Here is a 140880-nt window from a genome sequence, read left to right on the forward strand (position 1 = left end):
ACAGCATGATAACAATTTACTCACTGCACATGTCGCCTTGTCACATGTAGGCTACATGTAAGCTACTATAAAAAGACACTTTGATTATTCATTTCCAGATTCTTTACTTTTAGTACTATATTTATCATAGCAATTGGCCAGTTTTCTTATGAAGTGATAGGTATTTGTCTATCTGTTCTAATGAGTAAGAAGTAAGATGAATGGTTGTGACAGTACATACAGTAGGGCGATTTATCTACTAAATTTGACCAATGGAATATTTATTCTTGAGTGCATTACCTTTAAGGCTTCTGTACACAGTCTTGTTTATTAATGGTGTTGAATGAGAGAAAAAACACATTAGGCACATTTTTTGAATGTGTCACCTGAATGTGTTGACATTCTAACAATGCAAGAGTACTGCAATAGATACAAATGTTCCTCTAACAAAACCAATCAATGAACCAATAGTGTGAGACATTGCGCTTATTGGCGTCATTAAGTATACGTGCTCACTCACAAATCTATACAGAATCTATATAAATGATACGGTTGTTCATCATGTAGAAATATGCCTACAAATGAGTACAAGTATGGTTTTACAAACACCAGGTCGTTATTGTAGAAAATAATGTGCTTTCAATGACTTACCTGCTTAAATAAAGGCAGTAAACACCATGTAGTATACGTAGAATAGCCATATACACTGAGTATAGAAAACATTTCCATGACATAGACTGACCAGATAAATTCAGGTGAAAGCTATGATCCCTTATTGATGTCACTTGTTAAATCCACTTCAATCAGTGTAGATGAAGGGGAGAAGACAGGTTAAAGAAGGATTTTTAAGCCTTGAGACAATTGAGACATGGATTGTGTATGTGTGACATTCAGAGGGTGAATGGGCAAGACAAAAGATTGAAGTGCCTTTGAACGGGGCATGGTAGTAGGTGCCAGGCGCACCGGTTTGTGTCAAGAACTGCAATGCTGCTGGGTTTTTCACACTCAACAGTTTCCTGTGTGTATCAAGAATGGTCCACCACCCAAAGGACATCCAGCCAACTTGACACAACTGTGGGAAGCATTGGAGTCAATTTTATTTATTTTACCAGGTAAGTTGACTGAGAACCCATTCTCATTTACAGCAACAACCTGGGGAATACTTACAAGAGAGAGGAAGGAGGACTAATGAGCCAATTGGAAGCTGGGGATGATCAGGTGGCCATGATGGTATGAGGGCTAGATTGGTAATTTAGCCAGGACACAGGGGTTAACACCCCTACTCTTACAATAAGTGCCATGGGATATTTAGTGACCACAGAGAGTCAGGTCAACCATTTAACATCCCATCCTAAAGACAGCACTCTACACAGGGCAATGTCCCCAATCACTGCCCTGGGGAATTTGAAAATTTTTTTAGACCAAAGGAAGGAGTGCCTTCTACTGGCCCTCCAACAACACTTCCAGTAGCATCTGGTCTCCCATCCAGGGACCGACCAGGACAAACCCTATTTAGCTTCAGAGGCAAGCCAGCAGTGGGATGCAGGGTGGTATGCTGCTGGCTGAACATGGGTCAACATGGTCCAGCATCCATGTGGAATGCTTTTGACACCTTGTAGAGTCCATGCCCCGACGAATTGAGGGTCAATATTAGGAAGGTGTTCTAATGTTTGGTATACTCAGTGTAGAATACCTAGAATATCCATATCTGTTCTTGCAATTTGTAGTCTATGAAATTTCAGATTTAGATGTGATAATTTTTCACAAAGTAGTTTGGATGTAGTGAACTACTGTTTCAAAGTAACCTTATTTAAGTAAACTATATTTTTCTTAAAGGGTAGGACGCATGAGTTTTTACTCACCAATGTAACAACACAGTGTGGTCAAAGACTTAGTAACTTAGTTGTAGTCACTATCTGGTTACCAAATGTACAAACATAGTTATGTTTTTGGGTTATTACATATTTACTAACTTATTTCCGGATATCTTCTAAGCTACCCACAATACACTATTTCTCAACATCATATGGAGGATTTACTCTGTGCTACCGAGTTCGTATGCTAGCTCGGTAGCTAGCTCAAGCTGGCTAACATTAGCCACTAGCCATGCTAGCATGTAATTACATTCCAGACCAAGTGTTGACGGTGGTGAGCTACAATCCACCAATCACAGGAAGTGTGATGTAAACAAGAAGCAGATCGGGCACGAGCGGCCATGCAGAATGCTCTTCACAGACTTTGTAGCTGTGTAATCTATTGGTAATCCATTAGCACAGCAGGCTCTGGTGCCTTCTTGCCGTGGACTCAAAACGAAAGAGAAAATCATACCTGCTTGCTTTAATTTTGTAGTACCCCTTCTGTTCTCCTTTTTGTTTTGTCAACTTTTCGACATGTTGTCTGTGAAGTAGGCTACAGGAGTTTTGTAACTTTTTCCACCTTGGCTTAGTGCTAGTGCACTAGCTGACGGACATCTGGAATCTATCTATTTGGGATTTCCCTGACTCTCCAACGGCCGATGAAGCTCCCGCCTCCCCATGGCTTTGGTAGCTAACTCAGCCTGCACGCTTTTAAAAGTTTTACCATTGGATGGACCCAGCCATCAAGTCTCTGCTCTCTCTTTGCTTATGTTTTAATTGTGTTGTGTTAGTTGTGTTCTAGCTGGTCTCCAGTAGTTGGGCTTTAGGTTGCCGACCATAACCGTGGTGGTTGGCTAGGCTAGTTAGGCTAATAGCTAGTTGGCTAAATAGCTAATGTTAGCTGGCTGGCTAGCTTGCTGGCTAAGATAACTGCATATAGCTAACATGCTTTGATAAAAAATATAATAAAATAAAAACATTCTTTGATAACTGGTTAGATGGCATTATGCATTTCCAAAACGTTGGTTTACTTTAATGTAGCTGTAAGCTAGGTGTTGATAGCAACTGGCTGACTCATGTAGTGCTAACATAACTTTAGCAGGCTGGTAGGGCTAATGGTAGAAGGCCAATTGGCTTGCAAGTTGATTTATAACAATACATTTAGAAAGTATTTGCTTGTAAATTGGCTGAAAATGTAATTGAAACCAGTAGTCATGAGCGCAAACAATTTGGTTTAATTTGAAGTTATACATTGGAAGTTATTTCTGTTGGAGTTTACATTATAGGGAAAAGGCTGGCTTGCCAGGTCCTCCATATTACATCACCCCCCGGAAAAACATTTCACAACATGACTTCGGCAATCTTCAGAATTCTGATCGGTTTTATGTAATAACTCGAAAAATAGAAAAGTGAGGTGTAACTTTACATTGGGACTTTTGATGTGTATACTAATGCAAATCCATATGTTACATGTGGTTACATTTATGCTACCTACCCTTTAAGGGTAGCTTTAGTGTAGCTTATGAAGTAATTGGTAGCTTGGTAAACTAGCTTCCTCAACACTGCTGAAGATACAGTAGTTGGCCATTTGAAAGATTGTAAATTGTATATTCATAAAGGGTCACTTTGAATTGGAAATGTATGTAATAATACAGTAACAATAACAATATGTATGTCTTGTTTTTTTGTTGTTGTTTTTTTATCATTCAGTCACAAAATGGGTTCACATGCCTGGAGATAACTATTTTATTATGGCATAGTGGACATATCATGTTAGAGGATATGCACACTATGGCTAGGCTACTAGTGGAAAAATAACAAAGTGTAGGCTAAATGTGCCTGGAACATTCTACTTATCCTCCCATGCAGTATGTGTTGATAGCATATTCAATAAAATATGCAAAATGTTAGCGTAGTTTGCTGAAATAAACTGGCAACACTCAGAAATCTGTTGAATGTGGAGATTGTGTGGAAAGGGCAGAGAAAATACTGTATGTCATTTTAGAGACGTGGTTTAATCTAACGCAAGAGAGCACGGACCAATGAGAACCTTTCACCCGCTTCTCTAATACCTGCCTCTTTCATCCCCCTTCATACTCTCACAACTGATCTCGAGCAACTGCCGTCCACATCTGGAGCCGCGTTGAATATTAGGGATAACTCTTTAACTTTCTGATTTACTTTGGAAGGAGGCTGCCTTTTTAGATTTAGGTGGTTCTGAAAAAGCTGAAATACATCAGAGTTTGGTTTGTCACAAATAGCGTAAGTGTGATCTTTATAGCTTGGTTTGCGATTTCCTTGGACTGTCTACACCATCATGCGTAAACAGAGTAGGGTGACGTTTGTAGTTGTGATATATCCACATAGAATGATTATAAGTATGAAGTTAAACTTTTTATAGTTCGATACAATGGTCATTAGTGTGCATGGACCATCATCTATTCAGTATCGAAATTAATGTCTCGTGGGACAGCCTACACGATAAAATGTTTCGTCATAGCAATAATCTTATTAGAAGAAATTCCTAATTCAATGGCTAACACGTCTTCCAATAAAATAATATGGAATTGAATTGTCTATAGTTCTTCACTATGACAGATGACATGATGAATCATGCGTTTGTGCACTATATGTAAATGAACGTAGGTCACATAATAAGTGACATATGATTTTGTCCACTTAACAATTAACATTTGGACTGGGTTCTTGGGAAGGAACGTTTGGGATATGGCATAAAGGCGCACAGCTCCATACTGAAGTGTTTAAATTAGTCTGAAGGGAAATTTAAAAGACCTAAAAATACAGCGCTGGTTTCTTCTCCACAAAGAATCATTTGAACTTCCCACCGCAGAACGAGAGCGACATAAATAGTTCTGACATGTGGATGTAATTTCAGAAGAAGTAAAAAAACAACAACAAAAAACAGACATGCAGATAAATAAAGTGAGTGGGCTCAGTTTGAACGTATTACAGATTTAAAAAGAGGGAGGGAAAGCAAAGAGATTATAGTTATGATTTTACAAGCCACTGTCAAGACCATAATGAGAGGACAGATAGAGTGAAAAATGACTTGCTCTTTTGAAGACAGTTTAAAGTACATTAAGTCATTTTAACTGAAGCATCAACTCAACCTTGCTTTCTGAAACGACTATTGGAGGTTCAGCATGGTTGTCTCAGGGATGGGAGCCACTCTAGTGTTCCACAGTGTGGGCTTTCTTTTCTTCAGCTTGGTCCTCAGTCACGTCTGTCTGGTAAGTTATTAATTTCATTATAGAACATGTTCAGCATGTCATTCTTGTATTGTTCCACATGTGTAGGCTGCTAACCTAATTTTGCTCATGCGTTTTGTCTATTCAGTTGTGATAGATTGAAGCTAGGCTACTTTACTAAGTAGGCTATATCTTTTGAAATATTTGTGACCTTCATTGAACATCCCAGCCTATTAAAGCTGGAATTATGTTGACAGATGATCCACCATCTGAAAAAACTGTCTAGAAAAATGTTTCTTCATAATGGAACAAATTAAACAGACACATTCCTGAACATCTCTTCCCATAGCACTGGTAGAGCAAGGATGATTTTTTAGACATTGTACCTACAAAACTATATTCTGACCTATTTCACTGCCCCGCTCAGAGGATACTGTGGATAGATACACTCTTAGAAAAAAGGCTTCCAAAAGGGTTCTTCGGCTGTCCCCATAGAAGAACCCTTTTTGGTTCCAGGTAGAACCATTTTTCGTTCCAAGTAGAACTATTTTGGGTTTCATGTAGAACCCTCTTGGGAAAGCGTTCTACCTGGAACCCAATAGGGTTCTACCTGGAACCAAAAGGGTTCTCCTATGGGGACAGCCGAAGAACCCTTTTAGGTTCTAGATACCACCTTTTTTTCTAAGAGTTTACCCACCCACTCAGTGCATTGCATTCACTCAGGTACTTAGTGCTATGCAGTGCAATTTTCTTGAATTAATGCTATTAAGCACCTCTTAAAATGTACAAAATTATATGGATAATTGTTTTACTACAGTAGACTATAATGTGTGTCATTTCAATTACGCACAAATCATACTGAAGCCCCATCACACTGAGAGATAGAGTGCATGTGTTAAATAACATCTCTGTTCAAATATGTTTGATACAGTAACTGCATGTACTTCATCAGGGGAGAGAGAGTCTAAGTACAAATGTAGGTTTTTACCATTCTTTGTATCCGACATGGGCATTATATTAATTAAAACATGTGTTCACATGTAATTTCAGTGTGGTGTTTCCAAATGAGAACGTTGGTGTACATGCACCGCATGGGGGCAAATACTCATTAACATTTTATGTCTGTGTAATGTCATGCTCATGTAGGTATTCTTATGTGGATAGGTGATGCTAACTTAAAAAGCCACAAGGTTGATTATGGTATTTTCAAAAGTCAGTATAACAGTAGCTCTACTCTGTAGCCTACACAGTGGCTTTGCCGACAGCAGTAAAGGCAACTGCAAGTAGCACTGCTGGACCTGGTTGTTCTGTGTTTTTTGGCTGAGTGTGTTGAGCATTCAACAGGCAGTTGGCTGGGGCTGTGAGGTACAGTGCCTTTCCCTGGTGATGTGGTACATCACTGTGCCGCAGCACTGCTGGCATCATTGGTTTAGATGGCAGGGGGAAACAATTCTGACATAGCTAACTGTGCATTTATAGCTGATTCAGCATTCAGTCGTTAAAGGCTGTGTCTGTACATTTTGTTTACCCTTTCAGTTTTTATGTTTTGTTTGTGTTCTTTCTCTCTAAAAAGTTATATTTAAGAGTTGTGTTTTTGATAGTGTATGACCAAAGATGATATACAGGTAACTGCCAAAATAATGGAAAGACTTGAGTAAGTGAGGGATACAAAGTATATTGAAAGCAGGTGCTTCTACACAGGTGTCGTCCTCAGTTAATTAAGCAATTAACATCCCATCATTTTATTTTATTTTATTAATTTTTATTTAACCTTTATTTAACCAGGTAAGCCAGTTGAGAACAAGTTCTCATTTACAACTGCGACCTGGCCACGATAAAGCAAAGCAGTGCAATAAAAAACAACAACACAGAGTTACATATGGGAACACAAAAATAACACATCCTAGATCTGAATGAATGAAATAATCTTATTAAATACTTTTTTCTTTACATAGTTGAATGTGCTGACAACAAAATCACACAAAAATTATCAATGGAAATCAAATGTATCAACCCATGGAGGTCTGGATTTGGAGTCACCCTCAAAATTAAAGTGGAAAACCACACTACAGGCTGATCCAACTTTGATGTAATGTCCTTAAAACAAGTCAAAATGAGGCTCAGTAGTGTATGTGGCCTCCACGTGCCTGTATGACCTCCCTACAACGCCTGGGCATGCTCCTGATGAGGTGGCGGATGGTCTCCTGAGGGATCTCCTCCCAGACCTGGACTAAAGCATCTGCCAACTCCTGGACAGTCTGTGGTGCAACGTGGCGTTGGTGGATGGAGCGAGACATGATGTCCCAGATGTGCTCAATTGGATTCAGGTCTGGGGAACGGGCGGGCCAGTCCATAGCATCAATGCCTTCCTCTTGCAGGAACTGCTGACACACTCCAGCCACATGAGGTCTAGCATTGTCTTGCATTAGGAGGAACCCAGGGCCAACTGCACCAGCATATGGTCTCACAAGGGGTCTGAGGATCTCATCTCGGTACCTAATGGCAGTTAGGCTACCTCTGGCGAGCACATGGAGGGCTGTGCGGCCCCCCAAAGAAATGCCACACCACACCATGACTGACCCACCGCCAAACCGGTCATGCTGGAGGATGTTGCAGGCAGCAGAACGTTCTCCATGGCGTCTCCAGACTCTGTCACGTCTGTCACGTGCTCAGTGTGAACCTGCTTTCATCTGTGAAGAGCACAGGGCGCCAGTGGCGAATTTGCCAATCTTGGTGTTCTCTGGCAAATGCCAAACGTCCTGCACGGTGTTGGGCTGTAAGCACAACCCCCACCTGTGGACGTCGGGCCCTCATACCACCTTCATGGAGTCTGTTTCTGACCGTTTGAACAGACACATGCACATTTGTGGCCTGCTGGAGGTCATTTTGCAGGGCTCTGGCAGTGCTCCTCCTGCTCCTCCTTGCACAAAGGCGGAGGTAGCAGTCCTGCTGCTGGGTTGTTGCCCTCCTACGGCCTCCTCCACGTCTCCTGATGTACTGGCCTGTCTCCTGGTAGCGCCTCCATGCTCTGGACACTACGCTGACAGACACAGCAAACCTTCTTGCCACAGCTCGCATTGATGTGCCATCCTGGATGAGCTGCACTACCTGAGCCACTTGTGTGGGTTGTAGACTCCGTCTCATGCTACCACTAGAGTGAAAGCACCGCCAGCATTCAAAAGTGACCAAAACATCAGCCAGGAAGCATAGGAACTTAGAAGTGGTCTGTGGTCACCACCTGCAAAACCAGTCCTTTATTGGGGGTGTCTTGCTAATTGCCTATAATTTCATAAGTATTCAGACCCTTTGCTATGAGACTCGAAATTGAGCTCAAGTTTATCATTTAAAAAGGCTAATTGATCATTAGAAACCCCTTTTGCAATTATGTTAGCACAGCTGAAAACTGTTGTGCTGATTAAAGAAGCAATAAAACTGGCCTTCTTGAGATTAGTTGAGTATCTGGAGCATCAAAATCAAATCAAATCAAATCAAATTGTATTGGTCACATGCGCCGAATACAACAGGTGCAGACATTACAGTGAAATGCTTACTTACAGCCCTTAACCAACAGTGCATTTATTTTTAAAATAAAACAACAACAAAAAAAGTGTTGAGAAAAAAAGAGCAGAAGTAAAATAAAATAACAGTAGGGAGGCTATATATACAGGGGGGTACCGGTGCAGAGTCAATGTGCGGGGGCACCGGCTAGTTGAGATAGTTGAGGTAATATGTACATGTGGGTAGAGTTAAAGTGACTATGCATAAATAATTAACAGAGTAGCAGCAGCGTAAAAAGGATGGGGTGGGGGGGGCAGTGCAAATAGTCCGGGTAGCCATGATTAGCTGTTCAGGAGTCTTATGGCTTGGGGGTAGAAGCTGTTGAGAAGTCCAGAGCGACTTACATAGATACATACATACATACATGAGTGCATACATTTTTCATACTGGCCCCCCGTGGGAATGGAACCCACAACCCTGGCGTTGCAAGCGCCATGCTCTACCAACTGAGCTACAGGAGGCCAGGCTCAAAATGGCCAGAAACAAATAACTTTCTTCTGAAACTCGTCAGTCTTTTCTTGTTCTGAGAAATGAAGGCTATTCCATGCGAGAAATTGCCAAGAAACTGAAGATCACGTACAACGCTGTGTACTACTCCCTTCACAGAACAGCGCAAACTGGCTCTAACCAGAATAGAAAGAGGAGTGGGAGGCCCCGGTGCACAACTGAGCAAGAGGACAAATACACAAATACACAGTGTCTCGTTTGAGAAACAGGCGCCTCACAGGTCCTCAACTGGCAGCTTCATTAAATAGTACCCGCGAAACACCAGTCTCAACGTCAACAGTGAAGAGGCGACTCCGGGATGCTGACCTTCTAGGCAGAGTTGCAAAGAAAAAGCCATATCTCAGACTGGCCAATAAAAAAATAAGATTAAGATGGGCAGTCTGAGATATGGCTTTTTCTTTGCAACTTTGTTTCTGGCCATTTTTAGCCTGTAATCGAACCCACAATTGCTGATGATACTCAACTAGTCTCAAGAAGGCCAGTTTTATTGCTTCTTTAATCAGCACAACAGTTTTCAGCTGCGCTAACATAATTGCAAGGGTTTTCTAATGATCAATTAGCCTTTTTAAATGATCAACTTGGATTAGCAAACACAACATGCCATTGGAACACAGGACTGATGGTTGCTGATAATGGGCCTCTGTACGCCTATGTAGATATTCCATTAAAAATCAGCCATTTCCAGCTACAATAGCCATTTACAACATTAACAATGTCTACACTGTATTTCTGATCAATTTGATGTTATTTTAATGGACAAAAAAATTGCTTTTCTTTTGAAAACAAGGACATTTCTAAGTGACCCCAAACTTTTGAACGGTAGTGTATGTAAACGTGATATTTCAGTTTTTTATTTTTAATAAATTAGCAAAAAAATCTAAAAACCTGTTTTTGCTTTGTCATTATGGGGTACTGTGTGTAGATTGATGAGGGAAAAAAATGTTATATATTTTTTAATAAGGCTGTAACCTAAGAAAATGTGGAAAAAGTCAAGGGGTCTGAATACTTTCCGAAGTTACTGTATACGGGTAAGAGTCTAGCTACATTTTCAGATTTTCTAAGTTTCAAATTTAGTCAGAAAGTCATTTTCATTGCAAGTTAAAATGTACTGTCAGCTAGCTCGCTATATTATTCTATTTAGAACTCAATTTGCATTGCTAGTTATAGCCTAATGTAAGCTAGCTAACATTGAACTTAGTTGGTTAACTTTAGCTACCTGCAGATTCATACTACAGCTATGACAATGTTTGTATTTGTAGTAGTATGAGTTGGGATTATGCCGGTTCATTGTTTAGCTAGCTAGCTTGCTAGTTACATGTCTAAACAAAGACTCCACTTCGCCAGATGATTACATGACCCATCAAGTTAGCCAGGTGTGTCTTGGGGTGATTACGGCTATCTGTTGTATTTCATGATCATGTGTACGTCTAGACAATAGTGACCCATCCACTTAGCTAGATGTGGCTGGGAGGGTGGTTAAAGCATTTCTTTCACATGACCCATCAATTTAGACAAATGTGTCTGGTAAGCGTCATCTAATAATTATAAAATATTTATAAAATATTTGTATCTGGACACTTTCTGTTTTTGAAATTGCTACTATGCAAATAACCATTTCACTGTACTGTTTACACCTTCTGTATCCTGGGTGTGTGACAAATACATTTAGATTTGATTTGATATAGTGTGTGTTTACCAGAGACGGTAATGTGAAGAACAACATGACCTGCACCAAAGTCAGATTAGGATATAGGCCAAGGACAAGATAAAGTGTATTTTTACCTGGAATCTTTCCTTACTGTAGGCTACTACTTTTACAACTTTTAGTCTTGAAATCTTTGATTGTTTACTACACTACTCACTCTGTTTAGCACATGGCCTCACATGTGGATCCTTAAAGAGCTGGGTGGGGTTTAGGCTTAAGAGGGTGTGAACGATGCTGAATGGGGGTAGACAGAGAAGAGCTCTCCAGTAGGTGTACCAAAACATTCAAGGGCCATTTTCTCAAAAGGGTTACAAGTTTATCAACTTTCAAAGCAGAATTACTTTCCCATTGTTCCTCAACTGCAGTGTATAATATAGTTCATTTTCTAGCTCTGAATCTCTTCTTTTATCCAATGTTAAAAACACAATTTCCTTTTGATACATATGACCGAATCCAGGTGGTGGGTCACATTTGGCTAGTATTGTCGTAGCAAAATAATCCTGCAGCAACAGGATTTTAACGTTTAGTCCATAATATTGCTTGATCGGTGGTTAGGCTATTGGCTGGACAAAAGAATGCTACAAGAAAAGTGCAATACTGTTAATATAACCTTGTGTTAGTGCAGGTTTTCAGTCGCAGGAAAATTCTCAGCAACAAAAAAGTGATCAAATTAAGATCCTGCATTGTCATTCTCTGCTCTGCTCTGTTTTAACCCTAACACTCACAGTTTAGTGGCAACTCACAGACATGGCCAACACACTGCTGCCTGCAGAGTAGGATTGTCTGTACTCAGACTGAGTGACTCAGACTCACTGGGTTATTGAATTTATTAAGAGGAAATGCTTCTTTCAGTAACCACGGTCGGTGTGCATCGCAATCTAATTCCTACCTCATGACTGTGTTTTGGCTGTCTGATGACTTGCACGTGTCATGTCTTCCTCCCAGAGTGAGTGAGAGTTAAACACAAGTATCTGTGAAACACAAGGTAGCCATGTCGGATATGTGATTCAGTCAAGATGTTTATCCAAAAAGCGAATTCATTGTAAGCACTAGTGACGGGGAAAAAATGGATACCGTTACATATCGGGATATTGTCTTTTAAGATATATCGTATCGTATCGTTTTGACAATATCGCAGTTGGCTGTACCTCTTTTTAAATAGGGAGCCAATTTGTTTTCAGCACTTTTATTTCCATGACTAATCAAAACTTGTTTTCTCATGGCTCTCTCTTGTCGCTCTGCAGCAGACATATGGTGAGCAATATGTTTGGAACATTGAATCGCAATAAAATCACAGTATCGAATCGTAATACATATAGAATCGTGAGAATCGCAATACAGATCGTATCGGCACCTAAGTATTTGTGATAATATCGCATCGTGATGGCAATTCCCAGCCCTAGTAAGCACGTTTATATAGACTTGTACATAGACATTTGAACTGGTCAATGCTCATCCTATCACACTACCAGTTGCAATGGAGGAGACATCTATTAGTGTTGGTTGAAGAACACTTTGAATGTGTCTCAAGTGAACCCTTTTTGCCATTTCAATATAGATATCTAATTATTTTTTACAACACAGAGTATATACTGTATATATTTCACAAAATAGCACTTGTGAATTGGTCCACATAAGGCACTCAATTCTTTCCCATTAAGGAAAAAGAACAGTTGTGAGTTAACAATAGGGGTTTGTTCCCCCTGGCAAAGTGTACCACAGGAGGTTGGTGGAACCTTAATTGGGGAGGACGGGCTCGTGGTAATGGTTGGAGTGGAATTAGTGGAATGGTATTAAATACATCAAACAAATGGTTTCCATGGGTTTGATGCCATTCCATTTGCTCTGTTCCAGCCATTATTATGAGCCGTCCTCCCCTCACCAGCCTCCACTGAAGTGTACAGTAATTGAATGGCGATAACACTGATAGGATACGAAAGCATGTTGTCACGATCGTCGGTAAGAGATGAGGACCAAGGCGCAGCGTTGCAGACGAACATACTCTTTATTTATGATACACGATCAAAAACAACAAAACGATAACGTGACAGTCACTGGTCAAACACAAACCAACACGAACAAGATCCCACACACACGAAAGAAAACAGACTGTTTAAATATGGCTCCCAATCAGAGACAACCAGCAACAACTGACACTCGTTGCCTCTGATTAGGAGCCACTCTGGCCAACATAGAAATAGCACCCATAGAATTTACACCATAGAAACAAAACACATAGATCTACACACCCTGGCTCAACATAACAGTGTCCCCAGAGCCAGGGCATGACAGTACCCCCCCCTAAAGGCGCGGACTCCGACCGCGTCAACCAAATACCACAGGGGAGGGACCGGGTGGGCACTCCGCCTAGGCGGCGGATCCGGCTCCGGGCCTGAACCCCGCTCCCTCTCCAACCCCCCAAAGTACCCCTGGTCCGGTCTGGCCCCGCTGGCCGGAGCTGGACTGCACACTGATGGAGCGGATTGCTCTAGCTCCGGCGTAAGGCATCTGACCGAGCCAGAGCCAGGGCGTGACACATGTAGTCAAAACTATTAGCACCTGGCTTGTACCTGCTAACACATTGTCAGTTTAGTCAAAACAATGAACACCTGGCTTGTACCAGCTAACACACTGACCGTTTAGTCAAAACAATTAGCAACTGTCTTGTACATGCTAATACGCTGTCCGGACCACATTACTGTAAGTATTATTAAGCCCCTAAGCTCTTAAGTAAAGACCCATTTTCTCTGCTTGGAATATTGTTCCAATATGTTAGCTTGTGTGTCTTTCGATTCTACACTGAACAAAAATATAAACGCAACATGTAAAGTGTTGGTCCCATGTTTCATGAGCTGAAATAAAAGATCCCAGAAATGTTCCATACGCACAAAAAGCGTATTTCTTTCAAATGTTGTGCACAAATTTGTTTAAATCCCTGTTAGTGAGCATTTCTCCTTTGCCAAAATAATCCATCCACCTGACAGTTGTGGCATATCAATAAGATGATTAAACAGCATGATCATTACACAGGTGCACCTTGTGCTGGGGACAATAAAAGGCCACTTTAAAATGTGCAGTTTTGTCACACAACACAATGCCACACGTCTCAAGTTTTGAGAGAGCAATTGGCATGCTGACTGCAGAAATGTCCACCAGAGCTGTTGCCAGAGAATTTAATGTTCATTTCTCTACCATAAGCTGCCTCCAACGTCGTTTTAGAGAATTTGGCAGTATGTCCAACCGGCCTCACAACCGCAGACCACGTGCAACCATGCCAGCCCAGGACCTCCACATCCGGCTTCTTCACCTGCGGGATCATCTGAGGGGGGGTGGGGGGGTATTGAGGAGTATTTCTGTCTATAATAAAGCTCTTTTGTGGGGAAAAACTAATTCTGATTGAGCCAGGCCCACCCATGGCTGCACCCCTGCCCAGTCGTGAAATCCATAGATTAGGGCCTAATTTATTCATTTCAATTGACTGATTTCCTTAAATGAACTTTAACTCAGTAAAATCTTTGAAATTGTTGCATGATGCGTTTATATTTTTGTTCAGTATAGTCTAATAATCAACAAGGCAATAGTGAACATGTCGTTCCTCACGAATGATGCAGCCCCCCCCCCCCCCCCCCCCCCCCCCCCCGAGATATCGCGTGTGACTAACGGACGGACGGAGACAGATCCACAGTCCCCTCCCCGATTTCATCGTGGGGGACAACAATATCAGAGATCGATAGAGTTGAATGTTGTTGCTAACCATGTTGTTATTACTTTTTTAGAGCCCTAGGCGCAGCGGACGTATGATGGACAAACTTTGTTTCACAGTATTATTTGCTACCTGGATTGGTTGTTGTCCTTTCAACTGACGTAGGAAGGTAAAGCAGTATCATCAGATGTGCACCAGACAGACATCATTGTCTCATAGTTTTTTCACTCTGTATCATTATGTGAATAAGTCAGCTTTTAAAGTGAATGTAAAGTGTAGTTTTGGAAATTATTTTAAATGGGTCAGGAGATTTCTCCCAGACGAAAAAAACAACAAATGGAGATCTCAAGTGCCTTGAAAATAGCTTCCTCAGAGAGGAGAGAGCTTGCATTAATACATGTCATCATCATGCATCACTGCCCATCCTTCGACCAGCACAAGTAGTACAGGTACACAGATTGATTCCTACTGGGATTGCTGTGGTAAGACTTCTTGGTTTCTTTCTCTCTATTCTTCTAGAGGTCACAGAGGATGGTGATGTTAGGACATTACTAGGTAATCATCTATTGTACCATGTTTGTATGGATGCTACTGATAATACCATCACTGGCTGCACATTCACAACAAGAAAAGCTAGGCTTTGCTGTATACATTTGTACATTGTCATTAGACAGTCACCATGGACAGTTTAGAACCTGGGTGAGAATTATTCTTGCTTGATTGGCGGTCCCATTTTGTGTGTCCATTACAAGATAATGATGACGATTGCAATCAGACTTTTAAATTCATAGCTGGTAACCTTGCCGGCACTTGAGCATTTCTAAGGGAGCCTGTTGGATAACCCTGAATTGACAATGGTTGTCATCGGGACAGAGCAGACCATTTTTGGTTCCAGGTAGAACCCTCTGTGGAAAGGATTCTACATGGAACCCAAAAGGGTTCTACCTGGAACCAAAAATGTTTCTTCAAAGGGTTCTCCTATGGGACAGCCGAAGAACCATTTTAGGTTCTAGATAGCAAGTGCTTTGTGCTTTTCTTTAGTTCTCTGGCCTCATACAGGGTAATTATGTTATGAATTATTAAAAAAAACATGTTTCTGAATGTAAGATTATATAATAAGTGTACTAGAGAATGTCCTGGCTGGCACACGAATGTGTGTCACTCTAAGTTAATGGCAGACAAATTGATGTATTACCATTGTTAACAGGGACTGCTTCCTTTCATTCCCTTGAGAAGTCTCCCTTTATCCCTGTCAGTTTGACAGGAGGAGCAATACTTGTGTGTGAGTGTGTGCGTGTGTGTGTGAGTGTGTGCGTGTGTGTGTGTGTGTGTGTGTGTGTGTGTGTGTGTGTGTGTGTGTGTGTGTGTGTGTGTGTGTGTGTGTGTGTGTGTGTGTGTGCTGACAAAGTGAAGAGGACAGGAGGAAACGAAATAGTCTTTAATCTGTATAGCACTTTGTGACAATTTTATTGATGTAAAAATGGCTTTATAAAATACAGTACATTTGATTGATTGATTTAATGGATGTGACACTAAACACTTAATTCACAACCACACAGCCTAACATTTCATGTCTTTAATGGTGACTTTACATTAAGGTACAATTTAAAGCAGCAATCAGCAGTAGAAGCAATAAGCTGAGGGATGCGTTGGAGAAATGTAACTACTCTCAAATTCATAGACAGAGCTGTGGATGCAAGGACTGACCATCCATTATAGGCTTGCCCCTAATTTATGTGTTCTCTGTCACCTGGAGCTGCATTGAAAATGGTCCACAACAAAAGGACAATGCCCAAGGACTAGTCAGCCCTTCCCCCTCTGAGGGGCCAAAATGTATCTCTCTGTTACAGTATCCAGAGGACTGACTATTGTGACAGAATAATGCTATAGTATCCATGTTTGATATCTATCTGAAACTTGTTCACTGAGGATAACTCTGATGCTATCTATATGGATGTATAATCTCTGTGGTTACTTGTATTTGTACAGGGTGAACTCTGAATTACTCTATTATGCAAAAAGGTTGTGTGGTCCTCTTAGGAATTCTGTCTTATTTACACTGGTCTCATCCCAACACAAGCTCTTATATGCTGTAACATCCTGTGGAGATTAGGACTTGGTGGTCAGGTTACTCTGTAAACTTGGAATCGTTAGGTTGGTCAATGGTGGTTGGTTTTGGGTTAAATGGTTACACCTTCAGATGTTATAAATGGAATGAAATGCCTTTGTTCTTTCTCTTCTCCTGTATCTAGTCAATGGAGGAAGGTTGTATGATCAATTCTCATTTCCTAGGCTTCTGGCCTAGTAGGCATGTCCTTGTTCATGCTTTGTCCTGTAAGTTAACCTTATGATCTATATGCTTGGAATAATGCCTTGTAATGCTTGTTAAAGGGGGAATCTACCCCAAACCACTAATTGCTATTATTAACAGTGTTAAACAGTGTATTTTTTGTGAAAAAATGTTACATTTTGTCGTAATAAGATTGGTAGAAACGTGAAAATCGTTTTGCGAAATCTGTTGCAGCTCAAGTCTACTACAAAACCCCCAATGAAATGGTCCCATGTGGCTCAGTTGGTAGAACATGGTGCTTGCAACGGCAGGCTTGTGGGTTCGATTCCCACGGGGGACTTGTATGAAAATGTCCTCCCCTCCTGGAGGACCTGAGCCCTAGGAGCCTCAGGACTACCTGGCCTGATGACTCCTTGCTGTCCCCAGTCCACCTGGTTGTGCTGCTGCTCCAGTTTCAACTCTTCTGCCTGTGGCTATGGAACCCTGACCTGTTCACCGGACATGCTGTTTTCAACTCTCTCTCTACCGCACCTGCTATTTCAACCTCTAAATGCCCAGGCTATGAAAAGCCAAGTGACATTTACTCCTGATGTACTGACCTGTTGCAACCTCTACAACCACTGTGATTATTATTTGACCCTGCTGGTCATCTGTGAACGTTTGAACAAAAATCTGGCCTTAATGGCCATGTACCGTTATAATTTTTATATTTACATTTAAGTCATTTAGCAGACGCTCTTATCCAGAGCGACTTACAGGAGCAATTAGGGTTAAGTGCCTTGCTCAAGGGCACATCGACAGATTTTTCACCTAGTCGGCTCGGGGATTAGAATCAGCGACCTTTCGGTTACTGGCACAACGCTCTTAACCACTAAGCTACCTGCCGCTCTCCAGCCGGCACAGCCAGAAGGTGACTGGCCACCACTCAAAGCCTGGTTCCTCTCTAGGTTTCTTCCTAGGTTTCTGCCTTTCTAGGGAGTTTTTCCTAGCCACCGTGCTTCTACATCTGCATTGCTTGCTGTTTGGGGTTTTAGGCTGGGTTTCTGTATAGCACTTTGTGACATCTGCTGATGTAAAAAGGGCTTTATAAATACATTTGATTGCTTGATTGATTGATTGCTCTCACTACTGTAAATTGCTCTGGATAAGAGCCTCTGTTAAATGACTAAACGTAAATGCAATGTTCTCTATCTCGGCTGGCTAGCTAGAAAACATAGCTACACGCAATAATACCAAAAGTCAATATCAGCATGTGAAGTAACTAGCTAGCTGTAAAATCACCTAAACAAACTGCGCTATCAATTTAGGAGTCTTGCAGTTTGTCTCTGCCACTGGGCTATAAACGGCGTCTCGGCCCAGAGCGAGAGCAGCGTTATGTTGCTTTCCCACAGAGATAGTTTTGAGGACATGGGAACTCCATTAGAATCTGATTGCATGACGATTAGCTTAGCAACCGCTTGATGCAGCATGACAACGTGAATGCGATTGGTCGACAGTCAGTTGGGTGGGGCATTTCTCCATTCATTGCCCAATGGGATTCCTCCTATCTCCTCCTGTAATAGCTCTGTTTCCTACAGACACGGCAAATTGTGACATGATACTTGAAGGAGAAACAGAGGTTAATAATTTGGTACACTGTTTAGATTGAGCACATCTAAGCGAAATCTATACTTTGTCATGATGATATAAGCGGATGGATGTATGGCCATCCATATTGGCTGATTTGGTGACCTGGAGTACAGGTCATTGTTTTTAAAGCGTTATGAAATGTGATAGTGTGTAATCCCCTCTCCAGTGACAATAATTATATAGTTCCTACACGATTTCCTGATTTTCACAGGCAGACCACTTAGAAGTTAAATCATGGGGATTTTTTTTTTACCCACTGATAGAACATAGGCTTTCACCGAATTGACAGGAGTTTCATGATTTTTATTTCTGTGGGTGGATTATCCCTTTAATGCTTGTAATATAAGCTTTATGCCTTGTATGTGAATCCATTCATTTTGCAAAGTAATTAAATACACTTGTATTTAGAATTCCATTCTCAGACATTTCTTGATTGCCTGATTATCTTTATGGAGTCAGATAAACATTTTAATAGGCTAATTGCTTAGTCTTATTACGAGTCGCATGTGAAGTATATATACTGTAAAGTTGAAGTCAGAAGTTTACATACACCTTAGCCAAATACATTTAAACTCAGTTTTTCACAATTCCTGACATTTAATCCTAGTACAAATTCCCAGTCTTAGGACAGTTAGGATCACCACTTTATTTTAAGCATGTAAAATGTCAGAATAATAGTAGAGAGAATGATTTATTTAAGCTTTTATTCCTTTCATCACAGTCCCAGTGGGTCAGAAGTTTACATACACTCAATTAGTATTTGGTAGCATTGCCTGTAAATTGTTTAACTTGGGTCAAATGTTTCGGGTAGCCTTCCACAAGCTTCCCACAATAAGTTGGGTGAATTTTGGCCCATTCCTTCTGACAGAGCTGGTGTAACTGAGTCAGGTTTGTAGGCCTCCTTGCTCGCACACGCTTTTTCAGTTCTGCCCACAAATGTTCTATGTTTGTGATGGCCAATCCAATACCTTGACTTTGTTGTCCTTAAGCCATTAACTTTGGAAGTATGCTTGGGGTCATTGTCCATTTGGAAACCCATTTGCGACCAAGCTTTAACTTCCTGACTGATGTCTTGAGATGTTGCTTCAATATATCCACATCATTTTCCTTCCTCATGATGCCATCTATTTTGTGAAGTGCACCAGTCCCTCCTGCAGCAAGGCACCCCCACAGCATGATGCTGCCACCCCCGTGCTTCACGGTTGTGATGGTGTTCTTCGGCTTGCAAGCAACCCCCTTTTTCCTCCAAACATAACAATGGTAATTATGGCCAAACAGTTATATTTTTGTTTCATCAGACCAGAGGACATTTCTCCAAAAAGTACGATCTTTGTCCCCATGTGCAGTTGCATACCGTAGTCTGGCTTTTTTATGGCGGTTTTGGAGCAGTGGCTTCTTCCTTGCTGAGCGGCCTATCAGGTTATGTCGATATAGGACTTGTTTTACTGTGGATATAGATACTTTTGTACCTGTTTCCTCCAGCATCTTCACAAGGTCCTTTGCTGTTGTTCTGGGATTGATTTGCACTTTTCGCACCAAAGTACGTTCATCTCTAGGAGACAGAACATGTCTCCTTCCTGAGCGGTATGACGGCTGCGTGGTCCTATGGTGGTTATACTTGCATACTATTGTTTGTACAGATGAACGTGGTACCTTCAGGCATTTGGAAATTGCTCCCAAGGATGAACCAGACTTGTGGAGGTCATACATTTTTTGGCTGATTTCTTTTGATTTTCCCATGATGTCAAGCAAAGAGGCACTGAGTTTGAAGGTAGGCCTTGAAATAAATCCACAGGTACACCTCCAATTGACTCAAATGATGTCAATTAGCCTATCAGAAGCTTCTAAAGCCATGACATCGTTTTCTGGAATTTTCCAAGCTGTTTAAAGGCACAGTCAACTTAGTGTATATAAACTTCTAACCCACTGGAATTGTGATAAAGTGAATTATAAGTGAAATAATCTGTCTGTAAACAATTATTGGAAAAATTACTTGTGTCATGCACAAAGTAGATGTCCTAACCGACTTGCCAAAACTATAGTTTGTTAACAAGAAATTTGTGGAGTGCTTGAAAAACGAGTTTTAATGACTCCAACCTAAGTGTATGTAAACTTCCGACTTCAACTGTATGTACACATATCAAATATTATTACTGTACACTACACCATGATATAGAAATTATTGTTTTAACCATGTTTTGAGGCTATATTGTGTTTATTTACATTTTCTTTGTTTACAAACGTTGGAGTAAAACAAGCTTATATTTTGGGTTCTGATGGGGTAAGACTAAGCTCATCAGGCATTTATAAGTTATATTCTTCAAGAATCAATGGGTATATATAATTATTTATTAGTCCAAAAATGGATGTCACAACCGCTGACTGCCCCTTTAAGGGTAAATGTTAATTATTAGTCAACATTAAGTTTAGCAATAATTATTAAACATTATAGCTGAAATTGTGTGATCGTCATTGGGTGCTTGCTTAACAGTTATCGTACAGTGCCTTGCAAAAGTATTCATCCCCCTTGTTGTTTTTCCTATTTTGTTGCATTACAACCTGTAATTTAAATGGATTTTTATTTGGATTTCATGTAATGGACATACACAAAATAGTCCACATTTGTGATGTAAAATTTAAAAAATAACTTGTTAAAAAAAATCTACAATATTAATTACGGAAAAGTGATGTGTGCATATGTATTCACCCCCTTTGCAATGAAGCCCCTAAATAAGATCTGGTTCACCCAATTACCTTCAGAAGTCACATAATTAGTTAAATAAAGTCCACCTGTGTGCAATCTAAGTGTCACATGATCTCAGTATATATACACCTGTTCTGAAAGGCCCCAGAGTCTGCAACACCAATAAGCAAGAGGCACCACCAAGCAAGCGGCACCATGAAGACCAAGGAGCTCTCCAAACAGGTCAGGGACAAAGTTGTGGAGAAGTACAGATCAGGGTTGGGTTATAAAAAAATATGCGACACTTTGAACGGAGCACCATTAAATCCACTATTAAAAAATGGAAAGAATATGGCACCACAACAAACCTGCCAAGAGAGGGCCTCCCACCAAAACTCATGGACCAGGCAAGGAGGGCATTAATCAGAGAGGCAACAAAGAGACCAAAGATAACCCTGAAGGAGCTGCAAAGCTCCACAGTGGAGATTGGAGTATATGTCCATAGGACCACTTTAAGTCGTACACTCCACAGAGCTGGGTTTACGGAAGAGTTGCCATAAAAAAGCCATTGCTTAAAGTAAAACATAAGCAAACACATTTGGTGTTCGCCAAAAGGCATGTGGGAGACTCCCCAAACATATGGAAGAAGGTACTCTGGTCAGATGAGACTGAAATTGAGCGTTTTGGCCATCAAGAAAAACGCTATGTCTGGCGCAAACCCAACACCTCTCATCACCTCGAAAAAACCATCCCCACAGTGAAGCATGGTGGTGGCAGCATCATGCTGTGGGGATGTTTTTCATCGGCAGGGACTGGGAAACTGGTCAGAATTGAAGGAATGATGGATGGCGCTAAATACAGGGAAATCCTTGAGGGAAACCTGTTTCAGTCTTCCAGAGATTTGAGACTGGGACGGAGGTTCACCTTCCAGCAGGACAATGACCCTAAGCATACTGCTAAAGTAACACTCGAGTGGTTTAAGGGGAAACATTTAAATGTCTTGGAATGGCCTAGTCAAAGCCCAGACCTCAATCCAATTGAGAATCTGTGGTATGACTTAAAGATTGCTGTACACCAGCGGAACCCATCCAACTTGAAGGAGCTGGAGCAGTTTAGCCTTGAAGAATGGGCAAAAATCCCAGTGGCTAGATGTGCCAAGCTTATAGAGACATACCCCAAGAGACTTGCAGCTGTAATTGCTGCAAAAGGTGGCTCTACAAAATATTGACTTTGGGAGGGGGGGGGGGGGTGAATAGTTATGCACACTCAAGTTTTCAGTTTTTTTGTCTTATTTCTTGTTTGTTTCACAATAAAAAATATTTTGCATCTTGAAAGTGGTAGGCATGTTGTGTAAATCAAATGATACAAACCCCCCAAAAATCTATTTTAATTCCAGGTTGTAAGGCAACAAAATAGGAAAAATGCCAAGGGGGGTGAATACTTTCGCAAGCCACTGGATGTATTGAGAGTTAGTTGTTGACAGAGTCTAAACATACAGTGTTATTTTTAATTTATTTTTCCTTTTATATTTGTATCATTTTTATTTTAGTTTTTTCTGTTTATTTGTTATTTTTCATTATATGTTATTTTATTTTTTTAGGGGGTAGATCAGCTTTAATACTGCAGATAGATTGTAACTTCCATCAATGTAATTGTCTGCATCACTTCCAATCCCCCATATGTTTTTTTCTTCAAATACACATACATACATATAAATACATAAAAAAATGGATTTTCCTTTAATACTTTCCAACCCTCCTTCCCTCCCCTAATTGAAGTAAACTAGTGAACAACAACGCTTAGGCCTCTACTTCCAGCTTATACATACTATATACATTTTATGGACACAGTCAATTTTACAATAATTATATTTTGTTTGTTTTTACTCCTGAACTTCCTCTACCCTCAACCTCCGATCATTTTCATGATGTCCATCTGGTTTGCCTCTACATGCCATATCACCCAAACTGTGCTCTTTTTCACAAAAGTTCTCAACCTATATACTTATTATGGACACAGTATGTTTTACATTAGTTATTTTGTTGTTATTAGTCCCAACCTTCAGCTCCATTCAACCCCTCCCATCTATCTCTTAACCCCATGCATATTGGATTTCTACTTGCCATATATTTCTCAACTGTACTGTGATGTTTCACAAAAGTTCTGAACCCTTCAATTCTCATTGTTTCTACAGAATTGTAAATTGAAAATAAACATTAAAAAAATTATTATATTATTGATCGATTGACTATGACTTTTCAGATCACCCAGTAGTGCTATCTGCAGGGTTAGCTTCTGGTAAATATTACAATCCTTCAGCCATTCCTGGACCTGTGACCAAAAACAAGCTACAAATGGACAGTACCAAAACAAATGATCTAATGATTCTGTCTCTTCACAGCAAAATCTGCAGAGCTGGGAAGATTGTATCCCACATATATATAACATTCTATTGGTTGCAAGAATTTTGTAAAATAATTTAAATTGAACAATTCTAAGTTTTGAATCCTGCGTCGTTTTGTGTATCAGTTCATAAATCATTTGCCATGGAATCGGTATGTCAAAAATCTCTTCCCAACTATTTTGCAATCTATATGGGACGGCTGTCAATCCTTTGGTCCTTAAATGAAACTGGTATACTTTTTTATTTATCACAATTTTCTTTAACCAATTATGGTCTTTAATGCAGGACCGACAGACAAGTTCCTTACTTTTTCCCCCTTCAACGTTCCTCTTCCATTTTTGCGGTAATGCTGCAATTATTGGTTGTAATTTTGTGTAGAGCAGACATTTCCATATGTTTTTGTTAGCTGCATGTGCGACATAACTCTACCAGTTCTACCTATGATATCATTTACGAAGATTATACCGTTTTTAAACATTTTTTCAAAAAAGTATGTTTTTTTATCAATTACTATATTTGAGTTTAACCACAATATTTGTTGCATTATTTGTTCTGTTGTTTCTGGAGGATTAAATAAAAATTGCAACCAACTTTCTATGGCTTGTTTTAGAAATAGTGATATTTGGGAGATGATTTCCTTTTTCAAATAACTGAAAGTGCGAGGTTTATGAAGATCTTACTGTAAGATTGAGGGCCCATTCGTGGGTTGAAGAGGAGGACATTTCTTACAGGTGTGAGAAAGTCACCCACAGTCATCATTGCCTGGTCTCTTGGAAAAGCATGTTTATGTGATTCCTGGGATTAACTTTAGATTCCTCACACACAAGTACACTTTTAGGGGGTAAAACACTCCTTAGACATCCTTATGCATATCAAAACATCTTAGATAACAAAAATAACAAAACAATTCTACTGTTCGTTCCTTTTCTTAAAGGGAAATTCCGCTCAAAAACTATCTTTTGGTATTTGTTTCATTACTCCACTGTTGATACAGTCCCAAAATGTTTTGCATGTCAGCAATCAAGTTTTCAAGATATATAATTTGCAAAATACAGAAAGTGTCACAGTATGATGCGTTTTGCAAAATAGTTTTCCTTTAATATTTTAAATTCTCTATTAAGAAATGTATCCTCAGTTGTTCTTTTTTATGTTGACTGACACATAGCAGGGCTTTTGAGAAGGCCCGTGACTCCGTCTCATAACGGGCCTGTTAATAGTCAAGTCTTCAGTTCCATTGGCATGGTAAGGTTATACCATGGCTGTGTTTGACTCAGGAAAGAGCTTGTTTTCTTGACTTCCCATGACCTTCACTTTTTTTCTCAACTTTTCCATTTAAAGAATGCAGGAGTGTGAGTAACTCAATGCCATTTTTACACCTCACTGAAAAAGTTACACCACTAACACAGATATTTTTATGATGTCTCTCACTTTGCCGTATAACTTTTGGCGGGTCTCTCTAATGCTCTTTCTAGCAAAGAAAAACCTGTTATTTTTAAAACCGGTTTTGAATGGACCATTTCCATTTTCATAGTATATTTATTGGCATTTCTTGACAGGGTTACTCATGGCACCATGCCATATTTTGGAAATAACTAACTAAATAACTGACTAAAAAGTGTTTATGGGCCAATGCAATTCATATATTTTATTACAGTATACATTTTGGAGAGATGTTGTTGCTGAAACCAGTGCAGCAAGAATAGTGCTGAATAGTACCTACCAGAAAGTAAAGTCACCAAACTACTCACTCAATGTGCTCCCATATTGTCATATGTAATCTCTTGTATATCCACCGCCACTGATTGCACTGCACATAATTATGTCAAATCATCCCTGTTCTAATAGTCAACATTCCCATAATCATAGCACTAAGCGTGGGGGCATTTTAAGAAGTTAATACCCAAATCACAGTTTGAACATCATGAATGTAAAGCCCAGGAAAGGCCACCGTCTTTAATAACGCCTGCATAAAGCCCAGGAGTATGTGAACAGGAAAATATATAGTGAATATGACTGTATTGATCTTTTGTACAGACAACCTATTGGAGGTATAGAAATAAATAGGTAAAGAAATGAAAAGAGTGGTTTTGTCACATGGGCAGTTGCCGCGTTTCAGAGGAATTTCAAGAAACAAAAAGGTATATATGGGGCTGGTTATCTCTGAAGGTGTGTGTCAATGGTTTAACCAACCTGCAGGAATTGTCACTCTTTTAGTGCCAACATTTTAGTCATTTAGCAGACACTCTTATCCAGAGTAACTTACAGGAGCAATTAGGGTTAAGTGCTTTGCTCAAGGGTACATCAACAGATTTTTCACCTAGTCAGCTTGGGTATTCTAACCAGAAACCGTTTGATTACTGGCTCAACGCTCTTAACCGCTAGGCTACCTGCCACCCACCATTTGATAAGATATCCTGTCTCCATGGTCCAGGATTACATTATCTCCGAATTGTTCCCAAGATACCTATGAACAGTGTTATTTGGTGTTACAACATGAAACGTAAGAATATTACATTTCGTATTTGACCATGAAATAAACCATTTTTGATGAGTTGTCATGTGGGGCTCTTCTTCCCTCTACCTAGCTACTGTATGAATATGCTGCTATAGACTTGTAGAATTCCATGTGGTGTGCATTCCATAACTCCCAGGGTACCTCAATTGCGTTGACTTGTGAAAATTCTCAGCAGTGTTGCTGCCTTCTCCATTAACATAAAGACCTGCAACGCCCTCCCCCACTGGCAGTGCAAGGGATAACATTTCAAACACATAGCAGAACCCATGACATATGCTGACATATCCTCCCACCCCTGCCTTCATCACAACATAAAATGGGCTTTCAAATAATCAATTTCTTAGATCAAGGCAGCACCTGAGATTTGTGGTTACTAGGAATGATCCTCAGTTCTGATCCAGTTGTTGTTGATGTGATTTGGATGCAGTTCTAGTTTTGGGCAGGTCCAAACACCGCTCTCCTTGGCTGGCACATGCTTAAATGCAGAGAGGAGGGAGTATTTCTTAAAAGGACCTTTATTAGTTTCGTTGCGAACCTCTGGGGCTTATGGGTTAGTAAGTATGCAGTTCACAGCTCCCAGATTTTCCAGCAAAGAGTAAGAAATTAAGATAACAGTGAGAGGCCTTGCCTGGATGCTGCAATAGCGCCATTGCATTTAGCACATGATCCAATGAGAACAGAAAATCTCCAAGCTGTTGCTAAGCTCACAGTCTGATGATCCATGTTTTTGTCTGGGGAATATATTGTAATTTCTTGGGTAAAATGGTACTTACATAGCATTATGTTCACAATATGAATGATGTGGATGGTGCATTGCATCAGTGTTAATTTTGGCAGCTATTTTAGATTTTGTTTTAGTCTTAGTTTTAGTTTTAAAATACATTTGAGTCTTAGTCACATTTGAGTCATTTCATCCTTTGTTAGTTTTAGTTATTATCAGTCGACTAAAACTCTGGACAATTTTTGTCTAGTTTTAGTCACAGCCTTTTTAGTCACATAATAGTCAGTGCATTTTTTCCTATTAAATAATGAATATTCAGGCTACCTCTAACTTCCATCATGTGCACATTCATATAGCCTTGTCCAACTTGGCCTACTATCCCCTCATATACCTTAACTGGCAACATTGATATTGTGGCAGATTGTAACCAATGACAGCCATAATTAACCATATAGGCTATAAAGCCTTGGCTACAGGTTAAACTATTTACAGCTCAGATTTCCTCCCCATCATAACTGTCAAGGGGGTAAATAACAGGTTTCCTTGAAAAGGGGAGAATTTGAGCTTTACAAAAATGCCAGAAGTATGAAATATTCTGCATGCATGCTTAGGATTGGACAAAACCAATGAAAAGGAGCTTCATGTCTAATTAAATGTGGAATTCTCATCTCGTCACATTTTAGCAGACAAAAATTAAAAGTAATTTGTAACCGTTTTTCCAGGGAATCTCATCTCATTATCATCATAGTCAAGAAAAGTAGGTAGTTGATGAGTAATTTTCGAAATGAATACTGCATTGCATGAAAAATGGTCAAAACACAACTTGAAGTGCTCCTTCTCTGTGTGGAAGACACATTAACCCTGTGACAATGAATTAGTCCTTGAATCGAAAGGAGCAACCACTCGTGATGCAGATAGGTTTTAAAAGAGATGTGGAGATATACAGTGCATTCGGAAAGTATTCAGACCCCTTTACTTTTTCTAAATTTTGTTACGTTACAGTCTTATTCTAAAATTGATTAAATTACTTTTTTTCCTCATCAATCTACACACAACACCACATAATGACAAAGCGAAAACAGGTTCAGACATTTTTGCAAATGTATATAAAAAATAAAATAAATACCTTATTTACATAAGTATTCAGGCCCTTTGCTATGAGACTCAAAATTGAGCTCAGGTGCATCCTGTTTCCATTGATCATCCTTGAGATGTTTCTACAACTTGATTGGAGTCCACCTGTGGTAAATTAAATTGATTGGATGTGATTTGGAAAGGCACACACCTGTCTAAATAAGGTCCCACAGTTGACAGTGCATGTCAGAGCAAAAACCAAGCCATGAGGTTGAAGGAATTATCCGTCGAGCTCCGAGACAGGATTGTATTGAGGCACAGATCTGGGGAAGTGCACCAAAACATTTCTGCAGCATTGAAGGTCCCCAAGAAAACAGTGGCCTCCATCATTCTTAAATGGAGAGAAGAATGTGAGGAACTACCCAAATACAGGAGTGCTAGGCTTGTAGCTTCATACCCAAGAAGACTCGAGGCTGTAATCGCTGCCAAAGGTGCTTCAACAAAGTACTGAGTAAAGGGTCTGAATACTTATGTAAATGTGATATTTCCGTTTTTTATTTTTAATACATTTGCAAAACAAATCTAAAAAACAGTTTTTGCTTTGTCATTATGGGGTATTGTGGGGAGATTGTTGAGGGAAAAAACAAACATTTAATCAATTTTAGAATAAGGCTGTAATGTAACGTAACAAAATGTGGAAAAGTTCAAAGGGTCTGAATTCTTTCCGAATGCACTGTAAATGTAATGGTTGTGAGCGACTCATTGAGAAACATAATTTCAGTGATGTTGTAGGAAAACACTGGGTCTCATTTATCCCGGGCAGTGGGAAGCTTCATATGTTTCAATGACTGGCTGCAGTGCTGTGTGATTGTCACTTTGCAATCAAGCCAAAACATCGAGGATAAATTCTCCCATGAAGATTTATAGAAGTCTTCAAATTGTTTGAGCATTAATGTTTGATTGAAGATGGTGTGTCTGAAATTCTTTTTTTTAGACTTTTCTTTTTCTCTAATGCTTGAAAAGTAAAATCTACATTATCGGGGCAGTGCAGTCAAAACCTTGATGTTTCCACAATATAAGGTCAAAATAACACTCTGAAATTGTGAAAATTATGATGATGCCCTTTTAGTGTAAGAGTTTTTATTATTTATTTTTAACTGTAATTTCAGCCTGTTCAGGTGGGAGGGAGTTTTTGGCCCACAGCATGACATCACAATCTGATCTGATTATTCTGACTATTGACCAATCATCTTTTATTTGCATATGTATTCTCCTACTTTGAAGGGGTAAGTGGGGTAGGCTCTAGAGTTTAGAAAATTCTGTCTGCCAATCAGGGCTGTGTATGTAAATATATTTATATTTGTATCAACACGCCCAGACTGAGAAAATATATTTGGAGGTATTTTCATGAAATAAACACAGTGATTTATTAGGCATACAGTGATGATTTAAAACATTGATTTAAAAAGACTGCATTGAGGCTTTAAAGAGTATAATTTATGAAAAAAACTAAATCAATCGAAAACCAGATATTTTAAGCTTAGTTATAGTGAAACATGTCAATTCTGGTCTTCATTTTTACAGTCCGTTGCAAAAGTGATACATTTTTGTATTTTAGTAGAAATCTAGCTCTTTTGCCCCTAGCGGTTCAACTCTACCATTGAAATTGTGATGTGGCGGTACCTTGAGAATGTGCATCTATGTCATCTCAATGGAGGGGTTCGGTATGAAATACACTACCTTCTAGATGTGCTGGGTGGTACCACCTCAAGGCTTACTATAAAAGCAGGTGACAGCGTGCCTTATTTGGCAATGGTCTTGGTAGGTGGAGTGTGCCAATATATTTAGCGTGATGCTTCCTTTTTCTAAATTTTATATATATTTTTTTTTTTTCATTTTTCAGACACTCTTTTCCAGAGTGACTTACATGAGCAATTAGGGTTAAGTGCCTTGCTCAAGGGCACATCGACAGATTTTTCACCTAGTCGGCTCAGGGATTAGAACCAGCAACCTTTCGGTTACTGGCACAACGCTCTTAACCACTAAGCTACCTGCCGCCCCTTGACTAGACTACTGACATAACACAAAATTAAAATAAATTAAGGCACCGCAAGTGGCAAGAGATGTCAGGAACTCAACGCCTTACCACTGTGGGTTGTGTCCAGAGCTGTATTTGCTTGCGATGCACAACATTTTATTATCAGAGCGTGCCAGTGGACTTCTGGTAAGTAGTGAGAAAGTTTTGGATCAGGTACAACTAATTCCCCCCATCCACAACTTCTCACCTGAATGCATTTTTTTTAATGTTTGAAGGGGTTGGCTGATTGAGGGTTGAGAGTTACCCTTTAAAATGTGTTTGGTATAAACTCTATGCTTTCTCCTTGTGGCCGAGCTGGTCAAGACATGCTATTTTTGCTGGCCCATCTAGTAATGCCATAGGGCCGATGCAACATAAGCAAATTGTAGGGGGTTACTCGTCCCTATCTTAACATTACCACAGTGGTTGCGTTTCTTATTCTTAAGGTAAAATGAAGTCCTCTTCATCTGGTTCAACAAGAGCATAGGAGTAAACAGGTATTTATTTATCTGCAGTTTGCAAAATGTATCGCAAATATGTTGCTGTTTTAACCAGGGATGCATCAATAAGGAAAATCTGGGCAGATAGGATAGGTGCGTTGGTGGCGGATCATTTTGGCCATTTGTAAAATATTGACCTAGAATATTCCCTATAACAAAATCAGCCAATACGGCCAATAATTAACACCTGATGCAATACATCCATAGTTGTAGCATTGATCCCATTGTGTTTTTTCTCTATGGTCAGCATCTATTCCAGGGTCAGAGAGACAACAGACTGAAGTAACAAACATACAGCACGTAAACATAAGTGATGCCTCAAGCGCTCTTTCTTAATTTGAACTTTCACATAAATAAACCCTCTTTGATTTGACTCCTCAGTTTTAGTGGGTAGAGAAGAGCTCCTCTGCAAGCACTCCAGGCTCCATTTGACCTTCCCATCAAGGTTCACTTGCAAAAGACCCTTTAACAAGCTAATCAAAGGGGCGGGATGTTTGGGGAACAAGAGACACCTCGGATAATTAAGCAGACGCTGATTATCCACCAATTTGGGATGCTGTCGCTTATTAGCAAGGCAGGCAGTCACAATTAGGGGCCTTACACAAATGCCTGGCCCTGCTCTGCTCCTCTGCGCTGCAGGAGTTTGTGCCCTTGGATGACAGTGAAAAATGTGCCCTTGTTAAGTAGACTTTTCTCTGCTCAATTCCCAGTTTTTCATCCAACGGTCGGGGCGTTAAACAGTTCCAAGGTATTGTTCCATGCTCTTGGCCCATTCAGAGAACGAAATGGTGATGGTAAAGATGCCTGCAAAACGTCTTGATTGATAACGTGGTGTCATGTGAGGATTGTGGAGGTTTAAAATGGTTCAAATCATTCCAACACAGTCATTTTCTCTATTATGGGCAAGTTGGCATCACACCATAGCGTTTTATGGGTTATCACTTATCAAATAGAACACAGACATTTGCTAATGTGCTTAGCACAAATTACATTATAGGGAGAAAAAGCAGAGATTACCAACAACATTTTGTATGTGCAAAAATCAGACTATTTTATTACAATTTTGGGTGCCATTTTAGTACTAGCTCAGTTATGGTGGCACTGCCAATATATTTACATTTTTCCATTCCTGAATTCTACTCTTGAACATGTGGAATCCCATGTAATTCTGAAAAGCATGAACAAAGATAACATCTCACATGTTCTGAGGAATTTTCTGAGACATATGAACTTAAAAAGCATGCTTGAATTAAATCAACCTTAATGTACTGTAAGGAGTGTGTTCATTCATCTGAAATCTTCTCTGGAGCATGACCTAATGCTCTCTGGGGGAAAATAGCTTAACATTTCATAATGTCCTATAGAGTTCTTCCTCTGGTAAAAACTACCTGACCACACATGGTATCTGAACAATCTATACTGAACAAAAAATATAAACGCAACATGTAAAGTGTTTCCATACACACAAAAAGCTTATTTCTCTCAAATGTTGTGAACAAATTTGTTGTTTAGTGAGCATCTCCTTTGCCAAGATAATCCATCGACCTGACAGGTGTGGCATATCATGAAGCTGATTAAACAGTATGATCATTACACAGGTGCACCTTGGGCTGGGGACAATAAAAGGCCACTATAAAATTATCAGTTTTGTCACACAACACAATGCCACAGATGTCTCAAGTTCACTGCAGGAATGTCCACCAGAGCTTTTGCCAGATCATTTAATGTTAATTTCTCTACTATAAGCCGCCTCCAACGTTGTTTTAGAGAATTTGGCAGTATGTCCAACCGGCCTCACAACTGCAGACCATGTCTAACCACGCCAGCCCACAACCTCCACGTCCGGCTTCTTCACCTGAGAGATCATCTGAGACCAGCCACCCGGATAGCTGATAAAACTGAGGAGTAATAAAGCCCTTTTGTGGGGACAAACTCATTCTTATTGGCTGGGCCTGGCTCCCAAGTTGGTGGGGACTGCCTGGCCCACCCATGGCTGTGCCCCTGCCCAGTCATATGAAATCCATAGATTAGGGCCTAATGAATTTATTTCAATTGATTGATGTCCTTATATGAACTGTAACTCAGTAAAATCGTTGAAATAGTTGCATGTGCGTTTATATTTTTGTTCAGTATATCATGAAGACTGACTGCACTGAGTGCCCCAAAGAACAGACATAGAAAACCTTTTAGTTACACTTTAACAGAGTTGGGGAGTAACTGATTACATTGCGAACTTATTACATTTCATTACAAGCAAAAAATATTGTAAAAAATTACAGATACTTTAGAAAAACTAGATGATGACACCTTTCTGTTTTTTCAATGACATTCAATTCAGAATTGAAAAAAGGCGCAAGTTTAAGTTTGTTCCACCTGAGCGAGTCTGACCTCAAGTCGGAGACCACTATGATGACACACCAAAATGCATTTGATGGATCCTTTTTGTCTTCTAATGCCTTTCTTCTAATGCCTTTTAAGGGTTAAATAATCTGAAAGTAATCAGATTACGTTACTGAGTTTGGGTAATCCAAAAGTTATGTTACTGATTACAATTTTGGACCGGTAACTAGTAACTGTAACGGATTAGATTTAGAAAGTAACATACCCAACCCTGCACTTTAACACTTAACTTTACACTGATAGGTCAGGTATAATGCGTTATTACTAGTTATACACATTTATGACTTGTTATAATGTCTCCTTATGGGACTAATTATAGTCTATGTTATGTCTCTATGTAGCAAATTCATTATAATTGTGGGCTTTTACACTTGAAAGTGTTACTAAGTTTTTCAAAACAGGCATCCTAGAAATGTGTAAAATCCCTATTAAATATGATAAGTGTGAGAAAACAGTATGATACCGCTCAGCTGCAATGGCCGTTGGAGGCTTTTTCATACGGTTAATGGGTCAACACTGGTTGACATACCAGTGTGTCAAATCCATTTAGTCTTGTTAAGGTGTTGCTGTGCTGCCTGAGACACCTCTCTATTGTAGTTTCTGGCACGCCAGACTAGATGGTTACAAGGCCTGTGGAAATGCCTGTTTTTTAACAATACGGACAACCCTTCAGAGTCACATGCAGAGCGGTGGACGCAGGCTATACATCAGATGTGGAAGTGCGTCAAACTACAGTATGTCCTTTTAAACGTGTGAACTGTTGCAATTTCAGTCCAAGCAGCAACCTGTCAATCCATTGGGTTGTAGACAGACCAACTAAGGCTGTGCTTACACAGACAGCCCACTAATTGGTCTTTTGACCAATCACTTCACATCTTTTCACATCAGATCTTTTTCAGAGCGGATCTAATTGGTCAAAACACCAATTAGTGAAAAGAATATCAGAATTGGGTTGCCTGTGTGAATGCTGCCTTAGAGACTAACCTGGAATGCTAATAGAATGGTAATGTGTTTTTGACCCAAGTACACACACAAAATACCACAAGACCTATTGAATTAGACTGAGCTAGCAGCAGAATGTTGATTGGTCATATTGTGGACTTGGATTGCCATTAGTGGAGAAATCTGATTAAATGAAAAAGGAAGTGAAAGACATAGATCTCAAACGATGACAATGCTGTCGATGTGAATGGTGAAAACTAGTCATGATGAAACTTGAACCATTTGGGGATATTTTAAAGTGAATTGTGGTGAACCTTTCAGTTCCCCTGTCCTGGCACTGGACATTCATTCACTATCATCATTCATTTATGGTATTTTTTATAAGGTGAAAAACTACCTGTAGAAAGCTTTCAGATATTTCAGGAGTCTTCTTTTTTCCACTTGATGGGTTCTTTTTTTTTTTTACGTAACTATCTTTTAAAAATTGATGGATCTACTAGAACTCACCTGCAGTTCATCCATGGTAAATATTGTAGCATCTGGCTTTCTGGCTCACCTAGTTCTTTTTCACAATGAGGTCATGGCTATGTGCAAGCGATTCAATGACTTTGGTCCACAATAGTGTCTCTTTCCCCTGTTATCTCTGTTTCAACCAGTCCCGCCTGCATATCGTGTACTGAAACGCACATTTGTACCATGGCAGTATTCATGTTGGGATTAGGGCTCACAGCAGATAAACATGGTAGTTAAAGAAAATATACAACAGATACGTCTGTAACACTTTACACTAAGTAGCACTTATACTTGTGCAGTAATGCTATTATTACTTCAGTATCAACATTGAATTTAACCAATTGTGTAGTAACAGAGTTTTTCGGTCATTACAATTATGTATCTTTCTCAAGGTGTAATGCTATTTGTATTATGATTATTTATATGGAATAGATAACATACTGACTTGTATGAACAATGTAATTTGAAGGTTGTCTTATGAAACTTAATGGGAAACTGTGTCTCATTTCTATCAGAAGTTACACTCAGAGATGTATGGTCTGAAGGTAATGACTGAGAGGCGGTAATGTTTCTTTACAGTGTCACAGTAACAAGAGTAAAACGACCAGGATTTGTTGCAGTATCTTCAAATAGAAAGCTTTTAGGATAAACAAATAGTTATATATTTAATCCATAATCTAGATAATCTGTCATGTGTATGTCAAAAGGATCACTCCCTTTAATGACATGCATATACTGCATTCCCCAGATGGATGTAAATATAACCTATTGTCATGCTGGCCACCCCCACCCTCCGTCCATCATTCCCCATGTGATTAATTGAAACATTTCTGAAACGTCCATTAGGATATTATGTAATGTCTGTTGTCTTTGATCGTTATATAACCATTAGTAGTTTTTAAGCTTTTGATGAAAATTAAAATGCGGTCAGTCTGGCTGGCATTGCTTTAGTGACAGAGAGACAGAGAACTCATGCATGCTCTCTGTATTAAAGGCAAAGCACTTACATAACTTAAAAAATATATATAAGTGCTCAATTTCCAATAAAAGAGAACCACACAGACAGAAAGACCTCTTCTGGCCCCATGGCCCCATGATATGTAGGGCTCTGCTGCTTTCCCAAAAGCACACATAATGTTTCCATCAGGGACACAAGTGCTGTTCTTCAGGCATATCTGGCCAGGCCAGGGTATAATTAGAAGCTGAATGCTGCTTTAAGTCAGAATGTGGTTTGCAGAGCATTTCCAAAGGACAACTAGTCTTGTGGTCTGTGTTTTTTTTAATCATCAAATGCAAATTGCACATTTAAGGAGGAGTGGCACTGACTCATAGTTTATAATACCCAGGAACTCGCGTCCGCTAAAACATTCATGTGGTGCAATATGTAAAAAGTAAAATATTCATGTTTTTTTTCCAGATAGTGGACAGGCCATTAAAAACAAGATTCAGTGGAGCTATAATTTACAAGATCCCCCTATTATTATTATTTTAATTTAAAAAAGGAGTGGAGGCAAAGTTTTAAAAAAGCCCATGGGATCCCATTTAGAAAATAAGACAACAATAAGGAAGGACATGTTATACAATGTAAACAAACCTATAGCCATAATACATGGGCTTTACAGGCGCAACAGGGTAAATATTATCTGTATATTATTTATCTATGTGACGAAGTGTGATCTGAGCCGAGATGCGCGCAATCTCAGATAAAGCATCCGAGTGAGCGAAACAGCGCCCCTCTGCCTCAGTATGTGTAGCCTATGTATCTGATGTTGTCTGATCAAAAAGAGTATGGCATGTCTTACTCTTTTTGTCCAGACAGCATCAGATACATGGGCTATATATAGTAAGACAGAGGGGCGCTGTTTTGCTCGCTCAGATGCTTTCTCTGGTGAGATACAGTAGTTTCAGCCACTTGCAAATTGAACAGGGATGTAGTGCTGCCGTTGCGCGTGGGAGCAGCGCAGAATACTGGTTGAATATTTTTTTTTTTTCAGATAAATTATAAATACATTATTTCATTGCTACCAAAATTCCATGGAAATTATAGAATGACAAACAAAATAAATCTGTAGGCTATAGCAGCCTATAGATAGGTAAATTATGGTTTCTTCCCTGTCTTCTCTTTCTGGCGGTGGCGCGAATGTGTACCAGGGGTTGCTAAAACGGGTTTCCTCAAAACAGTTTGTGATGGACTTGGAGCTCATGTGCGACGCACTTGAACTCGCCCTACTGTCCGAGTGCTTAGCTTACAGAAACGTACCACCTCTATTGCTTATGCAGACAAACTGATCCACCGCATTAACCTTATCATCACGCCAACATGATCTAGGATCCAAATTCACAGCGTGTCTACCTTGATGTTCATAAAACTCCACGGATACCCTCTTACGCAGTGGAACCCAGAACGATATGTGACCACTTGGTTATGATGCTGTCCTTTCAGCACCATGAATAGAAGGGCACTCAAATCGCTTTAAATAACCCTCATCAAGTTCTGTTGTCTACGCCTAATAGTCCTACTCATCACTTATTATTATTATTATTACAAATAGAAAATTCTCACTTCTCACAATGGTGATTGTTTAGTAAAGTTAGATCAAAGCTGAATCAATGTCTCGCAAGATCACATAATGATTCATTAGTATTTTACATAACAACCAAATATAATAGCATACACTGTAGCATAGTAGGCCTATAAAATGTTACACCAAAAACACATCCTCAGTCATTTCTTATCTGAAGCTGAATAGTCACAAAACAATTATAATGCGGCCAAAACTCAACAGCGCGAGCCACTAGGCAGGATGTGCTTTAATTAAAACTAAATATGCATACAAGAAAGACTAATAGTTTGTTAACACCATCTGTTTTAATTCGCTCACGAAACAGAACTTCAAGAAGATCTAAATGCATATTCCCATGAAACTGCTTGACATCAAATTATTGGCATTCAGTTTCAAAATTTCAATGGTAAAACATGAAGAATTATCATTCACAATTGACAGTGATGTTGGCCTATTTTATAGGTATGCCTAACTTGGTGTTTGAGGCTGATATTCTTAGGGCTATTCTACAATGATATTCAATAGGCTATCAGACAGTCTGTCGGTACAAACTGACTGAGAAATGATGATGAAAAAATAAATGTTGCGCTACCTCACCAAAAAAAGATAGCACTACACCACTGGAATTGAAAGAAAGTTGGCAGGTGCACAGTGCAGTGTTCGGATACTGAGATTATTTTGGACGAACATGCGAAGGTAACCTACTTTTGGAAGTGATTTGTTTGACAATCAGATGAAAACATCATGACTGGTTGTGTTCATGCCACATTAAAAGGTAATACATTTGTAAAGTTAAAAATTACATGTCTTTATTATAAAACCCTTTATTTTAATGTCCAACACACCTAGAGGCATATTTGTCTGCAGTAGGCTATTGTATCTCTCACTTCCACCTTTCTTAATCTTAACCATCCCAGGTTAGGTTTAGTTCCTCTTTGTTCTGTATGGTCCCCAATCCCCATTGCAGTATGCATGTATTTCATGCCTGTTCATCCAAATAATTATTCTGAATTTCTTGCTTTTTTATTTGTGCAATAATATGATTTCAGTAACAACTTACTTATCTGCTGTTGCATTTTATATAATATAATGTTCATTTAATCTGCTTGGAACACATACAGACATTGCAGTTCTGTTTTTGGATGGGAGTCAACTTATTCCACTTTCAGCATTTGAGTCACAAATACACAGAGTGGACCATTTCAGGAAATGCTTTGGTTTACCACAAGTTTCTAAAGAAATGTCCTGCCATTGTATAAGGCTGTCTATAATCAAGACTGTGGGTAATGCAGTTGAACCCACTGTCTCCACTCTGAGCTCAACTCATTCTTCTTGTCTTGTCACTCTCGTCTTCACCCACTTCCTATGAAATATATTTCATTTGCAACTAAACCAAAATCTTTACTTTCTGCAGCATTTTTGTAGAAACCAAATCTATTCTCTCCTGTTACTCAAACAGCATTGATTGACAACCTTGAGTGAGCTGTAAATGGGTGCAGTATGGACACAGTTTAAAGCTTTATTAATTCTATAAACTTAATAAAGCAAGAGTGGATCCAACGGTACTGTATATTCATGAACATGAACTAGCCATAATGGTACAACACTGACTGTTTCAATGGTGTTGTCCCTTCAGCCTATATGCAGCAAACTCAATATTGGTCTGCACATTTCCTTGAAAGGAGAGATTTTATTTCATTAATTAACCTAGAGTCTGAAGACAAACAGAAACAAGTGGTTTATTCAAGTAGTGTTTGTATTTAGAGGACTAATGATGAAAACTCATATTTACTGTATATGGTGTGTATTTTTTATATTACAAAAAATGGGCATGCTGTCAAAGGTATTTACAAAAAGAATACTGTATTTTTAAATGAAATGCTGGTAAATAAGAATGTGCAAAGCTTCTCCATGTGAGAGTTATGTTTGCTTTTGTGGTTTGGAGCAGGGCCAGTGGAGAAGTAATATCGTTTTCAAAAATAATCATGAGGCAGAGGCTTATTAACCATGAGCCTCCTCAAGGGGATGGCTCTAATCCAAAATGATACATAATGATATCTCGGCATAAAGAGGGGTTACACTGTATCTTCCTTACCAAGACGTGTGCCAGTGCACACGTCTTGTAACATTTTGAGGGCAATTCCGTTATACCTGGGGGCCTCTTTTTCTCTTTTACCGATTTCTGACTAAACACACTTAAAGGTCCAATGCAGCTGTTTTTATCTCAATAGCAAATAATTTCTGGGTAACAATTCAGTAGCTTACTGTAGCTTTCGATTTAAAAAGCTAATTTTTCTTCCAGGTAGCCCTAAAAACACATTGCAAGAAAACTCAAGCAGAAAATTGTGCTCTCTCTTACCTGCAGAATCAAATTGCATAGTGAAACATGGCCTCTATACTTTGCAGTCTAAGATCTTCTTTCTCCTTCAACATCTTTGTGTATAGTTTGTTTAAACCTCGGATGGTTACTTAATGTCAAACTAAATGATTTGCTGAATTGGAAAGAAGATGAAGACACCTGTCTATTCAAGTATGACATCAGCAAGCCCAGTTGTGTTGTTTTTCTGGCCTGTCACTGGCATTACCCCTGCGTAAAGTAACAGAAGTCAGCAGCGATTTAGATGTGAAAATTATCTTTGCTTCTCTGGAATAGACCTGTGGAATATTCTATATTGGCATAGCCAGTACAGTAAACAGGTTGTATCTATCCTTGTTCGCTGTGTGGTGAAATGTTGTTCCGTCTGTGGTTGTTTACCATCCTAGGCCATAAATGTCTTCTTTCCTCTGTAACCCCATTCAGCTCTCAAAATGGACATCCTTATTTCAACCCTTAAACTAGTGAAAATATTGATGGATCAAGCATTATGGTTTCAAGTGTTGCAGTGCAGCCCTGTGTGTGGCTGGGGGCCTGGTATTTGCCATGTTAATATTATATCCCCTCCCTGAAAGGCCTGGCTATCTTATTTCCCAAATTATTTCTTGAAGTCATGCACAATATGGTGTTTAGCTACAGTGGGGAAAAAAAGTATTTAGTCAGCCACCAATTGTGTAAGTTCTCCCACTTAAAAAGATGAGAGAGGCCTGTAATTTTCATCATAGGTACACGTCAACTATGACAGACAAAATGAGAAAAAGAAAATCCAGAAAATCACATTGTAGGATTTTTAATGAATTTATTTGCAAATTATGGTGGAAAATAAGTATTTGGTCAATAACAAAAGTTTCTCAATACTTTGTTATATACCCTTTGTTGGCAATGACACAGGTCAAACGTTTTCTGTAAGTCTTCACAAGGTTTTCACACACTGTTGCTGGTATTTTGGCCCATTCCTCCATGCAGATCTCCTCTAGAGCAGTGATGTTTTGGGGCTGTCGCTGGGCAACACGGACTTTCAACTCCCTCCAAAGATTTTCTATGGGGTTGAGATCTGGAGACTGGCTAGGCCACTCCAGGACCTTGAAATGCTTCTTACGAAGCCACTCCTTCGTTGCCCGGGCGGTGTGTTTGGGATCATTGTCATGCTGAAAGACCCAGCCACGTTTCATCTTCAATGCCCTTGCTGATGGAAGGAGGTTTTCACTCAAAATCTCACGATACATGGCCCCATTCATTCTTTCCTTTACACGGATCAGTCGTCCTGGTCCCTTTGCAGAAAAACAGCCCAAAAGCATGATGTTTCCACCCCCATGCTTCACAGTAGGTATGGTGTTCTTTGGATGCAACTCAGCATTCTTTGTCCTCCAAACACGACGAGTTGAGTTTTTACCAAAAAGTTCTATTTTGGTTTCATCTGACCATATGACATTCTCCCAATCCTCTTCTGGATCATCCAAATGCACTCTAGCAAACTTCAGACGGGCCTGGACACGTACTGGCTTAAGCAGGGGGACACGTCTTGCACTGCAGGATTTGAGTCCCTGGCGGCGTAGTGTGTTACTGATGGTAGGCTTTGTTACTTTGGTCCCAGCTCTCTGCAGGTCATTCACTAGGTCCCCCTGTGTGGTTCTGGGATTTTTGCTCACCGTTCTTGTGATCATTTTGACCCCACGGGGTGAGATCTTGCGTGGAGCCCCAGATCGAGGGAGATTATCAGTGGTCTTGTATGTCTTCCATTTCCTAATAATTGCTCCCACAGTTGATTTCTTCAAACCAAGCTGCTTACCTATTGCAGATTCAGTCTTCCCAGCCTGGTGCAGGTCTACAATTTTGTTTCTGGTGTCCTTTGACAGCTCTTTGGTCTTGGCCATAGTGGAGTTTGGAGTGTGACTGTTTGAGGTTGTGGACAGGTGTCTTTTATACTGATAACAAGTTCAAACAGGTGCCATTAATACAGGTAACGAGTGGAGGACAGAGGAGCCTCTTAAAGAAGAAGTTACAGGTCTGTGAGAGCCAGAAATCTTGCTTGTTTGTAGGTGACCAAATACTTATTTTCCACCATAATTTGCAAATAAATTCATAAAAAATCCTACAATGTGATTTTCTGGAGAAAAAAATTCTCAATTTGTCTGTCATAGTTGACGTGTACCTATGATGAAAATGACAGGCCTCTCTCATCTTTTTAAGTGGGAGAACTTGCACAATTGGTGGCTGACTAAATACTTTTTTCCCCCACTGTATACAGACAACCAGAGTAGACATAGACTGTCTTAACAAAATAAAAAATAAGAGTCAAGTTGATTTACAAAGGTTCCTCTGAGAGTAGGCCTACATAGAGTATATATTAGTCCATGTAATTTACTGTTAAAACCAAATGTCTCTTTCGGGTCAACGTGGTGGCACATTGGAGCATGCGAGTGTCTCCTTTAATGGTGTTCGAATCCATATCTGTGTAAAACATATGCTGACACCTGCAGTGTGACCTTGTACTGTGCTACATGCTTAGATTCTGACAGTGGCTAAGGGATTAAAGTTGTATCACTTCTTTTGTCACTGTGAGAGGATAGATTGTAAGCAGTGGTCACCAACCTTTTCAGAGTCAAGATCACTTTCGCAGTCAAAAAGCAAGCCAATATTTACTGCTCGGATAGAAAAAAAAACATGACTTAAAAAATGTATGCCTATGCTTACAAATTAGGTTTGTGCAGCAGGCCCAAGACATTTTCACAGCATATTGTCTATATGCCTGGCCTGCCAATATTGTTATTCTCAGCCCATATTATATTTCAAAGCCCAAGCTTTGATAACAAAATAGATCAGTTGGTGTATCACTTGCGAGGCACAGCTGAGCATAAATGTAATTTTAATTTTACTGGACTGATGGTACCTGCATCTGATGGTCAGTCAGCAGAAGGAGGGAGAGAGCAGCCTCTCACTGTTCCCGTTCTCTCCTTTCCTCCGGTGAGACTGACCAGAGAGAGGGGACACTGTCTTCCACCTGATGGTGAAACTCGAGTGGCACCGCATTATTTCTGCCTCATGCACAAATTCATGTTCCTATGACCAGAGAAAGTGAAATATTCCTCGATATTAAACTAGACACGACGAGCTGCTAATAATAATAACGCAGGCCTATCGATACACTTGGCTACTCATTCATTGCAGCTGAAGCGCGAGTGGAAGTAGGGAGAAGTGTGTTTTGTTTTGTAAAAGTGTTAAATAAAAACAGTGTTGACAGTGCTGATTTAAAAACCCCGGCCGGGATGTCCTTGTCCCATCACGCTGTATTGACTCCTTGTGGCGGGCCGGGTGCATGCACGCTGACGCCAGCTGTACGTTGTTTCCTCTGACACATTGGTGCAGCTGGCTTCCGAGTTACGCGAGCAGTGTGTCAAGAAGCAGTGTGGCTTGGCATGGTCGTGTTTCAGAGGACGCATGGCTCTCGACCTTCACCTCTCCCGAGTCCGTACGGGAGTTGCAGCGATGGGACAAGTCTGTAACTACCAATTGGGGAGAAAAAAGAACAAAAAAACAAAAACAAAAATATATATATATATATTTTTATTTTTTATTTTTTTTATGTAGTTTTGTGAGTTAGGTGCCACTCATTTAAGTTTACAAGATTTGCAACTGTGAGTTTGCATGAACAGTTCGAAGCTGGGAAGCAAGCATATAAATGTTTTTGTCACGAATGCCAAAGATGCCACAAAGTCAATAGAACAATATTTGTTGGTGATGCGTACAGATCCCAGCGCGCAGCGTCCAGCCAAAGGTACCTATTAGGAGGGGGAAAGTTTCCTAGAATGGAAAACCCCACCTGGATATTATGGCTCTCTCTCTCCAGCACTGTGTTTGAAAGCTGAGCAAATGTTGTGAGGTGTAAGAGGAAAACGTTTGGTATAAAATGTATTTTCCCCTTTTCTGTGTCAAATCTGATCAGTGCTTAATGGTACACAAACCACAGCGTGGCTAAAACCCCAGGAGTCCCAGCTGGGTCTATAAACAAAGAGCCAAACTGATACTGTTTAGACAAGAAACAGAAACCGCAAGGTCTTTTATAACCCTTTGCTTTCATGGGCAGTTAAGACAGAAATAAAAATATGTAACCGACTTTACGTTCACACAACTCATCGTGACTTACAGTTGGCCAAATGCCTCTAATTTGGTTAATCTCAAATGTACTGTAGAAGAAAACACCTTTTGTTTGAGGAAACTGTTAGACAGACAATGAGAGTGACAAGGTTTTGATGATCGGGTTGCATTGCATCCATGGACATATTACACACACTACAGTCTACCGCCTACTGCTGTTGGCTAGGCTAGTTGTTTATATACAGTGCAACTGTGTTTGTTGAGAAACTCATAAAAGTGAATAATATCATCCATTTGATGTATTCACGATGCTGTGAACCTCACATAAAATGCTTATTGATATGGGAAATGAAATGTGGTTTGACAACAATGCATTGCTGCTCCGCTATCTGATGTTTGTTACAATTCAAGTTTCACGTTGTTACAGATGCTTCACTTTTCCATTGTGTTGATGGAAGAATGATTGCTCCTCAGTCCACTAACTCAGTGTCATTGTCCTTTCTATACAGGTGGAGGCAGATGATGTGCTCACCAAAGAGGAACAGATCGGCCTGCTGTTCAAAGCCAAACGCAAGTGTGAGGTGGCCATCAGTAACAAACACAAGCCTGGTGGTGAGTAAAAAAAAAAAAATCTCAGAGAAAAGTTCTGTAAACCTGACGTGTCAACCTACCTGACAGTGTTGTTTGGTTTTTTTCATTGACATGGAAACAGTCCTGTCACATTGGTAATGGATAAATGACATCTGTTGCTCCCTGCATAGTTAATCTGTTGGTTCACTGCCTGCCCTGTTTACCATGCACACATCTAGTTCTGTCACATTGGCACCTGAGGACACACCAGGAGCATAAGCATTATTTTGTCCACTAGGTTGTCCAAGCAGAAAAATAACTCTGTTTGAACTGACAACATCACTATAACAGTGTTGACACAGAGCAGAGGAAGCAGTGGATTTAGAGGCTGAGATGTACAGATTATTGAGTGGGTTAGAACTAATATGCATCAGACATGGAAACAGGACAGGGTTTCTGTAGGAATAATAACTCGGCACTGACAGAAAACCAGAAAATGTAAATGTATTTTTAGAGCCTGTCACAAGATGAATTCTCATGTGGAGAAAATGGTTTCCTTCCTTTGTCACCATTGAATCAAATTATTCCAATTAGTGTGACTACTGCTGGCATTGATCCAATATCAGATTGTACCTTTAATATGAGGCATTCATACTGGACAATTACAGATACCATGGCAGTACTGTAGTTTGAAATTAAGAGGGGAAAATGTATTATATTTCTTCCTGTATGGTTAGGAGGTTACGATGGTCAGGGGGCTTTCTGAGAGAATCCGGTCCATATTTGTTTACTTGTGGTTGTGTGAAGAGTGTCACGTTCAGCCAGACCCCAGAATCCCCCTGTCTCTGTGGTCACTGTCGTTTTTTCTGTTTGATTACTCTAAAGAGGTTTTGGATTCCATATCCAGCCAGTCATATTATTTTCTCTTTAACCCTGGTTCATTGTGGTCTTCTTGTGTTCTTTCTGTGTTGGGTTCTCAGGCTTTCTAAACAAAACGTATCTGTAAATGAAACACACCATTACACATCTTTATTTTAAAACTAAGAAATATAGAAGGTATTGTTTATAGATTACCAGTAGTTAGATTATCTCTCACAACATTCCCCAAATGTGCACAGATTCTGCAAATGTTCACAGTTTCAGGTTTAACTTGAAATAGAACTTAAAATAACACATTTTATGGTCATCTATCATCAACAGTCATCAAAAGACCTGTTTGAAGGTGATGGTTTCAGTGTTTAAACGGGAAAGGGTAAAGCCTGCATGCGTTTCCTCAAAGTGTATTAATCAGAATGATCCTAGACACTTGACACTAAGCAGGGCACTTAGAGCAACATTCAAGCATTCAAAGATGAGAGTCTCCTTGCCTCCTCTGACCACCATCACCCCTAATGCAGCCTGACATTTGTTGCGTGTCACTGTTGTATGAGGCGTTACTCTTTTTCCAGGTATCTGGGGTACATTTCCAGGGTAAATTTCACCCTTCAACAGTTTCCATAGACTAGAAAGTTATCCTTAATCATTTGAGTATTTTAAATGAAATGTGTCTTGAGTAGGCATAATACTTTATAAACATGGAGAATACACATCTTACCTCCAGTTTCGGTCGGTTTCTTGTTAAATGAGTCAATTTGTGAAATGAACAGTAATGCAAATCACAAATTGAAATAATTATCTTTAAAGTGGTGGTAAGCTTTCAATTATTCCAAAAGACAATTAAACCTTTTTAATGATTCTCTTGATCGGTGGAGGTTGCTGAGGGGAGGATGGCTGATAATAATGGCTGGAACGGAGCAAATGAAATTGCATCAAACCATGTGTTTGATGTATTTGATACCATTCCATTCATTCCGCCATTACCACAAGCCTGTCCTCCCCAATTAATGTGCCACCAACCTCCTGTGCGCTTAATGGTTACTTTTGCTGATATGTTCACATAAGCAGTATTTTACTTTTTATCACCTGAGAGAATACAACTATTACCTTCAGTTTGGGTCCGTGTATATTTAAATTAGTCAATTTGTGTAATGAATAGAAAATGGGGGCCATTTAACAATTTATTCAAAGACCAATTAAAACTCATGTTTCAATGATTTATCTTGATGCTCTACCTTTGTTAATATGTTCTCAGGTACATTTATGTTAATTTTTAAATATACTTCTTTAGAGATCTATTTTGGATATGGTTTCTATACAAAGCTGTTGCTGGAGGCACAGTTTTCGGGCGGACGGTGGGTGCGTCAGAGATGACCACTACTTGACCTGTATACCTGATGACTCTGTCAAAGAGTAGTAGACTCGACATAGCCTTTATCTGGTGGCTGTATCCCGACCCCTTTTGGAAGGTTGCACACGTCTTTCCAATCATAGATCAGCTGAAGCTGAAATTAGGGTAAACATGTAACCTACCTCTCACAGAGAGAGAAAAGGCTCTGGTGTGCTTTCTGCGTGAAAAAGCATTCAAGACCTAATTTTGTGCGCTTGAGTTTTTTTTAAACTTTATTATTTCACTCTTGTGCACATCTGTTTATCATCTGTTTATTGTTATTTATTTTATGTCAATATTCAATCAACATGTTTTATTTAGATGCCTATTACAAAGTCTGATAATTGATTATGGTAGAATGGCAATATATTATATTAGGTGGCAAAGACTTCCACATCATTATGTCCTGGAATGTTACAGCATAGTCTATGTTGTAGTGAGTCTAATGATGACCCTGTAGAAATGATGGTGGAAACTGTTGCTGTTAACTGGCAATTATATTTTATGTATAGTTTCTATTTTTGTAATGTTGACGACATTGGCCAAGAAAATGGTTCTATTTTTTAAATAGGCTACTGCTAATTTTGGCCTCCTCTATTGTGGAAAAACCAAACTCAAAGAATAGCAACTGAATGCAATTGAGGACTTTTCTTCCAGATTTGTATTGCCCAAATGGTGTGTGACCACCCTTGGTGTTCTGTGCCACTGTAAACTCTTGGTTAGCCTAACTATTATTACTGTGGAGTGGATACTTTTTCAAATTGTTTGCACTGTGTGGTGGTAAAATTTGCAAATAGTAATGAATTGATCCTGCTATTCTAGCTATGTTGGAAGTAGTGGCTGGTAGGGTGGTGGCCCAGCCTCAGCCCAAGGAGAGGCTCTTGCTTAGTGTTACAGTGTTTCACTGTGAAGCCCATCTATTTGTTATTATTTCTAATTTGTGCCTTAAATACTAGAGTTCTCCATTACTTCCTTGACACAACGTTTTCATTGAGGGAGACACTGAGGTTTGCCTGGTTAGGACAGTAGAGGGATGTGGGTTCAAGGCCCTAGACCTTGCAGTGCGTAAATAGCTCAGCATTCAAACCTGTGGTCTTAGTGTAAAATAACATCAGCAATCATCATAACAGTTTGCACATATCAAAACTCTACTGCGATATATGTTTTGACATCTGCAAGGCCTGAAACAAATGATTGCAGGGAAAAGAAAACATTATTTATAACCTCTAATAGATCACCAATACCGAAGTCCCCCATAGTCATGTTTATATTTAAATCATGGTCATGGAATTTATAGGAAATTATATATGTGTGTTCTGTGTTTAATTTGAGCCTGTTGGTAGGTGGTCCAATGAGTATTAAAAGTACAGCCAAAAAAACTAAAACCTAAGACGGATTTCATTCTCACTTCACTCCCAGGACAGCTTCTTAGGCTACTTTTTCAACCCCGTCATCTCTCGCAGTCCAAAATCAGTTGAATACATACAAAGTCTACGCTGTAATTATGAGAGCCGAGTGACAGGCCATTTTGAAGGCACATAAAAAGCATGTTGTCATAGCCTCTGATGTTTCTTTGTAACTTTGATTACAGGAATGAGACAATAATAGATGTAAAGCAAAGAGAAAACAGTTTTAGTTTTATCCTCAACTAGTTATTAGTGGTGAGTGTGGGGCAGATGTTTTCAATAATAGAAAATAAAAGCGTAGCCAGAAACCGGCGTAGCCAGAAACCGGCGTCTGCCAGGGATCTGTGGGGAGAGGGGACTACACTCCCACTATCGCAGGGCTAGGGTTAATAATCATTTTGTTCTAAAATGCTACTGCTGCCCGTATTGTATTAATGAACGTGAGGTTGCTGATCCCAAAAAAGTACGGCTTCTGCCTTCGACTCTCAACAATTCATTGGGAGTTGAAGGCATTTTCGCAAACTTGTACAAATAGCAACTTCACCGCACAGTACACACACTCAGGGGGCGAGGAAGAAACATTTTACAAGAGGGTGGAAATGAGAGCGGTTAGCAGCACAACATTTCTGCTTGACTCTGCTCTTCCACTGTGGTAGACTAGACTCAGTCTTCAGTGGTGCACCATAGTATATTTGTTTCTTCCCAGGGTGCCAGAACACTGCAGCCTTGTCACTGTTGTTTTCTTCATTTTGCATGGAATCTCCACAAATAAGATCCATATTAAAACCACTTTAAAAGAACAGATGCACTATAGCGTGTGAGTGCTGTGGTGAGATCATATGTTTTCAATAAATAGCCCATTTAGGCCTATGCCGCTCCTATGGATCATTAGAAACATGCCTGCTTAGACCTACTCAGTTATTTCATTATTAGAACATTGCAAGTGTCCATTTCAGGCAGAGGAAGCAACGTAGACTAACAAACATGTCTTTCTTGTGGGGTGGACATAAACAGCCTACTGTGGCTGATTTGATATATGGGATGGGATGGAAGCAGATTCATGCCACAACAAATTAAAATAAAAACATTGAAATTGATGAAAATGTGCTTGCAAATTTAGATATTTCAGAGGTGTTTTGGGAATTCAATGCTGGTTTGTTGAGCCTTAATTGTAAAGACCAAACATATCCAGCAGACAGAACACAACACTGCTCTGGATAACTGGTGTTGTGAACATTCAGCATCACAAAGGACATTAAATCTATTTCCTGCTTACCCAACAATTAACAGGCCACTAGGACCGTCTTTCTCTACATGCTATTTATGATCATAACATTAGGTTAAAGTTAATTTGTGTATCGTCTTTAGAGGACAACACAATAAAAAAATAGCTACTCGCTGGTGCTCTGGAAAATAACAAAGAAGCCTACAGCTGTGTAATGTTGGAGCCAAGGCAGTGAACACTCAAACTCACTACACTTAAATGTCACCATTGCTTTGTCTCTCCTCCTGCAGATGGTTACTGCTCGCCAGAGTGGGATGGCATTGTTTGTTGGCCTGAGGGGTCTCCTGGGAAGCTGGTGTCCACTGCCTGTCCAGAGTACATCTACGACTTCAACCATAAAGGTAACACTGGCCCTGGATAGCCTGCAGTTCAACAGTTCTCTTGCACAGAGCTCATTTTCAGTTTTAGGTCATGGTGCTCAATGCCCACATTAGTACAATAGCCAATAGGCCGCTGCTATAGTGGATCATCTTGTATCCACTTGAAACTGTAACACAGCATGGGGCATCTCTTTTCAATACATTTCTATAGCCACGGCAATGCAACAAGATAATATCTTTTTTTACTTAAGTACTTTCCGATGTGATTAAACAATGGCAATATGCACCTACAGGTGAAAAGAAACATGTGCATTGTGTCATTCTGTTGTATTCTGTAATTGTGTTGTATTCTACAGGACTAGCCTATCGCCGCTGTGACAACAATGGGACGTGGGCACTGACCACCACCAACAACAAGACATGGGCCAACTACAGCGAATGTGCAAAATTCCTCTCACACTATAACCAAAACAATGAGAAGGTGAGAGTCATGTCCATCCCAGTATGCATTTCCCCACACCATTAGACAATGCCAACTTTGTCAGTGGCCATTGTGTGTCATTTCTGAAAAAAATTGTGACATTTCAATCTATTCTATTCTTTGGGGGCCATTGTGGCATTAGCATACATAATCAATGTGGAGGTATTAGAATTTTAATTAAATTGGATGTGTGATTTGATTTCTACACTATACAGTAGGCTGCTTTTCATTTCTGTCATACATCAGATGGTCCTGGAGGGGGCTTTTTGGCCTAGCATACTGGAGCATCTACCTAGCTCACACTCTTTAATCATTCTCTAACCTTACATGTCTGGAACTTAATGAGCATCTACAGTGTTCATTGTCTGTCTGTCATCCCCATTGTTAGACTTGTTTACCCTCTGATCTTTCTGATGTTTCTACTCATTTGTAGGAAACCTAACAATAACAACATATATTTAGAAGATGAACATAAAAACCCTGTTTACCATTTAGATGAAGTGTCGCGAAATGGAACAAAAGACATGTCCCCTCAGAATTGTTTGACTGTTTTAAATGAAAACCAGACATTACTAATGACCTATTTCCTCCGTGGAGATTAGGCGAACAATGCAACAGTATGCAGTTAAGAGTGTTGTGCCAGTAACCCAAAGATTGCTGGTTTGAATCCCTGAGCTGACTAGGTGAAAAATCTGTGGATGTGCCCTTGAGCAAGGCACTTAGCCCTAATTGCTCCTCTAAGTCGCTCTGGATAAGAGCATCTGCTAAATGTAAATGATTATACGTGTGTTTGGGCCAAATAATCTATTGATAGATTAAGTGAAGCTTTACATTGTCATTTATTAGAAGCGACTTACAGGATACATTTTTCACCTAGTTAAACTTGTAGTGTATTTGATGTTTAAAAAGGCTTCTGAAGTTTGTAATTTCCACTTTGAAATTTCAGACTTGATTTTCCCTTATGAAAAATATATAAACCCCTACAAAAATGTCCATTAATTGTAATCCACATAATGTCACGTTGTATACTGATAGAAGACAGGCGCAGGAATGCGTAATAGTTTTTTCTATTACTCTACCCAACATAAGGTACGTCATGGAAAACGACGGGGACGAAGCCCAAAACAAACACGTATATATATATATATATATATATATATATATATATACAGTGGGGAAAAAAAGTATTTAGTCAGCCACCAATTGTGCAAGTTCTCCCACTTAAAAAGATGAGAGAGGCCTGTAATTTTTATCATAGGTACACGTCAACTATGACAGACAAAATGAGAAAAAGAAATCCAGAAAATCACATTGTAGGATTTTTAATGAATTTATTTGCAAATTATGGTGGAAAATAAGTATTTGGTCAATAACAAAAGTTTCTCAATACTTTGTTATATACCCTTTGTTGGCAATGACACAGGTCAAACGTTTTCTGTAAGTCTTCACAAGGTTTTCACACACTGTTGCTGGTATTTTGGCCCATTCCTCCATGCAGATCTCCTCTAGAGCAGTGATGTTTTGGGGCTGTCGCTGGGCAACACGGACTTTCAACTCCCTCCAAAGATTTTCTATGGGGTTGAGATCTGGAGACTGGCTAGGCCACTCCAGGACCTTGAAATGCTTCTTACGAAGCCACTCCTTCGTTGCCCGGGCTGTGTGTTTGGGATCATTGTCATGCTGAAAGACCCAGCCACGTTTCATCTTCAATGCCCTTGCTGACGGAAGGAGGTTTTCACTCAAAATCTCACGATACATTGCCCCATTCATTCTTTCCTTTACACGGATCAGTCGTCCTGGTCCCTTTGCAGAAAAACAGCCCCAAAGCATGATGTTTCCACCCCCATGCTTCACAGTAGGTATGGTGTTCTTTGGATGCAACTCAGCATTCTTTGTCCTCCAAACACGACGAGTTGAGTTTTTACCAAAATGTTCTATTTTGGTTTCATCTGACCATATGACATTCTCCCAATCCTCTTCTGGATCATCCAAATGCACTCTAGCAAACTTCAGACGGGCCTGGACATGTACTGGCTTAAGCAGGGGGACACGTCTGCACTGCAGGATTTGAGTCCCTGGCGGCGTAGTGTGTTACTGATGGTAGGCTTTGTTACTTTGGTCCCAGCTCTCTGCAGGTCATTCACTAGGTCCCCCCGTGTGGTTCTGGGATTTTTGCTCACCGTTCTTGTGATCATTTTGACCCCACGGGGTGAGATCTTGCGTGGAGCCCCAGATCGAGGGAGATTATCAGTGGTCTTGTATGTCTTCCATTTCCTAATAATTGCTCCCACAGTTGATTTCTTCAAACCAAGCTACTTACCTATTGCAGATTCAGTCTTCTCAGCCTGGTGCAGGTCTACAATTTTGTTTCTGGTGTCCTTTGACAGCTCTTTGGTCTTGGCCATAGTGGAGTTTGGAGTGTGACTGTTTGAGGTTGTGGACAGGTGTCTTTAATACTGATAACAAGTTCAAACAGGTGCCATTAATACAGGTAACGAGTGGAGGACAGAGGAGCCTCTTAAAGAAGTTGTTACAGGTCTGTGAGAGCCAGAAATCTTGCTTGTTTTTAGGTGACCAAATACTTATTTTCCACCATGATTTGCAAATAAATTCATTAAAAATCCTACAATGTGATTTTCTGGATTGTTTTTCCTCAATTTGTCTGTCATAGTTGATGTGTACCTATGATGAAAATTACAGGCCTCTCTCATCTTTTTAAGTGGGAGAACTTGCACAATTGGTGGCTGACTAAATACTTTTTTTCCCCACTGTATATATACAGTGGGGAAAAAAAGTATTTAGTCAGCCACCAATTGTGCAAGTTCTCCCACTTAAAAAGATGAGAGAGGCCTGTAATTTTCATCATAGGTACACGTCAACTATGACAGACAAAATGAGGAAAAAATATCCAGAAAATCACATTGTAGGATTTTTAATGAATTTATTGGCACATGATGGTGGAAAATAAGTATTTGGCCAATAACAAAAGTTTCTCAATACTTTGTTATATACCCTTTGTTGGCAATGACACGTTTTCTGTAAGTCTTCACAAGGTTTTCACACACTGTTGCTGGTATTTTGGCCCATTCCTCCATGCAGATCTCCTCTAGAGCAGTGATGTTTTGGGGCTGTCGCTGGGCAACACAGACTTTCAACTCCCTCCAAAGATTTTCTATGGGGTTGAGATCTGGAGACTGGCTAGGCCACTCCAGGACCTTGAAATGATTCTTACGAAGCCACTCCTTCGTTGCCCGGGCGGTGTGTTTGGGATCATTGTCATGCTGAAAGACCCAGCCACGTTTCATCTTCAATGCCCTTGCTGATGGAAGGAGGGTTTCACTCAAAATCTCACGATACATGGCCCCATTCATTCTTTCCTTTACACGGATCAGTCGTCCTGGTCCCTTTGCAGAAAAACAGCCCCAAAGCATGATGTTTCCAACCCCATGCTTCACAGTAGGTATGGTGTTCTTTGGATGCAACTCAGCATTCTTTGTCCTCCAAACATGACGAGTTGAGTTTTTACCAAAAAGTTATATTTTGGTTTCATCTGACCATATGACATTCTCCCAATCCTCTTCTGGATCATCCAAATGCACTTCAGACGGGCCTGGACATGTACTGGCTTAAGCAGGGGGACACGTCTCTCACTGCAGGATTTGAGTCCCTGGCGGCGTAGTGTGTTACTGATGGTTGGCTTTGTTACTTTGGTCCCAGCTCTCTGCAGGTCATTCACTAGGTCCCCCCGTGTGGTTCTGGGATTTTTGCTCACCGTTCTTGTGATCATTTTGACCCAACGGGGTGAGATCTTGCGTGGAGCCCCAGATCGAGGGAGATTATCAGTGGTCTTGTATGTCTTCCATTTCCTAATAATTGCTCCCACAGTTGATTTCTTCAAACCAAGCTGCTTACCTATTGCAGATTCAGTCTTCCCAGCCTGGTGCAGGTCTACAATTTTGTTTTTGGTGTCCTTTGACAGCTCTTTGGTCTTGGCCATTGTGAAGTTTGGAGTGTGACTGTTTGAGGTTGTGGACAGGTGTCTTTTATACTGATAACAAGTTCAAACAGGTGACATTAATACAGGTAATGAGTGGAGGACAGAGGAGCCTCTTAAAGAAGAAGTTACAGGTCTGTGAGAGCCAGAAATCTTGCTTGTTTGTGGGTGACCAAATACTTATTTTCCACCATAATTTGCAAATAAATTCATTAAAAATCCTACAATGGGATTTTCTGGATTTTTTTTCCTCATTTTGTCTGTCATAGTTGACGTGTACCTATGATGAAAATTACAGGCCTCTCTTATCTTTTTAAGTGGGAGAACTTGCACAAATGGTGGCTGACTAAATACTTTTTTTCCCCACTGTATATATATATAACACAGGGATATAACCCAAACAAAAGAGCGAGGTGTAAACCTCTAAACATTACACGGGACGAGACCCGTAATAACAAGTGCACAATTACTCTGTATGTAAACTGTAATACAATGTACTCACGAGACCAACGGACATGGGACAATAATCGACAAGGACAATGGGGAACAGAGGGCACATATATACACATACTAATCAGGGGGAATGGAAACCAGGTGTGCGTAATGAGACAAGACAGTCCGGGGTCGGTGGTAATGAACCAGGTCAGTGACGCCTAGAAGGCCGGTGACGTAGACCTCCGGAGCTGGTGAATGGAATGAGCAGCAGTACCGGGGGGATCCTTGATTAAGCTGTTTTTTTTTTTTTTTCTTCGTTTCTTACCTTGCAACTACCATACATTCACGTGCTAGTCGGAACTAGGAAACTCAGAAATTTCCGACTAACTGGTTGAACACAAGTGTACAACTACACCCTAGTTAGCAGGTCTAAAATTTCAGAGTTTCCTAGTTCCAACTAGCACGTGAACGCGGCATGAGCTACCATACAGCGAGAGTTTGGACTTGTGTTTCGAAGGCAGAGGATGAGTCTGAGTCGTATTTCACTGTTAGTTTTACACAAATAATTGTACATTTTCAGTTATAAAACGGACAATTATTTATTTTGGATTAAAAGTACTGAAGATGGGTGTACAGTTGCTTCATGCGTTGTATGCGTGTGCTTACTGTCACCCTGATATTGGCTACTAGGTAGCTACTTCCCCCGCCGGACAGTAGTGCTTGTCAAGCGGGAGCGAAAGGCGCTGTGTCTCGGTGTTGTTGCCGTTCATGCCCTCCCCATTGAGTAGTAGACTGTATATGTATCAAGGTGATACCTATATGGTTATTCGTGTTAGTTATTTATTGTGTAGGCTGCTATCCTACTTGAAATAAAATGATGGGAGGTGAATCAATTGCCACGTTAGCTACCGCCGGCGACACGACCGTGATACCCATTTGACAATAACGAAATCTGAAAATACTCTGGACATATTCAATAACATTATAAGAATATTCATGGAATTGTGGGGTAGGTGCAACATGACAAAGAAATGACAAGGGATTGAGTGAGAGGTCTAACTGGTGTGCACAGTTCCTAAGTAATTTCAATGCAATTTTATGACTCAAAGAACAGTCTTAATTTATTAGGTGCTTTTTTTTAGCTCTCCTAACTATTTCCTTGAGGAACTGAAGCAAGCACACTTTTGTTTGGAACATAGCCCCTGCATTCCTACCAATTACTGTTGTTGTTCACGCAATCCAAAATAAATCCATATAAATCGCAATCTGGGTCAGGTGGGCATCATTTGAAATTGTACAGGCTCATTCTGTTCAGAACAACCCAGGGTATAATGCCATGTCATCCTTGGAACTGCACATCAAACATAGTGATCAGAAACGTTGATACTGTAAAACATTAGTTTTATCATATGGAAATGTGTCATGCACATTTGGACACATGTGTGTGTGGTTTGCTTGTATGACATAAAAGCAGTATTTATTATAATGTTCAATGTCTCATATTTCAGAACACATCAAATGTTCTTAATTTACATCATTCCTCTCACTCAGACAACAAAACATTTTTAAAAAATTGCCCAATTAGCAGGAGGGATGGGAACATCTTCTGCATGATGCTAACAATTGGAACGCTGTTTGAATCCTATACAGCTCTGTATAGTGGAGACCCTGAGCTCTAACACACACTGAGTTTACAAAATATTAGGAACACCTGCTCTTTCCATGACATAGACTGTCCAGGTCAAAGCTATGATCCGTTATTGGTGTCACCTGTTAAATCCACTTCAATCAGTGTAGATGAAGGGGATGAGACTCATTAAATAAGGATTTTTAAGGCTTGAGACAATTGAGGCATGGATTGTGTATGTATGCCATTCAAGAGGGTGAATGGGCAAGACAAAATATGTAAGTGCCTTTGAACAGGGTATGGTAGTAGGTGTCAGGCGCACCAGTTTGAGTGTGTCAAGAACTGCAACACTGCTGAAACGCTCAACAGTTTCCCGTGTGTACCAAGAATGGTCCACCACCCAAAGGACTGTGGGAAACATTGGAGTCAACATGGGCCAGCATCCCTGTGGAATGCTTTCGACACCTTGTAGAGTCCATGCCCCGACGAACTGAGGCTGTTCTGAGGGCAAAAGGGGGTGCAACTTAATATTAGGAAGGTGTTCCTAATGTTTTATACACTCAGTGTATTTAAAAAAAATGAATATTACTAACAGCAACAGATTAAACAAAATTTTGCCAAAGGATCCGTGGAATAAGTTTAGAGGGTGTAATACAATACATTGTAATATTATTAATGTATCATTTCTGTTCTTAACCCTGGGTAACATGGGCCTAGTAGGCTCACAGGGATATTGGTATCCAGAGTACTCCACCAATTATATAATTTTCAACTCAATACTCAATACATTCCTCAGAAATGTTTTTGGGAACATAAATGCACTGTAATTTAAGCTTTAAAACTGCAAAGTGTTCTCTCTGCCTCATGGCAAAATGTGTAGAATTGCATGATATTAGCTTTAAAGCTACAACAACAAAACATTTCTCTGCCCCATGACAAAATGTGTAGAATTGCAGGAAATTAGCTTGAAAACTGCTAAATGTTCTCTCCAATGCCAAGAGGCGGGCTTTTAAAATGTTCCTTCCCAGGGCCCGAGACTTGGTTCGTACTGCCATGCACTGCCAAAGTCTTTGTATGCTATTTTTATCTCACTCAAGTTGTGTTCTGATTATGAGGGGGTCCCTGATGAATTTGCTATCACAAAAGGGGTCCCCGGACCCAAAAAGTTTTGGGAACCCCTGATGTATAACATGTTACTGTACAGCCACTGCTTTCCAATTTAGCCGCTTATCAGTGACCAAATCTGCCATTTTCATACCGAATAGGGGCTGTGAGTGTAAAGGGCTACTGAATGGAATATGATGGAATGAATGGAATTGGAATGACCTCTGTGATAACAACAGCATAAAGCAAAGGAAATAGATATCAGTATCAGTAATCTTACTATGATTAAAGTTGCATTGAAGTGTTGAAAAAATATATTTCCACATGTTGAATTTTTCCCTCGAAATCCTGGCTACAGCACTTTGTATTCTTTTGGGAGAGAGGTGCCGGTCATGTACCCTTTATTCTGATAATCCAATCCAGCTCCAATCCATTTAAGTCAGGGGAAGAGGCCTACAGGAATCATATCAGATTGTAAGAAGCGGTTTAATGGATGTAAAGCTAGGGTGACAGGTAGCCTAGCGATTAAGTGCGTTGGGCCAGTAACTGAAAAGTTGCTGGTTTGAATCCCTGACTTTTTAAACCTCAAATACACTACAAGTTTAACATGTCCTGCATTGCAGGAAAGTTCTACTGCAACAGGGTGATCAAATGAAGATCCTAGGTTGGATAGTGACGAGATCTGCTCAGCTGACAAGGACAGGGCCAGAGAGCATAGGGACAGTGTACCATCAGATAAAACAAAGAGCGTGCATTCAGCCTTTGCGATTTTTACTGTCCATCGTTTTTCTTTCCCAATAGGATCTGTTTTCTCTTCAGTGCTGCTCAATGCAGATGTTTTGCCTGTTAACCCCAACATTCAGTTTGGTTTAACCAGGTTAGCTGCTTTTGGGCTCACTTCCATAATAACGTGCAATATTAAACAACATTTCTCTGGTCTCTCCCCACATGTGCATTCTTCTCTCCTTTTAAATATAGCTCTCAACATTAAGGTTTTGGGTGACTGAGATTGTTGGTATCCATCCATCCACATTTTGAGGAGGCCCCCTAATTTTCCTCCTTTGTCGACTTTGAATGTTTATGCCGATGGTCTCCCAGTCCCAGGATTCATAGCAGCAGCAACGAAACCCTTCAGCCGCGCACCACAACTTAGGAACCCTTGGGTTTGGCGCTGGGTCTCCATCCCTAAATGATAACAGCAGTGGAGGAAGCTCTGGTTACAGCAGGCCCCAGAGAGCCCCTCCACTAGGCTGTGTTGATCCAGGGACCACGGGTAGCTAGCTAGAGGCCAGACCTGGATTCAAAAAGTATTTGTTTTCTTGCAAATACTTTGAGGGTTGATTGAGCCTACCTGGAGAGGCAGATGGGCAAAGTTTATTATTTTGGAACTATTCTGTTGGTTTCATTACGCCAGGCAAGCTCAATCAAGTGCAGCTAAATTATTTGAAAGAAAACAAATCCTATTTGAACCCAGGTGTGCTAGCTTCTCGCCTCTCCAGCAGTATGTCCTCTGGCTGCCTGCTCTGTGCTATAATCTCCTGCTGGAAGCCCCAGCATGCTCCGCACCCCACCCAGGCTTTTGTCAGCGCGGCACATCTCTCAAGCCAAATGTTCTGTTTATTAGAAACCTCTGGTCGCAGGCGACACCTCCATCTCAGTCATTCTCTTGGTGGGCAGCCTTATTGCCTGGTGGGCTTTAGTCGTCTGGTGGGCAGCTCACTGTCAGAAGCAATGCACCACATTTAATTCAGAAACTAATTAGAGGCCTGGAACGGTCGCACGCCATGGCATGACCTTTGACCTTGGAATGGTTGCACGCATTGACATCAGCTTCTCTGACCTTTTGTATGCATACTGTTTTGTTTTTGGTGCATAGTAGTTTTCTATGTTGCAATGTGTAGCCTGCAACTGTATTGGTATTTGGTATTTATTAGGATCCCCATTAGCCGCTGCAAAACTGGGTAGTTCGAGCCCTGAATGTGATTGCCTGACAGCCGTGGTATATCAGACCGTATACCACAGGTATGACAAAATAATTATTTTTACTGCTCTAATTACGTTGGTAAACAGTTTATAATAGCAATAAGGCACCTCGGGGGTTTGTGGTATATTGGCCATATACCACACCTCCTCATGCCTTATTGCTTAAATCTAGCACACCAGGCACATACTAATTATGGATTTATCATACATCTATCACTTCTATCACTTCCTCACCAAGCTACAGAAAGTAGGCTGACACCTCTGAGTAATCAAATCAAATCAAATGTTATTGTCACATAGACGTGTTTAGCAGATGTTATAGCGGGTGTAGCGAAATAATAATATCTAACAATTTCAAAACATATACCTAATACACACAAACTAGTAAGGAATGGAATTTAAGAAAATATACATATATGGACAAGCAATGACAGAGCGGCATGGACTAAGATACAGTAGAATATTATAGAATAGAATCTAGTAAATACATAGGAGATGAGTAGTGCAAGATATGTAAACATTATTAAAGTGACTGTAAACATGATTAAAGTGACTAGTGTTCCATTTCTTAAAGTGGCCAGTGATTTCAATAGGCAGCAGCAGCCTCTAATGTGCTAATGATGGCTATCTGATGGCCTTGAGATAGAAGCTGTTTTTCATTTTCTCGGTCCCAGCTTTGAAGCACCTGTACTGACCTCGCCTTCTGGATGATATCGTGGTGAACAGGCAGTGGCTCGGGTGGTTGATGTCCTTGATGATCTTTTTGGCCTTCCTGTGACATCGGGTGCTGTATGTGTCTTGGAGGGCGGGTAGTTTGCCCCCGATAATGCGTTCGGCAGACCGCACCACCCTCTGGAGAGCCCTGCGTTTTATGGCGGTGCAGTTGCCGTACCAGGTGGTGATACAGCCCGACAGGATGCTCTCAATTGTGCATCTGTAAACGTTTGTTAGGTGCCAAGCCGAATTTCTTCAGCCTCCTGAGGTTGAAGAGGCTCTGTTGCGCCTTCTTCACCACACTGTCTGCGTGGGTGGACCATTTCAGTTTGTCGGTGATGTGTACGCCAAGGAACTTGAAGCTTTCCACCTTCTCCACTGCGGTCCCGTCAATGTGGATAGGGTGGTGCACCCTCTGCTGTTTCCTGAAGTCCACGATCATCTCCTTTGTTTTGTTGACATTGAGTGAGAGGTTATTTTATAATAATAAAAATAATATGTCATTTAGCAGACGCTCTTATCCAAAGCGACTTACAGTCATTACAGTCAGACTTACGTACATACATTTTTGTGTATGGGTGGTCCCGGGGATCGAACCCACTACCTTGGCGTTACAAGCGCCATGCTCTACCAGCTGAGCTACAAAGGACCACATTTTCCTGGCACCACACTCCCAGAGCCCTCACCTCCTCCCTGTAGGCGGTCTCGTCATTGTTGGTAATCAAGCCTACTACGGTTGTGTCGTCTGCAAACTTGATGATTGAGTTGGAGGCGTGCTTTGCCACACAGTCATGGGTGAACAGGGAGTACAGGAGGGGGCTGAGCACGCACCCTTGTGGGGCCCCAGTGTTGAGGATCAGCGAAGTGGAGATGTTGTTTCCTACCTTCACCACCTGGGAGTACACAGTACATGATATGACTAACAACATTTCTCCTTCATATGGCCTTGTCTCTCTTGTTCCAACAGGAGGTGTTTGACTGACTGTACCTCATTTACACAGTTGGGTCCTCCATCTCTCTAATGTTTCTCCTTCATATGTCCTTGTCTCTCTTGTCCCAACAGGAGGTGTTTGACCGTCTGTACCTCATCTATACAGTGGGATACTCCATCTCTCTGGGATCACTTATGGTGGCTGTGGTCATCCTAGCTTATTTCCGGTGAGTGGTCTACTTGTTGCCATTGAGAAAATTCCTTTCTCAGTCAATATTTTATCTTCGACCAAATCCCACCTGGGCTTGAGGGCTGGGTGGATTAACAGTCCTGGTGGGACAGAGATTAGTGTTAGTGTCACAGTAATGATATTGGTACCTTCCATTAAAATCGGGACAACTGTGGTTTAATATTTGATAGGGTGCTGCTGAGCATACATATTTAAACAATGCAGTTGGGAAATAGCAAAAGTACTGTGAATATGAGACAACAAAGAGTAATGAAAAATGAAGAAAAATGTTGTCAAATATGATTTTGATGGCAGTGAGTGACTTTCTTAATGGGAAAAACAGTCAATAGCCCTGGTGGTATCGTGGTACTGCCCTAGCCTGTTTTGTATGGTGAAACAAATAAACAAAGTGTGCAAAATGTGTATGTATAATGTTTTACCTTTGCCTTTTCCATGAGCATTTGACTTTCAAAAGGATTAGAGATGGCTGCCTTTGAGGTTGTTGCCTTGGGGCCAGTGTGTGATTGTGATACGTGCCTCATCTTTCTGACATTTATATTCTTAGTTATTTTCATACTTATTGATCTCAGGCCATAGAGATCCATAGGAAAGCTGTGGTTAGTGTTTGTTGTTATTCTGTCTATTTAGTGGGATGTTTATATGAAGATAACGTTAATATATTGGTGTGCAGTTTCAGCCTCATCAAAATACTGTCATCTACGGGCTGAAACCTTTAAGGCAGGCTGAAAGGGCAATAGATTGACAAATTAATTCTGACAGTCAATTTTATATGTAGTGAATTGACTGGTTGGATTTTCTTGAGAGAGTTATCTTGTTTTTATCATTGCCTTAGAAAAACATATGACTCATATTCAACAGCATAAATGCTAATTCTTGAATTCAATTAACATTTTACAGTGAATCAGGTCCAGGAATTTTGTGTAAAGTCGTGTTTACAAACGTTCCGCTCAACGTGACTTAGGGACTAACCCAATGTTTTAAGAGAGAAAGACCCTAAACTGGCACCAGGAAATCTACGGGACAAATTAGTTTAATAAGGCGTCTCAGGGGTCCCCGGGGGCCTGGGCTGACGTGTTCAGGAGCACTCCAGCCACGGCTCCCTCTTCCATTTAACATGTCAGGCTTTTAAAACCCTTGGACACGAGAGAGGCAGGTTCATAAATGTTTTCTGGGGAGAGACCGAGTGATACATACTGCACATTAGAAGTAGTGTTCCTCCTCTTCCACCCAATGCACTGGGGGACTGTTCACTTCACAGGAGGTTGGTAGCACCTTAATTGGGGAGCATGTGCTCTTGGTAATGGCTGGAGCGGAATCAGTGGAATGGTATCAAATACATCAAACACATGGGTTCCATGTGTTTGATGCCATTCCATTCGCTCCGTTCCAGCCATTATTATCAGCCGTCCTCCTCTCAGCAGCCTCCACTGGTTCACATACAATATGTGTTTCCCTCACAACTTTACAAATCAATATTCCCCAAAGGAGAGCTTGAGCAATAGCCAGTTTACTAATGGGTTTGACTGCAGAGGTTAGTCACAAGCAAATAATGAGTGAATAATGATTCATGAGTTTTCTGCTGTCACTTATTAAATAGCTCCCTATGATTTAAAGATGTTGACAAGGGATATTTTGAGGATAATGTGACAGATAAACTTGCTTGTCTGGGAGGAAATTCACATGCTCTTTGATCTGCTCAACACGTCAGGGGTTGATGTTAACTTTTTTAGCCACCTGTCCTTCGGACAGGTAGGACAGATTTTTTACTTGTCCAAAAGCTCAAGTCACTTGTACCCCAAAAATGTATGGTCTGTAACCCCAAGGCCAAAAAGATGACTGAACATTGTGTTTTCGATGCAAGAAACCACTTCACAAAATACAGTACACCGCATTCTTAAGACTAAATAGCCTTGGTTTCTCAAATGACTGCCTCGCCTGGTTCACCAACTACTTCTCAGATAGAGTTCAATGTGTCAAATCAGAGGGCCTGTTGTCTGGAGCTATGGCAGTCTATATGGGGGTGCCACAGGGTTCAATTCTTGGGCCAACTCTTTTCTCTGTGTATATCAATGATGTCACTCTTGCTTCTGGTAACTCTCAGATCCACCTCTACGCAGACGACACCATTTTGTATACATCTGGCCCTTCATTGGACACTGTGTTAACAAACCTCCAAACGAGCTTCAATGCCATACAACTCTCCTTCCGTAGCCCCCAACTGCTCTTAAACACTAGTAAAACTAAATGCATGCTCTTCAATCGAACGCTGCTGGCACCCGCCCACCCGACTAGAATCACTACTCTCGACGGATCTGACCTAGAGTATGTGGACAACTACAAATACCTAGGTGTCTGGTTAGACTGTAAACTCTCCTTCCAGACTCACATTAAGCATCTCCAATCCAAAGTTAAATCTAGAATCGGCTTCCTATTTTGCAACAAAGCCTCCTTCACTCATGCTGCCAAACATGCCCTCGTAAAACTGACTATCCTACCGATCCTTGACTTCGGCGATGTCATTTACAAAATAGCCTCCAACACTCTACTCAGCAAATTGGATGTAGTCTATCACAGTGCCATCCGTTTTGTCACCAAAGCCCCATATACTACCCACCACTGTGACCTGTACGCTCTTGTTGGCTGGTCCTCACTACATATTTGTCGCCAAACCCACTGGCTCCAGGCCATCTATAAATCACTGCTAGGCAAATCTCCGCCTTATTTTAGCTCATTGGTCACCATAGCAACACCCACCCGTAGTATGCACTCCAGCAGGTATATCTCACTGGTCATCCCCAAAGCCAACACCTCCTTTGGCCGCCATTCCTTCCAGTTCTCTGCTGCCAATGACTGGAACGAACTGCAAAAATCTCTGAAGCTGGAGACTCTTATCTCCCTCACTAACTTTAAGCATCAGTTGTCAGAGCACCTTACCGATCACTGCACCTGTACACAGCCCTTCTGAAATTAGCCCACTCAACTACTTCATCCCCATATTGTTATTTATTTGCACCCCAGTATCTCTATTTGCACATCATCTCTTGCACATCTATCATTCCAGTGTTAATACTAATTGTAATTATTTTGCACTATGGCCTATTTATTGCCTTACCTCCATAACTTGCTACATTTGCACACACTGTATATATATTTTCTGTGGTATTTTTGACTTTATGTTTTGTTTTACCCCATATGTAACTCTGTGTTGTTGTTTTTATCGCACTGCTTTGCTTTATCTTGGCCAGGTCGCAGTTGTAAATGAGAACTTGTTCTCATCTGGCTTACCTGGTTAAATAAAGGTGAAATAAACATTCATTATGATCACTGGTGTTGACAATGGAAGGCTGCTGGTCTCTGATCCCATGTATTATATCTCCTGCCGTTGTGGCCTTGAGCAAGGCACTTAACCCCCCCACAAAGTCAAATACTGTACTGATAGGCTACTGTATAAAACACATGTGGACCCTCAACCGTCCATCTGGAGAGCTACTGGCTGTGCAAGATCTTGACCCAACCCTGCTCAAACACACCAGTCATCGTAGTCATCTTATCAAGGTCCTGTTGAGCAGCTGATTTTTTACAATGTGGGGTGTTCGAGCAGGGCTGGAGCAAAAGCATGCAGACCCAGTAGCTCTCCTGCTCTCCTGGAGGATGGTTGGCCACCCTGCAACATTACAATTACCACCAAATACTTTTTATGTCTTTATAAAATAATTCCCTCACTCAATGAACCAGGGATCAAATGACTAAGGTGGATGAGGTAGCTAGCAAATCAATATTTGTGCTTTTCAATCCCCTAAATCTCAAGAATGTGTTATAGTCAGCGAGGAATTCAGCTGGCTCTAATTATGATGAGTACTCTTCTGAAGAATGTGAAAACACACACACTCATATCACACACACATAGTGTACACACACACACTCACTGAAAAACCCTCACCCCTCCACACACTTACCACCTTGATAAGAGTTCAACATGGGTTCCTAGTGTAGTAACGGCTTAGTAGCAACAGATTTATGTCTTTTTTCAATGATTGTCTTTGGTTTGAGGAAGCTAACAGTATGACCTACTATGACCCCAACATGATTATTGCATATCACGGTGCAGATTATATTTATATGATCTTTCTCTCCTCCTCTCCTCTCTTCCAGGCGGTTGCATTGTACCAGGAACTACATCCACATGCATCTGTTTGTGTCCTTCATGCTGCGAGGCATCAGCATCTTCATAAAGGACGTGGTGCTGTACTCTGGCTCTGCCCTAGAGGACATGGAGAGAGTCAGTGTGGAAGATCTCAAGTCCATCACTGAGGCTCCTCCAGCTAACAAAACCCAGTTTGTAAGTACCAAACCTTGTCCCCAGACTATAGGAAGTTTGGTGCGCGAGAATAGTAAGTACAAGGCTAATGTAGTTAAGTGACTGACCAAAGGCACCTGTGAAATTCAGGAATACTTGTTGTTTACAAATTCTATAAATGTGTTATTGTGAAACGTCCATTGTAAATTGGTTGGATCATTGTAAAAGGCCTTCCTCTAAGGACATAGTGATCAGTGTAATCCAGGGACTATTGGATATGCCTTACTAAAGTCGTTCCAGCATTCAGTATTATGAGTCATCAGGCTTTTCATTATAATTGTGTTTTTTTCATTACTGTCTCTCGCAGCATTTCTAAATGAGAAAAAATGTCAATGCTACAGGGAAGACTTGCCACAAAGGATTTCCTATCTTACCTAATGATTATAAAACTGGAGAGAGAGAGAGGAGGAGAAAAGACTAAGAGGATAAGTCTCTCTTGGCTTGCGTGTATTATCCCTAGCTAGAGTGAGCATGCAAGGCTGAAGGAATCAGCTATATACTTCAAAGTACCCTGGTAGTCACTAGGATAAACAGAGGCATAGAGGTTGGCTTCCCTCGGGGCATACACAGGCTGAACCACCAGGGATTCCCTGTTGTTTACAGTTGATCAACATCTCCAGGTTGGAACAACACACAGTATTCATTAGGATTAGAATAAATATTTAATTGTACAAACCGTGATTGGAACCTAGAGGTTAAGGTTTCATCCTGGACAGGCTTGAATGTTGGTTTTCTCACTACAAAGTGATTGCACATTTGCCAATGTACACACTACCCTTAGAGTTTCTGTATGTTGTACCAGCCTAGCAGTAGAACTATATAACAGTGCGAAGCAAGAGTGGATTATAAGGATTCAAAATGGCTTCATGTCACTATAAGAAGAACCAAGGCATTCTGAATTGATTCTGTGATTGACAGGTCGTGACCTTGAGACTATAACGCCTCGATCACACCGACAGCGTCATTGCATTTTGGCACACCAGAAGTACATTCACTTCCAATGGAATGCTGCGTTTGCCTTGCAGTATTGCGTTGCAGAGGCCGTTGCAGTGAGTTTTGTGTGGTGCATACGTTGGATTTATCAAACGTATGCGTCAAACTGTATGCGTAGACGGCTTGACAGAAATGGTAACAGAAGGTGAATGTTAAACTTCTGTTGCACACATATCCAGATGCTGCTGCATACCATTTTGCGCAATGATGCTGTAGGTTTGATCGCGGCGTAAGGTTCTATCTGTGCAAAGCATAGTTCTGAGATATTGAGCATCAAAGTTTTCACATCCCAGATCTCAGAACTGTTTTGTAGTGAATTCTTCTTTCGTTACCCATTAAGATCCTCAGCTTAAAGGTACCTAAGGTGCAGAGTATCAAAATCCTGAGACGTGTAAATCCGTTTCTTTAGGGGGGTGCAATCGCAGATATAACATTATGGCTCTGAAATGTCAATCTGGGTTCAGCCATAAGGTTCTATCTGGCACTTCTGAATTAGACATGTTCAGTTTTTAAGAAGCTATTTGAATACATAAATGATAGAATAACACTATTTTATCAAGATAGAGTCAGAACACATCATCAAATACATTAAGAAATGTATTTTGATCATCAGACAAATTACTGTCATCACTGAACAACGATGTGACAACATCAGTTACTTTAACATTTCTCCCAGTATAGTTTTTTTTGCTTGCGTGCCATTGTTGCTGGCCAGACTAGCCTAGATCATACTTAGAGGGAGATGGCAAAGACATGCGTTCTGATTAGTCTGTATTTGTTCAGGCTTGTGATTGGATTGCAGATAGAACCTTATATCGCCAAGTTCAAATGGGTTCATGCAGATAGAACTCTATGGTTTTCATTTTTTTCACTTAAAATGTACTTTTTCAAAAGAAAATCTTCACAGACAGAATAACCATCTAAAGATCAATTATATGTGACTAACTCATTTTTGACAAAAATATCAGATAGAACCTTATAGTCCCAAGGTGTCGAGGTGTTGGAAAACATGAGTCATTAATCTACAAGTGCTTGTGACCATGAAATAGCCTGCTGTATTTCAGCATGCTTAGTAAGTTCAGTATATTTTATGTATTTGTCTGTGGTGTTTCCTTTAGATTGGCTGTAAGGTGGCAGTGACCCTGTTCCTGTATTTCCTGGCTACGAACTACTATTGGATCCTAGTAGAGGGTCTGTACCTCCACAGCCTCATCTTCATGACCTTCTTCTCAAACAGGAAGTACCTCTGGGGATTCACTCTGATTGGATGGGGTGAGTGATGTCACAGAAAACAAATTTTGTTTTACTGCAGATTCACTGCTATGAAGTCAAATAATAAGCTAAACTAACTATCCCAGACAGATTTATTAATCAATTCATTTCAAAAGCCATTCCAATGTCATAATGTTTTGTAGAAGGTTTAGAAGAAAGCTGATAATATTGTTAATTCTACAATTATCTACAATTCATTGGTTTCACACATACTGTGTGAATACTACTATAATCAGAACTCAAGAAGAGTTCAGAAAACTAGGCTGTACGGCTCCTGCATTGTACACACTGTGCGTATCTGTTATGTAAGCACAGCGCATACAATGTGGATGCTGTGTCACCCAATTACCTCGCTGCAAGAATCCGAAAAACTACATTATATTAGCAGTAAATTACAAGAGTAATTTTGACTTGAACCCACAATTATAATTGGAAGAAAATGACTGTATTTTGCATTAAATCATTGTTTGTGTGATTGCAGATAATTATACTTTGTTCTGCATGGGTCTCAGCTGTTTAGTTGTTTTGAGATCTTTGTTGATGTTTGTTGTTGTTGATTTACAGGGGTCCCAGCTATGTTTGTGACAGTGTGGGCGAGTGTGAGAGCCACCTTGGCAGACACAGAGTAAGTACTGCGTTAAAATCCCAATTCATCATCATGATGTTGGCTCTAAACACATTTTACTGTACATTTGCCAGAATCTTTCATGGGAATGTGAGACAGGACCTTAGAACATGTTCCAGAATCCTCTTACATTCTTAGAATGTTTAAGGGCGGAGTGTACATCATCAATTTCATAGAAACCTGCATGTGGTCCTCTGTAGCTCAATTGGTAGAGCATGGCACTTATAACGCCAGGGTAGTGGGTTCGATCCCTGGGACCACCCATACATAAAAATGTATGCACACATGACTGTAAGTTGCTTTGGATAAAAGTGTCTGCTAAATGGCATATTATTATTATTGCAGTATTTACACAGTAGTACCTCTCACAGGTAGATTCTGCCAGTTTTCAGGTTAAGAAATGTGTGTGCAGAGGCAGTAGTTTGTATACAAGGACCATGCGTAAACATTGCCATGGCTGGTTGGATAGAATTCCAGCCTAGGACTCAGAGCCTAGGAACAGACTGTAAGGGTTGCCAACTTCCCCATGTGTTGTTGCTACACTAGGATAAACCGAAACAGATTAGATCCTGAAAACGATTAGTTAAACAATTATACCTATCTGTATTAGTTTTTCATAAATGCCCTGTTTATCACTTGCAGGTGCTGGGACCTAAGTGCAGGCAATCTGAAGTGGATCGTACAAGTGCCCATTCTAACAGCAATAGTGGTAAGTAAACATGTCAATTGAAAATGTTAATTGGCGTAATGGCATTTAACGTTTTTGATTGACACGTTTACTTACCACAATTACTTACCACTATTACCACTATCTGCTTTTTGAGAGATTTGGCTTTGGTGTTCTACATTGTGTCATTTTCTGTTTTCAAAGGTGAATTTTATGCTGTTCCTGAATATAATACGAGTTCTGGCCACTAAACTTCGAGAGACAAATGCTGGCAGATGTGACACAAGACAGCAGTACAGGTAAGAAGCAATACTCTGACTGACTGCTCCTTCCCTGACTGCTTTATCATGACATTTGTATTGCTTATATACAGTTGTATTCTGTTTTATCTCCCGCATGCTGATAGAAATATAGAATCTTTATCACACCAAAACATGCCACCAGTCATGTCAGTGATGCATAGTATGTATGAAAATGAATGTCCATGATAATATCAAACTTAATCTCCTCATTACAATAACTGTCAGGCACAGTAAATCTAAAAATAAATGTTAAAAATATAATAATAATCACATTGATATCTGCACAGCACTGTAGATTAAAGGTACAGTAGATGATCTTTGTAGCTGGTAAAAAAATTAATATGAACAACAGGGCAAAATGCCAATAAGTGTACAAAACACGACAATCTATGTCTTTCCATGACATAGACCGACCAGGTGAATCCAGGTGAAAGATATGATTCCTTATTGATGTCACCTGTTAAATCCACTTCAATCAGTGTATATCAATGGGGGGAGACAGGTTACAGAATGATGTTTAAGCCTTGAGACAATTGAGACATGGAATGTGTATTTGTACCATTCAGAGAGTGAATGGGCAAGACAAAATATTTAAGTGCCTTTGAACGGGGTATGCTGGTAGGTGCCAGGCGCACCGGTTTGAGTGTGTCAAGAACTGCGACGCTGCTTGGTTTTTCACGCTCAACAGTTTCCCGTGTGTACCAAGAATGGTTCACCACCAAAAAGGACATCCAGCCAACTTGACACAGCTGTGGGAAGCATTGGAGTCAACATGGGCCAGCATCCCTGTGGAACGCTTTCGACACCTTGTAGAGTCCATGCCCCGACAAATTGAGGCTTTTCTGAGGGCAAAGTGGGTGCAACTCAATATTAGGAAGGTGTTCTAATGTTTTGTACACTCAGTGTAGATTGTAATTAAAAATTAAAAATAATCTTATGAACCTCTGCTTGTATTTATTCAGGAAACTGTTGAAGTCTACCTTGGTCCTGATGCCACTGTTTGGCGTCCACTACATAGTGTTCATGGCCATGCCTTATACTGAGGTGACTGGAGTCCTTTGGCAGATACAGATGCACTACGAGATGCTCTTCAATTCATTCCAGGTACTGACTTATGTTGTACAGCATGGATGGATGGATGAATGAATGAATAAACAAACCAATGAATGAACGAATGAATGAACGCACGAAAGAATGAATGAATATACTACTGCATATGGGTTTAGTCACAGGCAGCCAGCAATGGATCCAAAATGATGGTCTACTACAGTACTTTTAAAAGATAAATCGGCCAAATCGCCGCAGTCAGATGGAACAGAGTAAATAGGCATTTTAACGTCTTAGATTTAGCCGGTGGCAACTTGTGGAATAGACACCGGCTGGAATGCGGTTTTAACCAATCAGCATTCAGGAATAGCCCCACCCGTTGTATAATATGGGGTACTGCATCTGCTCTAGTGGTGTGCTACACATAATTAGCTATTGATTAAACTGTGATGAGTAAGATTTTGAGAGAGCACAGCTCAGTATTTTCAGAGTAAGCAGCTGGTGTCAATGACGTGAAGAAGTCACTTCATATTGCATGGCATTCTTCCAGAGTATGAAAAATGTATGTACTCACTAACTGTAAGTCGCTCTGGATAAGAGCGCCTGCTAAATTACTAAAATGTAAAATGTAATGCTCAGGTCAACCTGTGAACTTTGAGGCTTACACAAAACTGTATTAATGTTTTTTATCCTTTTCAGGGATTCTTTGTCGCAATTATATATTGTTTCTGCAATGGGGAGGTAAGGACTACTTTGAACAACTGTTTAATATGTTTCTGTGAAAATGTCCGCAATGACTCATTATAGTATGTTATTTAAGACAAAATATGTAATCCTGATAGATAATATAATGTTCATGATTAATTGCAGTCACAGCATGCACACACCTGAGACTCAATTATTGTATGTCACAGTAGATTAGATCTATTTAGTGACAATCACATTTATTTCCATCTTTAGGTCCAAGCGGAAATTAAGAAATCCTGGAGCAGGAGGACACTAGCACTGGACTTTAAACGTAAAGCCCGTAGTGGCAGTAACACGTATAGTTATGGACCTATGGTGTCTCACACCAGTGTAACCAACGTCACTGCCCGGGGACCCCTGGCCCTCCACCTCACCACGCGCCTTGGGGGCCCCGTCACCGTCAACGGGCACCGGAATCTCCCGGGGTACGTGAAGAATGGTTCCATCTCCGAGCACTCCATCCCTTCCTCGGGACAGGAGTTACACGTTCCTGAGGAGGAGCAGCCGTCCAGTACTGAGCCACCGCATTCTGTTGAGGAGGAGAAACCCTCGTCTGTAGTGGAGGAGGAGCGGGAGACCGTCATGTGACAATCATGTGACCTCTTGCGAGAGACGGTCATGTCATGTGACCTTCAGGCAGCCAATAGCGCCTCCACTGTGAGGACGATCTCTGTAGGAATGAGTCATGGGAAAGATCTCAATTACGTACTCCTGGCATCCTCTCTCCTCGTCTCCAGAGGGACCTCTGGCTTTCTCATCCAATGGGTTTTGAGAAGGAGACGAGGAGAGAGGACGCGAGGAGTATGCAATTGAAACATAGCACCATACAGACCAGTCAAGCCTCTCAGTTGATTTTATTTCACTGCCTTCAATGTGTTGCAGCAAGTACTTTATAATGGATGAATACCAACCATGGTCTGTGGATGAACAGTAGGCTAATGTGTCTGACTGAAACAGACAGCATTGATTATCCACAGGTCCTGTGGCTGAAGGTGTCAACAGTATACTGTAGGTGCTCATTCTGGCAGGAGCATGTTAGCTTATGTTAGTGTAGCAGATGGCTAAGTTAGCCTACAGCTCACTAGCTCACATCTGCTACATTAGGCACTCCTAGTGAAATGGGGAAATGCCTGGTTGCAGTTGATTCTGCCTGTGTGGTTGGGGAGATCTCACTACATTTCAATTGTTTTGAAATATGGATGTAAATTCAGATAACCCAATCCACTTTGATGTAGCTAAAAGGGAATAAAACTCAGGTCCTCTAAACCCACCATTCTAGTGCATCAGTTTGAGCTAGTCTGTAGTTTCAGAGGTGTGCTGGCTTCTAGAGTTGATTTATATGGAGAAAGGCCCAATGGATAACTTTTCCCCATGAGTATCAACTTTTTGTACAGTTTTTATTTTTGCTATTTAAAAGAGACTATCCTAATATTCAACAGTGTAATGGCTATGGAAGGTTATGCTTTTTCCATGATGTGTTGATGATTACAGTACATTCTTCAATAATAATATTCTGTTTCACAATATATAAAGCCACAAAAGTAACCGAAACTTGGAGCCCATTGGAGTCAAAAACGTGAGTTTCCTGTGTTTTATATATACGTATTTCCACACTATGAGGTTGGAATAATACTGTAAAATTGTGAAAATTATGATAATGCCCTTTTAGTGTAAGAGCTGTTTGAAAAGACCGACTGAAATTTCAGCCTGTTTTGGTTGGATGGAGTTTTGGCCTGCCTGGTGATATCACCAGGGGGTAAATTAGTTAATAGACCAATAAGAAAGAGCGTTCCAAACCACTCTGCCAATAATAGCTCGTTTTCAGTTTTCCCCTCCCCACTCAGACCACTCCCAGACAGTCCTAGCAACATTCTTGCTTGAGAAATTACTCTTTGCTAAGAAGCAATTTTGGTTTATTTTTGACAATTTTAATTTAAAACAATCACAGTAAGGTACTTCATTGCTACCCAGAAATGATTTGATATTGAGATAAAAACGGACCTTCAGTTTTGGGAGCAATGGAGTGGGAGAGACAGCTCTAAGTGGACAAAAAAAGCTATTATATACTGTAATTGTAGAAAATGACTTTATTAACGTTTTAAAGGGAGGCACCCTCTCCAAAACTCAGGGTGCAGAAAACAGTAACAATTTTTTTTAACGGAATGTTAATTAAATGAGGAATTCCAAGGGATTCTCAAATTCCACAGGAGAATTCCCAGGGAGACTTATAAAAAGACGGTATGAAGGAACACCAGAACTGAATAGCACACAACTGTTATGTTTTATATAGTCCAGTGTTATGCTGCTCTTTTTGTATATAGAGTATGTATGCATTTGCGTAGAAGTCACAATGTTTACAATTATAATAAAATCCATTCTAGTTGTGAGCTAAAATAGCATCAAAGGTCATGTAAATGTATTATAACTATAATATGATATTTGTACAGACTGTTGAAAATGTTAAGGGATGTTGAAAATGTAGAATATTTTATATTGTATTTAGTGTTAAAAACATAGAGACTGGATAATATACTGTAGGTGAGGGACAACATACTGTATGAGGATTCAGGACCATAGAGTTAAGATTTCAGTAGAATGCCTATCAAAGGTAATGACATAACATTAGACAGCTATTTACACTATACTCACATTTAATTCTGTGAATGTGGCAGTTGATTGACTTTGGGTTGATGGGAGTCAAGAACTCAATTGCACTTTGGCCCTACAGTTCCCTCCCCCACTACTGTATATCCACATGTATACACTTTGAAAAAACATGTCTAGTTACACTTTACATTTCGGTTCCATCACACAGCAGTTCGTTTCCCAGACAATGCTCACGGAGTGAAGTGAAGGGTTAAAATGATTTGTTTGTTTGTTAGTTTGTCACAGAAGCAGAATGTGTGTATTTTAGAGAGTGTCCAGTAGCCTGGTCCTATACGGTACAGTATGTGCTGTAGCCATCTCTTCTATCATTGTCATGCCTTACTGTATGTACTGTATGTTTGGCATGAAAATGAATGAACTCATAGAACACAGAGAGGAGTTGGCTAAAGCACCAGGCTAAGTGTAAAGATGTCACAGTCCCAACACTTAATGTATGTTTCATTCCAATCTGTCCCAATAGTTCATATATGTTTTCAACCCTGTCCATCCCAATGTACGTTTCATTCCTAATCTCTGTGTGGTTTGCTATTCCTATTTATTGTCATGGTCTTATATAGTTAGGGCACATTATATTTTATACTGAAGAGTAGAGCTGAATATAAAGGCAGAGTTCATTTTCTGCCTCACAGAAATCTGTTGCGTGAAATAAACGTGATGTAAGCGTGATGTAAGGATAGTATTAGAGAAAGTGTTACCAAACGATGCCATCTAGGCCAACAAGGAAATGAAAAATACAGTAGAATATCCCCATTATCTTATACAGTGGTTATCTTAAACCAACCTACAGCCAACAAACATGCCACTGGCTAGTATATACGTTTGGTAGTATTATGTGTAGTAGGTACAGTGCCTTGCAAAAGTATTCATCCCCCTTGGCGTTTTTCCTATTTTGTTGCATTACAACCTGTAATTTAAATTGATTTTTATTTGAATTTCATGTAATGGACATACACAAAATAGTCCAAATTGGTGAAGTGAAATGAAAAAAATAACTTATTTCAAAAAATTCTAACAAATAAATAAGTGGTGCGTGCATATGTATTCACCCCCTTTGCTATGAAGCCCCTAAATAAGATCTGGTGCAACCAATTACCTTCAGAAGTCACATAATTAGTTAAATAAAGTCCACCTGTGTACAATCTAAGTGTCACATGATCTCAGTATATATACACCTGTTCTGAAAGGCACAAGAGTCTGCAACACCACTAAGCAAGGGGCACCACCAAGCAAGCGGCACTATGAAGACCAAGGAGCTCTCCAAACAGGTCAGGGACAAAGTTGTGGAGAAGTACAGATCAGGGTTGGGTTATAAAAAAAACATTTGAACATCCCACGGAGCACCATTAAATCCATTATAATAAATGGAAAGAATATGGCACCAAAACAAACCTGCCAAGAGAGGGCCGCCCACCAAAACTCACGGATCAGGCAAGGAGGGCATTAATCAGAGAGGCAACAAAGAGACCAAAGATAACACAAAAAAAAATTATGCACGCATGACTGTAAGTCGCTTTGGATAAAAGCGTCTGCTAAATGGCATATTATAACCCAGAAGGAGCTGCAAAGCTCCACAGCGGAGATTGGAGTATCTGTCCATAGGACCACTTTAAGCCGTACACTCCACAGAGCTGGGCTTTACGGAAGAGTGGCCAGAAAAAAGCCATTGCTTAAAGAAAAATATAAGCATACACGTTTGGCGTTCGCCAAAAGGCATGTGGGAGACTCCCCAAACATATGGAAGAAGGTACTCTGGTCAGATGAGACTCAAATTGAGCTTTTTGGCCATCAAGGAAAACGGTATGTCTGGCGCAAACCCAACACCTCTCATCACCCCGAGAACACCATCCCCACAGTGAAGCATGGTGGTGGCAGCATCATGCTGTGAGGATGTTTTTCATCGGCAGGGACTGGGAAACTGGTCAGAATTGAAGGAATGATGGATGGCGCTAAATACAGGGAAATTCTTGAGGGAAACCTGTTTCAGTCTTCCAGAGATTTGAGACTGGGACGGAGGTTCAGCTTCCAGCAGGACAATGACCCTAAGCATACTGCTAAAGCAACACTCGAGTGGTTTAAGGGGAAACATTTAAATGTATTGGAATGGCCTAGTCAAAGCCCAGTCCTCAATCCAATTGAGAATCTGTGGTATGACTTAAAGATTGCTGTACACCAGCGGAACCCCATCCACCTTGAAGGAGCTGGAGCAGTTTTGCCTTGAAGAATGGGCAAAAATCCCAGTGGCTAGATGTGCCACGCTTATAGAGACATATAGGAGGGGGGGAGGGGGGGGGGGGGGGGGGGGGTTCTTCAAAGTGGTAGGCACTTCTTCAAAGTGGTAGGCATGTTGTGTAAATCAAATGATACAAACCCCCCCAAAATCCATTTAAATTCCAGGTTGTAAGGCAACAAAATAGGAAAAATGCCAGGGGGGTGAACACTTTCGCAAGCCACTGTATGCCCGTCTGGGATTTAACTGTCCATGTTTGATTCGGAAGGGGCAATGCTAGAGCCAGTGTTGATTAGGAAAACATAATTTTAACAAAATATGTATATTTGAGCACTTTAATACCCTATTCAATTTCCTATTGATTGTATCATGTAAATTGATTGTTTTTTAATTCAGTATGTAAACAGGCCAATACTTTACAGAGCTAATATTGTACGCTTTTTTTTATTATTATTACCTCTCATGGAAGTATATAAAATCACATGATATTTTCATAGTTTTTTTATTTATCATATATTGAAAATGTATCCGTCCTCAGAGAGATAGGAGTTGGTATTTTGTATTAATAGTATTTATGCCATGTGTGGAGAGGTTGTGACTGTTTGTGTTTGAAATAGGACACGCCATACCTGGTTGATTTCACTCAATGTCGGTTGAGTGAAGTCAATGTTGTAAATGTAAACGTGGGTTTAAAAGAAAAAAGTTTTCCAATCTAATGTTCATCATTGTATTGTGAATAAGACATTAAAATTTACAATTGTACTGTAACTGAAGTGTTAATTGAATTTGAAACATGACTGCAATCCCATAGTAATTCTGTTGTTGTTCTAAGAACTTACATACAGGTTGAATAAATTAATATGTACTTTTATTCTCATTATATACATACACATTTCATTTTTACAAAAAGTATAAAATAATCAACAAGTTAAAAAAAAATTGTTATTATGAAAAGTTGTTTAGCACAATTGGTGTTTCGGGCCCAGAGTTCACTTTTTCACAGGAGGTTTTTTGGCTCCCCCCTTTGCACCTCCTTTTGCACCTCCTCCTTTAACACCTACTTTATCACCCACTCTTTTATCACCTCCTTCGTTCTCCCCTTTTTCTCCACTCTTCTTCCCTTTTCCTTCACTTGCTTCTCCTTTCTTTCCTCCCCCCTTTTCTCCTTTTTCTCCTTTTTTCTTAGTCGATCCCTCCTTTTCATCATCCTTTTCCTCCTTGGCACCCTTGCCCTCTTTCTTCCCCTTGGTCTTCTTTTCCCCCTTTTCACCATCCACTTTTCCTGAGACTGTTGTCACCTCTTCTTTTTTCTCCACAACTACAGCTGGAAGGACAAAAAGCACAAGAGGGAACAATCACTTGGAAGCCGTGACAAGAGCATTTGTTATCATCAAGACTCCTGACAGCAATAATATCTGGTAAGTGGAAAGGAAAATATATAATCCCAGCAAAGTGAACCCTACCTTAAGTGGGTCACAGTATTCTAATGAATGCGATCTGTCTTTCTCCATTCTAATGAACACAGCCTATTTATTATACTAATGAGGTTTCATACGTTTACTGGGTTGGCTGGGAAACAAATGATGGGTATTTGAAATGAAAAAATGTTTGATTAATTAAAGTTTGAATCTACCAGAAGGCCATGGTAGGCCATCTGCGCTCCAGAGGATTTCATAATCCTAGTAATTTATCATGACAAACATCACAATCTACATGGCCTCTGTACTACACAACATCAAAATAACTATGTTTGTTCTATGCTATGAGTTTCGTTTGCTCCACCTCCGAGAACCAATCAAAATGTAAGGTGAACCCAGGTCAAGGAAGGAAGGAGCTTCCCCCTGATGCTAGGACAGCAGAGTCCCTGTCCATGTTCCGAAAATGTCTGAAACCCTACCTCTTTAAAGAGTATCTTAAATAACCCCCCCCCCCCCCCCTTGCCTTTCATGAACTAACACTCGCACTTCACCTTTTACTACACCCACTGACTTAGCTACTTTATTGAGGAAAAGTGTACTTACTATGACTGTGATACGTGGTCACCTAGCTATCTTAAGATGAATGCACTAACTGTAAGTCGCTCTGGATAAGAGTCTGCTAAATGACTAAAATGTCAATCGAATGAGACTTTACTGCAAAGCAAATAGACCTAAAATATATGGAAATAATTCAAGAGGTACAGTGCCTTAAGAAAGTATTCACACTCCTTTAATTTTTCCACATTTTGTTGTGTCACCGGCCTACCCACAATACCCCATAATGTCAAAGTGGAATTATGTTTTTTGACATTTTTACAAATTAATAAAAAATGGGGAGGGATGGTAGGGTTAGAGGGGAGGGATGCTAGGCTTTGGGGAAAATAATAAAGGAAAATATATTTAAAAAATATATATATATATATTTATTTATTTTTAAATATATTTACAAAAAACATATGGGGGATTGGAAATGATGCAGACAATTACATTGATGGAAGCCACAATCTATCTACAATATCAAAATTATTATAAAAAATGAAATGCTAAAATGTCTTGAGTCAATAAGTATTCAACCACTTTCTTATGGCAAGCCTAAACAAGTCACATAAACGTTGAATGGACTCAATCTGTGTGTAATAATGGTGTTTAACATGATCTTTGAATGACTACCTCATCTCTGTACCCCACACATACAATTACAGTGGGGAAAAAAAGTATTTAGTCAGCCACCAATTGTGCAAGTTCTCCCACTTAAAAAGATGAGAGAGGCCTGTAATTTTCATCATAGGTACAAAAGTACATAGGAAAAAAAATCCAGAAAATCACATTGTAGGATTTTTAATGAATTTTTTGCAAATTATGGTGGAAAATAAGTATTTGGTTACCTACAAACAAGCAAGATTTCTGGCTCTCACAGACCTGTAACTTCTTCTTTAAGAGGCTCCTCTGTCCTCCACTCGTTACCTGTATTAATGGCACCTGTTTGAACTTGTTATCAGTACAAAAGACACCTGTCCACAACCTCAAACAGTCACACTCCAAACTCCACTATGGCCAAGACCAAAGAGCTGTCAAAGGACACCAGAAACAAAATTGTAGACCTGCACCAGGCTGGGAAGACTGAATCTGCAATAGGTAAGCAGCTTGGTTTGAATAAATAAACTGTGGGAGCAATTATTAGGAAATGGAAGACATACAAGACCACTGATAATCTCCCTCGATCTGGGGCTCCACGCAAGATCTCACCCCGTGGGGTCAAAATGATCACAAGAATGGTGAGCAAAAATCCCAGAACCACACGGGGGGACCTAGTGAATGACCTGCAGAGAGCTGGGACCAAAGTAACAAAGCCTACCATCAGTAACACACTACGCCGCCAGGGACTCAAATCCTGCAGTGCAGACGTGTCCCCCTGCTTAAGCCAGTACATGTCCAGGCCCGTCTGAAGTTTGCTAGAGTGCATTTGGATGATCCAGAAGAGGATTGGGAGAATGTCATATGGTCAGATGAAACCAAAATAGAACTTTTTGGTAAAAACTCAACTCGTCATGTTTGGAGGACAAAGAATGCTGAGTTGCATCCAAAGAACACCATACCTACTGTGAAGCTTGGGGGTGGAAACTTCATGCTTTGGGGCTGTTTTTCTGCAAAGGGACCAGGACGACTGATCCGTGTAAAGGAAAGAATGAATGGGGCCATGTATCGTGAGATTTTGAGTGAAAACCTCCTTCCATCAGCAAGGGCATTGAAGATGAAACGTGGCTGGGTCTTTCAGCATGACAATGATCCCAAACACACCGCCCGGGCAACGAAAGAAGCATTTCAAGGTCCTGGAGTGGCCTAGCCAGTCTCCAGATCTCAACCCCATAGAAAATCTTTGGAGGGAGTTGAAAGTCTGTGTTGCCCAGCGACAGCCCCAAAACATCACTGCTCTAGAGGAGATCTGCATGGAGGAATGGGCCAAAATACCAGCAACAGTGTGTGAAAACCTTGTGAAGACATACAGAAAACGTTTGACCTGTGTCATTGCCAACAAAGGGTATATAACAAAGTATTGAGAAACTTTTGTTATTGACCAAATACTTATTTTCCACCATAATTTGCAAATAAATTCATTAAAAATCCTACAATGTGATTTTCTGGAGAAAAAAAATCTCATTTTGTCTGTCATAGTTGACGTGTACCTATGATGAAAATTACAGGCCTCTCTCATCTTTTTAAGAGGGAGAACTTGCACAATTGGTGGCTGACTAAATACTTTTTTCCCCCACTGTATGTGTAAGGTCCCTCAGTCGAGCAATGAATTTCAAACACAGATTCAACCACAAAGACCAGGGAGGTTTTCCAATGCCTCACAAAGAAGGGCAACTATTAGTAGATGGGTGAAAATAAAGCAGACACTGAATATCCCTTTGTGCATGGTGAAGTTATTAATTACACTTTGGATGGTGTATCAATACACCCAGTCACTACAAAGATGCAGGCGTCCTTCCTAACTAAGTTGCCAGAGAGGAAGGAACCCATTCAGTAATTTCACCATGAGTTGAATGGCTGTGATAGGCGAAAACTGAGGATTGATCAACAACATTGTATTTACTACACAATACTAACCTAATTGACAGAGTGAAAGGAAGGAAGCCTGTATAGAATACAAATATTCCAAAACATGCATCCTGTTTGCAACAAGGGACTAAAGTAATACTGCAAAAGATGTGGTAAAGCAATTCACTTTTTGTTCTGAATACAAAGTGTTATGTTTGGGGCAAATCCAATACAACACATTACTGAGTACCATTCTCCATGTAGTCCCCTGTAGCTCAGTTGGTAGAGCATGGCGCTTGCAACGCCGGGGTTGTGGGTTCGTTTCCCACGGGGGGCCAGTATGAAAGTGTATGTACTCACTAACTGTAAGTCGCTCTGGATGAGAGCGTCTGCTAAATGACGTAAATGTAAAATGTTTTCAAACATAGTGTTGGCTGCATCATGTTATGGGTATGCTTGTAATCATTAAGGACTGGGGAGTTTTTCAGGATAAAAAAGAAACTGAGTGGAGTTAAGCACTGGCAAAATCCTAGAGGAAAACCTGGTTCAGTCTGCTTTACACCAGACACTGGGAAGATTAATTCACCTTTCAGCAGGACAATAACCTAAAACACAAGGCCAAATCTATAGTGGAGTTGCTTACCAAGAACACAGTGAATGTTCCTGAGTGGCCTAGTTACAGTTTTGACTTAAATCTGCTTGAAAATCTATGGCAAGACTTGAAAATGGTTGTCTAGCAATGATCAACAATAAATTTGACAGGGCTTGAATAACTTTTTAAATAATAATGTGCAAATATTGTATAATCCAGGTGTGCAAAGCTCTTAGAGACTAACCCAGAAAGACTCACAGCTGTAATTGCTGCCAAAGTATTGACTCAGGAGTGTGAATACTTATGTAAATGTTCTGTATTTAATTCTCAATAAATTAGCAAAAATGTATAAAAACATGTTTTCACTTTGTCATTATGGTTTTTTTTTGTGTAGATGGGTAAGAAAAACAATATTGAATCAATTTTTAATTCAGCTGTAACACAACAAAATGTGGAATAAATCATGGGGTATGAATACTTTCTGAAGCCATTGTAGATGGGAATATCCCTTCCTTGATCCAGCATATCCATTGACATGTATTTATTCATTGTTTTACATGTATTTATTCATTGTTTCCAATGTCAAACAGCATTTTGAGATAGAGGAAAGATGACAGTATTGAAACTATTTAGATAAAGACACAGCTGTTTAAATGCCATCGTGTTACAGAAGGGGGTCGCAGTTCCGGAGCGACCCACTAGGTGTCATCCTCCGACAACCTTAGGCACCTCCTCACTCACAGTCGGGACTAATCATCCTATTGGTGTCACCTGTGTCTATCGGTTCACCTGTGTATTTATACCCTCACTTCCCTGTGTTCCCTTGCTCAGTTTTCTCTGCTAGTTTCTCTATGTCCAGCAGTACTACTCAGTGTCTGATCGGAGAGATCTATGTACAGGTACTTGAGAAGTGTTCTCCCTGTTTCGTTATTTGTTTTATTCTTAGGTAGTATTTCGTATTTTGGCTATCAGACGGTTTTTGGAGACTTATTTGCTCCGCCTTTCTTTTATCATGATAAGTCCGTTATTTTGTATTCTGGCTTCGGGACCACCAGTAAAGATCCTTGTTTCACCATCTCTTCCTACTGCCTACTGTATATCCTGCACCGTACCTGGGTCACATCTCACCTCACCCCAACCCTTACACCATCGGTTATAATCAGCATGAAGACAGACACAGTGTGCATGTCTTACAACGTCCCCTCCATGCATGAGAGGATTTCTGTAATGAGAAATTCAACAGCTCCCACAATCTAGAGCTGTGAAGATTGTGATGATTGCCTCCTGAATGGCCCCTCCCTCCCTAACAGCCGTGGTAACACCCCGGGTGTGCTAGTTCCTGCTCTAGGGGAAACCACTGCTGAGAGGATACTGCTGCTTCTTACTACACCATCTTAAAGCGATTGAGCGGGACTTAAGCACAACAAATGAGTAACATATTGTGCGAATTGTATTCGTAACATATCATACGAATTGCACCCCAAAAAGGACATAACATATAGGAAATGGATGATGTAGGACACGATTGTGCAACATTTTTGGGGACCCTTTTTGGTTCATGAGCAGTACTTTCAAAACTACTGGCTGAAATGATACAAAACTTTTGTGATGCATCTTGATTACAGTAGCAGAGGAGCAAACACACAGAAATAGAATGAATAGAATGGACGTCCCCATTCAAGTCAATGATGGCATAATGGGTGGACTAGCAGCCATTTTGAATGAACCCATTGGAGCAAAGCAGGAAGTAAAAACAGGAAGTAAAAGTAGGAAGTGTACCCATCAAGCTGTGCTGTGATTTGTTGATTAAACTCAACTGACATTACAAAAAGTACATTCCATTGCATGAGCCACATCAGTTAGCATAATTTGAATTAACATTCTACATTACCATGGAAATTATTGCATCACAATACCAGTCAGCCATTGCGAGTGTAGACCATGAGTTTACCAGTCAAATTGCCAGGGTTAGAGGTTCCAAGCCTGTTCTATTCATTCTATTTTTATGAGCAAACATCTGTAGACACAAAATGGACCACAAAGGTAAGGGCAAACCACTTCTAGAGAAGTAGGGCTAATGCTCTTTATACTGTACCACTAGAGAGTGTAGACATAACCCTTTTCGGTAACGCTTCACATGAAGTGGCTCTATTAACTCTGTAGTTATACTGTACCTTACATAGGCAGGTACAGGGTACAGTAAGTTCATTGTTACAGACTGACTAGTAATGATTATATGTTGATTGTGGTATGTGTAAATACACATCATGTTGTTTGCATTAGATTCATGAACACACTCAAATTAATTAATCCCTCCCCTCTTCACAGAATTATTGCTTTAGATTACTGATTAATTAACTACAAAATTGATCAAAACAGTAATAAATACAATGTCACAGTCTACTCACATGTTCAGTTCCACTGTACCAACCTATATAATTACCATGAAAATAGAGTCAAGCCAACTTTATCTTCCTCCATCCCACTGTGACGCCCCCTAGGCTACGACTCCTCTCACTGATGGTGTTATTTTCTCAGTCCGATGAGACACACACACACAGGCGCATGCACGCCCACACACACACACTCGCACGCACACTGTTAGTCTACACCTGTTGTTTACGAAGCATGCGAACGAATACTATTTGATTTGATTTGACACACACACACACTCTCTCTCTCTCTGGTGGTATTATTCTGTCCGTCCGGCGGAGGCCGAGGTGCAACATGCACACTCACCCTCCTGACTCCTCTTTGCAGGTGGATATGTAGGGTCATATGAATAACCCTCAGATGACCCTACACCTCTATGTGGGAATAGGAAATATGTGTGCATGTGTTTGTGTGTGCATTTGTGACCATGCATGTGTGTGCCTCCGTGAGTGTGTGTGTGTTGTGTGTGTGTGTATGTTGTGTGTGTGTGTGTGTATGTGTGCATCAGAGCCAGTAGAAAACTGACACAACTCAGAGCATGACTGATCAAAGTGTGCTGGAACAATGTCTACTTTCCATTTGAATAGCTTTTCCACTTATCTGTAAGGCAAAGAATTAGGGGAGTGAAGTTTCACTTGGTCCCTAATCCTCCCCTCATCGTCGCCTCCTGTCCGGTGTTTGCTTTACCGTCTCCTGCGAATGTCAAACACCTACGGAATTTAACATTTAGAATTCTCTCACAAACGGGATGATCTTTTCATTATCACTTTTATCCAGGCTGTCTGAAAGCATTTTTTATTTAGGCCAGTGGGGAACCGTGAGGACCATTTACGCCTTCAGAGAAAGCCTAAGGATTTTTAAATAATTGTTGTAGTTTTAAACTATAAATGTTGTTTTAATTTATATTTCATCTTTTCAATAATATTTAAATTGTATTCTAATTATGTTATTCTTTAAATTATATTCTGATTAAATCTCTTCGATTTGTGTTGGAAAGGAAACATTCATACAGTTTCTTGACTGTGTCCAGTTCGCTAATAAATCCCCGAAATGAAAGCTGGACAGTCAGGGAGGACCATTTTGACAGTGAGGAAATATTTTAAATAATCAGTGCAGCCCTCCAGACCTTGTTGAAGACCGAATGCGGCCCCGGGGGGAAATGAGTTTGACACCCCTGAGCTATATAGAAGGCATATGCCATTCAATTCTATAAGGGCAGAAACTTCTGCCTTCTCAAAGGCCAACAGGTCTTTGCGCAATAGCGAGCAGTAGTTTTCTGACGGTCTAGCTAGCCAGCTTTTGTTGTAGGCTTGTAAAAAGTGTGTAGTGGCTGCAGCAGAAGAGGATGTTGTTGCTAATTTGTTAGATTCGCCCTTTTCAAGATTCACTTTCAACAAGAAGTTACATTTCAAATGATCATCATCTGGTGAGTGGAACCGTGTTTTTTATTGCAGCTCGCTTGCTGTTGTTAGCTATCTCTTTGAAAATAGATTATGTGTGTGAAACATTGTTCCATTTAAACTTTAGATCACCGGTTAGGCTACTTTATGTAATGAATGTGAAAAAGATGTTTGCAATGGGAAGTAATAGTTCTACATTTTGATTGGGAAATGCTTACTCTAATGGTTGCTTTTCTGTATTCTCATGTGATTGGGACGTACTGGCTTATTATGTCGGAGTGAATGGGCTACTTCTCCTTTAACATCATGCTGTGTGTGACTGCTGTCTTTCTATCAGCCTATGTGTTTTACAAAAAGTGCGCTCTCCTACATGGAGTGCGCTGGTATTACAGTCGCTGTCCTTTCAGCATCACAAGCCTGCCACGCTCACATCCTTTGATGTGCCACTGTTGTTGCTTTTGGTGATAGTGTGATAGTGATGGCGTTAGGCTACCATAGGTTGTGTAAGCTGTGTGGTTGTTGTTGCTGGTAGCATTATCCGTGCGGGTGCTGTCTCTGTGTGAGTGTAAGCCCGAAGCATGGCTCATCCTCAGGCCTTTTTTATTCAGTTGGGCGCATTAAGTGATGTTATGTTCCTGTTCTTTTTCTTGAATTTTGAGTTTGGTACAATGTGTTGGAAGATATTCTTTCCCCACTGAAGGCCTACACACTTAGAAAAAATGGTCCCAAAAGGGTTCTTTGGCTGTCCGATTCCGACTTCGGAAATTACGCCTTTCTTACGCTCGCCTTTCCTACACATGCCTTTCCTACTCACAGTAGTTGGTATTCAGATTTACCTTGTAAGGGTGTGTAACGGGCTTTGAGGGTGTGGTTCCCTTGCGCACCCTGAATAAATGTAATTAAATCTCTGAAAACCCTCCCACTTGCTGGCCAATATAATTTCTCATGGCGTTTTTCATTCAAATGGGTTGTCAGTACATTTATCTTAAGCCATCCCTTTAAATATGATACACATTGCCTTGCAAAAGTATTCAACCCCCCTTGGCATTTTTCCTATTTTGTTGTATTACAACCTGTAATTTAAATGGATTTTTTATTTGGATTTCATGTAATGGACATACACAAAATAGTCCAAATTGGTGAAGTGAAATTCTAAAATTCTAAAAAATAAATAATGGAAAAGTGGTAAGTGCATGTGTATTCACCCCCTTTGCTATAAAGCCCCTAAATAAGATCTGGTGCAACCAATTACCTTCAGAAGTCAAATAATTAGTTAAATAAAGTCCACCTGTGTGCAATCTAAGTGTCACATGATCTCAGTATATATACACCTGTTCTGAAAGGCCCAAGAGTCTGCAACACCACTAAGCAAGGGGCACCACCAAGCAAGCGGCACCATGAAGACCAAAGAGCTCTCCAAACAGGTCAGAGACAAAGTTATGGAGAAGTACAGATCAGGGTTGGGTTATAAAAAAATATCTGAAACTTTGAACATCCCACGGAGAACCATTAAATCCATTATAAAAAAAATGGAAAGAATATGGCACCACAACAAACCTGCCAAGAGAGGGCCGCCCAACAAAACTCACGGACCAGGCAAGGAGAGCATTAATCAGACAGGCAACAAAGAGACCAAAGATAACCCTGAAGGAGCTGCAACACTCCACAGCGGAGATTGGAGTATCTGTCCATAGGACCACTTTAAGCCGTACACTCCACAGAGCTGGGCTTTACGGAAGAGTGGCCAGAAAAAAGCCATTGCTTAAAGAAAAAAATAAGAAAAAACGTTTGGTGTTCACCAAAAGGCACGTGGGAGACTCCCCAAACATATGGAAGAAGGTACTTTGGTCAGATTAGACTAAAATTGAGCTTTTTGGCCATCAAGGAAAACGGTATGTCTGGCGCAAACCCAACACCTCTCATCACCCCGAGAACACCATCCCCACAGTGAAGCATGGTGGTGGCAGCATCATGCTATGGGGATGTTTTTCATTGGCAGGAACTGGGAAACTAGTCAGAATTGAAGGAATGATGGATGGCGCTAAATACAGGGACATTCTTGAGGGAAACCTGTTTCAGTCTTCCAGAGATTTGAGACTGGGACGGAGGTTCACCTTCCAGCAGGACAATGACCCTAAGCATACTGCTAAAGCAACACTCGAGTGGTTTAAGGGGAAACATTTAAATGTCTTGGAATGGCCTAGTCAAAGCCCAGACCTCAATCCAATTGAGAATCTGTGGTATGACTTAAAGATTGCTGTACACCAGCGGAACCCATCCAACTTGAAGGAGCTGGAGCAGTTTAGCCTTGAAGAATGGGCAAAAATCCCAGTGGCTAGATGTGCCAAGCTTATAGAGACATACCCCAAGAGACTTGCAGCTGTAATTGCTGCAAAAGGTGGCTCTACAAAATATTGACTTTGGGGGGGTGAATAGTTATGCACGCTCAAGTTTTCTGTTTTTTTGTCTTATTTCTTGTTTGTTTCACCCCCAAAAATATTTTGCATCTTCAAAGTGGTAGGCATGTTGTGTAAATCAAATGATACAAACCACCAAAAAATCAATTTTACATCCAGTTAGTAAGGCAACAAAATAGGAAAAATGCCAAGGGGGGTGAATAGTTTCACAAGCCAATGTAAATGCATATTCATCTCTGTTTCAGCACCAACTGGTAGATGTAAAAATACTCTGATCTTGTAGATTATTTAGGCACATTTTAGGGTTAGGAAAGTACTGTATGTATGAATCATTAAAAAATAGATGTTTGGAGTGCCTTTACGCACAAAATATATTGATTAATTAAAAATACAGTGGTTTGATTCATTCTGAAAGTTGTCATATTCAAGTTCAATCCATGAAATATTGGAAGGTGGAAAAAAGTGTACAATAGGGGTTGAACAATAGTCCTGTAAATCTACAGTAATTCTCACTAATCATGGAACTGTATGACAATGGTCCATTCGTCGTGAACCGATTTTCAGTTTGCTTCCATATGGCTGGTTTCGCATTCATCTCCAGGGATCATAAGGAATAATAATCTAAAACAATTGCTATGTGTATTTACAATCCCCTTCTCCAAACGGATTACTCATTTACCTAGATCTTATCAATGTATAAATTACATTCACATTTTAGTAGAAGCTCTTATCCAGAGCGATTTACAGGAGCAATTAGGGTTAAGTGCCTTGCTCAAGGGCACATCGATAGATTTTTCACCTAGTCGGCTCGGGGATTAGAACCAGCAACCTTTCAGGTACTGGCACAACGCTCTTAACCACTAAGCTACCTGCCGCCCCATATTACAGTGTATGGAGAATGCTGTTATTTCTATCGTAAAAAATAAAGTAGATGCTTTTTCCACTTGGAACCGGCAGGTTCGCTCAAACTTATTCATGGTTTCCTCACGCGTAAAGGTGGTGGAATTATGAGGGAATGAAGTCAAGGTCAGAATATGGTGTATCTGTAGACACACCTCCACCACACCTTCATTTATTCCATCTTTACCCGAACGAATAGCGGGTGAATAGCATGCTCTTCTCATGCTTAAGTTCAAGGTCAGAATACACATAGAGAAAAAAGTGCATAAAAAGGGAATTACGTTCCATTTACGCTCGCTTAAGTCAGGTCGGAATCAGTGCCTAGATGAATTGAGGATGAAGACACTGTTCTTATTCGGTTCAACATTGCAGTCAATGCCCAGAATGGATTCTTAAAGGTTAGGCGTGGATGAATCCAGGGGTAAACAGATAGAGCTGTGTGGGGTTCATGAGTCTCCACGATTATAAACCGTATCTGTATCCTTTCCCTTTATAATTACCACACAGCCTATTTCTCGCTCTCTCCCCTCTCTCTCTCTCTCTCTCTCTCTCTCTCTCTCTCCTCTCTCTCTCTCTCTCTCTCTCTCTCTCTCTCTCTCTCTCTCTGTCTCTCTCTCTCTCTGTCTCTCTCTCTCTCTCTCTCTCTCTCTCTCTCTCTCTCTCTCTCTCTCTCTCTCTCTCTCTCTCTCTCTCTCTCTCTCTCAGCACATGGTTGACTACTTATATGTTCACTGCAGAGGTTTTGCTGCGTAAATAAATGCATATTAGATCCAGTATCCCCTGATGCTGCATTATAATATACAGCTGGATGTGACATTATGTTCTCTTTCACATAGATTATGATTGCTCTCATGGATTAAGCTTGTCTCTGACTGACACGCTCATTATGGTAGTAATCCCAATACACAGTCAGTCCCCAAAAAGCATAATTTTATTTATGATAATTGTAAAAATAATAATACTGATATTGTGGTATAATACTGATATTGTGGTGTCTCTCATTCTAGATAAATGTGCAATGTATATATTTTAGACTGATGTATGCCCATGTAAACCTGTGTGATACTTCGAGAGGACAGAAGGCATGTGCAGAAACAAGACAGAGATAACACAACAAGGACAGTATGTCAGTGGCCACCAACCATAGACCTGGATGATCTACACATGGTGTGCAGGCATTTTTTTAAACACTAAAACATGCGATTCGACTAACAATTAAGACATGGTTGGTTCTAGGTCGAGAACAAGCCTGAGTACCTTGTAGCTCTCCAGGACCAGGGTTATTTTTTTATTATTTGGTTATCACGGTTGTTACTGTATAAGCTTATATAAAAGGGAAGCTATATTTATTCAAAGCCAAGCTTACAGATTGAGTCAGAGAAAGAGAAGGAAAAATAGTGAATGACAAACAACGAATGACAGGCATAGACGTGCAACATCACTGACAAAAGATTCAACTCTATTTTTTCATCATCCACAGTTGGCTACCAGATACTGAACTTGCAGTGTCCAACGTACAATCAATGTGTGATTGACAAGGATGAGTATATCAACAAAGAGCAGATCAGGTAATAGCCCATTTCAAGTACTTAACACCTACAATTGTAACTCTTCAGCAGGCAACATTCTCAACAATGTCCAAGTCATTCTTTCTGGGAAGTAACGATGAACGCTGAGCTATTCAATGAACTATTCTATTAAGCTATTCAAACCTTTTTTGTGAATTACTGAATGCTGAGCTGCATGCTCCAATATTCCCTCTAGTGGATTGCCCACTTTGTCAGAAGATAAATAGGAATGGGGAGAGAGGGAAGGTGAGAAGAGATAAGAAGAAAGAGGAAACGGAGGGATGGACGTAATCCAGTCTCAGGCTGAGTGAGGGGGGCCGGGAGGAGGAGAAGGAGGGAGGAAAGTCATCCCGTCTCAGGTTGAGTAAAGGGGTCAGTGAGCTCCTCCTCCTCTCTCACCACTGGGAGCTGGCTGCTGCTGGCGCTGCGAGCCTGGACCTGCTCAGAGACTGTCGGGAGGGATGCAGTGTCCGGGAGGGCTGAAGGGACAGGATGAAGAGGAAGAGAAGGAGAAGGATGTGGGGGAGGAAGAGAGGGAGGATAGAGTGGAGGACGAGTGTGAGGATAGAGAGTAGGATGAGAAGGAGGACAGGGAGGACGAGGAGGAAAAGAGGAAGGATGAAGAGAGAGAGAGGATAGTGAAGAGGAAGAGAGAGAGGAACACAAGGAAGAGAGGAGGAAAGACAGGGTTTGGAGAGGAAGGGTACAGGTCAAATGGAAGGGATAGGGTTGGAAGATGGAGGATTGAGGGAGGAAGAAGCCAAAAGGAAGGCATGAAATATAGAACAGTTGCAAAGGAGGAGACAGACACTGACATAGAAGAGGAAAAAGCTTTAATGTAAAGTCAATGACCCTTTGGATATCCTGTATTCATTAATCCAGAGTGTGTTTGTATCTTCCTGCAAGGCCAAGACTATGTGTCTGAGTATGTTGACTCTATCTACATCTTCAGTCAGATAGGACTGGGAAAATATGAACTAATTCAAAAGAACATTTGCATCCAGAGAGAGTCAGACATAGGTCTGTGATTTCGCTGTTTGTTAGTCATCGGAAATGAGAGAAAACATATCTTAGCTTCGTATGATTCGAAGTAATGACCATTAGCATAATATGATGAAATCTGAGAAAAACATCAAATTAATTAATACAAAAGCTGTCAGGGGCCGTCACGTTAGGTGATCCAAGTCAAACAGCTATGATTCTCCTACTGTATAAACAGGCCTAGCAGGTGGCATTTCATCAATAGCATCCAAAACTCGCCCAGCAGTTGCCTGTCAGAGTAGTTCTTAGAGTAGAGTAGGTAAATAAAGGATGCACACCTCACACTTCATTTTTTCTCCTTGCTGTGGATTTATTTCACCAAGGAGAGATGAGTGTGTGACTTTTTTCCATTCATAAAGTTATAATGTAGTTCATAGGGAGTAGGGACATTTGTCACAGGGAGAAGGGACGTCCTAAAATGTACACCGCACCTGCCTCCCAGGGACTTTGTCATAGGGAGTAGTAGGGATGTCCTAAAATGTACAACACAACTACCTCCTAGGGACTTTTGTCATAGGCAGAAGGGATTTCCTAAAATGTGCACCGTAGTGTTATTGAGGAGGGTCTAAGAGGAGCTTTAGCCTACTTACCTCCTGGGATCTCTGTGAGCTCGTTGAGAGGAGGCACTGTCTCCAGTGTGTTGGCGTAGTCCTTAGCTGCTACTCTCTGAGCGTGTCGCGCCTCAATCTCCTTCTTTGTCCTGGGGATACGGCATTTGAAGATGCAGCATAGGGTAATGACTTACAAATGGAGAAAGAGGGAGAGAAAGAGAGAGATGAAATATAATAGTATTTCCCATGTGGAATGTTATACGTGTTTCTGAAGTACATCTGAAGACCTATTGAACTAGACACTACTCAACGGTGTCACATTACAGCTATTATATAACTGTAATAGTGACACTATTCAGTATCCGCTGTTATCAGACTATTTTCCTTTTTGTTGATTCGGTCTATGTTGTGACATGGTAAATTATTACTGTATAGATGTCTGATGGATTATCACTAAAATAGAATGCCATCTTTGTCTTGTGAAGTGTAATTGCTGTCCTCCACCCCTTATTGAACCATGCATCATGTGGTCGATAAAGCAATCCCAAATAGACGATGCCATGACCATTTGGAACCCTCCCTCACAATAACCATCATGACAATTCAGCGCATATAATATTACAGGACCATGATATTTATTTGACCTTTATTTTAGCAGAGTCCCATTGAGACCAACGTCTCTTTAGCCAAGTAAAACTAAACTCCACAGATTGTCCCGTGTAATTGAGTGCTGTTTCTACAATGTACAAAATTAAGAAAAACCCTTGAATGAGTAGGTGTGTCCAAACTTTTGACTGGTACATTATATAGAAATAGTGACACGATAAATAAATAGACTGTATAACAATAACGAGTAAAAATAACATGGTTATATACAGGGAGTACCAGTACCGGGTCGATGTGCAGGGGTACGAGGTAACTGAGGTAGCTATGTAGATATAGGTAGGGGTAAAGTGACTAGGCAACAGGATAGACAATAGACAGTAGCAGCAGCGTATGTGGTGAGTGTGAAAGTATGTCTGTGTGTGTGTGTGTGTGTTGCGTCAGTATGCATGTGTGCGTGTGTTATGTGTGTGGGCGTATGTGTTATGTGTGTGGGCGTGTTGGGGTGTCAATTTACATATGTGTGAGTGTGTGGGTAGAGTCCAGTGTGTGCATAGAGTCAGTGCAGGAGAGTTAGTGCAAAAAAGTGTGTGTGTGTTGGGGTGTGTATGTGTGTGTTGGGGTGTCCGTGTAAGTATGTGTGAGTGTGTGGGTAGAGTCCAGTGTGTGTGCTGAGTCAGTGCAAGAGAGTTAGTGCAAAAAAGGGTCCATGCAGGTAATCCGGCTAGCCATTTGATTAGCTATTTAGCAGTCTTGTTTAGCAGTGTTATGGCTTGAGGGTAGAAGCTGTTCAGGGTCCTGTTGGTTCCAGACTTGGTACACTGGTACCGCTTGCAGTGCGATAGCAGAGATAAAAGTCAATGGCTTGGGTGGCTGGAGTCTTTGAACAATTTTTGGGCCTTCCTCTGACACCGCCTGGTATAGAGGTCCTGGATAGCAGGGAGCTCGGCCGTACTCACCACCTTCTGTAGCACCTTGCGGTCGGGTGCCTTGCAGTTGCCTTACCAATCGGTGATGCAGCCAGTCAAGATGCTCTCAATGGTGCAGCTGTAGATCTTTTTGAGGTTCTGTGGGCCCATGCCAAACCTTTTCAGCCTCTTGAGGGGGAGGAGGCGCTGTTGTGCCCTCTTCAAAGCTGTGTGGGTGTCTGTGGACCATGTTAATTCCTTAGTGATGTGGACAACGAGGAATTTGAAGCTTTCGACTCGCTCCACTATAGCCCCATCGATGTGGATGGGGGCGTGCTCGCCCCTCCGTTTCCTGTAGTCCACGATCAGCTCCTTTGTCTTGCTGACTTGGCCACTCAGGAACATTAATTATTGGTAAGCAACTCCAGTGTAGATGTGGCCTTGTGTTGTACAGTAGGTTATTGTCCTATTGAAAGGTGAAATTCCTCTCCCAGTGTCTGGTGTAAAGCAGCCTGAAGCAGATTTTGCTCTAGGATTTGCCCCAAACATAAGGCTTTGCATTTAGGCCAAAAAGTGCATTCCTTTGCCATGTTTTTTTTTGCATTATTTCTTTAGTGCCTTGTTGCATACAGGATGCATGTTTTGGAATATATTCTGTATATATATATTTTTTTATCCATCCTCAGTTTTCTCCCATCACAGCCATTGAACACTGTATCTGTTTTAAAATCCCCAATGGCCTCATGGTGACATCCCTGAGCAGTTTCCTTCCTGTCCTGCACCTCAGTTCAGGACAACTGTATCTTTGATGTGTCTGGGTGGTGTAATACATCATCTACAGCATAATTATTAACTAGACCATGCTTAAAGAGATATTCAAGTTTCAAAGTTTCAAGTTCAAAGTTTATTCGCCATATGCACAGGATACAACAGCTGTAAAACAGTACAGTGAAATTCTCACCTTAAGAGCTCTTTCCGAACAATGTATTGATAATAATAATAATATATACTGAGTGGACAAAACATTAAGAACACCTTCCTAATATTGAGTTGCACCCCCCCTTTTGCCCTCAGAACAGCCTCAATTCGTTGGGGCATGGACTCTACAAGGTGTTGAAAGCGATCCATAGGGATGCTGACCCATGTTGACTTCAATGCTTCCCACAGTTGTGTCAAGTTGGCTGGATGTCCTTTGGGTGGTGGACCATCCTTGATATACACGGAAAACTGTTGAGCGTGAAAAACCCAGCAACGTTGCAATTCTTGACACAAACTGGTGCGCCTGGCACCTACTACCATACTTCGTTCAAAGGCACTTCAATCTTTTGACTTGACCATTCAACCTCTGAATGGTACACATGCACAATCCATGTCTCAATTGTCTCAAGGCTTAAAAATCCTTCTTTAACCTGTCTCCTCCCCTTCATCGACACTGATTGAAGTGGATTAAACTAGTGACATCAATAAGGGATCATAGCTTTCACCTGGATTCACCTGGTCAGTGAAGAGCAGGTATTCATAATGTTTTGTACACTCAGTGTAGATAATAAATATATATAAAAATGTAACACACAAGAGTGGGGCCTCCCGAGTGTCGCTCTAAGGCACTGCATTGCAGTGCTTGAGGCGTCACTACAGATCCGGGTTCGATCCCAGGCTGTGTCACAACCTGACATGACTGGGAGTCCCATTGGGCGGCGCACAATTGGCCCAGAGTCATGAGGGCTTTACTTGGCTCATTGCACTCTAGCGACTCCTTGTGGCGGGCTGGGCGCCTGCAGGCTGACTTCGTCGTCAGTTGAGCGGTGTTTCCTCCGACACATTGGTGCAGCTGGCTTCTGGGTTAAGCAGGCGGGTGTTAAGAAACGTGATTTGGTGGGTCATGTTTCGGGAGTACGCATAACTCAACCTTCGCCTCTCACAAGCCCTTTGGGGAGTTGCAGCGATGAGACAAGATTGTAATTGGATATCATGAAATTGGGGAGAAAAAGGGGGTAACATTTTTTTATAAAATAAAGAGTGACAGTGAAGGTGTTTGTGTCAGAGTGGGTAGAGACCTGTTGGATGGGCATAGAGCCGGTGTGGATAGTCTGTGGGAGAGGGAGAGCAGTAGCTGTTAGCCATTTAACAGTCTTATGGCCAGGGGATAGAAGCTGTTTAGGAGTCTGTTGCTCTGAGCCTTGATGCACCGGTGCCGCTTGCCGGACAGGACTATGGAGAGCAGTCAATGTTTGGGTGGCTGGAGTCTTTGCCAATTTTTCGGGCCATTCTCAGACACTGTCTGGCATGTACGTCCTGGATGGCTCCAAGTGATGCGCTGGGCCATCCGCACCACCCGGTTGAGGGCGGTGCAGTTGCCATACCAGACGGTGATACAACCAGTCAGGATGCTCTTGATCGTGCATCTGTAAAAGTTCCTGGGGATCTGAGGGGCCATACCAAATATTTGCAGCCCCCTTAGGGAGAAGAGGCGCTGCCGTGCCTTCTTCACGACTGGGCTGGTGTGAGAGGACCTCAGTGATGTGGACACTGAGAAACTTGAAGCTCTTGACCCTCTACACTGCAGCCCGTCGCCCCCCGTTTGTACACAGCAGCCCGTCGCCCCCCCGTTTCCTGCAGTCCACAAAGTCGTGGGTAAACAGGGAGGACAGGAGGGGGCTAAGCACACACCCCTGGGGGGGGGGGGGGGGGGTCAGCATGGTGGATGTGTTGTTACCTACTCTCACCACCTGGGGTCGGCCGGTCAGGAAGTCCAGGATCCAGTTGCAGAGGGAAGTGTTCAGTCCCAGGGTTCCAAGCTTGGTGACGAGCTTGGAGGGCACTATGGTGTTAAACACTGAGCTGTAGTCGATGAACAGCATTCTCACATAGGTATTCCTCCTGTCCAGGTGGGAGAGGTCAGTGTGGAATGCAATTGAGATTGCATCATCTGGAGATCTGTTGGGTCAGTATGCAAATTGGAGTGGGTCTAGGGTGTCTGGGATGATGGAGTTGATGTGTGCCATGATCAGCCTTTCAAAGCACTTCATTATTACAAATGTGAATGCTACAGGGTGGTAGTCATTATGGCAGGTAGCCATAGAGTTCTTGGGAAAATGAATGATGGTGGTCCGAGACATGTGAGGATTACAGACAGGTTGATAATGACTGTGAAGATGCCTGCCAGCTGGTCTGCGCAAATTCTGAGATCACTCCCTGGAATACCATCCATCCCCGCGGCCTTGCAAGTGTTGAGCAGATGAAAAGCCTTACGATTTCCTCGGAGAGCGAGATCACCCAGTCCTCTGGGACGGCGATGGCCCTCATACATGGCTCGGTGTTGTTTTTGTTGAAGCGTGCATAAAATGCATTGAGTTCGTCTGGTAGAGAGGCATTGTTGGGCAGATCACGGCTAGGTCTTCTTTTGTAATCTGTAATGGACTGTAGCCCTTGCCACATGCGTCGAGTGTCGGAGCCGGTAAAATCAGATTCCACCTTGTTCCTATATTGTCCTTTTACCTGTTTGATGGCTCTGCGGAGGTAACTTCTTGTACGCGTTCGTGTCCTCAGCCATAGCATCTGGGTTGGCTGCGATAGCTCTGTGTGCAGTAGTTCTGTCCTTAAGCTTAACGCATACCTCTGTGTTAATCCAGGGCTTTTGATTGGGGAAGCAGCGAACCTTTACTGTGGGGACAACATCAGCGATGCATTTCCTGTTGAAGCTGGAGGTGGTTAGCTCATCGATACTATGACTGACTGACTGACTGACTAACTGACTAACTGACTGACTGACTAACTGACTAACTGACTAACTGACTGACTGACTGACTAACTGACAGACTAACTGACTGACTAACTGACTTTCTAACTGAATAACTGACTGACTGACTGACTAACTGACTTTCTAACTGACTGACTAACTGACTGACTGACTGACTAACTGACTGACTAACTAACTGACTTTCTAACTGAATAACTGACTGACTGACTAACTGACTGACTAACTGACTGACTGACTGATTAACTAACTGACTGACTGACTAACTAACTAACTAACTAACTAACTAACTAACTAACTGACTGAATAACTGACTGACTGACTAACTGACTTTCTAACTGACAGACTGACTAACTGACTGACTGACTGACTGACTGACTAACTAACTGACTGACTGACTGACTAACTAACTAACTAACTAACTGACCAACTGACCAACTGACCAACTGACTAACTGATTAACTGACTGACTGACTAACTGACTGACTGACTGACTAACTAACTAACTAACTAACTAACTGACTGACTGAATAACTGACACTAACTGACTGACTGACTAACTGACCAACTGACCAACTGACTAACTGACTAACTGACTAACTGACTAACTGACTAACTGACTAACTGACTGACTAACTAACTAACTAACTAACTGACTGACTGACTGACTGACTAACTGACTGACTGACTAACTGACACTAACTGACTGACTGACTGACTGACTGACTAACTGACTGGCTGACTAACTGACTGACTAACTGACTGACTGACTGACTGACTAACTAACTAACTAACTAACTAACTAACTAACTAACTAACTAACTAACTGACTAATTGACTGACTGACTGATTGACTAACTGACTGACTGACTGACTGACTGACTAACTGACTTTCTAACTGACTGACTGACTGACTGACTGACTGACTGACTAACTGACTGACTAACTAACTAACTAACTAATTTTCTAACTGAATAACTGACTGACTGACTAACTGACTTTCTAACTGACCAACTGACCAACTGATTAACTGACTGACTAACTAACTAACTAACTGACTGACTGATTAACTGACACTAACTGACTGACTAACTGACTGACTGACTGACTGACTGACTAACTGACTGGCTGACTAACTGACTGACTTACTGACTAACTGACTGACTGACTAACTAACTAACTAACTAACTAACTAACTAACTAACTAACTAACTAACTAACTAACTAACTAACTGACTAATTGACTGACTGACTGATTGACTAACTGACTGATGACTGACTGACTGACTGACTAACTGACTAACTGACTAACTGACTAACTGACTAACTGACTGACTAACTGACTGACTAACTGAATGACTAACTAACTGACTAATTGACTGACTGACTGACTGACTGACTGACTGACTGATTGACTAACTGACTGATGACTGACTGACTGACTGACTGACTAACTGACTAACTGACTGACTAACTGACTGACTAACCGAATGACTAACTAACTGACTAATTGACTGACTGACTGACTGATTGACTAACTGACTGATGACTGACTGACTGACTGACTAACTGAATGACTAATTGACTGACTAACTGACTGACTAACTGACTGACTGACTAACTGACAGACTAACTGATTGATAAATTGACTTTCTATCTGACTGACTGACTGACTGACTGACTGACTGACTAACTAACTAACTAACTAACTAACTGACTGACTAACTAACTAGTTAGTTAGTTAGTTAGTTAGTTAGTTAGTCAGTCAGTCAGTCAGTCAGTCAGTTAGTTAGTTAGTCAGTCAGTCAGTCAGCCAGTCAGTTAGTTAGTTAGTTAGTAAATTAATTAATTAGTCAGTCAGTCAGTCAGTCAGTCAGTCAGTCAGTTATGACTGACTGACTAACTAACTAACTGACTGACTGACTGACTAACTAACTAACTAACTAACTAACTGACTGACTGACTGACTGACTGACTGACTAACTAACTAACTGACTGGCTGACTGACTAACTAACTAACTAACTAACTAACTAACTAACTAACTAACTAACTAACTAACTGACTAACTAACTAACTAACTAACTAACTGACTAACTAACTAACTAACTAACTGACTGACTAACTGAGTAACTGAGTAACTGAGTAACTGACTGACTAACTGACAGACTAACTGACAGACTGACTGACTGACTGATTTATACATGCATTTTATTAATGTGATTTATGTAAATATAATTACAAGGGAGGATTGATGTGAGATTGATAGGTACTTAAGTGAATGTGTGTGAATATTCTCATCTCATAAATAGTCTTGAATGAGTCTGGCACACTATTATGACAGGTTTGGAGAAATACTTACTGACTGCTAGAATAAACATAGAGAAGATGCCAATGACCTGCCATAACCGCAGTCCCCAGAACACAACTGTTTCTGAAGTGACTGGGTCTGGCTTCTTTGGGGGATCTGTCGGTAAAAGCTGTTGGAGGAAAAAGAGACAATATTTGCATTAGTTACTTATTGTGTAATCTAGACAGATACTCTTCAAATCACTATGCAGTTTGAGAATCTTCATATAAATTAGCCGAATGCAATTTGGACAAATACCGCAATTGAAGCAAATATCAATCTGATTGAGAGAATAATTGTTTTCGCTTCCTTTCAGTTTCTGAAGAGACACAACTGGAGGAAATACAGATTTGGAAAAGACAACCCACTGGACACACACCGGTTGAATTTTCAATGAAATGACTTGAAGCAACGTGGAATTGACGTCTGTGGCCAGTGGGAAGTTTATGTCACTGTGTGTTTAGGGAGAAAAGGCTTGACTTGGAATAAAACCCTCAAAAATAGGATTTTGTAGATCATGCAGAATCTGGAACATGCCAGTCTGATGTGACCCCTCATGACCCCTTCATATTCTGAATATCTCAGTCAACCTTAGGCCACTTGTGAATGAGTGCTACCAGCACACGCCTAAAATCTGCCTCACAAATTGCCTCAACAATAGAGAACAATGGGTTGAATCCCAACCATCTTTCACAGATATAGAAAGATGACTATTTGAATAAGAAAAAAACAGAAAAAAAAACAAGAGCATTGAACAACAAGCAACAAAACAGACAAAGAGCAACATTATGTTTGTCATGTCATGCCCAATCACTTTGAACACTAGAATCTGTCTCCTGTAGCTCACTTGGTAGAGCATGGTGCTTGCAACGCCAGGGTTGTGGGTTTGTTTCCCACGGGGGGCCAGTATGAAAAATGTATGCACTCACTAACTGTAAGTCGCTCTGGATAAGAGCGTCTGCTAAATGACTAAAACATGTTTTTAAATGTATTAAGTCATTTTGTCCCACCAATTTGTTATATTATGTTGACTTTCCCAACTTTTGCTGAAAACTCAAGCTGGAAATAAGGCGCTGGAAAGCTACAGAATGCTGAGAAATACTGTAAGAACACAATGAAAACTAAATAATTGCCTCACTGAGTGAATGGCACTGATGGAGGAGAATGAATCACACATATTGGCACAAAGAGTGAATGGAAAAAAACATGAAGCACTCTCCCCCTAATTAGAGGGATCCAAACACTTTTCGTTTGGTGGGGAGGAAAAGGACACTTTTAAACTGAACATGCTCCTTCTTTAGTGTGACAACGATCCTAAGATATTGTTTTTGAGATATTGATCCGATATGATTGGAAGCATGTTTTTTGCTGACTTCATACAACATCATAAACAAACTAAAAATAGTCTCTAAAGTGTTGAAGGTTATAGTGTTAGTCTGAGGATTCACATTTCAACACTTTTTTTTATTTCAGATAAGTCTTGAGAAAATGGGTGAAATGCAGCACTAGCAGACAGACATGAATCAAGAAAGATAAGCCAACCCCTCTTAGATCTGACTCAAAGTTACTAGTCCATATCCTTGACATCACAATAAGGCTACAATCAGAGGTTAGGCTGTTTTATTAATACAGTCATCATTATGATTAATTCAAACGCCTGGTGATGAGCCTTACATTATCTATCATGTGTGAGATGTTTGTTAAAAGTATAGTTCACCCAAATTACAAAATTACATATTGGTTTAGTTTATACCCTGTAGCCAGTCTAACAAACAAACAGTGCCAGGGAAATAAAACCAACGCGTTGATTGCTGTCATACCATGTCCATAGACTGCTTACACATTTGTGTGAACTATCCCTTTATGTGAATAGAGGCTATGAAAAGAAAAGTGTGCTGTGATTGCAGTTTGTTCAGGAAGGTGTTGGAAAATCTATACCGTGCTGCATGGTGTACTGCAGGCAATGCGAGCCATCACACTTACCCTACAACACACACGCACGCATGCACACACGCACACACGCACACACACACACTGTGGGTCTCATTCCTCTATCACACCACAGTCAGTGAGGTATTCTTCCTGGTGCTCTAGTATTGACATGCTTGTTTAATGGAACAACAAGCGATGGGTCCCATCCAATTATGTACAGTGCATTCGGAAGGTATTCAGACCCTTTGACTTTTTCAACATTTTGTTACGTTACAGCCTTGTTATGTTACAATACCCCATAATGACAAAGCAAAAACAGATTTTTATACATTTTTGCAAAAAATAAATAAATAAATAAACCATACATTTACATAAATATTCAGACTGTTTACTCAGTACTTTGTTGAAGCACCTTTGGCAGCGATTACAGCTTCGCGTCTTCTTGGGTATGATGCTACAAGCTTGGGACACCTGTATTTGTGGAGTTTCTCCCATTCTTCTCTGCAGATCCTCTCAAGCTCTGTCATGTTGGATGGGGAGCGTTGCTGCACAGCTATTTTCAGGTCTCTCCAGAGATGTTCGATCGGGTTCAAGTCCGGGCTCTGGCTGGGCCACTCAAGGACATTCAGAGACTTGTCCCGAAGCCACTCCTGCGTTGTCTTGGCTGTATGCTTAGGGTCATTGTCCTGTTGGAAGGTGAACTTTCGCCCCAGTTTGAGGTCCTGACAGCTCTGGAGCAGGTTTTCATCAAGGATCTCTCTGTACTTTGCTCCGTTCATCCTTCCCTCGATCCTGACTAGTCTCCCAGTCCCTTCTGCTGAAAAACATCCCAGGTTTTGTGACGCTTGGCATTCAGGCCAAACAGTTGAATCTTGGTTTCATCAGACCAGAGAATCTTGTTTCTCATGGTCTGAGAGTCCTTTAGGTGACTTTTGGCAAACTCCAAGCAGGCTGGCATGTGCCTTTTACTGAGGAGTGGCTTCCGTCTGGCCATTCTACCATTAAGGCCTGATTAGTGGAGTGCTGCAGAGATGGTTGTCCTTCTGGAAGGTTCTCCCATCTCCACAGAGGGACTCTGGAGCTCTGTCAGAGTGCCCATCGGGTTCTTGGTCACCTTGCTGACCAAGGCCCTTCTCCCCTGATTGCTCAGTTTTTGCCGGGCGGCTAGCTCTTGGAAGAGTCTTGGTGGTTCCAAACTTCTTCCATTTAAGAATGATGGCGGCCACTGTGTTCTTGGGGACCTTCAATGCTGCAGAATTTGTTTGGTACCCTTCCCCAGATCTGTGCCTCGACACAATCCTGTCTCGGAGCTCTACGGACAATTCCTTCGACCTAATGGCTTGGTTTTTGCTCTGATATGCACTGTCAACTGTGGGACCATATATAGACAGGTGTGTGCCTTTCCAAATCATGTCCAATCAATTGAATTTACCACAGGTGGACAATCAAGTTGTAGAAACATCTCAAGGATGATCAATTGAAACAGGATGCACCTGAGCTCAATTTCGAGTCTCATAGCAAAGGGTCTGTATACTTATGTAAATAAGGTATTTCTGTTTTTCATTTGTAATAATTTTGCAAAAATGTCTAAAAATCTGTTTTTGCTTTGTCATTATGGGGTATTGTGTGTAGATTGATGAGGAAAATGTTTAATTTAATCCATGTTAAAATAAGGCTGTAACGTAACGAAAAGGGAAGGGGTCTGAATACTTTCCGAATGCACTATATATTAACACTGGATTGCTGATGCTATGTATTGGCTATTGAGAGACTTTGAAGCCATATTGGCACTCCCAAGTAGGAGCAGTCTTCAATAGCAATAAATTGAATTCTACAGTATTTCAATTAAATGTTTCAAGGACAAAATTACATGTATTTAAATAATTTTTGTTGTAGTGGGGACATCACTATTAGTAATAAAAAACTTTAAGAAATTACTTTTTTCTTTTTCTTTTTGTCTTTTTGTATGTTTATCTCACAGAATATAATTTACAAGTATGCATTAAGGTGTCTGTAATGGAATAAATGTGGCAAAAACGAATGCAGACATTAATAAACGCATTTCTATAGCTTCCAAAATATTTTTTTACAACGGTGGGGGAGTGCCAAGATGGAGGCACTGTGGCTTCAACACAGCGCACCCTATTAGTTATCTAGTGTTTATACAAATCATTGGTTTCATCTAGCAGCCCAGCCCCATAGTTCATGTCTACAGATCAATATATGATGGGTCAGGACACGGACACTTATTACATTTTCTGACGTTGTAAATAATCTCATCTCACACTGAAATGGTCAGACGGTTTATAGAATAATACATCTGGGAAGAAGCCAAAACACTTGTGCATTAGTTCAGATGACTTTCAAGCAAATGGGACTTTCATGTGAAAAAGTACATTATGTTTTTTAATTCAGAGTGCAATATTAGAAACATTCATGGACGGATAATATCCTTCAGCAAAAACATTTCTATTGATTTTTTCAGTACAATTTGATTAAACTTGACAGGGAGGAGTCAAGCATCTGTGCTTTTCCAATAATGACCAGGATGGATATATTACAGTCGTGCATTTGACCAACGGTGCACATTTCAGTGGTGGCTGGTGGCACTTTAAATGGGGAGGACAGGCTCATATTAATGGCTTGAACAGAATTAATGGAATGGTCTCAAACACATCAAACAACTGGTTTCCATGGGCGTGATACCATTCCATTCATTCACTCCATTTATTATGAGTCCTTCTCCCCTCACCAGCCTCATTTGGGTGCAATGTAATCTAACAGTCAATAAACCGGATGAGAACAATGTACAACTATAACATTTTCAAAACATAGATTACTGTACATCTTGAAGCCATTGTTATTTAGGTAGATGTGTTGTTTAGTCATTGGTGGATTGACCAACAAATAAAATCATATGTAGGAAATGACTCTGGGCAAAACTCTTCTAGACAACATACATGTATCTTTTATTTTTTAAAATGTAGATTTGTAGGCCAACTACTGAAAGACCATTGCCTTGAGGTACTGTATATTTTGTAAGAGAATTGTAATTCTTGGAATTGTAATGTTGTAATTTTTCTCAGTATTATTGACATGTTGTCTCTCATCTGCAGTGTGACAGACAGGGGTGCGTCCGAAATGGCACCCAATTCCCTATAATACAGTGCACTACCTTTGACCAAAGCCCATCTATTACCTACGTAGTGTACTACTTTCGATCAGGGCCCTAGGGCTCTGCACAGGGAATAGGGTTCCATTTCAGACTCAGCCAGGATCTTACAGGGCTGAGTGTTTGAGCTCAGTTGGGAGCTGCGTGTTAGAGCTGATTGGCTTTGGAGAGTCAGCATGTTAACAAGATGTCATGGGCCTAACATTGTCTGACTTCTCAGCAAATCTCCAAATGTCAGCAGTGTACTGTATGAGAATGTGTTCTATCTGCCAAGGCCATCAGGGGGAGAGCCTGTTGCCAAAACAAAAACTAATAATGGAGTTTTGATGAAAATGGTTTGTAGCCTGACATGACTTTACTCCCAAGTGTAATGCCACTTTAGGGGGGAAACAGATTTTAACTCTGCTGCCCTTAATTCAAAGTAGTGAATTCATAGTATTTCAACATGCTTATGTAATGCTAAAATGTCCTTTCTCGCTCTCCTATTTGATGTGGTGGGATTAGTGGATGAGCCAGATAGCTTTGGTAAACATATTGAGACAACTCAGATCCAGTGGGAGAGTTGACTCTGGCTGCAGCTTGCAGTTGCTATGGTTGTTGAATTTTCAATGTCAAACCTGATTCAGGAAAGGCTTAGTTGAGATCATTTTGACTTTATGCCATAATACGAACACACTCTTAGAAAAAAAGATGCTAAGTAGAACTATACAGGGTTCTTCGGTTTGTCACCATTGGGGAACCCTTTTTGGTGCTGGGTAGAACCCTTTGCAGAGTTTTCTATCTAGAACCCTCTATGTAGGGTTCTTAAAAGAACCGCCTGTATATGGTTCTACCTAGAACCCTCTATGAAGGGTTCTGCCTAGAACACTCTACCGAGAACCCTTTTATCTTAGGAGGGTTCTTCCTAGAATCCTCTATGAACGGTTCCACCTGCCTTATTGGCCTTAAATATTTAATTAGTTATGACAATACATTACAAACTGTATATCATAAGGCCTTTCTTTGAGGGCCTAGTTATACCCTAACACAGTGGTGTTAGGAATCTCCTGGTTTACAGGCCACATCAGGCCTGCAAGTCACATTATGCTGGTTTATAAAGTGATGTGTAATTCCTATTGGAATCCAGCCAGAGTTAGGATATCCAACAAGTGGAAATGTTACTCACCCGCAACCCGCATTCAGAATGACTGCCAGGGTAGGGAAGATTAAATACTGAGACTACCTCAATCATCTAAACTGGAACAACCATCTCAGTAGCTGGTGCAATAAATCCAATTACTAACAGATTCAATTATACAATTAATCAATCAATGTACATGCAAAAACACAGATATTACAGTAAAACAAACAATTCTGAAAATTTCCCTGCAATAGAGCATGCTGGGAAATATTATGTATGGTTCTATGTGGCGGCAGGTAGCTTAGTGGTTAAGGGCGTTGTGCCAGTAACCGAAAGGTCGCTGGTTCTAATCCCCAAGCTGACTAGGTGAAAAAACTGTCGATGTGCCCTTGAGCAAGGCACTTAACCCTAATTGCTCCTGTAAGTTCCTCTGGATAAGAGCGTCTGCTAAATGACTAAAATGTAAATATGTAGAACCCTTCTTGCCTTCCAAATAATCATTCTTGCCTTCCAAAGAATCATCAAAGAACCCTTTCTTCAAAAAACAGTTCTTATGATGTTAAAAGGTTTTAGGTAGAACCCTTTGCCTTACAAAGAACCCAAAAAGGGTTATTCTGATCAAAATGGTTCTTGGTAGAATAACCCTATCCCTCCGCAAAGAACCCTTTTTTCTAAGATAATATTTTAACCGAACCTGATGTCGTTTTTCAAGCGAGTATACATCACATGGGTATTATAATTCAAATAATTCGGGAGAGGTGTCATGTGCATGCTGTTTCTCTTTCTCTGTTATTATCTAAATGATAAAACATCTCCTTTAAGATTTCCCATTACTTAACTCCCTCTCGGAACATAATGAAATCTACCTCCTAAGTGAATGAAGATACACTGAGTATACAAAACATTAAGAACAAAACATTGAATCAACATGGAAAACTGATTGGATTTGAAAAAAGTTATTAACGTAAGGGAATTTCCTATTTTTTTCACCCAACTTTTAACCTAAATCCAATGACATGGTGACATTTTTTGTTGATTTCACGTTGAATTCACGTTAGTTGACAACTCAACCAAATGTAAATCAAAACTAGACGTTGAAATGACATCTGTGCCCAGTGGGTTATGATTGACCTTGTTCACTAATTTCCAATTTCATTACAATCAATGAATCAGCTTTTCCTACTGGATCTGTCACCTATTCTCTATTAAAGTCTCTGCCGAAATCTTCTGAAATCGACATCTGAATATCAGAGACTGATAAATACAAATATATGGAGCTGACCACCTTGGGAAAACTATGAGAGAACTCTGGAGTTTTGGGGAAGCACAGCTGTGAGCTGCCAAGTGACACGAGCCTACCAGACGAGCTAAATTACTTCTATAAGACCTTTAAACAGGTCAACATTCACAAGGCCGCAGGGCCAGACGGATTAACAGGACGTGTACTCCGAGCATGCGCTGACCAACTGGCAAGTGTCTTCACTGACATTTTCAACGCTCTCCCTGTCTGAGTCTGTAATACCAACATGTTTCAAGCAGACCACCATAGTCCCTGTGCACAAGAACACTAAGGTAACCTGCCTAAATGACTACCGACCCGTAGCACTCACATCTGTAGCCATGAAGTGCTTTGAAAGGCTGGTCATGGTTCACATCAACCCTAGACCCACTCCAATTTGCATATCGCCCCAACAGATCCACAGATGATGCAATCTCTATTGCACTCCACAGTGCCCTTTCACACCTGGACAAAAGGAATACCTATGTGAGAATGCTATTCATTGACTACAGCTCAGCGTTCAACACCATAGTGCCCTCAAAGCTCATCACTAAGCTAAGGACCCTGGGACTAAACACCTCCCTCTACAACTGGATCCTGGACTTCCTGACGGGCTGCCCCCAGGTGGTAAGGGTAGGTAACAACACATCTGCCACGCTGATCCTCAACACGGGGGCCCCTCAGGGGTGCGTGCTCAGTCCCCTCCTGTACTCCCTGTTCACTCAGGACTGCATGGCCAGGCACGACTCCAACACCATCATTAAGTTTGCCGATGACACAACAGTGGTAGGCCTGATCACTGACAACGACGAGACAGCCTATAGGGAGGAGGTCAGAGACCTGGCCGTGTGGTGCCAGGTCAACAACCTCTCCCTCAACGTGATCAAGACAAAGGAGATGATTGTGGACTACAGGAAAAAGAAGAGGACCGAGCACACCCCCATTCTCATCGACGGGGCTGTAGAGAGCTTCAAGTTCCTTGGTGTCCACATCACCAACAAACTATCATGGTCCAAACACACCAAGACAGTCATGAAGAGGGCACGACAAAGCCTATTCCCCCTCAGGAGATTGAAAAGATTTGGCATGGGTCCTCAGATACTCAAAAAGTTATACAGTTGCACCATCGAGAGCATCCTGACTAGTTGCATCACTGCCTGGTATGGCAACTGCTCGGCCTCCGACCGCAAGGCACTATAGAGGGTAGTGCGTACGGCCCAGTACATCACTGGGGCCAAGCTTCCTGCCATCCAGGACCTCTATACCAGGCGGTGTCAGAGGAAGGCCCTAAAAATTGTCAAAAACTCCAGCCACCCTAGTCATAGACTGTTCTCTCTGCTACCGCACGGCAAGCGGTACCGGAGCACCAAGTCTAGGTCCAAGAGGCTTCTAAACAGCTTCTACCCCCAAGCCATAAGACTCCTGAACATCTAATCAAATGGCTACCCAGACTATTTGCATTGCCCCCCCACCCCTCTTTTACGCTGCTGCTATTCTCTGTTTATTATCTATGCATAGTCACTTTAATAACTCTACCTACATGTACATTTTACCCCAATTACCTCGACTAACCGGTGCCCCCGCACATTGACTCGGTTTCGGTACCCCCTGTATATAGCCTCGCTATTGTTATTTTTACTGCAGCTATTTAATTATTTGTTACTTTTATTTCGTATTATTTTATATTGTATTTTTTGTGTGATTTCTTTTGGTATTCTTTCTTAAAACTGCATTGTTGGTTAAGGGCTTGTAAGTAAGCATTTCACTGTAAGGTCTACACCTGTTGTATTTGGCGCATGTGACAAATACAATATGATTTGATTTGATTTGTTTGTCTATTGAAGCAAAAACAGGGATCTACATGAATATTAAAGCTACTCTGCCTCATTGGAGGATCTCATCACTTAACGCCCACAAACTACAAATGCTGCTGACGCTGCTGGTGATTATTCACACTATCAACAGTCTGCGTATCCATCAGCGATAACAGTGCATGTGTTGTCATTATTTCAAGACAGACTTTTCTAGAACTTTCATGTTTATTCTCTGATCTAGCATGGAATTGTGTTGCTTGTATTGTACAACACCCTGTATGCGGTATAACATGAAGTCTCACATTTCAAAACAATGCATTAGCTCCCTTCTATATTCTGCGGTGGTGCTCTCAACTGCCTGCCACAGTATTTCATTTCTGATTCCGGCGCTAACGGCATCACTCCCAGTTTTAGAAAATACAAATGGCGGCATATGGTGATCACTACATCTGTGCATGCTGTAACAACCCGTCTTCGCCATGCTACTCTAGGAAGAACGCCATTACAAAGTATTCTGTTACGACACATGTATATTGACTATTGTCTAAGGGGCCGCCCAACACTATAGCTCTATAGCGAACAAGCCCCATTCATTCATCACATGAAAACAAGCAACCAGCCTATAAACAGTGGAGGGAGCGAGTGTGACGGACACCCACACCTCTGTAAGCAGTAACCCGATGATGAGCCTCAATCTGTGGACAGAGATGTGTATGAACGAACACGTTCTTACCTCTGGGTCTGGGACCTGGGAGAATACAGTGGAGATGCAGAAGGAGAGCAGCGCTGCCCCCAATCCCAGCAGCGCCGGCTGGGGAGGGGGACACGAAGAAGGCCGTTCCCTGGCTGCCATTGTTTCCCCCCTTCCTTTCTCCCTGCAGGCTACAGCTCCTTGCCCCCTCTCTCCCCTCCTCTCTTCTGCCTGCCTGGCTGGGTGGCTGGGCTGGGTGGCTGCGCTGTAGGCTACCCTGGACAGGACCACAATGGCCTGGGTGATTGATGGTCAGAGAGGGGTGCTGACGGGGACGGTGGGTGTCCTCTCTCCTCTCATCTGGTGTACTGCCTCTGCCTCTCCTCCCCTTTACTTCTCCCTCCCAACACAGAGCACCATACACAACTATAACACACCACACTGTCTTCCTGTAGACAGCTCCACGAGCCACTAGCCAGCCCCTTCAGTTAGGGTCATTAATTAATTAATAGGACCGGTGTAGTTTACAGCCCATTCTGCCAGGAACGGGAGGTAGGGAGGTTATAACACTGCTCCGTCTGAGGGACGGGAGGGAGCTACCTGCTTGTGAGGGCAGTGGCTTGCGTAGAACAGTCAGGGGAACATCGAGAGGTGAATGACATCATCTTTCAGTTCTACTGTCCTTGTCCTCTGTGTGGAAGTACATAATACAGAAGTGTAGGTTGTAGGTGTCTGGCTTCAGAACACAGTGTTTGACTGACACTGTGTTGTTGCCAGTGGACTGTTGCCAGGTATTTTGCTCCTGAAATTACAGAAGAATAAATATAATCAATCACAATTTACTGACCTCAGTGTTACAAGTATGTTATAACATAGTTTGTGTTTTTGTCCAGTTAATTTTTTGTTTACAATGACCAGATATTCACACAAACCTGACTGGTCCATTTCACAGGATTGGTTTCTGCATCTATAGCTAAAAGCTATGTCGAGATCAGTTGATGCTATACTCTATTTTGGCCATATGTAACACCAACACCTCCACAATAACCAGACAGATGCAGAGGTGGTTAGCTAGTGGTCATGGAACACACTGATGACGGCGCAGTTGCACAATGAAAGAGCTGAGGCATAGTGACTGTCACTGTAGCAGTAGCATGGAGGAGAATCCCTTTCCCTTTAATCCCAGGCTCACATCCACATCACAGGAAGATATCTACTGGTCAATTTAGTTTAGTTTAGTTTATTAAGATATCCATTAGTCCATCCAGGAATAATACTCCCAGAGTCTTTATTTGTCTGGCTAAGCCACCTTTTCTTGTCAGTCTAAGGAGTCACTTAGGCAACTTAGGCTGCGTTCACACAGGCAGCCCAACTCTGATCTTTTGTTCCACTAATTGGTCTTTTGACCAATAATATCAGGATCTTTTCACATCAGATCTTTTTCAGAGCTGATCTGATTGTTCAAAAGACCAATTATTGAAAGAAAATATCAGAATTGGGCTGCTTGTCTAAACGCAGACAATGTCCTAGATCTAAGCTCTTGAATGTTAAGCTGTCATACTCTCTATGATGAACCCTTACAGGACGTGAGAGGCCTACAGTACTCAATACGATACATGAATGTGCTGCTCTTAGTTTGAATTAGGTTGCGTCTTGTCACGTAAGACAAGCCACAATTAAGGATTTCATAAAGGGGGCCAACAGCCTAGGTGTTTTTCTCAGTCTTAAAATACCTCACTCTGACATGTAAGTGCCCTTACAATGTGGTAAATAACTGCATTAAATTACTCATCAATCTCTTTTGAGTGTTTTGTATACTAGGAGATACCAATGAGCTCCTGATAATGGTCTTCGGGAATGTCAAATGGTGGAAAATGTACAGGTTATTTTGGATCTGGGTTGCGCTGGCAGCGTGAGGTAGTTAACTGGGTGACAACATCACTTCCTGTGGGCAGCCACCTGGAACACAAAAATAAAGGGGTTTAAATACACATCACTTAGATAAATTGTCCAATGGAAACGCCTGCTGATTTCACAGGGGCAATTAGTCACACCTGTGACAGAACAAGCGACACAATCTGGCCTGATTCTTCTGATGGTTAGATGGGAGGATAAAGGGGCTTACGTGACCTAAGTTACACAAGCAAATTAGTTGGAAAACAAAATATGATTGAAAGGTTGATACTGGTGATTTTCTTCCAAAATAGGTTATTTTTTTGTTTAGTCAAAATGTCTTTGATATAGATAGAAAGTGGTGATTAGTCAATAGTTATTTCAAGGCACCATACAAACATTTCATCACCTAGTTTTATAATCCCCTGAGCTCTAATATGATATGAGAGTCGATAACCACAGCATGAATGGCATTGAAGGAAGCTTTTGGACATTTGCTTGGTTACCAGAAGCAATAGCAGCGCAACAACTAAATGGATGTCAATGGTACCTTTTATTCAGCATTGTCCTTGGTGCTACAGATTTTGTCACACAATTGCACACACAATAAATGCTTTTCTCAATACAAATTGCTGTCATGACCAGCTCTCCACTCCAAGCCTTTGCTGTACTTTGTGTAGACACTAGACAGTGGGCAGGGTTTTGACTAGATGGTATACAGCTACAGACAGAATTGACTTTTTGTAGCAGGTTAGGAGAACTTACGCAGCAGGTTAGGAGAATTAACATAGTAGGTTAGGAGAAATAGGTTAAGGTTAGGAAAAGGGTTTGAGTTAGGGTTAGCTAAAATTATAAAATTCTCCCCGACCAGTAGACCTGCAGGCAACATGGGAAATGCAGATAATTGGCCAACTAGGTTTTATTCTCTATAGTCGCAAGATGCGAGGGGGCAGCTGTCATCCTCATAGCTCACAACAGGAAGTAGGCAGCAGTCACGCACAAAGATGTGTTGATATTCTGTTCTCTGACAGCTAGGTCTGGAACAACATGTTCGTGGAGGAGGATTTCCCTCATGCTCTTTTCTTCTTCATGACAGTGACCATTATGGTATTTTTCTATATATAGAACCATTACATATTTATTTGTCACAATGTCAGTGTTACAGTGGGGAGAACAAGTATTTGATACACTGCCGATTTTGCAGGTTTTCCTACTTACAAAGCATGTAGAGGTCTGTAATTTTTATCATAGGTACACTTCAACTGTGAGAGACGGAATCTAAAACAAAATCCAGAAAATCACATTGTATGATTTTTAAGTAATTAATTTGCATTTTATTGCATGCCATAAGTATTTGATCACCTACCAACCAGTAAGAATTCCGGCTCTCACAGACCTGTTAGTTTGTCTTTAAGAAGCCCTCCTGTTCTCCACTCATTACCTGTATTAACTGCACCTGTTTGAACTCGTTACCTGTATAAAAGACACCTGTCCACACACAATCAAACAGACTCCAACCTCTCCACAATGGCCAAGACCAGAGAGCTGTGTAAGGACATCAGGGATAAAATTGTAGACCTGCACAAGGCTGGGATGGGCTACAGGACAATAGGCAAGCAGCTTGGTGAGAAGGCAACTGTTGGCGTAATTATTAGAAAATGGAAGAAGTTCAAGATGACGGTCAATCACCCTCGGTCTGGGGCTCCATGCAAGATCTTACCTCGTGGGGCATCAATGATCATGAGGAAGGTGAGGGATCAGCCCAGAACTACACGGCAGGACCTGGTCAATGACCTGAAGAGAGCTGGGACCACAGTCTCAAAGAAAACCATTAGTAACACACTACGCCGTCATGGATTAAAATCCTGCAGCACACGCAAGGTCCTCCTGCTCAAGCCAGCGCATGTCCAGGCCCGTCTGAAGTTTGCCAATGACCATCTGGATGATCCAGAGGAGGAATGGGAGAAGGTCATGTGGTCTGATGAGACAAAAATATAGCTTTTTGGTCTAAACTCCACTCGCCGTGTTTGGAGGAAGAAGAAGGATGAGTACAACCCCAAGAACAGCATCCCAACCGTGAAGCATGGACGTGGAAACATCATTCTTTGGGGATGCTTTTCTGCAAAGGGGACAGGACGACTGCACCATATTGAGGGGAGGATGGATGGGGCCATGTATCGTGAGATCTTGGCCAACAACCTCCTTCCCTCAGTAAGAGCATTGAAGATGGGTCGTGGCTGGGTCTTTCAGCATGACAACGACCCAAAACACACAGCCAGGGCAACTAAGGAGTGGCTCCGTAAGAAGCATCTCAAGGTCCTGGAGTGGCCTAGCCAGTCTCCAGACCTGAACCCAATAGAAAATCTTTGGAGGGAGCTGAAAGTCCGTATTGCCCAGCGATAGCCCCGAAACCTGAAGGATCTGAAGAAGGTCTGTATGGAGGTGTGGGCCAAAATCCCTGCTGCAGTGTATGCAAACCTGGTCAAGACCTACAGGAAACGTATGATCTCTGTAATTGCAAACAAAGGTTTCTGTACCAAATATTAAGTTCTGCTTTTCTGATGTATCAAATACTTATGTCATGCAATAAAATGCAAATTAATTACTTAAAAATCATACAATGTGATTTTCTGGATTTTTGTTTTAGATTCCGTCTCTCACAGTTGAAGTGTACCTATGATAAAAATGACAGACCTCTACATGCTTTGTAAGTAGGAAAACCTGCAAAATCGGCAGTGTATCAAATACTTGTTCTCCCCACTGTATATACTGTAGCTATATACTGTATCCTTATTTCTTGCGAAAGTATTCACACCCATTGGCATTTTTCCTATTTTCTTGCCTTACAACCTGGAATTAAAATTGATTTTTTGGGGGTTTGTATCATTTGATTTACACAACATGCTTACCACTTTGAAGATGCTAAATACTTTTTTTGTGTGAAACAAACAAGAAATAAGAAAAAAAAACAGAACTTGAGCGTGCATAACTATTCAACCCCCAAAGTCAATACTTTGTAGAGCCACCTTTTGCAGCAATTACAGCTGCAAGTCTCTTGGGGTATGTCTCTATAAGCTTGGCACATCTAGCCACTGGGATTTTTGCCCATTCTTCAAGGCAAAACTGCTCCAGCTCCTTCAAGTTGGATGGGTTCCGCTGGTGTACAGCAATCTTTAAGTCATACCATAGATTTCCAATTGGATTGAGGTCTGGGCTTTGACTAGGTCATTCCAAGACATTTAAATGTTTCCCCTTAAACCACTCAAGTGTTGCTTAAGCAGCATGCTTAGGGCCATTGTCCTGCTGGAAGGTGAACCTCCGTCCCAGTCTCAAATCTCTGGAAGTCTGAAACAGGTTTCCCTCAAGAATGTCCCTGTATTTAGCGCCATCCATCATTCCTTCAATTCTGACCAGTTTCCCAGTCCCTGCCGATGAAAAACATTCCCACATCATGATGCTGCCACCACCATGATTCACTCTGGAGATGGTGTTATCGGGGTGATGAGAAGTGTTGGGTTTGCGTCAGACATAGCGCATTTTCCTTGATGGCCAAAAAGCTCAATTTTAGTCTCATCTGACCAGAGTACCTTCTTCCATATGTTTGGGGAGTCTCCCACATGGCTTTTGGTGAACACCAAATGTGTTTGCTTATTTCTTTCTTTAAGCAATGGCTTTTTTCTGGCCACTCTTCCGTAAAGCCCAGCTCTGTGGAGTGTACGGCTTAAAGTGGTCCTATGGACAGATACTCCAATCTCCGATGTGGAGCTTTGCAGCTCCTTCAGGGTTATCTTTGGTCTCTTTGTTGCCTCTATGATTAATACCCTCCTTGCCTGGTCCGTGTGTTTTGGTGGGCGGCCCTCTCTTGGCAGGTTTGTTGTGGTGCCATATTCTTTCCATTTTTTTATAATGGATTTAATGGTGCTCCATGGGATGTTCAAAGTTTCAGATTTTTTTTTATAACCTAACCCTGATCTGTACTTCTCCACAACTTTGTCCCTGACCTGTTTGGAGAGCTCTTTGGTCTTCATGGTGCCGCTTGCTTGGTGGTGCCCCTTGCTTAGTGGTGTTGCAGACTCTGGGGCCTTTCAGAACAGGTATACTGAGATCATGTGACACTTAGTTGCACACAGGTGGACTTTATTTAACTAATTATGTGACTTCTGAAGGTAATTTGTTGCACCAGATCTTATTTAGGGGCTTCATAGCAAAGGGGGTGAATACATATGCACATACCACTTTTCCGTTATTTATTCTTTAGAATTTTTTGAAACAAGTTATTTTTTTAATTTCACTTCACCAATTTGGACTATTTTGTGTATGTCCATTACATGAAATCCAAATAAAATCCATTTAAATTTCAGGTTGTAATGCAACAAAATAGGAAAAACGCCAAGGGGGATGAATACAGGCTACTGTGCATTGCGAAATAGGGTTCTTCACTGTTTGACCCTGTGTACTTTGCACCCTGACTTCTCCTTCGACCTCCTCTTCCTCAGATCAAGTGGATTACATAAAGTGCTAGAAGCACACACACACACACACACACACACACACACACACACACACACACACACACACACACACACACACACACACACACACAAGGAGCAACATTTAACTTAAGGCCATTAAAGCCTGGGACCAGGAAGTAGAGGACAGAGCAAGGTGAGAAACAGGAAGTGCCCTCTGGAAACACTTGAATAAATGTAGTCTGACAATAATGTATTACTGTATATGACCTTCAGTGATTGGATCCATCTAACATGAAGACCTTGAGATGCTGTACGTGAGCAGATGTTGTCCTTTTGACAGCTGCTTTTGACAGCATCATTAGTCTATGAATTATTAATCTGACAATTTTCAGGGGATCTGACATGTCCTGGTCTGATCTATTCCTCCTTCAGACTGAGATCAGCGTTCTTATCTGAGCTGGGACTGGAATGACAAACTGATTTCTACGACCACTGAGAGAGCTTGACAAGCCAAGATAACCAAAGAAAATAGCAAGTGAAACATGCAAAAACTGGGAAATACCTCTAGCCTGCACTCTTAAAATACAAATGAAAATAACTTTGAGGAAAGAGAGTATTCCCTTGATCAATGGTACTCCGTTTGCTATAAAAAAGGTCATTCCCCTGTATCTGTTTTACCACGGCACCGTGATATAACACAACACCAGTCATATCCACCAACCATCTGTCGGTGGGGCGTCATGGACAGCAGTGTGTGCATGTGTAGAGGAGTTGAGCTAAAATGGTCGCCATTTCTGATCCCCATTTATCCTGCCTTGCTTGTTTAAAAGATGACTCATGGCTGCTCTCACCTGTCAACTGGGGTACAGAGGATATCTGCATCAGTGGCTATGGCTATCGCTGTGGCAGACACAACATAGTCAGTGATTCAGACTTCCAGGCAGCTTGAGTTCGGCCTATTCATCCTTACTACCTCAGCCATAAAAAAGTATATACCCTTTCCCATGAGTGGGATTATTGGTAATAATGTGTGTGGTGTCTTCTCAGTGAAAGGTGAAATAGGTCAGAGATAATTTTCCAAAAGGATTGCTTTGATGGTAGCCTCTGTCACAGGCTATTATGATAGAGTTGGGGTCAGCTGCCAAGGTGTGCATCCGTTGAAATCTGATAAAAGAAGGTATAAAAACAGGTAGAACGAGAGGACAGAGTCATTTGAGGACAAAACAGAGGAAATGTCCAAGATAACATACTGGTATATTGCAGCCTGGGGTTTAGCAATTTGACAAAATACGTGAGTTACGCAAAATGGGTGCTCCCAATCATTTTCAGAATAAAAGTGTTTATTTGTAGACTCCAACATTGCTATTCGTTGAGGCCTCAGACAACATCTTATCTTTGATTATTTCCCAGAAATGTTTTCTTCCTGGAAAGAAAAGCAGTGCTTGTTGTACCTGTTGAAAAGACAAGATAAGTCTGGAACACATAGGCTATGAATACAAATTGGTAATTGAAGGGATAATCTGATTTATTAGAATAGAAAGCTGCACAAATTAATGTATTTTGTCATAGTGAAATCAGATGAGATGTTCATCACATGAAATTAAAAGATAATTAATTGTCAAAATCATTTCATCAGAGGTGGAAAATGGAAATACAGAATTGACCATACTGCCATCTAGTGATATGCACTGAATGTAAATTGTGACCCTGCACAGGCCTACTCAGGGCCAGCTTGTCCCGTCTGTTTGTGCTTAAGCCAAGTCTCTGTGTATTATATATATATATATATATATATATATTATCATTCCAAAGATGAGTTGGCTACAGCACAGTATGGCTAGTACTGTTTAGGCGCAGAGCTGGTTTGTGTGCGCAGTTTAAAAACCTGAGAACTTCCCTTTTAAAATCAAAGACAGGGAGTGACTGACTGTGATATCAACATCTGTCTATCTATACTGTACATCATGATATATTGAATATCATGTCAAGATCAGTTTCAATTACCTTGTCCAAGTCACCTAGGGCAAAACGCCAATGAAGGTTATTGCATTAGATTTTTTCTTTCCATTTAACCCGACCTTTGTTTCTCTCTATCTAGCCTATATACCTTTGTGGTAAAACCACAGTCTTGGCTTGCTTTCCTCCCTACTTACTGTAAATGACAAGATTAGGACTCATCTGGGGCAGAATATATATTTTCTTTCCATTGCATGTAAATGAGAAAGTTGTTACAGTAGGAATGAATGGACTCATAGAGGGGCACACATACCATCCGTTCGTTTTCAGGGCCTAGAGAAATGTTCACACACACACAGTATCCCTCAAATACTGATGGCTAACTTTAACCTCTGCGTTCACAGCTTGGGTTGTTGACTTTAGTTTCTGGATGCAGTCAATGGTCTGGAGGAAGCAATGATCCAGAACGAGGGGGAACACCTCTGAGGAGAATGATGGAGAAAGGAGTCATTGAAACCTGGAATGACAAATAGGTCAGCCTGTTTACGTACTGCTGTGTTTACACAAACTTATGTTTGGCTTAGTGGGTTATTGGGCATTTTGGAATAAATCTACACCTTTCTGCGTAATCCAACTTTCATACAACAACATTAAAACTGTTTGGCTGAAATGTAATTTATTTGAAAGTGATGACAGTGACACCCCTTTAATTACTGAAGTCATCAGGAATAGGCATATTAATGCTAATGCTGCATTTGTAAACAAGTGAGAGGTGGGAATTGACCAGCTGTGAAGTCGTAAATACCAGTTGGATGCATTCACGTGCTAATGACCAATAAGCTACATAAACCATAAACTAAAAGTACAGCTATCATGCTTGTAAACAAATTATAGTGTTCAAAAACCATATTAGTCAATTGCTTTTTATAAATAATGTTTTGTTGCTTCATTTAACTGCCGAAAATGCTGTTATCGAGGTCATTTCCTTAGTAGGTGATGTCAGAGGTCAGAATGTGGGAGAAGTGGGTGAAGTGGGTCAGGATAGAGGAGTTTCCCACTAGTAATTTACCAGTTGGATGGCCGTTGAAGATTTTTCCCAGTCGTATGTGGTAAATTCCCACTTCCCACTTGGTTACGTATGCAGCATTAGACAACATGTGGGTTTGCTACTTGGCGACATACAGGAGTGACTGACAGCTCATTTAAGTTGCATATGAATGCAATATAATGTTATAATTGTATTCATATGTAACCTACACAGAGAGTAAAAAAACATTAGTTCCGTGTGGCCCAGCTGGTAGAGCATGGCGCTTGCAGTGCCAGGGTTGTTGCTTCGATTCCCACGGAGGACGAGTACGATGAATGTATCCATTGAATACTGTAAGTTGCTCTGGATAAGAGCGTCTGCTAAAATGTAATTAGGAAGACATGCTTTTTCCATGATCCTGCTAAATCCATTTCAATCAGTGCAAATGATGGGGAGTTGACAGGTTAAAGAAGGATATTTGAGACATGGATTGTGTGCCATTCAAAGGGTGAATGGGCAAGACAAAAGTGCCTTTGAACAGGGTATGGTAGTAGGTGCCAGGCGCACCAGTTTGAGAGTGTCAAGAACTGCAACGCTGCTGGGTGTTTCACACTCAACAGTTACCCGTGTGTATCAAGAATGGTCCACCACCCAAAGGACACATTTTTACATTTTTTGTCATTTAGCAGACACTCTTATCCAGAGTGACTTACAGGAGCAATTAGGGTTAAGTGCCTTGCTCAAGGGCACATCGAAAGATTTTTCACCTAGTCAGCTCGGGGATTAGAACCAGCAACCTTTCCTTTAATGGCACAACACTCTTAACCACTAAGCTAACTGCCGCCAGCCACGTTAAGACACCCAGCCAACTCGACACAACTGTGGGAAGCATTGGAGTCAACATGGGTCAGCAACCCTATGGAACGCTTTCAACACCTTGTAGTCCATGCCCAGACGAATTGAGGCTGTTCTGAGGGCAAAAGGGGGTGCAACTCAATATTAAAAAGGTGGTCCTAATGTTTTGTACACTCAGTGTATACAGTATGAGCTATCAGTCACTAACTGTAGTGAGCAATTAGTTTAGAAGAAATCATGGTTTAATTTGTGCAGATTGATGTTGAGAAGGGATCCCAATCAAAATCATGGATGTTTGGTATAGCATAACAGTGTCAAATTGGTTATTGAGGAATATTCAGCATGCACACATCATCCATTGAGTAGCCTACACATAACATATCAGACTTTGTCATATGATCATTTGAGAATGTTTCTATATCGTGATGATGCAGTTATTGCATATGATAACAATTTGCTCCATCAACAAAAGCTGTGAAGTTACTTTGATACAAAACCTGGCACCGTTGCGGTGAGAGCCTAAAGTAGCAAGTAAAGCCCTTTGCTTTCTTTGTTGTCTTACCTAGACAAAGTCACAGCTAAGTAAAACACTGCTAGTAGTACACTACATAGAGAGAGTGCCTCACCTTCGACCCTAGGAGGTGTGCATTGCAACACAAGCAGTGTTTTGTTTTGTTTCTCGCAGTATAAAGGCTTTCTTCATCATGTCCTAAAGTCTGATATTTTTGTCTTGTGGCACTTTTTCTCTCTTTCGCTCAGTCCAGCCGGGACCCGCCAATCCCACACAGGTTTCTGGGAGAAATAGTGCAGTATTTCAAGCAGCACACTAACTCAGCCATGGGTTTAAATTAAGCATGATGTGGAGGGACGGGGAGGGAGAGCAGGGGGTTCTGCTGAAATCCTTTTGGCTAACTCCCACAAGGATACACAGTCCAGTGGACAGATCTTTGGAATCCACTAGTGGAATGAGATGCACAGGTCATATACTGTAGATACAGTATGCATTGAGAACATGCTCTAGGGAACCTGTAGAGCGGCAGAGTGGGGAGTTTGTGTAGCTTTAAATCTGCATTCGTTTTCAACCACTATTCCCCCACATCTGGTTTTAAGTCAGAAGTGATTATCCGCGATAGCTCTGAATATTTTCGAACTATTGAGTGACTTTACTTTATTTACTATTTGGTTTGGGGCTGTCAAATATTTATGTGTGATACTGTAGCCAAGTCTAACTAAACATTACCATCTTAGCTGTGACAGTGAATTTTTTTTAAATATATTTGGGTGTCAAATGTCCTTTCATTTATCAAATAAAAATAATATTTCTGTTGCTTTGTTGCTATAACATGTTGACGACTCCATTGGTGGAATACAAACACACTGCGGCTCTCTATAATATATCTTACAAACACATCGAGAGACTGCTAGAGGTGCTAAGACGAGTACATACTATTTTAATACGATATGAAAGTGACATTTAGAAAAGAAAAGCACCTATGGACAAGTCTATCCATAGACAACAAATCATACAGACACATTCTATAAGCACTGATTAGTCATGCAATCAACAGTAGGAGCCACTCTGTGACTTAATGTCAAGGTTGATAAGCCTTTTGGTCCTCAGGGGCCTAGTTGGCTTTGATTGGCTAGTTGGCTTTGATTGGCTTGCTCATATTCACTACATGGGGGCCATCAAAGTAGGTAATTATCTTTTCGGGGTGAACAGGGTTAGCAGGGAGCAGTCAGGAGACCAGGAACCAGTAATGACTGGTAATTGTACAGACAGGCCTGCTCCACTCATGTTCTTCCTCAGAGCTGATATGACTGGACGTTGTTGAAGTCCAGCAGCCAGCCAGGGCCTATTATAATATAGCTAGCTAACTAACTCCCCTGGTTTGTGTCCCTGTCCTACTTGTGTTGTCGCAGCACCTGCAGGAAGACGTGCTTGACTTGGTTCATCATGTCACTGCAGAGCTGCAGGTCCTCAGCCTTGGCCTGGAGAGTGCGCCTCAGCTCAGCCACTCAGAGCCTCGTTCTCCCCTGCAGCACCGCCAGCCTGGGGGACAGAGGGAGGGAAACACACAACAACATGGTGGTGTGCTCCACTCATTTAGGAGTTTGTAATGTATGAATATCCTCTGCGTTTTTCCAGCTGTTCTTATTCTTCATAGAAAGCAAAACTCCAATGTATACATATGTGATGCATCTGGCTTTGTTTCCCCAATTGGGATTATACATACATTTACATTTTAGTCATTTAGCAGACGCTCTTATCCAGAGAGACTTACAGTAGTGAGTGCATACATTTTCAAACTTTTTTCATACCCATGCCCCATGCTTTATCAACTGAGCTACACAGGAACACCGTATTGTATACTGTGTAAGTATTTCTAGTATATTAGTTATGTAGGCCTCCTGTAGCTCAGTTGGTAGAGCATGGCGCTTGCAACGCCAGGGTTGTGGGTTTGATTCCCACGGGGGGCCAGTATGAAAAATGTATTCACTCACTAACTAACTGTAAGTCGCTCTGGATAAGAGCATCTGCTAAATGACAAAAATGTAAAATATTCTGTAGTCTTGTGTGTGATCTCACTGAAGACTTTAAGAATTCAACAGAGGTTGACAGTTTGTTTCTCCAGGCAGTGAGACCGACAGGGTCACCACCCAGGACTTCCAGGAGAGATGGAAGACAAAAAAAACACTAAGTCAGACTCACTGGGTAGTTAGTTCAGGCCTGGGAGAGGAGGAAAAACAACAAATAAGAGAAATAGCAGGTATGGATCAATATAAATCCCATTCTCAGTCTTGTTACTGTGCTATTGATCAGTGTGCCTAATCCAAGACTTATCTCCAGTGCCCTTCTTGCTAGTTTTCCTGGGAGTCAATCCTTTGGCCAGATCCAGCTTTTCCTTCTCTAGCTGCTGCTGTAGGGATACGGCCCTTCTGCGTTCTCCCTGGAATTTTTGCTCTGCCCCTAGGCACCCCTGCTTCACTTCCTCCTCCCTGTCACATCAATCACACCAGCCCAGTCTCTCACTACAACTGTGTGATCATCATGAAAATCCCCATCAGGTACTGTAAAACTAGCAATTACAAAGTAAGGAGGGTTTCATTTCCATGGCGGAGAGATGTAAAAACACATAGATTAACAGAGAGGTTGAAAGAAAACACACATAACTCTGCTGATGCAATGGTTTGAAAGCAGTGATAAAAGAAGAAAACAAAAAGTCCCACACAAAATATTAGCATTCTAAACACCCACTCGGAAACTAAACTAACATACTGTACACAATACACCCCAAAAATAAAACACATTGGGTTGCTGTATGTAATACCTGGATTGCTGAAGCTTTAATAGCTCTAGGAGCCTATCTCTCTCCACACAGGCAGCCTCACAGAGGGTCCGGGACTCTGTACACTGGGAATTCAGGGACCTCACCTCCTCTGAACAGTGCTGACAACCCGAAGGAGCTCCTGCATCTCTGAGATAGGAGTAGTAAGCTGTATCAGTAAGTGCAGTCCACCATAAACAGCTTTTATTGTTGTACTAATAACAGTTATTATCAGAGAGAGGGATAGGATGATTTGTACCAGACATTGCTGAGGCTAAGACTTACCTGACCTCTAAACTGATCCCAGCTGCTGATACCACTCGTTTATGTCCAGGTTTATATGGGAGAAGAAAAATACATTGAGAAAATGTATAATGCATCAATATAGTCATTCTACAATCAATGACACTATCAACAGATAGTAGGCAAGTTAGAGAAATCATATGTACAGGAAATATACATGGTCATGGATGTACTATAATATTTGACATGACACAAGATTATCTTATATTTATGATTTCCACATTAACACATACCGGGGCTGAGTTTATCCTCTTACTGCTGTCTCCCCCTGCTGTCGAAGGCCTGGAACTGCCAGTGGTAGTCTTGGGGGCCTGACTGACCACCATCCTCTCTCTGCAACACATTTACAAAGTCCATTCTGTTTCAATTCCTGTCCTGAATTCCATAGGGCAGTTTCATTTGAATACATGCTCTTCACCATATAGCATCCTGGTGCTGGTGCCAAAACTCTCAGACAACCCTGTGAGTTGTCTAATAGCGCCGTCGTCAATTGAGGTATTTATATCCCCTCCTCCAGCTCTTTCACTTTGGCCTCCCTCTCTAAAGGTATTTATATCCCCTCCTCCAGCTCTTTCACTTTGGCCTCCCTCTCTAAAGGTATTTATATCCCCTCTTCCAGCTCTTTCACTTTGGCCTCCCTCTCTAAAGGTATTTATATCCCCTCCTCCAGCTCTTTCACTTTGGCCTCCCTCTCTAAAGGTATTTATATCCCCTCCTCCAGCTCTTTCACTTTGGCCTCCCTCTCTAAAGGTATTTTTATCCCTTCCTCCAGCTCTTTCACGTTGGCCTCCCTCTCTAAAGGTATTTATATCCCCTTCTCCAGCTCTTTCACTTTGGCCTCCCTCTCTAAATGTATTTATATCCCCTCCTCCAGCTCTTTCACTTTGGCCTCCCTCTCTGAAATTATTTGTATCCCTTCCTCCAGCTCTTTCACTTTGGCCTCCCTCTCTAAAGGTATTTTTCTCCTCTCCTCCAGCTCTTTCACTTTGGCCTCCCTCTCTGAAGGTATTTTTAGCTTATAGGACAGTTGTTGTCTCCCAATCTCCCATTTCAGAATCACAGGTAGCTTACCTTTAAGGACAGTTGCTATATCTCATCCTCCAACTCTTTGACTTTGGCCTCCCTCTTGGAGACCATGTGTTTGAGCTGCTGGATGAGGGATGTGTGTCTCTGGGCCCCGCTGCTCAGCTACTGCCCCAGGTTCTGCTGGCTCTCCTTGGTCTGCACGTCCTGTTGGCTCAGCCTGCCCAGCACCTCCTGCACGGCAGGGCAGGGGAGGGGAGGGGGCAGGGGAGAGGGTTAGGGGGACAGGGGAGAGGGGACAGGATTAGGAGGAAATGGTTAGGGGCAAGGAAGGGGACAGGGAGATAGGGTTGGAGTGAGGAGGGGGAGGACATGTCAAGGGACACTTCACTATCAGGGGACCCTTCACTCTATGAACTTCTGTGTACTAGTGTATGTGTTGGTAAGCATCAGCATATTACTAACTAAAGAGTAATGTTTAATTACTCTGTGATATGTATTTGTATTTGCTGTTGGCAATTGCAGTAGGCCTACAGCATTAACATACTGTTGTTAAGTAAAGAGTACCTGATGCATGATAAGTAGTGTTTATAATCAAGACTAATATTAGACATAAAGGCTATGGTAGGATTTCATTTACATTGATCCTGGAGGGAGCACCTAACCAGAGGTTTATAAGCTTACTATACATACCCTAACAAACCATGATCATCTCGACTGAAGACATCTACATAATATAACTAACATGAGGCACATGATGCTGTCTCAAAGTTTTAATCTGATATACCAATACACCTGGGTCCATACATTAAATACTTATCTTTAGAATGGAATAGTCCCAAAAGTGCAAACCCTGCTAATCTGAAGCAGCATCACTCGAAGCAGTTCAAAGAAAACAAATACTATTTGAATACAGGTCTGCTTACATACCAGTAGAGCTGGTGGAGTAAAACATTACTCCACCAGCTTATCATCATGTTTTCTTTTGTCCAGCAGGTTGGAGATCTGGGCCTTCAGTGATTTCATCTCAGTGCTCAGGTTCTTGTTTCTGACCTTGGACCCTTCCTCCTCTTCTTCACGTCCTCGTGGTCCTTCATGAGGCTCTAGGTCCCAAACCTGGGGACAAAACCAAAGGAGACACATTAAGATGACTACATTGTAGTCTACAAATCACATTGTATGTTAATGACTTATGTGATCAAATCAAATCAAAGTTAATTGTTCGCGTACAGTTTAGCAGAGGTTATAGCGGGTGCAACGAAATGCTTATGTTACTAGCGCAATATTTTATGCCTCGAAAGCTTTCAATGACAGCAGTCAGTCAGCCCACCCTGCTCTGGAGAGACAGTATCTGCTGGGAGTGACCTCTACAGATCCCTGGGCTGGTCAGTAGCTGCTGGATGCCTCACCGGATAACACCTACAGTAGTATGAACAAACCCAGGCATGGAATAGTATTTAATAAGCTTTGAAATGTTTCAACTATTAACAAACACCTCTAATGATTATTTTGTAACAATCAAAACAATCCTTATACACACCTTCTGAGCTATTCTCAATTCCTGTTTGACAGCTTGAATCTGGTTGGGCAGCAGATAGTTTTTCCTGTAGAGACTGTTCTGTTGGTGAGAGGAACGCAGTCATAGCTGTCACTGACAAGTCACAATATTAATACCAATACAATTAGCTTCAAATAAACATATACAAAAGTTTTACTAAATTGCATTTCAATGAAAGCTACAACAACACAAGCATTTCTATGTGGCAGAGTTCCCTTGAGTATTGGCTCATATTTGTTCATGACTTAAAAATCTGTCATTAAGGCTAATTACCTCCTGGAAGTCATGGGATGACCTCACTTCCTGTGGCTTTACATCCATCTTTTTCCCAGGAGGACTGAGCAGCAAAGATCTAAAGTATTTACCATAATTTCAATTATTTTAATCAATTATGCATTCAGTCAAGAGCTTACATCAGTCTATAAAGCAATACCGCTGACAAATGGCTGATTGGGTCAACAAGTGGAAATTCTTTGGCATTTATGCATGAAGTTGGGATTTTCAATCCTGTCATGACTGTCCTGTGAGGATCCAAATAGGTCAGATCAGGTTTGCAATTAATAACTTCAACCAGACCCCCTCTCACCCGCAGAGGGGGGGAGGAGGGAACTGGTGGGGGGGTTGACACCTCACGCCCTGTTGTAAATCAAGGAGAGAAGATTCAGGTCTCCCTCTCCAATGTTCACCAGAGAAATGTGCCTTTGTTTCCACAGACCTTTCCCGCCAAAACTCTAACACGTTCTAAAGCGAATACTGGAACAATATTTCTAACATAGAACGTGGGGAAGGCCATGTTGTTGTCATTCTGCTAGGGATCTGTTTTCTCCAGTCAATAACCAGTGCAGAGTGTGTATGTTTATCCTGTGTTCCCATTTAATTAGCTAGTAAATTAATAATTAAACCAATTTGTGTAGTACTGAATCAGATGCAAGGAGGTTACGACGTTCAGAATGATGATATGATACGAGGTTATGATTAATAAGTTGACTGTTTATAGATGTGATTGGTAAAGACCTTTTAGAGTTTAATTCAGGAGATGGTAACTCTTTAAAGAACCGCTCTCGTGTTGCCCCAGATACTAATGAGTTAATTGTTACATGATTAATTTAATCGGGTAACAATTAAACATAGTTAGTTAAATAGAGATAATTCTTCAGATTAATGTTAATGTCACGTCACGACAATCCAAATATCACTGTCAATGAACAGACTGGTTATGAGATGGAATTCTGTTTGTTAGAGTTGTTGATTCGTTGCTATAGCAAACTCAAGTAGCCTATAGCAACCTCAAATGTTAATATTGATAAGTTCTTCAAACATCCCATTTACCTATTTTTCAAGCTCTTTTACTATGTTTCTTTATTTTTATTTTATTTATTAAGGATCCCCATTACTCTTCCTGGGGTCCAGCAACATTAAGACGTTTATATACAGTTACAAATATTATATGACATTACATTCTATAACACTTTACCCAATACATTTATTGTGTTCCCTCAGGCCACTACTCCACTATCACATATTTACAGTACAACATCAATGTGTACGTGTGTGTGTAAAGTGTGTGTCTTATCATGTGTATGTGTGTCTGTGCCTGTGTGTGTGTCTCTTCACAGTCCCCGCTGTTCCATAAGGTGTATTTTTATCAGTTTTTTAAATCTGATTCTACTGCTTGCATCAGTTACCTGATGTGGAATAGAGTTTTATGTAGCCATGGCTCTATGTAGTACTGTGCGCCTCCCATAGTCTGTTCTTGACTTGGGGATTGTGAAGAGACCTCTGGTGGCATGTCTTGTGGGGTATGCATGGGTGTCCGAGCTGTGTGCTAGTAGTTTTAACAGACACCTCGGTGCATTCAGCATGTCAACACTTCTTACAAAAACAGGTAATGATGAAGTCAATCTCTCCTCCACTTTGAGCCATGAGAGACTTACATATTAATGTTAGCTCTCTGTGTACATTTAAGGGCCAGCCGTGCTGCCCTGTTCTGACCCAATTGTAATTTTCCGAGGTCCCTCTTTGTGGCACCTGACCACACAACTGAACAGTAGTCCAGGTGCGACAAAACTAGAACCTGTAGGATCTGCCTTGTTGATAGTGTTGTTAAAAAGGCAGAGCAGCGCTTTATAATGGACAGATTTCTCCCCATCTTAGCTACTGTTGTATCAACACGTTTTGACCATGACAGTTTACAATCTTTACTATTCTTGGGTAGCGGAATTACTTTTGCTTCTCTCCAGGCCTGAGGGCACACACTTTCTAGTAGGCTTAGATTGAAGATGAGTGGAAATATCGTCCGCTATTATCCTCATTATTGACAGACAACAATATTTTTTTCACTTTCACTTTTTTCACGGAATTCAAAATTACAATGCTTGTCTTTCATAATTTGATAATTTATACTTGGATGTGAAGTGTCAGCATTTGTTGCTGGCATGTCATGCCTAAATTTGATCTTGCCAATGAAACAATCATCAAAGTAATTGGCAATATCAGTGGGGTTTGTGATGAATGAGCCATCTGATTCAATGAAGGATGGAGCTGAGTTTGCCTTTTTGCCCAAGAATTCATTTAAGGTGCTCCAAAGCTTTTTACTATTATTCTTTATGTCATTTATCTTTGTTTCATAGTGTAGTTTCTTCTTCTTTTTATTCAGTTTAGTCACATGATTTCTCAATTTGCAGTATGTTTGCCAATCGGTTGTGCAGCCAGACTTATTTGCCATTCCTTTTGCCTCATCCCTCAACCATACCATTTTTCAATTCCTCATCAATCCACAGGGATTTAACAGTTTTTACAGTCATTTTCTTAATGGGTGCATGCTTATTAGTAACTGGAGTAAGCAATTTCATAAATATGTCAAGTGCAGCTTCTGGTTGCTCCTCATTACACACCACAGATCAACAAATATTCTTTACATCAACAACATAGGAATCACCACAAAACGTATTGTATGACCTCTTATACACTATATCAGGCCCATATTAGGCCTATATTGTTGCTGGTTTGCTTTGCTTTAACTTTTTCTTGTTCAATTTCAGCAGCCAACTCTCGATTCCTCTTAGAAAGCTCAACAATCTTAGTAGCTGCCGCATCACCCGCCAAGCCCGATGTGCCTTGGACAAGATAGTCATAAAGTCAATAAAAAAGGAAATATGCCACTTCAGACAACATCCCCAAAGTCAAATGGAGCTCTGAACGTAGAATAAAACAAAGACAAAAACATATATCATCCTTTTACTCTGAATGTATACCAATCCAATGTTTATCAACCCAAAATATTAATTGTTCATTCAAGTTGTGTCACATATTGTACAATTGTACAAGGCCAGCCTGTCTTCCTCCCTCTTCTTCTTTAGATGTTTAATCTCAGTCTCTCACTCACTAGTTTGAATCTCAACTCCCTCACCTGGTCCTGCAACTGTTCATTTTCATTCTGTTGCAGTCTGTGGGGATTCAAATCCCATTAATAGACATTTTAATATGGTGAATGATTAATTACATCAAATTAGAAAGAACAACAACAACACAGTCACATTCAGGCTGATGAAAGTGCTCCCCTTTTTCCCTAAAGATCCACAACTTGCATTGTGCTACAAGTGCTATTCCAATGCTAATGAAACCCTTAGTCCAAAACAATTGTTTCAAACACTAACCCATTTGGGCAATAATGAGATAGGATGTGGCGTGTATTCATGGACGCCAAGGGAAGCCAGGCCTCCACCAAAAAAGAAATAAATAAATGTATCTTTCGTCACTCTGTTTCATCATTTTCCTTCAACTCGCAAGAGGCTGAATGTATCTAACAGGAGAAAGCATCCGAGCGAGCAAAACAGCGCCCCTCTGTCTCTCTACGTGTAGGCCATCTATCTGATGCTGTCTGGTCCAAACGAGTATGACATTGTTGCGAGCATTTGGCCTCCCTTGACAAAAAAGTATTAAAAATTTGCCAATCAGCGTTGAGCTAAACTGAGCAAGCTCAACTGTGAATGGTCCTGGCAGGAAACAAATATGTGTCAAGGGAAGCCAACTTGGATTTGGCATCTCTCCTATCAAATCGCTTTGAGAGCGTACATCATTAACAGAAACAACTTGAAATGTTGCATCTCGTTGTGTTGTTGTCCTCCAGTGACTAGCTAGCTAAAATTGTCCCTTTCCTAAATTAGCCATGGATGGAGATAGGGATTTGGACTTGTGGTTTTACTTAATTCTCCGTACTGGCCAATGATTATAACGGCAATTCTGATCCAACCATTAATTCATACATTGTTGTGCCCCTAGCCTGAGAGGATGGAAGATCAATATGTACAGTAGCTAGATGTAGAAGGCTAATATTATCTAGCTAAAGTTGCCCATGAATGGAAGTTAGGCTAGCGAGCAAGCATTTTAGCCAGGTAGCCTAGGACAACAAAAAATAAAAACGTGTACTGCCCATGCATTGACTTTCTGTTCACTATACATGTCGGGGGATGCTATTCACGAGGACATATTGTTCTTGTTCACGATTCCCGAGCATGAAATGGCACAGGGGATGTTCAGTGGGCTGCGTGGCTATATTGACGAAAAACAGATTCCATGGGATCGAATGGTGGGCCTTTGCACAGATGTGGCTCTAAAGCGGGACAGCGGGCAGGCCTCTGCACTCTAGTTATGAATGTGTTTCCCTTTTCCATATGGACGCATTGTATGATACACTGAGAGCAACTGGTGGCAAAAGAGATATACTGCAGCAGGTAACTTCGATTGTAAACCACATCAAACCATATCCACTGTGCACACACCTGTTCGCAAAACTATGTGGAGATATGGGATCAGAGCATGACAATGTTCTATTTCATACCGAGGCTTGGTGGTTATCAAGGGGGAGTGTTGGAAAGATTTTTCGCATTGAGAGAGGAACTGTTGTCATTCACAATGGATGTAAAAAAAACAGACTTGGTTGACTTTCTGTGTAATGAAAAGAAAGTGTGTCTCCTTACCTGTAACAGACATATTTGGGAAACTGAACGCAAGCATGCAGGGGAAATACAAAAACATTCTACAGATGAGTGAGCCTAATGTTAGGCTGCATTGGGGGATAAATTGTTGTCCAACTTTAATAATAATTCATAGCACTCACTTTCTACTAAGATAATCTGCGTGATCAGTGTCTAGCTGGGAGAGGTTGAAGTCGTCCTGGGTCTCAATGGCCTTCTGCTCCTTCTCCTACTGTTTGACTAGTCTTCTCTGGAGACGTTTCTCCTGCAGAGCCTGGAACTGTAGTCGTAGGCTATTGGGGGACATCTGTATAACTGGATCATGGACTTCCTGTTCGATCGAGTCATTTGGGTGAGGGTGGGATCAGAATTGTCAATGGGGTTGAAGTGGACGATGGTACTCCTCAGGGAAGTGTGGTTAGTCCGGTGTTGTTCACCCTGATGATAGATTACATATTTAAGAAGGTGGGACAGGGAGTGGGTGTGGCCTTGTATGCCAATGATGGGGCTGTATGGAAGAGAGGTGGGTATGTGAAATATGTGATGAGGAAGATGCAAGAAGTTGTGGAAGATTGGTCTCTAACATGGGGGTTTAGGATGTCTGTGGCCAAGTCCTGCATGATGGTGTATTCTAGGACAAAGGTTAAAGATGTTAGGCTGCAAATATACAGTCAGGATATACAGTGGAGAGAACAAGTATTTGATACACTGCCGATTTTGCAGGTTTTCCTACTTACAAAGCATGTAGAGTTCTGTACTTTTTATCATAGGTACACTTCAACTGTGAGAGACGGAATCTAAAACAAAAATCCAGAAAATCACGTTGTATGATTTTTAAGTAATTAATTTGCATTTTATTGCATGACATAAGTATTTGATCACCTACCAACCAGTAAGAATTCCGGCTCTCACAGACCTGTTAGTTTTTCTTTAAGAAGCCCTCCTGTTCTCCACTCATTACCTGTATTAACTGCACCTGTTTGAACTCGTTACCTGTATAAAAGACACCTGTCCACACACTCAATCAAACAAACTCCAACCTCTCCACAATGGCCAAGACCAGAGAGCTGTGTAAGGACATCAGGGATAAAATTGTAGACCTGCACAAGGCTGGGATGGGCTACAGGACAATAAGCAAGCAGCTTGGTGAGAAGGCAACAACTGTTGGTGCAATTATTAGAAAATGGAAGAAGTTCAAGATGACGGTCAATCACCCTCGGTCTGGGGCTCCATGCAAGTTCTTACCTCGTGGGGCATCAATGATCATGAGGAAGGTGAGGGATCAGCCCAGAACTACACGGCAGGACCTGGTCAATTACCTGAAGAGAGCTGGGACCACAGTCTCAAAGAAAACCATTAGTAACACACTACGCCGTCATGGATTAAAATCCTGCAGCGCACGCAAGGTCCCCCTGCTCAAGCCAGCTTATGTCCAGGCCCGTCTGAACTTTGCCAATGACCATCTGGATGATCCAGAGGAGGAATGGGAGAAGGTCATGTGGTCTGATGAGACAAAAATATAGCTTTTTGGTCTAAACTCCACTTGCCGTGTTTGGAGGAAGAAGAAGGATGAGTACAACCCCAAGAACACCATCCCAACCGTGAAGCATGGAGGTGGAAACATCATTCTTTGGGGATGCTTTTCTGCAAAGGGGACAGGACGACTGCACCGTATTGAGGGGAGGATGGATGGGGCCATGTATCACGAGATCTTGGCCAACAACCTCCTTCCCTCAGTAAGAGCATTGAAGATGGGTCGTGGCTGGGTCTTCCAACATGACAACGACCCGAAACACACAGCCAGGGCAACTAAGGAGTGGCTCCGTAAGAAGCATCTCAAGGTCCTGGAGTGGCCTAGCCAGTCTCCAGACCTGAACCCAATAGAAAATCTTTGGAGGGAGCTGAAAGTCCGTATTGCCCAGTGACAGCCCCGAAACCTGAAGGATCTGGAGAAGGTCTATATGGAGGAGTGGGCCAAAATCCCTGCTGCAGTGTGTGCAAACCTGGTCAAGACCTACAGGAAACGTATGATCTCTGTAATTGCAAACAAAGGTTTCTGTACCAAATATTAAGTTCTGCTTTTCAAATACTTATGTCATGCAATAAAATGCAAATTAATTACTTAAAAATCATACAATGTGATTTTCTGGATTTTTGTTTTAGATTCCGTCTCTCACAGTTGAAGTGTACCTATGATAAAAATTACAGACCTCTACATGCTTTGTAAGTAGTAAAACCTGCAAAATCGGCAGTGTATCAAATACTTGTTCTCCCCACTGTAGGTAGGGTGTCTGAGTTTAAGTATCTAGGTACAGTATGTGATCAAAAAGAAAGGAGGACCAAGGCACTCTTCATATAATTAATTAAAATGTCTTTATTTGTATGGCATGCTCAATGGAAACAAAGTTTTTAAAAGCGCTAACGCATTTCGGCTGCATGGCCTTCGTCAGGGAGTACAGAAATATGACAATACAATGTCCTCTTTTGAACAGATTTTTCCAATCAACCCTGATTAGAAGAGGGAGTGGTTACAGACTTCATTGGACAACACCTAGTAAGCAATACTATACCCATTAAAAAGTAAAATACTGTAGATATGTTATCAAAAATAGAAGCATCAGAACCCCCAGAAATGTAGTTCTAACCTTGAACATGACTGGGCAAAGTGTTAAGAACAGGAGAGCCATCCATTCATTCTATAGTACACTATAACACATCAAACATGGACCAAAACAGTATGTGGTTTGATGAGAGGCTTACGTGGAAGTTGAGCATATTGAAATTAAAAGTAGGAAGGTGCTGAACCTCATGAAGGCAGTGGCAGGATATGATTGGGGGTCGAATAGACAAACACTGTTGTATATGTACCAGGCATTGATCAGGTTATTTTTGGATTATGGGTGCTTTGTATATGGATCAGCAGCCAAAACGGTACTATAGCGCCTGGATAGGATACAGTCAAGGGCCCTGAGATTGTGTGTGGGTGCCTTCAGGACAACACCCGTTGAGGCATTGCAGGTGGATAGTGGGGAACTGCCACTGAGGATAAGGTGGGACAAACTTGCTTTAGCGTACATGGGCGAGGTTGAAAGGGGGTTCAGAAGGACATCCTGCGGTCACAGCAACTGGGGAATGCTGGGAGAGAGGAGTGGGTAAGCAGAGGGCGTACGGGTGTACAATCGGGCAGAAGGTAGTAGAATATGGACTGGGGGAGAGAGAGATAGGGCCGGCAATTGCATTGGGGAACGTTCCTCCGTGGCTGTTTCCGAAACCAAGTGTAGATGTGGACATGATTGAGGGCAGGAGAGAATGGAGTGAGGTCGTGAGACAGTGTTGTTGTGGAAAATAACCACCATACTTTATTACAAATAAGGTCTTACAGAGTTTTCGTTGCATCAAGAAGTAGCCTACTATTCTATTCAACCCTGGTGCCGCTCCCTTCACTGTGTTTGAAGAGAGAGACAAAAACAAACGGCCCAATTCAGTTAGCCACAAAGAATGTTAACTATATGTTCATGATTAACTCAATTTCATCTGATAATCCATTAAAAATACACATCATATCCCTCCCAATGGGATTACTAATCCCATACACTTATAAAAGTATATTATGTTTATGCTATCAATCCCAATCTTTGCATTCAAGGTTATACTCATAATAAAAATATCACTATTTCTACTCAAAATAATTCCAACATAAGTGTTAGTCTCCTAACACATTAAAACTAACGTAGCATTGTTTTAACAATATGTTTAAGAATAGTGTCAACATCTTTAACTCACATATCTTCATTCAGATCAATCAGTCAGCTTACAATTCATAATCATACTCAAATTAATTACCCAAAACAAATTTAGAATGACAATTCTTAGTCAGTCACCTTGGTTCCATCATTCAAAGTTAAAACTCTCACCTTGGCACATATTGACACTAACAGAATGTACCTTTATATTATCCATAATTTTAGCATTACCTTCCTCAAAACGAGAATTACAACAGATCAGTATCCTAATGCATTCCTAGTCTAAATTACTATCAATTTAGCAGTGTATAATAACTCCTCAATCCAACATACTACCTCAACTAACACTCCCTTCCTCTACTGGCACTCAATCTTCTGGAGTCCTCCTTATGTCCTTCAGATAGCTTCATAGTTCATCTTGAATTGCCCATGGCAATGTCCCAATTCCAATGTCACACCTGAGCCGCCCCCCCCCCCTCCACCATCATTCTGTTTTGTCCATTATGCCAACCAGTATACCCAAACTATGGAGAACGTTGTATTGGCATAGATCTCTCTCTTCCTGCTCACTCCACATGGACTCCTGTCACATTCTTGAGAGAAAAGGCACAAAAGAGAAGGCAATTGATTGCTTTGATTTGATGCTGGATTCAGGTCTCCTGGCAGAGGTGGTGTCGGACAGGAATGTCTTTAACGCCTTTGTTGCTCCTCTTCAGCCGGGTAGAGTGTTTTTGGTTTTTATTGAGGTTTACACCGTTCTGGACCGAATTATCTCTGCTATGCATTACGACACCATCCGTAGTAACCTCAGGAAAGGACAGATCAAAACAGTTCAGTTTAGTTAATTTCCAATCCAAAATATCCCTATTAACATTGACTATATGACAAATCATTATGTTTCACCACTCATTCTTAATACCCATTTATAATACTTGATCCTGCTGCCTGATAGATTTTTGTTTGAGGGGTCCCTGTATTCCAAAGGCTATCTGTTTAAACGCCCCCTAGTTTCACATTCTCCCTTGAATTCTCCCAAATTATATAACCCAATTGTTTTATTGTAATATTCCTATATTTCCTCATAGTCTATTTGATATTACTCTGGTGTTTCCCTTTTCCTTGTTCCTATTCTAACAATTGCTTACACTTCTCTCCTCATCCTGGTTGATCATAAAATTGTTTATAGTTAGAATCTCCTAAATATTACAAAAGTTGTGATTGAATCCTAGCACACAGTCCTGGTAACTGTGAAGATTTTTAACTACTGTTAATTCTTTAAACGGAGATGTGGTGCATATTAGACTATTTTCTTTATTTAATTGTAATGTAATATATTGTACTCATCTATACCAATCATTGTTTAACGGCTCCTTACATTCCCTTTCTTCTGTATTTGGTATGCCTCTAACATGTACAAGGTTTAGTGCACTTTCCCAAGGAATAACTACTCCAACAACACTTCCCCCTGGAACTCTAACACTAAGTACTACATCAAATTGTTTATCTAAGTCTTGAACTGTTACCCTTAGGTCTATGATCCATCTGTCTTTTTCTTTTATTATCTTAAGGTCACCGTTACCCCATGTGATTTCCCAATAATCCTTGTGCTGGTTCTTCCCACACCAATAACCATTTAACCCTTGTATTTTAATAGTGATCCCTTTCTGTATTTTAGTTATGGTTCCTGCCTGTGCAGGGATATACATTCTAATCCTGTCTATATCCCTTCTATGTCTTGTTCTTCTGCTGTTTACTATTATCAGTACCCCATTCCCCTTATTCTCAGGGAACTAGTCAAGTGCAGAGAAATCAATGATGGGGATATCTGGTGTGTCTTGGAGGTCTGGAATCTCTCGGTGGTCTGGAATGTCTTGGAGGTCTGGAATCTCTCGGCGGTCTGGAAGGTCTTGGAGGTCTGGAATCTCTCGGCGGTCTCTTAGTCATCAGTTCCCTCACTCTGGTACAATGGTTTAGATGATACCCGATCGCGCTCCCCTCTATCCGTACCGCCGTTGGTGTAACCGGGACGATGATGTATGGTCACTTTAGCTGTTAACCTTCTCCCGTCACTAGGGTGTCCGGATCAGCCAGAGTCCCTCTCAATCTATCGACATCGGTCTGCGAGGAGTGTCCTTCTATCAGCCTACCCATAAGGAAGCTCGGAGTTACTGCTGCAAGGACACACAAGCACAGACACACACAAAAGACAACAATGCTACCCAATGACTGGGGTTGGAACACTCCTATAGTGGGAAACATGGATCTAAGTATCTGTCTCCGCCACTTTTACCATCATTGAGGTAGCCAACAACACCTGGTACAGGCCTCTCCACATAGGGTCTTTCCAACTCTTTATTCCATAGTCTTTTACCATCACATAGTCTCCAGGGCGCAGAAAATACTCAGATTCTCCTACTCCGTTGGGCAGAGTTCCCTTCACCCATGGGAAAAAAATCTTTAAGAACATTCTAGGTTAGGTGAGACACAGTATGCTACTTATGTCCTCTCATCTGTCAGGAGAAGCCTTGAGATGATGAAGTGCACCTCCTTCCAGCTCGTTGTAGTACCCTCATTTCATAGACAGACCTCTACACCCTGCCTCCTATCACAAAAACAAAAAAGATTTAACCTAACCCATAACACATTATTACTACTGCTCATATCCTTAATACAATTTGCATATCTTACCACAAAAACATTAAAAATATTAAAACCATTAAAAACCATTAAAACTCCTGTAAGCCCAAAAATCATTAAAACACCTGTAAAACCCCTGTAAGCCCCAAAACACAATTGTTAACACCTTCTCCCCTTTGGACACATGTGTTCAAAAAACAAAACAACAACAACATTGCTTGTTAAACCAAAAATAATAACTGAACTTAAAATGACAACCCTTGATGATATCTTAACCCAATTGCATTCGTTATTCAAGGAAATCTCTCCTTCGAGACTAACTCTCCCACTTCATCTTTGTCCTGTTTGGGATGATATATAGGATTAATGCCAAATTATACACTTCTTTACAATTCCTTATTATAAATCAACCCCCTAATTCAACATGCCTCCAAGATTTATAGTGTGGATGATCAGGTCACACTATAAAGCCAGGATAGATTGCAGAGGTCATTGAAATAATTCAATTAATTGTTCCATCAAATAGTATACTACTCATTAACAACCGTCAAAACATTTCATAAATGTTGTATCCCAAGTGTACAGTATGTCTTTAGTACAGCTCTTTTCAAAATAAATCACACGTATTTACTTATCCGTCAGTAAATAAAAGCCCAATTACATGTGTTTGCCCCTTTAAGATATTTCACTTCCATCCCTTGAAAAAACCCAAAATACCAATAAAAATCCTATACAGCTAACATTTCATACCAAGTGGTTTGTTTGTGGTTATTTGAACACCATATAGTAAAACAATAAACAAAGGCCTGGCCTTATTTATAGTCTCAGAAAATATTTCAAAGAAAAGTGAATCACTCCCCTCTTTTTCCTGGAAGAAAAAGTACACATTTAGTTAGTTTCCATTTTGATACCTCTTAATCAGTCCACACAATCTAAATTCGAAATTCTCACTCTCTTGCATCTTTGCCTGTGTTACGCACTCCTCTCGGAAGAGGGAACGCAACACCCTGCTACAACTCAACTCTCCGTGGTGTGAAAGAGGTATGGGACTGTAGGTGTGAGTAAGGATGACAAAAGGCAGAGAATACCGTTAACAGGGAATTTATTCCTTCGCACGGTAAGTTTGGGGAAAAGGGGCTGGACGGAACCAAAGCAAAGAAAGTAAATATCAAAGCCCCCTCTCCTACCTTACCTGCCTACCCACTACTTACTTAACTAGCACCACCTGGTGCACTAACCAAATTCCAGGGGATGGTCCGCCCAGGTTTTTCCTAGTGTGCATAGACAGTTAACTTCTACGGGTAATGTATGCCCGCGGGCCTCTTGCCTAAGCACTCCCTAGGTGCCTTCCCCTTCCCCCCTTGGGAACAAATGAAACAAAATAACACAAACTGGTTCACAACAAAACCTGAGAAAAAAAACTAACTCAGGACATTAAAGAAACTCTCTGAACAACAAACTAACACAAAACATTACAATCAGCTCTCACAGCAACAACTGCACAGTACATACCAAATGTCTTAGTAACAACCAACATGCTATAACTCTCAGCCATTAGCCCCCCCGAGCAACAGAACTGGGGGCTTATATAGCTTCAGAAGGAGTTGGTAATTGGAGACAGCTGCGTCCTGACGAGGGCGCGGGGTCAGCTCTCCAATTATCAATGTTCATTGACCAATCAGCTGCTTGTTGGGGAATTTCAGGAACCCATTTCCTGAAATACATACATGAAAATACACAACCCACAACACAGAAACTGGGGAACGTAACAGCCTGACATGGGGTTGGTGAGAGGCATAATTTGGACTTACACATGAGTAAGTTGCTCCAGTTTCTATCATTGGGGTGCCTCTATTCTTCACCTGAACCTTTAGCATAGGTTCTTCATCAGCCTGCATAGTTACTGCCACTAGCTGACCCTCCCCTTTAGGATTCTCTGGGCATCCCTAGTATACATGATTTGGTCCTCCCCACGGGTTCACTGGGCCCTGTGGAGCCTGTGTCTGAGACTGCTGCCATTCAGCTAGGCTGTGCCCATTTCCTTGCCAATTACCCTGTTGTGGTTGCCTAGGCCACCACGGCTTGGTGGGAAAACTCCTTCTTGTATGTCCTGATTGATTGCACCTCCAGCAGACACCTGGTCTTCTTGGTCCACCATTCGGGTATGTCTGATGCTGGGGTTGGTACCATTGATTGGTACCAGTAGCTTCCCCATCGTTTGTTCTTCAAATGTTCTAATCCATTTTCCTGCTCCTTCATGCAGGTTAGGCAGTCTAGTCACCAGACCTCCCAGGTCCTGCGTTCCCCAGGGCACATAGTGAACCTGTGTCCCCTTTACCAAAATGGGACATTGAGCTCCATATTTCTCTGGCTTTTTTATTGTCCTTCTGTTTCTTAAATTTGCTTTTTCCAGATGAGCGTATAGTGCCTTACCTAATTATGTGACTATAGGTTTGCCTCCTGTGGCTCCTTGCTCTGATAGTTGTCCCTCTGTCTCACTCTGTTCTTGCTCAGAGTCAGCATACTGTCTAAGTTCTTCACCTTCTCCATCACTCGTATTCTCCACATCTTTTTGCCCTCCATACTTTTGTTAATCTACCCCATAATTTTCTAGTTCTTTTAACATGTCCCTCAGTCCTCCATAACAGTCTTTCTAAATGTGATTTGTCTCCTCTTTTAGGCGTGGAAACTTGTTGCTTCCCCTTTTCTTCTACTTCTATCTCTACATTCCCTGTTATTGAGACTACACCTGTAACCTGTGAATACTGCCCCCCTTCTGTGTATGGTGGTGGTGTAGTTAAGCCAGCCTTTTTTGTTTCACTCTCCCTCCGTTATCATCCTTCTGGCTTTGGCTATGCTGTCTCTCCAACTCTTTCCTTCCTCCCAGAATATTTTCAAGATTTCTCTCTCTTTCTCTCTCTTCTTCTTTCTCTTCTCCCCTTTCTCTCCTGTTTTATAGTTCTTTTTTAGTGTATCCATTTCCTCGCACACGGTTACATCAAATGTTCCCTCCCTTGGCCATTTAGTTACTATTTTCCTGGTCCTTTTTTCCCATTTGTCAGAGATATTACCAATATCTTCACTATTTTCTGGGAACCTTCTCTTCATGATTGCTACTGGTGATCCTGCCATCTCTACTTATTGTGTGGTTCAGTGTCTATATTAGGGTGTAAGGTAAATTAGTCCTGTTGTCTTTCTCAGCTAAACGTTTTTATATCCCTCAGTTAATGGTATTTTCTCCCTAATATAACTTCATACTCTTCTTCTTTCCCTAAATGAAATGTTATCCCTTGCCTTTCCTCTACTATCCTTCTATCATTACTGGATCAATGACACTTGTAATAACTATTTCGCATTAAATTGTGCCTTTTTCTGATAATGTTATAATTGTAACCTATTGCATTACTTTAGTTTAAAATATACGTTTGTTTATTCAACAAATCTAGAACCCACTATAAGTTGGTGCTATTCCCTCAGCACAATAGCCAAAGCTACTTGCATCCCCTGGTTCACGTAACGAAAATAAATGATTGTTTTAGAATTCACCACCAATTTGCATACACCACTGGTGTTAAGCAACCTATCGAATAAAGTAATAACAATTATAATTTGTCAAATAACTGTTTTCCAGTCAAGTATTTAGACTTACAGCTCAATTCGTACTAGCTGGACTGTCTCTCTTTTACCCGCGAACCAGAGCCATAAATTATTTTCCTTTGTTACCACAGCTCCAGTGCAATTGCCAGCCCGCTATTCAATTTCTGTAACTGTCCTTTCTGATTACGCTCTAATTAATAAAACAAACACTGGCTATAATTTACAAGCATACATTTAATTCACATCCATATTCAATTTTATTCTCAGTAGCTTTCAAATTATCAACTCATTCGGGTGGCGGGTAGCCTAGTGGTCAAGAGCGCCGTGCCAGCAATGGAAAGGTCGCCGGTTCTAATCCCCGAGCCGACCAGGTGAAAGATCTGTCAATGTGCCCCTGAGCAAGGCATCCAACCCTAACCGCTCCTGTAAATCACTCTGGATAAGAGCGTCTGCCAACTGACCAAAATGTAATTCTGCGCCACGGAAAATAACTAACTATCTTTCTCCCCGTCTCCTATTCCGGTTGTATACCAGAGTCGTTCAATTTGAAATCAGCCAGCTACTAACTCGTTCAGTCTTATAACACAAAATGAACATTGACTGTTCTATCAATCTATGCAACCCATAAACGTAATTGGAAAATCGAATGCAGAATCTATGCTTTATCTGAATGACAAGTAAATCCTCCGTTATTCCAATTCTAAATGGTCCGTATTTCTAGTATCTTGCACATACCACATTTATCACAAAATAGCTTTGAAGGACACAGATCTCACACGCTCAACGTATAACTTAGCAGTCAACGAGTCAAACCCACATTCATTGATTTGAAAACAGATATAACAACTTAACCAAATGAATTATATTTTCCCCCTAATATCTCCATTAATCAATTAC

The 140880-nt window shown here is 41.0% G+C and overlaps 2 protein-coding genes and 1 pseudogene across 3 annotated transcripts; 1 reads left to right on the forward strand and 2 right to left on the reverse strand.

Annotated features, from left to right (window-relative positions):
* Positions 1-4999: 4999 nt before the first annotated feature.
* LOC311098713 (parathyroid hormone/parathyroid hormone-related peptide receptor-like) lies at positions 5000-71262 on the forward strand (the record flags this gene model as incomplete). Its single annotated transcript, XM_084139251.1, has 13 exons — positions 5000-5086; positions 43808-43910; positions 49056-49166; positions 49502-49626; positions 60547-60641; positions 64817-65003; positions 67133-67286; positions 67851-67911; positions 68554-68620; positions 68783-68877; positions 69843-69984; positions 70627-70668; positions 70888-71262. The coding sequence occupies 13 exons, from the start codon at positions 5000-5002 to the stop codon at positions 71260-71262; spliced, it is 1644 nt and encodes a 547-aa protein (XP_083995377.1).
* Positions 71263-76557: 5295 nt separating this feature from the next.
* On the reverse strand, positions 76558-108776 carry LOC311098882 (transmembrane inner ear expressed protein-like; the record flags this gene model as incomplete). Its single annotated transcript, XM_084139438.1, has 4 exons — positions 76558-76892; positions 91030-91179; positions 98619-98736; positions 108657-108776. 4 exons carry the CDS (start codon positions 108774-108776, stop codon positions 76558-76560), a joined length of 723 nt encoding a protein of 240 aa, XP_083995564.1.
* A 1721-nt stretch (positions 108777-110497) lies between these two features.
* LOC311098883 (coiled-coil domain-containing protein 13-like) lies at positions 110498-125351 on the reverse strand (annotated as a pseudogene). Its single transcript has 11 exons — positions 125304-125351; positions 125013-125090; positions 124399-124575; positions 123521-123706; positions 122679-122782; positions 122432-122489; positions 122150-122296; positions 121627-121817; positions 120701-120914; positions 115831-115879; positions 110498-110573 (listed from the first exon to the last, which is right to left on the reverse strand). The product of its transcript is annotated as a coiled-coil domain-containing protein 13-like (transcript).
* Positions 125352-140880: the final 15529 nt, after the last annotated feature.

This window comes from Coregonus lavaretus (assembly GCF_964263955.1).
Source record: "Coregonus lavaretus genome assembly, chromosome: 23".
Classification (NCBI taxonomy): domain Eukaryota; kingdom Metazoa; phylum Chordata; class Actinopteri; order Salmoniformes; family Salmonidae; genus Coregonus; species Coregonus lavaretus.